Source organism: Ranitomeya variabilis, chromosome 2 (genome assembly GCF_051348905.1).
Source record: "Ranitomeya variabilis isolate aRanVar5 chromosome 2, aRanVar5.hap1, whole genome shotgun sequence".
Lineage (NCBI taxonomy): Eukaryota > Metazoa > Chordata > Amphibia > Anura > Dendrobatidae > Ranitomeya > Ranitomeya variabilis.
This window is the reverse complement of record NC_135233.1, coordinates 351,605,253-351,749,431: the sequence shown is the minus strand read 5'-3', so window position 1 is coordinate 351,749,431 and position 144,179 is coordinate 351,605,253. Positions and strand designations below refer to the sequence as shown.

The window sequence follows — 144,179 nt, the reverse complement described above, 5'->3', positions numbered from 1 at the left end:
CACCGGCTCTGCTACATCACGTGTGCCCTGGTCTATATATACTGTATCATCACTACATTGTGCTTACACATCGCCGGCTCTGCTACATCACGTGTGCCCTGGTCTATATATGGCATTACTACATTGTACTTACACATCATCACCGACTCTGCTACATCACGTGTGCCCTGGTCTATATATACTGTATCATCACTACATTGTGCTTACACATCGCCGGCACTGCTACATTACGTGTGCCCTGGTCTATATATACTGTATCATCACTACATTGTGCTTACACATCGCCGGCTCTGCTACATCACGTGTGCCCTGGTCTATATATGGCATTACTACATTGTACTTACACATCACCGGCTCTGCTACATCATGTGTGCCCTGGTCTATATATACCATATCATCACTACATTGTGCTTACACATCGCCGGCTCTGCTACATCACGTGTGCCCTGGTCTATATATACTGTATCATCACTACTTTGTACTTACACATCGCCGGCTCTGCTACATCACGTGTTCCCTGGTCTATATATACTGTATCATCACTACATAGTACTTACACATCGCCGACTCTGCTACATCACGTGTGCCCTGGTCTATATATACTGTATCATCACTACTTTGTACTTACACATCGCCGACTCTGCTACATCACGTGTGCCCTGGTCTATATATACTGTATCATCACTACTTTGTACTTACACATCGCCGGCTCTGCTACATCACGTGTGCCCTGGTCTATATACACTGTATCATCACTACTTTGTACTTACACATCGCCGGATCTGCTACATCACGCGTGCCCTGGTCTATATATACTGTATCATCACTACTTTGTACTTACACATCACCGACTCTGCTACATCACGTGTGCCCTGGTCTATATATACTGTGTCATCACTACTTTGTACTTACACATCGCCGTCTCTGCTACATCACGTGTGCCCTGGTCTATATATACTGTATCATCACTACTTTGTACTTACACATCGCCGGCTGTGCTACATAACGTGTGCCCTGGTCTATATATACTGTATCATCACTACTTTGTACTTACACATCGCCGTCTCTGCTACATCACGTGTGCCCTGGTCTATATATACTGTATCATCACTACATTGTACTTACACATCGCCGGCTGTGCTACATAACATGTGCCCTGGTCTATATATACTGTATCATCACTACATTGTACTTACACATCGCCGGCTCTGCTACATCACGTGTGCCCTGGTCTATATATACTGTATCATCACTACTTTGTACTTACACATCGCTGTCTCTGCTACATCACGTGTGCCCTGGTCTATATATACTGTATCATCACTACTTTGTACTTACACATCGCCGGCTCTGCTACATCACGTGTGCCCTGGTCTATATATACTGTATCATCACTACTTTGTACTTACACATCGCCGGCTCTGCTACATCACTTGTGCCCTGGTCTATATATACTGTATCATCACTACTTTGTACTTACACATTGTCGGCTCTGCTACATCACGTGTGCCCTGGTCTATATATACTGTATCATCACTACTTTGTACTTACACATCGCCGGCTCTGCTACATCACGTGTGCCCTGGTCTATATATACTGTATCATCACTACTTTGTACTTACACATCGCCGGCTGTGCTACATCACGTGTGCCCTGGTCTATATATACTGTATCATCACTACTTTGTACTTACACATCGCCAGCTCTGCTACATCACGTGTGCCCTGGTCTATATATACTGTATCATCACTACTTTGTACTTACACATCGCCGGCTCTGCTACATCACGTGTGCCCTGGTCTATATATACTGTATCATCACTACTTTGTACTTACACATTGCCGGCTCTGCTACATCACGTGTGCCCTGGTCTATATATACTGTATCATCACTACTTTGTACTTACACATCGCCGGCTCTGCTACATCACGTGTGCCCTGGTCTATATATACTGTATCATCACTACTTTGTACTTACACATCGCCGGCTCTGCTACATCACGTGTGCCCTGGTCTATATATACTGTATCATCACTACTTTGTACTTACACATCGCTGTCTCTGCTACATCACGTGTGCCCTGGTCTATATATACTGTATCATCACTACATAGTACTTACACATCGCCGACTCTGCTACATCACGTGTGCCCTGGTCTATATATACTGTATCATCACTACTTTGTACTTACACATCGCCGACTCTGCTACATCACGTGTGCCCTGGTCTATATATACTGTATCATCACTACTTTGTACTTACACATCGCCGGCTCTGCTACATCACGTGTGCCCTGGTCTATATACACTGTATCATCACTACTTTGTACTTACACATCGCCGGATCTGCTACATCACGCGTGCCCTGGTCTATATATACTGTATCATCACTACTTTGTACTTACACATCACCGACTCTGCTACATCACGTGTGCCCTGGTCTATATATACTGTGTCATCACTACTTTGTACTTACACATCGCCGTCTCTGCTACATCACGTGTGCCCTGGTCTATATATACTGTATCATCACTACTTTGTACTTACACATCGCCGGCTGTGCTACATAACGTGTGCCCTGGTCTATATATACTGTATCATCACTACTTTGTACTTACACATCGCCGTCTCTGCTACATCACGTGTGCCCTGGTCTATATATACTGTATCATCACTACATTGTACTTACACATCGCCGGCTGTGCTACATAACATGTGCCCTGGTCTATATATACTGTATCATCACTACATTGTACTTACACATCGCCGGCTCTGCTACATCACGTGTGCCCTGGTCTATATATACTGTATCATCACTACTTTGTACTTACACATCGCTGTCTCTGCTACATCACGTGTGCCCTGGTCTATATATACTGTATCATCACTACTTTGTACTTACACATCGCCGGCTCTGCTACATCACGTGTGCCCTGGTCTATATATACTGTATCATCACTACTTTGTACTTACACATCGCCGGCTCTGCTACATCACTTGTGCCCTGGTCTATATATACTGTATCATCACTACTTTGTACTTACACATTGTCGGCTCTGCTACATCACGTGTGCCCTGGTCTATATATACTGTATCATCACTACTTTGTACTTACACATCGCCGGCTCTGCTACATCACGTGTGCCCTGGTCTATATATACTGTATCATCACTACTTTGTACTTACACATCGCCGGCTGTGCTACATCACGTGTGCCCTGGTCTATATATACTGTATCATCACTACTTTGTACTTACACATCGCCAGCTCTGCTACATCACGTGTGCCCTGGTCTATATATACTGTATCATCACTACTTTGTACTTACACATCGCCGGCTCTGCTACATCACGTGTGCCCTGGTCTATATATACTGTATCATCACTACTTTGTACTTACACATTGCCGGCTCTGCTACATCACGTGTGCCCTGGTCTATATATACTGTATCATCACTACTTTGTACTTACACATCGCCGGCTCTGCTACATCACGTGTGCCCTGGTCTATATATACTGTATCATCACTACTTTGTACTTACACATCGCCGGCTCTGCTACATCACGTGTGCCCTGGTCTATATATACTGTATCATCACTACTTTGTACTTACACATCGCTGTCTCTGCTACATCACGTGTGCCCTGGTCTATATATACTATATCATCACTACTTTGTACTTACACATCGCCGGCTGTGCTACATCACCTGTGACCTGGTCTATATATACTGTATCATCACTACATTGTACTTACACATCGCCGGCTCTGCTACATCACGTGTGCCCTGGTCTATATATACTGTATCATCACTACTTTGTACTTACACATCGCCGGCTGTGCTACATCACCTGTGACCTGGTCTATATATACTGTATCATCACTACATTGTACTTACACATCGCCGGCTCTGCTACATCACGTGTGCCCTGGTCTATATATACTGTATCATCACTACTTTGTACTTACACATCGCCGGCTCTGCTACATCACGTGTGCCCATGTCTATATATACTGTATCATCACTACTTTGTACTTACACATCGCCGTCTCTGCTACATCACGTGTGCCCTGGTCTATATATACTGTATCATCACTACTTTGTACTTACACATCGCCGGCTGTGCTACATCACCTGTGACCTGGTCTATATATACTGTATCATCACTACATTGTACTTACACATCGCCGGCTCTGCTACATCACCTGGGCCCTAGAACATACATATATTTCACTACTACTCATATTGGAAACCTACAGCAAATTGGTAGCAGGTTTCGCTCCGTTTTTCAAGCAGACATCACCCTATACATTGCAAAGGGTGAAATCTGCATTGAAACTCTGCGGCTGACCCACCCTGGTCATGAGAACGCTCCTGATACAGATGTGATTTACGGTTCTTCCATGGCAGGAGGTTGTGATTCTGTGGACCCCCCTCCCCTCGTACTGTACTGTCATTTGCTCCAGATTAGGGGTGCAGAGTCCATTCCGCCACATGTCTGCCCGAGCACATATACTCTGCTACACTGCGATGTATTCCTATATGCTGCACCTCCATAGTTACATGGAGGAGAGACAGATAAGTGTTAAGGTGCTATAAAGTATGGCCGCTCCGCTGATCCCCAAAACAGGGGTGGATACATATTTGGTGTCGCTCCATTCAGACCAGGCACTGCGGAGCCCCGCACTCAGAATTGGTGGTTGGATGGGTCCTAGTCTTGGGACCAACCAGCAATCACCTATTTATATTTTGGTGTATAGAAAAGACAGGGGCAGTATCACTACTTGCTCATTTTTTGGGGAGTCCACTATAGACTTTGGCCCAAAATTGAATCTATGTTTCCAAGCTCTAAACAAATCTCTGCAAGAGAAATGAGGAACTGTGGGAAGGTTCGGCAAGATGGTGCTGGGACGCCCGTGGTGGCAGCACAGAGGCCGCTCTAGAGAGGAGTGAAGATACCGCTTCCTGTTTGCCCGTAAGCTGCAGAAAGACACCAGGCGGTCATTGTCCCTCATATACAGCTCTGGCAAAAATTAAGAGACCACTGCAAAATGTTCAGTTTGTCTGATTTTTATCTTTATAGGTATATTTTTGAGTAAAATGTAAATTCTTCTCTTATTCTATAAACTACTGACAACATGTCTCTGAAGTTCCAAGCAATACATTTTGTATTTATTTTCTGAAAATGAGAAATGGGCAAAATAACAAAAACATGCATTGCTTGCAGACCTCAAATAATGCATAATTATTTTGAAACAATACTAATGTTTTAACTCAGGAAGAGTTCAGAAATCAATATTTTGTGGAATAACTATGATTTTTAATCACAGCTTTCATGCGTCTTGGCATGCTTTCCACCAGTCATTCACACTGCTTCTGGGCGATCTTATGCCACTCCTGGTACAAAAATTTAAGCAGTTCTTCTTTGTTTGATGGCTTGTGACTATCCATCTTCCTCTTGATTACATTCCAGAGGTTTTCAATGGGGTTCAGGTCTGGAGATTGGGCTGCCCATGGCAGGGATTTAATGTGGTGGTCCTTCAAACACATCTTGATTGATCTAGCTGTGCGGCATGGTGCATTGTCCTGCTGGAAAAACCAGTCCTCAGAGTTGGGGAACGTCACCTGAGCAGAAGGAATCAACTGTTTTTCCAGGATAACCTTGTATGCGGCTTGATTCATACGTCCTTCGCAAAGAACAACCTGCCAAATTCCAGCCTTGCTGAATCATCCCCAGATCATCACCTGGTCGTCTAATGGTTAGACGGAGACCTGGAGAGCCGTACAAGCCACAGTGTCTTGCACCCACTGTGAAATTTGGTGGCGGATCGGTGATGATCTGGGGATGCTTCACCAAGGCTGGAATTGGGCAGGTTGTTCTTTGCAAAGGATGTATGAATCAAGCCGCATACAAGGTTATCCTGGAAAAACACTTGCTTCCTTCTGCTCAGGCAATGTTCCCCAACTCCGAGGACTGGTTTTTCCAGCAGGACAATGCGCCATGCCACACAGCTAGGTCAATCAAGGTGTGGATGAAGGACCACCACATCAAATCCCTGTCATGGTCAGCCCAATCTCCAGACCTGACCCCCATTGAAAACCTCTGGAATGTAATCAGGAGGATGATGGATAGTCACAAGCCATCAAACAAAGAGCTGCTTACATTTTTGTGCCAGAAGTGGTATAAGGTCACACAGAAGCAGTGTGAAAGACTGGTGGAAAGCATGCCAAGACGCATGAAAGCTGTGATTAAAAATCATGATTATTCCACAAAATATTGATTTCTGAACTCTTCCTGAGTTAAAGCATTAGTATTGTTGTTTCTAAATAATGATAAACTTGTTTTGGGTTTTTTTGCATTATTTGAGGTCTGCAAGCAATGCATTTTTTTGTTATTTTGACCATTTCTCATTTTCAGAAAATAAATACAACAATTTATTGCTTGGAACTTCGGAGACGTTGTCAGTCGTTTACAGAATAAAAGAACAATTTACGTTTTCCTCAAAAATATACCGATAAAGAGAAAAATCAGACAAACTGAAAATGTTGTAGTGGTGTCTTAATTTTTGCCAGAGCTTTATACGGAGGAGTCTGTGATCATTAGTCCGGCAGCTTTTTCTCATGAATGTTTTACACATTTTGCACATGAACGTTCGGCTTGGCCGAGGGCTCCTGTGTTCACTATGGGAAGAGTCTCATCTCCGAGATAAACAGAAAGGATCGGCCTTTGAATTTCAACAGGTCGGATTTATACATCATCTACCCCTATATACGCTTGATGGCCGACCGATCCTGCCGAAATTGACTTTTATCCAATGTGTATGGGGGCCTTTAGGACACTGGCAGACACCTTCCATGGTGGTCGATCTCACCTTAGAAAAAAAGGATCAGGCGTTTAAATTCAACAGGTCAGATCTATATCTCAACCTCACAACCCGACATCATCGACCCCTATACACTATATATGGCGATCGATCCTGATTAAATCAACTTTTATCCAATGTGAATGGGGCCATTAAGCTACTAGCACACCCCTTTGGTGGTGATCGATTAGCCCTTAGAAGAAAAGGATCAGGCATTTAAATTCATCCATTGTTAGAGTCATGAAGCCTCTCTATAGGAAACCTCCTAAAATTGATAGGTTTGGCCAACAAATTTGTATGGAGGCCTTAAACCTAAAGTCTCTGTCTCCATGTGCCTTGTTGTTGAAGGCAATGTATTGTTCGTTGTTATCAGCCATTTGAATGTACCGTACTGTTCCCTCCCCGTCTATAGTAATGAGTAACGAGCAGACAAGTGTACACAATAATAAAAGATTTTATTTGAGAACAGAATGACATGAAAAAGAAATTTTCCGTCCCAATCGAGCGCTTGTAAAGAGATATCACTGAGACCGATGCAAGACGTGTTATGGATCGGAGTGACAGCACACCGGTATTAGTAAAAATGAGCTTACTACAGATGGGCTGGAGGAACCGGTGGCACCCAGATGTCCCGGAACTACAACTCTCAGCATGTGGCCATGCAGTTAGAGAACAGCTGGGAGCCTGGAGTTACGCAAGGCTATGTTTGATGCTAGATGACATATCCCTAGTAAATGGAAATCTGCTGTTTGAAGAAGCAGTCCGGGTCGCGGCTCGCACGCAGACACGGATGTCCATGCTAATACATAGTATTACAACGTCCATATGTTACACGCTTCTTAGAACAGAAGCTATATTCAGGTTTCAGCTGCCAGTGTGAGGCAGCAAATCAAAGCAAATCATTATATTAATTCAGTATGGGCACCATCCCAGTCACCGGTATTCATTCCGACACATTCCAGCCTGGAACCTTATCCAGTGTAAACATAGGTGCAAATTGGATGAATCCCTTTAAGAAGAGGTGTCAGAATGTCGTCATGTAGGTTAAAGAGCCGCCAACGTCTCTGCTGATTTAGTCCATACCAGGCCCCTAGAAAAGTCTTTGAACTCTGTATGCACCTGGAATTTGGTAGTCCACAACCATGAACGTTCATAGTCACCTTTCACAGCAAGATGTCACGTTCTTGCTCCGAGTGCAAGTTCTTGAGATAAGGCACTTGGCTTAATGTATTGGTCCCGAGATACATTGCATCAAAATCTTAAACGCACACATACTTTTTCCACCAAGCTTTAGAAAGAGTCTTCATCTTGCTAGCTGTGGCGGCCATTTTTCTCTCCCTCTGGTTTCTCAGGTCGGAGTATCGGATGCCCGATAGTATGGCCGTGTCGAAGACATCTTTCAGGTTCTTCTGAGTAAGAGCAGAACATTCGACGTAGGCAACAGCCCCGATTTTTTCAGCGAGCGCCCTGGCAGAGGATGGGGGCACAGGTTTCTCCCGATACCGTGCCAACTGGATGAGGACCTTGACATCCTCTCGGAGGTCACACTGTGTGCCCACCAGGATGAGAGGAACGTTGGGGCAGTGAGTTTGTATCTCCGAGATCCATTTCTCTGATATGTTCTGAAAAGAAGATGGGCTCACGACGCTGAAACACAGGATGACCACGTCGGTTTTGGGGTAGCAGAAGTGACGCAGCTTGTCAAATTCATCCTGAAAAGAGAGAGAAATATGAGTTTATGGATGTGTCTCCAGAAGAAGACGACACGCAGACTTGATGAGAGGTGGAACAATGGGGCACGAACGATGTACGATGGACAACCCTAGAAGATATGAAGTCTGCTCCTCAGGTGGCACATGTCATGGTGAAGGCAACAGTGTCCATCCCTCCAACTGCAAGGTGCTGGTGGGCAAAAGAGGACATGGAATCTGATCTGCAGGTTGACACAGATCTAAAATATGGCGTCTCTACCTCCCTACAGGGATATACATAGAAGGAGTCACGCAATATGAAGTCTGACATACAATCCAGCTGAGCACTCACCTGCCCTGCGGTGTCACAAAGCTGAAGCTTGACGGGGGTGTTCTCTACTTGCACCAGAGCTGAAAAAAAATGACATCACCATTAACCATTTGCAAACAATCCAGACTTTTGTACAGAATCCTATATTCCTACAAACTACAATGTGACATGGACAGGACAAGACTCCAATACTGGGGAAACTTGATAAGCAGCTGACACAATACAAGGATATATTGTAAAATGTGACGTTATAAGATCTGACCCAAACCCTGTAAGTCCTGAACACTCAAGACTCGTTCGTTCCCAAATAGAAAAAAAAGGTGTCCTATAATGTCTTAATATAGGATCCCTTTCACGAATGCCCTGGAAACCCTGTGCAACCAGCCTTAACTTGACGTGCAAGGAATACAAGCAAATCCGAACGTGGGGAAACATATGAGAAAAAAGACCTTCTCGCCTCCCTTTACATGCAGATCACAGAGAAGAAAAATCACCCAAAAATGAATTTTAGGTGAAAAATGTAATTAATCCATATGCAACTTTTCAGAAAAATTTGTCTTAGGTGATCCTACCTGAGAAGTCATCAAAGGCGGTGGGAATGTATCGTGTTGGGTAACCATTGGTGGTGTAGCTGACCAGAAGGCTGGTCTTTCCTACTGCCCCATCTCCTAGTAGGACGCATTTTAGATTCCTTTCTTGATCTCCGGTGGATGGTAGAGGTTTAGGCTTGTGTGGTGGCACAGGGGGTGCAAAGTGTGACGTGTATTCCATGGACATCTCTTGAGGGGGCATTATCCTCTGGTCTCGGAGTGTCCACCTTGCCAGGTTTCTACAGGTATACTGTTTCAGGAAAGGAGAAAATGACTTTTTAAAATCGCTTTCCCCCTCCCTCTTTGTGTAAGACACCCCCTTCACTCTTGGGAAGTCTACAGGCCAGGGGCTGGGATGGGGAGAAGGAGGAGCTGCAGACAGTCTGGGATAATCAGTGTGGAGAGATGGGGAGGACTTTCTGGGATTGATGTGGTGGGGGAGGTGGAAGGACTGGGAGGAGGGAGTCAGAGCCTTCTATAGAGATCTGAGCTTTCACACAAGAGTTTTGCAGAGAACTGAGAAGAGAAATCCAAGTTCCTATAGACTCTGCTCCAACAGATCTGGGAAACTGAAGAGTTAAAGCTTCGCCTTCATAAAATCTCCACCCTGAAGAAGTTCAGATCCTGTACAATGGACTTTTTCTAAGAAGTCCTCAATTTTAACCCCTGAAGGGGTAGAACACAATGAGTGTGAGAAGATCCTGAGCTTTTACCCTGTAATATTACCTGCCTAATACAATAATCCTGCTTTGCAAGGGCTTATATTCTTATACCGGTGGAGCATTAAGACGTCGTCTAATATCTTCAAAGCGCGCCGGTATCCCGTCGGCTCTTGGGCTGCCAACGCATTTCGGATCAGTGTTATTGGGATAGAGATCAAACCATAAAGTGAATTATTAGAGGTGTCACAGAATACGCGGTACACCCTCCAGGGCTGTATAGGGAGAAGCCTACACTTGTCAGACTCATCTACTTAAGTTACTGCTAGAGAAGAGTAGCCCCGGGGTCTCGCTCTACAGATGATGTCATGGCGTGCCCTATTATCGGCGTCACCACATTTATACTAGCCAACATCAGAGGCGTAGTGAGCTGTGCTGCAAAAGCTTTACCTTGGCCCAGCAGCTGACTGGCATTGACATCACATGCCGCAGTTTATGGTGATGTCATGCGATATCGCTTCCGTATATATCCTGAAAGTTAATTATTTGCAGGCAGAGAGGCAGCTTAAAGGGGTTGACTCATCCTACTGAACGGGCATGGTAAAAGCAAGCAACTTTGCAATTTTTCCTTTTACTTAAAATCTTCTCCGTTTTTTAAAATTCTACAGTTCGCTGCTCGTTGCCAAAAGCTACAGAAAGGAGAGAGGCGTGCGGGAGACCTCGGACGCTGAAAAAGGTTGATCTAGGCCGATAAGTATAAAAAAGTTACAATTTATTGCAGCGCGTTTCGCAGTAGAACCTTCTCCTTCCTCAGGGGTCAGTAGATTCTGCTCCGAAACGCATTGCAGTAAATTGGGAGTTTCTAATACTTACCGCCTGGATTAACCATTGTCAGCGGCAGTGCCCGGGATCCACCACACTCCTCTCTCCTTAACTTATGTCCTCTTACCTTTTGCCCGAGATCCACCACACTCCTCTCACCTTGGAGAAGCAATCACCATTGGATTATAATACAGTACATCACTCTTCACGTAGTTGTACTGTACACAGCCTGATCAGGTGAGCGACCAACCCTCCGACTCACGTTCACCTGTTGCCTATGGTGTTATAGATGGAGCTCCTCTTGTTTTTTTATTTATCCAGGCCACATCAAGAGGCACGCGCTTACAAGCTGTTGGCTTTACAGCTCGCAAGCGCTACTCTGGATCCAACTTCAGTGTCCGATACAAAAGCTGCATCTGCCAAGTTGTCGGTCGAAACTGTACATCATTATTATCCCACCACCACCCTCAAGCACAGAGGTTTGGGACGCTATCTTTGCCCGGCCAAAGCCACCAGGAGGCCAAATTGTAGACATGTCGTATGTGATACACAGATGAATGCATCTTTACATTAAAACTAGTGATGAGCGAACGTGCTCGGATAAGATGTTATCATGCTCGGGTGCTAACAGGCGTGCTCTAAAAGTATGTTCGAGTCCCCGCAGCAGCATGTCTCGCGGCCTAACAGTCAATACCTGCCTACGTTGCAGCTGTCAAACAGCCACGAGACATGAAGCCGCGGGGACTCGAACATACTTTCCAAGCACGCCGAAGACACTCAGTTAGCTCCCCGATAACACCTTATCCCAGCACATTCCCTCATCACGCGTTTTGATGACCAACCTAGGAGATCCCAGCAATGACCAACATGTGGATGAGCCATCAGACCTCCTCCTCTTTATCCCCTCAGTGAAAATGAACACCCCAGGTGTTAATAGCGCCACTTTATCTGTCAGGCCCACTCCCCAAGGCCCTTGCCTCTGTCCCCACTAACTGCACAGAGCTGGCAGCTGTTAGTGCCTGAGGAGCAGGAGCCCACCCAGCGTGGCCTTCTCCAAACACTCAGTAAGCAGAGATAGCGGCTCCCTGTTACTGTTTATATTAGGGGATTGTAGGATTATTGCCACGATAATGTTTTATGGCGACGGTGTGAACCATTCGCCTGATGTCTTTTATTTTTCCCTCCTAGTATCGAAATAGTCCTGCATGTATTTATTCAATGGCGGAATAATAATCTTGTGCAATATGGCCGCCAGTGAACATGATCGCTGCAATTCTTCCATAGAGTCCAGTGTGACCAATAAAAATCACAAAACTGAGAGGTGCAGCAGCAGGGCTGGCTCCAGGTTTATGGGAATTTTTTTGGCCCCTCTTTCCTTTCAATTTTTACTTCTCACCTGCTGCCAAGAGCTATAACTTTTTTTGAATTTTTTGGTTAACAGAGGGCTATTTTTTATTTTTTTTGTGGTACAGGTTGTGGTTTCTGTCACACTATTTTCGGGATCCAATCGACTTTCTGATCTCTTATTATCTCTATTTTTTTTTTTTGAGGATGCTAAGTAACCTTAAACAAAACAGAAATTCTGTCTTTTTGCTTTTTTACTTTTTTTTACTTTTTAGTTTTGTCGATCACTGTAGTGGATAAATATTATAATATTTTATAAGATTGGATCATTATGCCGGCAAAGATACCAAATATGTTTTCTTTTTTTTAGATTTTTAGCTTAATTTCTTTCTGGAAAAAGTCGGGTGATATGAACTTTTATATTTTTTATTTAAAAAATATTTCCTCTTTTGTATATATATTTTTTTGCCCCTTATTACTGGCAGACTTGAACCTGCGATCACTATATCACTTGTACAATATGCCGCAATATTGTGCTTTTTATTTGTAAAATTAAAATTTGCACACTTTTGAGGCCCTAGGTCATCGGCACCCCATTTCCAACCTCTTAAATGCTGCTAGCATGATTGACAGCTGCATTTTAGGGGTTACACTTCTGCAATTGGAGCCAACAGATAGTTTACAATGGCGGCTGTATAACACAGCCGCCACCTGTGCAGAATAGCGCCTGCGCACTGCGCACCTGCCAGACATGTATGGCTGATGCTGTAAATCGAAAAATGGACAGAGTAAGCCCCTTTGGTGCTGTGGGACTCCGGACCTCGGTGACTGCTAGAAACATCTTTCTCCTTGTCACAACATATCTCACACTTGGCTCCCTAGCTGCTGTAGAACTACTGTTACCAGCATAACTCGGGAGCAGGAAAAGAGCAGGTCACATGGGGGCCAAAATCTAACACAGTATAAATAAGCTATGACATTCATAAGAAATGTATCTGCTGCCTCCTTGTGGCCACAAAGATGTATTACATCTCTTAATATCACTGGTGGGTTTTTTAGGCCTTTGGGCCCTTAAGACTATGTGCAGACAGATTTTTTTGAGGCAATGAGTTTTTCAAGCAGTAAAAAAAAAAATGCTCTTTTTTCAGAAGATCACAGCGTAATTTCAGATAATAATGAGCACACATTAATGTACCACAAACCTGATATTCATCCACATTTATCCTGTCACTAAAGCCTCCATCGTCTTTTTCAAGGAAGTTCACTTTAATAAATATTGAAATGACTTCACCTGCCCCCTGTACACACCACAACACTGCTGCCGCCATTTACATAGGACACAACATCACTATATTAACCCTTGTAATGATATTATAATGAGCCGACACTTAGCACCTGTGTGTCAATGGGCTGCTCATTTCCTTTACAGTGGGGGTCTTAGCCCATGCTGACCCCATTACAAAGCCATGGGAAAAGGGGGATGGGACAATTCCCAGGGTCTTTTATACAGGCAATTGGTCCGATATAAACGGTTGGTTTCTTGGACCCATGATCATGGTTCTTCATAGCACCTCCATATAGTCCTATATTTGCCGAGCCACCATCAGTTGTGCCTCAGACACCTATCAGGAGAAAACATGGAGGTAAGGCTTGAGATGGCCTAAAATAGAGTGGCGGTCTATAGAGTACCCAGTCCATGGGCCACAAGGTCCTCAATGTGGCCATAACGAGGGAGTAGGTGATACAAGACGTGATCATCAGTGGTGCTTCTAGTGGTGTCCGGATCATGGAAAAGTATCCATAAAAAACACAAGTGGGGGGAAAAAACCGCAGCGTGTGAACAAGTCCTTACGGTGCCAAGAAAGTGCTTGAATTTGAAGAAATCTCAGGCACAGGCTGGAAAATGTATCTGCAGCATCAACTGAAAAAAAGCTGAGGGATTGAGATTCGAGGCATGTCAAATTCCACTGCGCACAGATTCAAGAGCACTGAGAAGCGTGAAATGTGTGGCGTCCCCGCAGATATCACTGCAACAACTCCTCTGTGGAAGGCCTGAAAATCTGCTGGGTTTTTACTATGTGGGAACTTACCCTAAGGGGGCACTGACACGGGCCGATTATTGGGAAGTGATACTTAGTCAATGTGAGTGTCGACTTGTGAATCCTCACATCGCTCGCACTGCACTCTGTAAGGATTCTCCGGTGTCGGGGCGTTCGCATGTGATTTGCATACATTCGGTCACTTGCCAACTAGACGTGCAAGGCCTCTCTCAATGTAAGTGTATTCAGTGAGGCTGGACAAGTCTAGTCGGAATGTACAGTGTGCAGTGCGCGCACAAAGAATGACTGCAAACTTGTAGCGTAGCCAATTTCTGTAATATTCAGGCATCAGAGACAGCAATAATCCACCTGTGCTGCCACGTCTGACACCTCACTCTTCATTCTTTCCCGTGGCTGCATTTTTTCCACCAGTAGACATCTTGAATTTCCATGCAATTGGCTATTCATTAGTAGGTGAGAAATATTACTTTCAGAAATGTTGACAAAGTCAGCACCCTGGACATCCACAGAGTTTACATCCAGCCTATATTACAGAGGGAGACACTCCCACTAGAGAATATATATATATATATATATATATATATATATATATATATATATATATATATACACATATATAGGAGGTCCACATGAGAGACAGTACTTGTACATCTATCATATGTGCCTCTTTTGGGTTCCTTCTGTCCCCTGACATCATCAGAAGACCCTCATGCACATAAGACAGTTGGCAAGTCCACAGTTTAAATCCAGCCTATACTACAGATAGGGACACTCCCACTATAGAATATATATATTCATATATAGGATGTCCCTATGTAAGACAGTACTTGTACATCTACCATGTGTGCCTCTTTTGGGTTCCTTCTGTCCCCTGACATCATCAGGAGGGCCCTCATACACATAAGATGGTTGGTCGAACCCTCCGATATTTGAGAGTTCGGACGTCAATCTCTGATTGATGAAGAGCTACTGGAGATAAAGGGGTCCCTGTGTTTTCTTTGTACACCCTCTAAGGAAAGAGATTGGGTAGACTGTGGAAAAAAAAAATACTCAAAAGCCGTTTATGATGTGAACCAACCTCTGGGGTCACAGATTTTTTCCATCTCAAGAAATTATCGCTTCTGTCTATAGTCAGGGAAACCAAAAATTGCAAGCTATACACTCACTGGCCACTTTATTAGGTACACCTGTCCAACTTCTTGTTAACACTTAATTTCTAATCAGCCAATCACATGGCGGCAACTCAGTGCATTTAGGCATGTAGACATGGTCAAGACAATCTCCTGCAGTTCAAACCGAGCATCAGTATGGGGAAGAAAGGTGATTTGAGTGCCTTTGAACGTGGCATGGTTGTTGGTGCCAGAAGGGCTGGTCTGAGTATTTCAGAAACTGCTGATCTACTGGGATTTTCACGCACAACCATCTCTAGGGTTTACAGAGAATGGTCCGAAAAAGGAAAAAAATCCAGTGAGCGGCAGTTCTGTGGGCGGAAATGCCTTGTTGATGCCGGAGGTCAGAGGAGAATGGGCAGACTGGTTCGAGCTGATAGAAAGGCAACAGTGACTCAAATCGCCACCCGTTACAACCAAGGTAGGCCTAAGAGCATCTCTGAACGCACAGTGCGTCGAACTTTGAGGCAGATGGGCTACAGCAGCAGAAGACCACACCGGGTACCACTCCTTTCAGCTAAGAACAGGAAACTGAGGCTACAATTTGTACAAGCTCATCGAAATTGGACAGTAGAAGATTGGAAAAACGTTGCTTGGTCTGATGAGTCTCGATTTCTGCTGCGACATTCGGATGGTAGGGTCAGAATTTGGCGTAAACAACATGAAAGCATGGATCCATCCTGCCTTGTATGGAGCATCTTTGGGATGTGCAGCCAACAAATCTGCGGCAACTGTGTGATGCCATCATGTCAATATGGACCAAAATCTCTGAGGAATGCTTCCAGCACCTTGTTGAATCTATGCCACGAAGAATTGAGGCAGTTCTGAAGGCAAAAGGGGGTCCAACCCGTTACTAGCATGGTGTACCTAATAAAGTGGCCGGTGAGTGTATATTAGAAAGTAACTTTATGTCTGAACGGATAAGCTGTATATGAGTTTATTATGACATCACTCGTATAGCTATTCATTATACATCACGGTATGTTAGCTGACGGGAAGGGGTTACACATCTTGTTGCTCTATTGTCCCGATCTCCACAGCCGGACATGAGGTTGGAGCTGTCAGTGACACATGAAATCCCATTGCTGAAAAGGAAGAAACAGAATAATAAAAAAGACAGATAAAAAAAAAGCTTCTTGTTGTATAGAACTCACTGACAGATTCTTAGTTGACTCATTCTGCATAGAGCAATAGACAGTCCAACACATTGGCAAAAGCTGCAACATAATAAGGTGCACATACCCTATACGGGAAGTGTCCACCTTTGGGAATATTTTTTTAAAAAAATTACTTAAATGTTTGTGGCTAAAAGTAATTTTTTGCAATTGGGTTTTATTAAAAAAAAAAAGTGTGCACCCTTTGCCTTTTGTAGCCTCTGTGTGGCATAGTCTATTGACGGCTGCTTAATGAGTCAACTGAGAATCCGCTAGTGAGTTGGTCATAACGGGGAAGTTGTAGTTTTTTGGGGTTTTGTAATCTGTACTTCGCTGAGTTCCGCTGCACTCACGTCTGTTTTGACATCCACTTTTCCGGGCATTAAATAATGTTCTTCTTGAACAATAGAACTTGGGAAGTAGCCCAACTTCGTTGTGTACTCGCCGTATTCATCTCCTCGCACCTATTAACAGAGCGCAGCGTGTCATATATGGCCGGTAATGACACCGTGAGTCATCTCTGCATTCATACTTACACTTCCGAGCCAGAACAGCCGCCCCCGGCCCTTTAACTTGGAGAATATATACAAAGTTTGTCCGCGCCTGATGGGGATGAAGCGGCAATCAGGGGGGGTGTAGTCCGAGAGCGCCACCGCCATCGAGATGGGATCTGTCCAGAGGAAAAACATGTAAACCCATAATGTGTCCTAGTGTGATATAGGGTCACACTAGAAGGACGTCAGCGCGTATTCCTCTCTTGTATGTGGTATTATTCATTCACTATGTGGTAGTAATATGTGGTCCGGTCACGATGTGCTGGCATTTGTCCCCTGTATGTGGTATTATTCCGTCACTATGTGGTTGTAATGTATGGTCTGGTCACGGTGTGGTGGCATTTGTCCCTTGTATGTGGTATTATTTGGTCACTATGTAATGGTAATATGTGATTTGGTCATGGTGTGGCGTATTTGTCCCCTGTATTATTCAGTCGCTATGTGGTGGTAATATGTGATTTGGTCATGGTGTGGCGTATTTGTCCCCTGTATAATTCGGTCACTATGTGGTGGGAATATGTGATTTGGTCATGGTGTGGTGTCTTTGTCCCCTGTATTATTCGGTCACTATGTGGTGGGAATATGTGATTTGGTCATGGTGTGGCATATTCATCCCCTGTATTATTCGGTCACTATGTGGTGGTAATATGTGATTTGGTCATGGTGTGGCGTATTCGTCCCCTGTATTATTCGGTCACTATTTGGTGGTAATATGTGATTTGGTCATGGTGTGGCGTCTTTGTCCCCTGTATTATTCGGTCGCTATGAGGTGGTAATATGTGATTTGGCCATGGTGTGGTGTATTTGTCCCCTGTATTATTCGGTCACTATGTGGTGGTAATATGTGATTTGGTCATGGTGTGGCGTATTTGTCCCCTGTATTAATCAGTCACTATGTGGTAGTAATATGTGGTCTGGTCATGGTGTGGCGGTATTTGTACCTTGTATGTGGTATTAATTGGTCTTGGTATAGTGGATTATTTTGTGTATGGAGGACACTTGTTCTCTGATTTCAATAAGGGGAAGATTTTTTATTTACATTATAGATTAATTACTTGGATGTCTCCCTGTCCTGTGACTGTTACACAGTAGCAAATATGCACTTTCAGAGGTTCTCTGGCGAAAACAAGTATGGTAAGCCAAAACTAGCAGTGGGAGATAAATGCAGATGTGGTGACGTGTTTCTATTCTACATTTCCTGATTTTTCAGCTCCAGGTTTTGGCTACAAATAAATGATGTAAAATACTGAACGTGTGCACGTGGCCTGATGATAAGTGGTAACTTATTGATTGGTGGGGGTCTGACTTGTGGGACCCGCACTGATCGGCAGTATGTGGAACTTTTATCACCTTTAGAATGGAGCGCATGTGCGACTCGACCACTGATCCATTCATTCCCTCAGTGGCTGCACTTGGCTTTTTCTGGAAGCCCCCAATAGCAGGAATGCAGCTGCGGACAGATATCCCACCTGACGTTGCAGTTTAAAATGGGGATAAAAGTTCCCCATTCTTCAGATCACTGCGGTTTCCAATGGTTGGATTTTTCCAAGCGTGGCCGTTGAGTCTGGAAGGTTCGAGGGATGGAGGCGGAGCTGGGATGGAGCTTGGGCGGAGTCTCAAGGGGGCCCAAAAATGTTGCCCTGAAATTCCTGGTGGCAGCCCTGCTTTGGGTCCTCGGCACCTCTTCATTTCCCCTTCCCCAGTCGTGGGCATCCTCTTTGGGCTCTCCCAGATCCGATGTCACCGCGCACCATGTCTTCACGTGTGACATCACAACATGTGAAAGGCCTAGTTGAACTGTAATTCCTGGCCCAGAGCGATGAGGCCAAAGAGGAATGAATGGGAAAATAACGATGAGGGAAGGGAAAAAGAAGAGGCGCGAGAGACTGGACGATGGAATGGGGGGAGAGTGAGGTATTATCTAACCTTTTCCCTGGCCCATTACTGTGAAGCGAAACGATAGCTTCAGCCAGCAGCAAAAAAACTCCGTACTCTGGCGATTAAGATTTTTTTGTAATATTCAGAGACACCATTCTCTTCCTATAAAAGGGCTTATTGAATATTTTATTTCCCAGAAAGCATGGCTTGGCCTAGATGTCTCCTTAAGGCGAAACCTAACCAATTAACTCAACTCTCAGCCAGCCGACTAATCTGCTTTGAACATGGTGGAGGTCAAGATCCCAAAACAGCTGTATACAAGTGGAAATTTCGGTTTGGCTTTCCACCCTCAGCTTTTTAAAGGGATGGTATTGAGTTATAAGAATGCTACTTCCAATAGGAGATACCAGAGAACCAGTTCTCTTCCTCTGTGCAGGTTAGTCCGGTTGTATGATCAGATTTCAGCAGCTAAGTGGCCAAAGTTTGGAGTAAACTTCTCTATAGTAACATTTCTTAATTGAAAAATGAATTTCCTTTTAATGTTATTATCATCTATTGACCTTGATTTGGCCAAAATGAATGAACTGTTCCCTTTTAGTAGATTTTCATCCCCAGATATAATCGTCATCATTTTAGGGATACTTACGACTACATTCTTCATCCGCACAAAACTTCCGGTCTGCAAGTTTGGACATCTTCCGGTCTCCACCAACCAGCCCAAGGAAAGCGCAGAAGAGAATGATCCCCAGCAGTGGCCGGTCCATGTCTGCGCTGCGCTGCTGCCTCCAGACACTGAACACCCGCAGCTCAGCAGCAGGACTGTCAGCCAGAGCTCAGGAACCTGCTTCACGTCACCTCCCCACCTTTTTTTCTATTTCAACTGCTAAGAGTTGGTGAAGGCATTTCTTACCGCAAAATCCTGTTTTTCAGAAATAACGTTTTTAAAGGACCATTACCCATAAACTTTAATACATGGGATAGAAAAATTGCAATTGTCATGAATTGAATTGGGAATAATGTAATGACTAAATTCCCCTGAAGATGCGTCATAGGAGGGAAACAATTTGGAGAAAAAGTGTTTTGAGCTTATAATTTTGCTAATATTGCTAACTTATTAAATTGCTATGTCCTGTGTGCTGTTTTATATTCACCGATTTACATAGCTAGCCGTTCTTTCGGCACTGTAGTGATAATATTCTCAGCGAGCAGATGTCTAGAACAAACGCTACAGGACAACCTTTAAAAAACAATTACAAAGCTACAAACATTTCCTCCCAGTCTTTCGCTGCTGTGCATGGTCTTCAAGGGAACTGGACATAAAGTAGATGACTCAATACCCCTGAAGATGCTGCATAGCAGTGAAACATATTGGAACGAAGTGTTTGGAGCTTATAATACTGCTAACTAATACATTTGCAATGCCCTGTGTGTTGCTTCATATTCATGAATTTATGTTAGCCATTCTGTTGGCAATGAATTCATAATGTTCTCAACAATAAAAACACAGGACAGCCTATCAAAAACTATTATAAAGCTCCATACATTTCTTCCCAACATTTCGCTTCTATAATGCATCTTCAAGGGATTTGGGAATAATGTAGATGGCCCAATACCCCTGAAGACGCTGCATAGCAGCGAAACATATTGATAAGAAGTGCTTGGAGACAGTTTTTAATAGCCTGTCCTGTGTTTACAATATTTTACACAAGACAGTAAATTAATGCGCAAACCTATGCCAGCCCATGCGTAGATTCAAATTTTTGGCATGTGCCTCCAAATAAACCAGGCGCTTTTTACACCACCGCATTTTTGTTTTGTTATGCCATTAAAGTACACCAGTCTTAATAAATCTCTTCCAAAGTTTCAAAGAAAGTTGTAGAACTTGTTATTACACAGCCAGCTGAGTCTTGCTACCCAAATCACAGGCATGAATCAGAGCCCGGTTCCATAATTTCAGGCATGTTTTACCCTGAACAGCTGCAGATATAGATGTGTACAATGCAGGAGACGGTCTACGAGTCTTGCTGCCCAAACATCAGGTTCCCTTTAATAAAACTTTAGTATGTACCACTTGACAAACCCTTTATAAGAGGGTTGTATGGAATACAAAGAATTCCAGTGATTAGAGCGGAGCTGCAATACCAGATACAACCTATAGACAAGAGTGGCGCTGTTTCTACAGGAAAGTAGCCATGCTTTTTCAGATTCCATTCACTCACTTGTCTTTTTCCTAGTGAGCAGACCCCGCTCTTCTTGGTCTTTGTGCCCGATCACATTACTTTTCTCTCTCCAGTAGATTGAGTCCATCACTTTACATGATTCATACCGATTCCGACAAATCGTGACTCCACTTCAGCCTCGACAAGATGAAGACGAGAAGGGGAAGACGCAGAGGGGGGATCAAAAGAACGAGGAAAAGAAATAACCGACACCCCCCATTCACCATTCTTCATACATTTCAGTTTGGATTGTAAAAATAGGATCAAAGAAAAGTTGACTTATCTACTGTATATAGAGGTGTTATCAGTCATTGTACAGGAGGAGGTGAGCTGTGACATCACCTATTGTGAATGGTGGATCCTGTGTTATCTACTGTATATAGAGGTGTTATCAGTCATTGTACAGGAGGAGGAGGTGAGCTGTGACATCACCTATTGTGAATAGTGGATCCTGTGTTATCTATTGTATATAGAGGTGTTATCAGACATTGTACAGGAGGAGGAGGTGAGCTGTGATATCACCTATTGTGAATAGTGGATCCTGTGTTATCTATTGTATATAGAGGTATTATCAGTCATTGTACAGAAGGAGGAGGTGAGCTGTGACATCACCTATTGTGAATAGTGGATCCTGTGTTATCTATTGTATATAGAGGTGTTATCAGACATTGTACAGGAGGAGGAGGTGAGCTGTGACATCACCTATTGTGAATGGTGGATCCTGTGTTATCTACTGTATATAGAGGTGTTATCAGTCATTGTACAGCAGGAGGAGGTGAGCTGTGACATCACCTATTGTGAATGGTGGATCCTGTGTTATCTACTGTATATAGAGGAGTTATCAGTCATTGTACAGGAGGAGGTGAGCTGTGACATCACCTATTGTGAATGGTGGATTCTGTGTTATCTACTGTATATAGAGGTGTTACCAGTCATTGTACAGGAGGAGGAGGTGAGCGGTGACATCACCTATTGTGAATGGTGGATCCTGTGTTATCTACTGTATATAGAGGTGTTATCAGTCATTGTACAGGAGGAGGAGGTGAGCTGTGACATCACCTATTGTGAATGGTGGATCCTGTGTTATCTACTGTATATAGAGGTGTTATCAGTCATTGTACAGGAGGAGGAGGTGAGCGGTGACATCACCTATTGTGAATGGTGGAGCCAGTATTATCTACTGTACATTGAGCTCTTACCTTCATTCCAATCCTGCCTGTGATAATGAGACTGCTGAAAAGTATATATATTTTTATGATATAGAAAAAAAAAAAAAATTTCTAAATGCTTGTTACCTTATTCCTGACTCTTGGCATACCTATCGATCAGCAGCAGCGGACACACATACACACAGACACATGTATTTATTCTCCATTCACACAGACCAGACCACTGTACCCTCGCAACCCGATAACGAATGTTCACATATGAACTCGCATTCCTCATTCTTGCTGATTTTCTCATTAGCATAGTTGGTCCCGTCACTGACAGAACAGCAAGGTCTACATTTAGTGATGAAGCCATGAAACTATTAGTGGAGGAGCAGTGCATTAAAAAAAAACTATATATTACTGCAAATAAAAAACAAAAATGATATATGGAACATGTGTAAGCGGGAGAACGTGATTTGTGACATTTGCAAAATTCTAATACTATAGGGTTTTTGTTTATTCCATGTAAAGAAGTCATTGACCGCAGTAATTTTCACTTACAGAGTTGTTGCCAAAGACAAGACAGAAGTGTGTGTTTGCTTCAAGATAATGGAGGTAGCTGGCGTGAAAATGTGTAGATATAAATTATACTAAAATTATGGACAGTGCTTTTAAGTGAAAGTTTAGTATGAGTTAAGGGAGTTGTTCACTACTTGGACTACCCCTTCCCAAACTCTTTTTTCACCCTTGTGAAAAAACACACCTATACTCTCCTCCGATGGCGTCCTAGCAGTGTCGGCACTGGCTCTCCCAGGGATTGCGTGACATTACGTCACACAATCCTTGAGGCCAAATCAGCGCCAGCTTCTCTCTCCTGCAGGCGAATCACGTCCATCCAGAGGGATTAAGAGCAAGCCGGTACCGCCAGAGCGGAGGATTGGGGTTATTTTACAAGGAAACATCGGGACAGTTGTGGACGACCCCATTAGATTGTAAAGACCAAGCCTAGGTTCACATAAGTGACAACAAATTCTGTCATTTTGCTTTGAAAATAATGGCCAGAAACAAAAATCCCAAACAGGCCACGTACAGATGTCATCTATCTCCATCATCAGATGGAGCCATTTCTGGCAGGAGTGCCATTAACACCAGGGTAATCCTAGCGTTACCCACATACAGGTCTGCAAACAGCTCGGACCCCGGCGCAGCGCTCCTGCCCGAAGGAAGCTCAGCTTTGGGCTCTGCCGAGAGCAATATTTGTCACGTCACGTTTTCTGCAATTGCAAAAAGGAAGCCGGTAATTCCATACTGAGAATCTATCAATGAACCAGTATCCCAGATGATGCATCTGAGGGCCATAAATAGGATTCCTCCAGGTAATGGGGACCCTGCATGTGTAGGCACTGGCGATAAAACCAGCACTCCGACAGGATCCCTGCACCTGGCCTCTGAACACAAAGTGACCACTGTACATCCCCATCAATGAAACCCTTGTGCCAGCCTGGATCTTGTGTGTCACGTCTGACCTTATACTGGGTGGTAGGGATTTTTTTGGTTGAGACAGTGTAGTTTGACATTAGATTTTTTTTTTTTTTTAATTATACATGCAAACTTACCTTTAACTTAGTATAGTTTTCAATTTAGCATCAAAGAAAAACAAAACAAAAAAAAAAACAAAAAAAGACAGCTTTATGCTCACAAACCAAGGATGGATTTATACGTGCGAATATCTCTGGCCAAGTACAGGCTTTGGGACTAACTGTAGAGCCCGAGATATGCCACTGGGGCTGATGAGGGGGTTTCCACGAATATTATTGTGTGCTATGGAGCCAAGAACTAACAGGTCTGTAAATGCTACTTACCTGCCCAGCACCGATCTCTGCCGGCACAGATCAATCACAGACCGCTCCTGTGGCTTCCAGTGACATCACAAATTCTTTTTCTGCTCCGCTGTCATGTTGATAGACAGCAGAGAACCAGATGCCGTCGACAGAACAAGCCAGAAGAGCTGCTCTGCCATATGAAGACTCAAGAGCGGTCTGTGAGTGCTCTGAGCTGGCAGATAGTTAGCAACTACCTCCCTGTAAGATCATCATGGATAACCCCTTTAAGTTTGAATCAGGAAACTAGTGGAAATAAATTGTAGAAGGCAAGAAAATTCCAGCAAGTGTATGTCATATACGAGGCCCAGCTACAACGTACCCTGGAATTGGATCAACAAGCTTCCATGCACTGGGAACATTACGTAAACCCCCTCTACCCAAAACACAAGCCCCTCTTTTTAATCAAGGCATCAGTGGTCTGTCCAGAAATCAGTGTCCTCTGATTGAGACACACGGGCATCTGAATGCAGCCTTACGAGGAGTCCAGGTAACAGCACAAGATGAAGAACTGCCAGCTCAAATTTTGCTTTGTGGCTGTTCTCATAGCGGTCACTGACGCAGCGATGGATAGATTGGATTATATATTTCCTATCACAATTTATGCCTGGTTCACACAGTGACTATCTCAGATTAGCTCAATGTAATCTTTGTTGTGCAATAATTCAATTTTTCAAGGATTCACCATGTGCCAAACTCCACAACAATCCGATAAAAATGGAGACAGATACATATTATAAAAAAAGTTTTATTCACAAGCTCCAGGTACAATGTCTGGCATCAGACTCTGGGTGCAATGCTTCTGATGCATATAAAAACAAACCATACCATACTCACCAACACGAGCTAACGCTGGATGAGAGTTCAGCACTCAATAATGGCTCCAAATTAAATTAAAAAGTCCAATCAGTATTTGCTGCGACCCAATTACAAGACAAGTCAGTGGTTTTACCGGAAAAGGCGGACGCTTGCGATTCTCCTACACCCGAGGGTGCATGATTACTTCTTAGCAAAGGAAATCTTCATGGAGTTGCTCTGGGTGATCTTGAATCCTTGTAGAGACTCTCTGGCAGCAGCTGCCTGGACTTCATTGTCAAATTCCACAAAGGCAATGTCGTGACGCCCAGGGACGAGGCGGACTTCTTTGAAGCCCGGGAACCTTTAAAAAAAATTAAAAAATAAAATAAAAATTGTTGAGCATTAAGAAATGAACCAATGTGGCAGGAATCTCATACTAGACAGCGATAAGTACTATATGGCCAAAAATCAAGGTCATTTTTAGAAATGCAAAGAATAAAAAAGTGATAAACTGCCCTGAGACAAGGAGAGGGCGCTAGAGATACTCACTGGTTGAACAGCATGGACAGCATCAGCTCGTTGGTTTCTTCCGGCAGGTTGGTCAGGAACAGAATGTGGTTTGGTGGATTTTCAGATAACTGAGGAACAAGATGTAATGTAGATGTTAAGAGTCATCGATTATAGAGGTACAATACAGAAGACTGCTGCATAAAACAGATGAAACATAAAAGGGGCTGCCCACAGCTGCTGTAGAAAAGACATGCGATGGTGTACCAGCACTAATCCATGTGCGTGGAGTTGGCAGATGCCCCACACAATGAAGGGCGAGATCTTCCATGGCATGGGGCAATGTAGCACCCGACCAGTTGGGTGGTACCAAGTGCAGCAAAGGAGTAAAATGCCTAAAGGAACCTTCCTTCCAGGGATTCCTCTGTGTGGCACAGGTCAGACCCCCCCCCCCCTTTATGCTGTGGCATAATATTTTATGAGTGGCGGATTGGCTCATGCCCTAGTGATGGTGGCACAAATCTCTTCTGCACAATGATGAATTAAATTAAAAACACACAAGTCGTAGTCTGCTCACCGGTTGCATAGGTGCCATTTGTCCTGGCATCATCTGCCCATGTTGCATACCACCTGGCGGCATCTGTCCTGGACCCATTCCTGGTGGTGGCATCATGCCGGGATGGTGCATATATGGTGACTGTCCAGCCATATGCATCATACGCGGGCCCTGGTTCATTCCAGGGATGTTCTGCATTCCCTAAAGAGAAAAGAAGATTTATAAGACAGATCCAAAACAAAAGCAGCAAGAAAACATCAGTAAGAGAACTCACTGGCATCTGCCCTGGCAGGCCTTGCACCATGGGAGCGCCAGGAACAATCTTCTTGGCAGCAGCAGCTTCCAGCCCCTTGACTTTCCTCTTCTCCTGTCTTTTACGGTCTCTCTCCACAAAGGTCCCTTTAATTTTAGCTATGATGTCGGAGTCTGACTTTGCATATTGTATTCTCTGAATGGAAAAAAACAAACAAACAAAAAAAAAACAACGAACTCTGGATTACTTAGATATTTCTCAGATTACAGCCGGATGGCAGAACAAGTCAGTGATGCCCCTATGTTAAATGTAATACCAACCATCGGCTTATCGTAGAAGGGGAATCCTTGCATGGACCTCAGGGCGTTTGTCGCACTGCTCACTTCCTTAAAGATGACAAATGCCTGTCCTCTCATCTTCAGACTTCGAGACACCAAGATATCAAGGATCTGTCCGAACTGGGAGAAGATGGCATAAAGAGATTTCTTCAGCTCTAAGGGAAAGAGAAAATGTAGGGTCAGACTGAGCCGCCATAAATGTCCCGCAGCTTGTAATCCTGAAGCCACACTGTGCGCCGCTACCCCCCACCTACACCCAGAGGAGACGGGCAAGGACTGTCGTGGCCCAACTGGCAACCTGAAGCGTAAGGGACACTGCACAAAGACATATGCGTCTCCACTTGCTTAGAGCGCCACTAACTAATCGATTCATAGGACCCCGGTCCACCGGCCATTGGACAGGTGCCCTGTGTACATCTCTCACCTTACGGCATACGTGGCTCTTTTGACTAGCTGGCCTGGCACGATATCACACGTGACACGGCACTAGGCAAATCAAAAGAAGAGCGATGGATGCCGGCAGGCCTCCAGTCTAGGAGCCACAGATGGAATGGGATTTGGAAACCAATTTGCAAACATAGAATTTATTTTAGATGCTCATTGAGAGAGAGGGATATAGATAAAAAAAAAATATATCTATCTATTTATCTATTACATACTACGTTATATATATATATATATATAATTTTACACACTAGATGGTGGCCCGATTCTAGCGCATCGGGTATTCTAGGATACGCATGTATGTAGCAGCCACATAGTATATAGCACAGGCCATGTAGTATATAGCAGACAAATAGTACGTGGCCTGTGCTATATACTATGTGGCTGCTATATACATCTGTCTATATAATTGTCTAAGGGTCACTTCCATCAGTCTGTCTGTCACGGATATTCATTGGTTGCGGCCTCTGTGTCACGGAAATCCAAGTCGCTGATTGGTCCCGGCAAAACGCCCAATCAGCGACGGGCACAGTGCAGCAGCGAAATGGCAGCTGCTTACTGCCCTGCACTCAGTGTCCTGTCCACACTCCCCTCCAGTCAGCGCTCACACAGGGTTAATAGCAGCGGTAACGGACCGTGTTATGCCGCGGGTAACGCACTTCGTTAATGCTGTTATTAACCCTGTGTGACCAAATTTTTACTATTGATGCTGCCTATGCAGCATCAATAGTAAAAAGATCTAATGTTAAAAATAATATTTAAAAAAAAAAAAGAAAGTTATTCTCACCTTCCGATGTGGCCCGCTGTCCTCGGCAGTGCAAGCGGCAGGTTCCGGTGCCAAGGATGCTATGCGAGAAGGACCTGCCATGATGTCACGGTCATGTGACCGCGACGTCATCACAGGTCCTAAGCGCATAGCAACCCTGGGACCGGAAGCTGCCGCGTGCACCGCACACAGGCGCCAGGACTTCAAGGGGCCTTCGGAAGGTGAGTATATGTTTATTTTTTTATATTAAATCTTTTTCTACCACGCATATAGTGCCCACATTGCAATACACTGCGCGCGCTCTGTGCAATACACTGCGCGCGCTCTGTGCAATACACTGCGCGCGCTCTGTGCAATACACTGCGCGCGCTCTGTGCAATACACTGCGCGCGCTCTGTGCAATACACTGCGCGCGCTCTGTGCAATACACTGCGCGCGCTCTGTGCAATACACTGCGCGCGCTCTGTGCAATACACTGCGCGCGCTCTGTGCAATACACTGCGCGCGCTCTGTGCAATACACTGCGCGCGCTCTGTGCAATACACTGCGCGCGCTCTGTGCAATACACTGCGCGCGCTCTGTGCAATACACTGCGCGCGCTCTGTGCAATACACTGCGCGCGCTCTGTGCAATACACTGCGCGCGCTCTGTGCAATACACTGCGCGCGCTCTGTGCAATACACTGCGCGCGCTCTGTGCAATACACTGCGCGCGCTCTGTGCAATACACTGCGCGCGCTCTGTGCAATACACTGCGCGCGCTCTGTGCAATACACTGCGCGCGCTCTGTGCAATACACTGCGCGCGCTCTGTGCAATACACTGCGCGCGCTCTGTGCAATACACTGCGCGCGCTCTGTGCAATACACTGCGCGCGCTCTGTGCAATACACTGCGCGCGCTCTGTGCAATACACTGCGCGCGCTCTGTGCAATACACTGCGCGCGCTCTGTGCAATACACTGCGCGCGCTCTGTGCAATACACTGCGCGCGCTCTGTGCAATACACTGCGCGCGCTCTGTGCAATACACTGCGCGCGCTCTGTGCAATACACTGCGCGCGCTCTGTGCAATACACTGCGCGCGCTCTGTGCAATACACTGCGCGCGCTCTGTGCAATACACTGCGCGCGCTCTGTGCAATACACTGCGCGCGCTCTGTGCAATACACTGCGCGCGCTCTGTGCAATACACTGCGCGCGCTCTGTGCAATACACTGCGCGGCTGTTATATACTACGTGGCAGTGCAATATAGTACGTGGCCTGTGCTATATACTACCTACATATTCTAGAATACCCGATACATTAGAATCGGGCCACCATCTAGTACATATTGTAGAATAACTGATGCGTTAATACAGGCCACGCAGTATACAACAGTGGCCACGCAGTATATAACACAGGCCAAACAGTATATAACACAGGCCACGTACTATATAACACAGGCGACGCAGTATATAACACAGGCCACGTAATATATAGCACAGCCCACGCAGTACAAAACACAGCCCACATAGTATCTAACACTGACCAGGTAGTATATAGCAGCCACACGGTATATAACACAGCCCACGTAGTATTTAGCAGTGTGGGCACCATATCCCTGTTTAAAAAAATAATTAAAATAAAAAATAGTTATATACTCACCCGCCGGGATCCATCGAAGCTCTGGAGATGCGCGCGCGGCTGCCGCCATCTTCCGTTCCCAGGGTGCATTGCGAAATTACCCACATGACTTAGCGGTCTCACGAGACCGCTAAGTCTTCTGGGTAATTTCGCAATGCATCTCTGGGAACGGAAGATGGTGGCAGCCGCGTGCGGCTCGGCGGACTACGGAGGTGAGAATAGCAGGTTTTTTTTTTTTTTTTTATTATTTTTAACATTACATCTTTTTACTATTGATGCTGCATATGCAGCATCAATAGTAAAAAGATGGGGACACACAGGGTTAATAGCAGCGATAACGGAGTGCGTTACCTGCGGCATAACGCGGTCCGTTCCCGCTGGCATTAACCCTGTGTTAGCGGTGACCGGAGGGGAGTATGCGGGCGCCGGGCACTGACTGCTGGGGAGTAGGGAGGGACTAATCGGACTGTGCCCATCGCTGATTGGTCGCGGCAGCCATGACAGGCAGCTGGCGAGACCAATCAGCGACATGGGATTTCTGTTATGGAAGTTGAGGACAGAAAGACGGAAGTACCCCTTGGACAAAAATAAAATATATATATATATATATATATATATATATATATATATATATATATATATATATATATATATATATATATATATATATATATATATATATATATATATATATATATATATATATATAGTGCCTACAAGTAGTATTCAACCCCCTGCAGATTTAGCAGGTTTACACATTTGGAATTAACTTGGCATTGTGACATTTGGACTGTAGATCAGCCTGGAAGTGTGAAATGCACTGCAGCAAAAAAGAATGTTATTTCTTTGTTTATTTTTTTTTTTTAAATTGTGAAAAGTTTTTTCAGAGGGTCATTTATTATTCAACCCCCCAGAATTCTGTTTGGTTCCCCTAAAGTATTAAGAAGTAGTTCAGGCACAAAGAACAATGAGCTTCACATGTTTGGATTAATTATCTCTTTTTCCAGCCTTTTCTGACAATTTAAGACCCTCCCCAAACTTGTGAACAGCACTCAAACATGGTCAACATGGGAAAGACAAAAGGAGCATTCCAAGGCCATCAGAGACAAGATCGTGGAGGGTCACAAGGCTGGCAAGGGGTACAAAACCCTTTCCAAGGAGTTGGGCCTACCTGTCTCCACTGTTGGGAGCATCATCCGGAAGTGGAAGGCTTATGGAACTACTGTTAGCCTTCCACGGCCTGGACAGCCTTTGAAAGTTTCCTCCCGTGCCGAGGCCAGGCTTGTCCGAAGAGTCAAGGCTAACCCAAGGACAACAAGGAAGGCGGAAGATCTCATGGCAGTGGGGACATTGGTTTCAGTCAATACCATAAGTAACGTACTCCACCGCAATGGTCTCGGTTCCAGACGAGTCTGTAAGGTACCTTTACTTTCAAAGCGTCATGTCAAGGCTCGTCTACAGTTTGCTCATGATCACTTAGAGGACTCTGAGACTGACTGGTTCAAGGTTCTCTGGTCTGATGAGACCAAGATCGAGATCTTTGGTGCCAACCACACACGTGACGTTTGGAGACTGGATGGCACTGCATACGACCCCAAGAATACCATCCCTACAGTCAAGCATGGTGGTGGCAGCATCATGCTGTGGGGCTGTTTCTCAGCCAAGGGGCCTGGCCATCTGGTCCGCATCCATGGGAAGATGGATAGCACGGCCTACCTGGAGATTTTGGCCAAGAACCTCCGCTCCTCCATCAAGGATCTTAAGATGGGTCGTCATTTCATCTTCCAACAAGACAACGACCCAAAGCACACAGCCAAGAAAACCAAGGCCTGGTTTAAGAGGCAAAAAATCAAGGTGTTGCAGTGGCCTAGTCAGTCTCCTGACCTTAACCCAATTGAAAACTTGTGGAAGGAGCTCAAGATTAAAGTCCACATGAGACACCCAAAGAACCTAGATAACTTGGAGAAGATCTGCATGGAGGAGTGGGCCAAGATAACTCCAGAGACCTGTGCCGGCCTGATCAGGTCTTATAAAAGACGATTATTAGCTGTAATTGCAAACAAAGGTTATTCCACAAAATATTAAACCAAGGGGTTGAATAATAATTGACCCACACTTTTAGGTTTAAAATTTATAAAAATTTAACTGAGCAACAAAACTTTTTGGTTTGTAAGATTTATGCATCTGTTAATAAATCCTGCTCTTGTTTGAAGTCTCTAACTTATTTGCATCTTATTAAACCTGCTAAATCTGCAGGGGGTTGAAATACTACTTTTAGGCACTGAGAGATATATATATATATTATATATTATATATTATATATATATATATATATATATATATATATATATATATATATATATATATATATATATATATATATATATATATATATATATATATATATATATATATCTCATCCTGAGAATCCCAAAAAATCATCAACAATATGAAAGCCATTGGCGCTAGCCAATTAAAAAGTCAGTGGTTTTGATACTGGAAAATGACTAATACTGTTATACAGCGGAGGGTTAACAGCGGGACTGAGAACATTAAAGGGAATCTGTCACCTCATTTTTCACATATACGTTGTGGCCACCGGCATCAGGGGCTTATCTACAGCATTCTGTAATGCTGTAGATAAGCCCCCGGTGTATCCTGAAAAAGGAGCAACATTATACTCGCCCAGGGGTGGTCCCGCTGCGGTCCGATGGGCGTCCAGGTCCAGCGCCTCCTATCTTCATACGATGCGTCCTCTTCCTTGCTTCTGTCGTGGCTCTGGCGCAGGCGTACTTTGCTCTGTTGAGGGCAGCGTAGAGTACTGCAGTGTGCAGGGAAAGGTCAGAGAGGCCCAGCGCCTGCGCACTGCAGTACTTTGCTCTGCCCTCAACAGGGCAAATCGGTACGCCTGCGCCAGAAGCAAGGAAGAGGACGTCATCGTATGAAAATGGGAGGCGCCAGAACCGGACGCCCATCGGACCGCCCCTGGGCGATTATAATCTAACTCGGTTTTTTTCCATCTTTCAGGCTACATCGGGGGCTTAACTACAGCATTACAGAATGCTGTAGATAAGCCCATAATGGTGGTGGCCCCAGCATATATGCGAAAAATGAAGTGACAGATTCCCTTTAAGATTTTATTTCCCCCAATGCACATTGCTCGTACAAGTGCTCTGAAGATAATGCAGAGAGAAGAGAACATCAACCCTGAGGAATAAGGACGCTACAATTTGTCCATCTCGTCTAAGCAACAGCAGCTACTCGATTGGGTGTTAGAAATGAAAATAAACCAACAGAAACAACATGGATCCCACACACGGCGTGTGCAGGTGTAGATAGAAAATCACCTCTACCCATGTATATGTAAATGGACAGTAACGTATACTCCGAATAATCAATATAAAGCAAGCAAAGGAGTTCTATACGGAAATTTAAAATAAATATTTTATTACAACAATTTTAAAAGATATAACATAATCCAAAAATTACTATACAGTAGTGGATGAAAGGAGACCCTAGTGCAAAAACATCCGAGTCGCAGGCAAAAAGGAGGTAAAACACCATGGTATCGATATATAAATGAGCATCAGTATTGGCCCAAATTTTTTTTTATATATATATGGTATAAGTATTTATATGGTGCTAGTGTCCATGTGGACATATATCTACCATACACAAAGACCAATTAAGGTGCAAGCCTGAAGCAGAATTTCTTACCCATGATGAAGTAATGGTTGCCTGGGACTCTGAGAACCCCCTAACACGCGTTTCGCGTTGCTTTCTCAAAGAGGGAAGATTCCTCTTTTTGCCTGCGACTCGGATGTTTTTGCACTAGGGTCTCCTTTCATCCACTACTGTATTGTAATTTTTGGATTATGTTATATCTTTTAAAATTGTTGTAATAAAATATTTATTTTAAATTTCCGTATAGAACTCCTTTGCTTGCTTTATATTGGGTGTTAGAGCAGAAGGGAAAAATTGTGGACCCCGGACCACCATCCCATCCCAAAATGCCATCGTACATCGCAGGGAGAACGAGGGTGTATGGAGCAGACTCAGGAGCTGAACCCGCGATGTTCTGGGTCGATGCCTGCTGTGCCACATGTAGGGTAAATCATAAGTCCTCCAAAGTGGTCTTATTAAAAGTCACAGCTAGGCTAGCAAACAAGAATCCTTCCATAGACCGAACCCCACCCACAATACACAGTGGGTGAAATAAGTATTGGTTACGTCAATTTTCTAAGTAAATATTATTTCTAAAGGTGCTATTGTGATGAAATTCTCATCAGATGTCGACAACATCCAATCCACACAGGTAAAGAAAATCAAACAATAGATACCCATAAATTAGTGTAATAATGAGAAATGAGACATGGAAAGAGAATTATTGATCACGCTTACAAAGTTATATTTAATACTTCTTACTGAAACGCCTTTGTTGGTGATGAAGCTTCAAGTCACCACCTCAAATGGAGAAACTAGTCGCAGGCATTGCTCAGGTGTGATTTTGGCCCATTCTGCCACACAAACACTCTTCACATACACAATGTCCTGTGGTCTCCTATGATCTCTGAGATTTGGTTCCTTCCTTACATTTTCTATTGGATTCAGCTCAGTAATTGGCTGGGCCATTCTAGCAGCTTAATTCTCCGAAACTAATTGAGGGTTTCCTTGGCCGTGGGTTTGTGATTTTTGTCTTGCTGAACTGCCCACCATCATTGAATCGTCATCATCCTGGTAGATGGCAGATTTTTTTCAATGTCTTGGTACATTTGTTCATTCAGCCTACCTTCAATCACATGAAGGTTTTCAGTGCCGTATGCCGAAAAACAGCCCACACCAAGATGTTTCCACCTCCAAACTTCACTGTTGGTAATTGGTATGGTGTTTTGGGGGCTATATGCGGTGCCTTTTGGCCTCCAAACATGGTGTGTATTATTATGGCATCTGAAGAGTTCAATTTTGGCCTCATCTGACCAGACTATATTCTCCCAGTATTTCACAGGCTTGTCAAAAGCTCTCTCTTGAACATGCTTTTTGTACAGCAGCGGAGTCTTGTGTGGTGAGCGCGTGTACAGGCTAGGGAGGTTGAGTGCATTACTTATTGTTTTAATAAATAATCATACTTGCGGATTCCACATCTTTGGCTCATGGACATCTCTTCTGATAATTTGTTCCCTCTGTCTGAAATCTTGTAGGGAGCACCTGGTCGTAGATGCTTTATAGTGAAATGTTCTGTCCACTTCCGGATTATAGCTCCAACAACTGGAACCTTCAGTAATTTAGAAGTTCTTCTGTAACCAATACCACCAGTATGTTTTACAACAATAAGGTTACGAAGGTCTTGAGACCGCTCACTGGTTTTACATATAGTTAGAGGTTTCTAGTGTGGCACCTTGGTAAGGAGACATTTTTACATGCCATCAGTTGAACCAGCTGATATCCCTCACAAAGTGGTAGGATGCCTTCTACTGATTGATAGATTGCAGCTGGTGTCATGGCCTTTTGCTCCTCTCCGTGTGTTCAATACTTTTCCCATGTGTCATTTCTCATTATTACACAACTTAAAGGGAATCTGTCACCCCAAAAATCATATATGAGATAAGGCCACCGGTATCAGGGGCTTATCTACAGCATTCTGTAATGCTGTAGATAAGCCCCCGATGTTACCTGAAAGAGAAGAAAAACAGATTATATTATACTCACCCAGGGGTGGTCCCGCTGCGATGGGTGTCGCGGTCCGGTGCCTCCTATCTTCATACGATGACATCATCTCCTTTGCTTCTTGCTGTGGCTCTGGCGCAGACGTACTTTGTCCTGTTGAGGGCAGAGCAAAGTACTGCAGTGCGCAGGCACCTGGAAAGGTCAGAGAGGCCCAGCGCCTGCACACTGCAGTACTGTGCTCTGCCCTCAACAGGACAAAGTACGTCTGTGCCAGAGCCGCAACAGGAAGCAAAGAAGAGGACGTCATCTGACAAAGATAGGAGGCGCCGGACCGCCCCTGGGTGAGTATAATATAACCTATTTTTCTTACCTTTCAGGATACATAGGGGGCTTATCTACAGCATTACAGAATGCTGTAGATAAGCCCCTAATGGCAGTGGCCTTATCTCATATACAATTTTTGGGGTGACAGGTTCCCTTTAATCTCTGGTGATTTCTTTGCCTGCGTTGATTGGATGGGTTGTTACCGACATCTGGTGAGAATTTCATGTCAATAACACCTATACAAATATATTTGCTTACAAGTTTATTACTTATTTCACCGCTGTATATAAAGTTAGTTACGGGTGTCAGAAATGGCGACAAACTAGTCGTCCTGTTTTGCTGTCGGTTTGCGCAGCATTTTTGGACAGTTTGGCGGTATATGGCCGGCCGGCGCGGTATATGGCCGGCCGGCGCGGTATATGGCCGGCCGGCGCGGTATATGGCCGGCCGGCGCGGTATATGGCCGGCCGGCGCGGTATATGGCCGGCCGGCGCGGTATATGGCCGGCCGGCGCGGTATATGGCCGGCCGGCGCGGTATATGGCCGGCCGGCGCGGTATATGGCCGGCCGGCGCGGTATATGGCCGGCCGGCGCGGTATATGGCCGGCCGGCACACCATTCCGACGGTTTTACCATGGCTGATCCTCACTCACCGTCCTTCTTGATCTTCTCATTCAGGTTGTTGATGTAGATGGTGTTGTTGGGTCTCATCTCCTGGACGGCCATGTCTGAGGAAGCTGAAAGGAAACAGAGGAGGTGAAACACAAAAAGAAAGTCCCAGCGGTCACACTGCACACATCATACTGAGATTCATTCCAGCTGTGGAGCGTCCCCTACACCGGCCGCACCTGTATACAGACACCGGGGATCTCCGCACCGTAACCCGCCAACACTGCACACGATGCCGCCAGGCCGCACTACTACAGGACTCGGCAAATATCCCTCCGCTGGCCACACCCACAGTGTAACACTACGGCGCCTCTGATTGGTCAGCACATCACGCCTTTTACGTGCCCTCGTCGCCTACGTTCGACACGTGATACATCTCCACCAATAATACTCCACAAACAGCGAAGTGCCAATCATATGCCGCAGCCACGAGCAGACTGTGCTTAGACCGTGACTATCATTTCATTCATTTTTTACTGTTTCTGTGCAGCATGTTATCCGTCGTTCACTGCTTTATGGCGCATAGGTGTTTTCATGACGTACTCGCGAAGAGGCAATGCTTGTAAAGCGCAGCCAATCGGATTTCACGTTTCATTATGCAACCTGGAAAAGTGAAAGATGTAACCTGATTGGTTGCTGTTTATAACCTGCACTGTAGCCAATCAGATTTCATTTTTAATTTTCTAATAGAGCCTGCAAATGTGTAAGAAGCTGTAATGTGATTGGTTGCTATTTGCAAACTACTCCGTTGTAGTGTGTACTGTAGCCAATCATATTTCAGCTTTCATTTTCTAACCCACCCTGGAACAGTAAAAGCTTTAATGTGATTGGTTGCTATTAGCAACTGCTCAGTTTTAATGTGCAGACAACTGTAAACACCTTCTGGCCATTGGATTGGACACGGGTACATTGATCTTTGAACTAATAGTTTCTACAAAATATTTGGGAAAAGTGAAGTCGTTACCCATAACAACCTAATAGGCTGCAGCTATTATCTGTAAACAAAATTGGGGAAACTGGTTGCTATGGGTAACTTTTAGAGTTATATGTAAAAAAAAATTCACTGGTTTTCTCTACGTACTGACCTGTGAACCAGTAAGATCCGACACTTGGGGGACATTTTTGTACTTAAATGCATGTATTTGGGGCTAAAAGTCATTTTTGCAATTACCTTTCATTCAAAATGTTGCACCGTTTGTTTTTTCCAGGCTCCTTGTTTCCATGCTCATTGCTGGCTGCAGAATGAGTTATCTGAGAATCTATCAGTGAGCTCGTTCTGACAGGAGAGTTTCTATTGCTGCTTTCACATATTGCAGTCAGGATACAGTTTTCCACTGTAAATTCTATAAAACCACATTCTCTTTGCAGCACATTTTGAAAATCAATGCCAAAACTCATTTTGTAAAATAAAAACAACCAAGTGTCTTCTGCACATGTGGCTGCCCGGCCTGACCCCAGCTTTTACAGCAAGAGTAAAATACACTGCTCAAAAAAATAAAGGGAACACTAAAATTCCACATCCTAGATATCTCTGAATGAAATATTCCAGTTATAAATCTTTCTTACAAAAAAGAGAAAAAAAAGCCAGCTCACCGATAGATGCAAGAGGCACGGAACTTCGTCCTGACACGACGTAGTAGAATCCCAACAACAAAGAAAAATTGTTCCAGCTTCTTCATAAAATTTGATACTTTAATCCAACATATTAAAATAGAAAGGGACACACTCCTGGGACAATGCCATAGCACATGTGAAGAGAGCTACAGCTGTGACAAAGACCGCAAGGTGGAAACGCGTAGCTCTCTTCACATGTGCTATGGCATTGTCCCAGGAGTGTGTCCCTTTCTATTTTAATATGTTGGATTAAAGTATCAAATTTTATGAAGAAGCTGGAACAATTTTTCTTTGTTGTATAAATCTTTCTTCATTACATAGTGGAATGTGTTCAAAACAATAAAACCTAAAAATTATCAATGTAAATCACAACTAATATCCCATGGAGGTCTGGAGTTGGAATGATGCTCAAAATCAAAGTGGAAAATCAAATTACAGGCTGATCCAACTTCAGTGGAAATGCCTCAAGACAAGGCAATGATGCTCAGTAGTGTGTGTGGCCTCCACGTGCCTGTATGACCTCCCTACAATTCCTGGGCATGCTCCTGATGAGGCGGTGGATGGTCTCCTGACGGATCTCCTCCCAGGCCTGGACTAAAGCATCAGTCAACTCCTGGACAGTCTGTGGTGCAATGTGACGTTGGTAGATGGAGCGAGACATGATGTCCCAGATATGTTCAATTGGATTCAGGTCTGGGGAACGGGCGAGCCAGTTTATAGCTTCAATGCCTTCATCTTGCAGGAACTGCTGATATACTCCAGCCACATGAGGCCTGGCATTGTCCTGCATTAGGAGGAACCCAGGGCCAACCGCACCAGCATATGATCTCACAAGGGGTCTGAGGATCTCATCTTAGTGCCTAATGGCAGTCAGGCTACTTCTGGTGAGCACATGGAGGGCTGTGCGGCCCTCCAAAGAAATGCCACCCCACACCATTACTGACCCACTGCCAAACCAGTCATGCTGAAGGATGTTGCAGGCAGCAAATCGCTCTCCACGGCATCTCTAGACTCTATCACGTCTGTCACATGTGCTCAGTGTGAACCTGCTTTCATCTGTGAAGAGCACAGGGTGCCAGTGGTGAATTTGCCAATCCTGGTGTTCTGTGGCAAATGCTAAGCGTCCTGCACGGTGTTGGGCTGTGAGCACAACCCCCATCTGTGGACGTCGGGCACTCAGGCCATCCTCATGGAGTCGGTTTCTAACCGTTTGTGCAGACACATGCACACTTGTGGCCTGCTGGAGGTCATTTTGCAGGGCTCTGGCAGTGCTCCTCCTGTTCCTCCTTGCACAAAGGCTGAGGTAGCGGTCCTGCTGCTGGGTTGTTGCCCTACGGCCCCCTCCACATCTCCTGGTGTACTGGCCTGTGTCCTGGAAGCGCCTCCAGCCTCTGGACACTACGCTGACAGACACAGCAAACCTTCTTGCCACAGCTCGCATTGATGTGCCATCCTGGATGAGCTGCACTACCTGAGCCACTTGTGTGGGTTGTAGAGTCCGTCTCATGTTGCCACGATTGTGAAAGCACAACCAACATTCAAAAGTGACCAAACATCATCTAGAAAGCATTGGTACTGAGATGTGGTCTGTGGTCCCCACCTGCAGAACCACTCCTTTATTGAGGGTGTCTTGAGATAATTGCCAATAATTTCCATCTATTGTCTATTCCATTTGCACAGCAGCATGTGAAATTGATTGTCAATCAGTGTTGCTTCCTAAGTGGACAGTTTGATTTCACTGAAGTTTGATTTACTTGGAGTTATATTCTGTTGTTTAAGTGTTCCCTTTATTTTTTTGAGCAGTGTATATTCCATTTCTACATATGATGCTCCTGATTCTACCCTGATCTCAGCATTACTGTATACGGTGGTTTATAGCGCTATAGCAAATCATTCGGCTGGCAATCTATTGTTCATGGCCTGTAATAATTCTCTATTTAAGAGTTTATCACCTGAAACTGGACCCAGTTCTCTTCCATAATCTAATGATATTCCTGATATCTCTTTAGCGCTCATGTCAGAGGAGAATGTCGCAGCCTGCACAGACGTTATTCATGTGCCTCCACCACCATCATTGGCACCACCACCCCAGGCACCTTCATCACCACTGGCACCACCACACCAGGCACCTCCACCACCACTGGCGCCACCACCACCACCAGTCCTTTTCCCTTTTCCTCCACCTCAGGTGAAATGCAAGTTCTATAAGAAGGTGGCAGAGAACAGCGACCCATCAGTTGGAGGATGCAAAGAGTTAAAACGGCTGATCAAGAATCGGCAGGAACGGTAAGTGATTTCGGGTGCGATTTTCGGAGGTAGTGATCATGCAACCTTTCCTTTTTGCTCGTTCCAAGAGGTGACATGAGAGATTTAACCCACGGCTGCTCCTCACAGAGCAGATCCAGTCTGTGCATAGAAAGCCATTAGAAATAATGTCCACACTCGGCCAATCTGACCACACGTGTACTGATGTAGGCCTTAGTCACACCAGAGTATAGCAGCCACAATTCCCAGCCTGACCGTGAGGGTCCTGCCCCAGACTAACAGCCTTATAGATAGAAATTACATTATTAGGTCAGGTCAGGAGAGTGACCAACGTTCCGAGAATTGCCGCCATATCACGGGCCATAAAATATGGACACTATATGTTAATGTGAACCTAGCCGTAGGGTGAGAGATAGTAACACTTTTCTTTTACCACATAAGACTATCTCAAGAACGGCTGACATTTTTTAGCAGCAGTAAATGGCAAAATTGCTCTTAATTACAAGCTGCATAAGACAATAGCCATTTATGAAGATGGAAATGACCCTTTAAAAAAATAAAAATAAAGGTATACTGTTATATACCAGCCCAACAGAGGCAAAATGGAAAGTCTTCTTAGTTTTGTCAGGCTCAAGGTGATGTGAACAGCGCCTAACATATGAAGGACAGTAAACCATAAGTAAACCATACACGGTGCAGCGGGTTTACAGCTTTTGTTTGTGAATTGCATTAATCTTTTTTTTTTTGTATTTTTGCATTTCAGATTTAGTGGACATTTAAAATGGCTTCTATACAACCAGCATGTGCCATCCCTTATACAGGAGGGTCCGCAGTAAGTGCAAGAAAGCAGTGAAAATGGGCCATGTTTGGATAAGAAAAATGATTGTCTATGGGGCTGTCCACACTTCCGTGTATATTTCAGGACCGAGTAGTCTGCAGAAAAGCACAAAGACCGACCGGACTCTGATGACTCTGATCAAAAACACTGATGAAACTCTGACCCACGGGCTCATTCAGACGTCAGTGATTTTTTTTTCTTGTGCGAGAAAATTGGTCCAAGTTTCATCAGTGTTTCTGATCACAGTTTGGTCATTGGGTCATTTTTTTACCTTCAGAGTTTGGTCCGGACCCCATTGATCTTATATTGAAGACCTATCCCAAATCATTGGATTTTTTTGTGTCTTGGCTGTCAAAATCACAACAGCTTACAGGAAGTAAGGCGACCTAAAATCTTTACATTATGTTGTGATGTAGCAGTGCCGTGGCACAATCTTTGGTTAGGTAACATGTATCGGAGCCAAAGTCGCCAAGTACCGTAGCCTAAATCCACTGCAAATAAAGGGCTGTGCCAACACCAACATTATCTTGCCCCCTTCTTTATCTCTGCAACCTATGCAAGCTGATATTTCACTGGATACAAGGGGTCATTCACAAACAATGTGGATTTTATAAAAGAAAAATACCTTTACACGTTTGTCTTTGCTCCCATGAGACACTGGACCTTGTTTGGTCTCTGCAGCTGCAGTATTTGCACATGAATACAGTTTCCATCTACAATACTAGGAGTTATGTAGATTTATAGACAGTAAATGAACAATTTGCATTTGCTATTCCAAAACACCTCAACCAGATACGGCTTGGATAACATTTGCACGTCTGCAGATATATGCGTAGGATTTATATGTAAAAGACATATGCAAGTGTGTGCCATGCACGTCCGGGTATACGATTTAGACATATTGAAACGTACAGCAGCACGTAGTAGTAGTAGTACTGTTAGTTAGCAGTAGGTAGTAGTAGTAGTACTGTTAGCAGTACATAGTAGTAGTAGTAGTAGTCCTGTTAGTGTTCATAAAAAATATACTCTTTTATTTTTTTCTCATCTAAAGACAGGGTCTACGTTTTATACATAATGGAACGTACAGCAGTAGTAGTGTAGTAATATTAGTGCTGTTAGTTAGCAGTACATAATAGTACTAATGCTCTTAGCCTTACATAGTATTAGTAGTAGTGCTGATAGCAGTACATAGTAGTAGCAGTGCTGTTAGTTAGCAGTGCATAGTAATAGTAGTGCTGTTAGTTAGCAGTACATAGTAGTACTAATGCTCTAAAGGTACCTTCACACTAAACGATATCGCTAGCGATCCGTGACGTTGCAGCGTCCTGGCTAGCGATATCGTTGAGTTTGACAGGCAGCAGCGATCAGGATCCTGCTGTGCCATCGTTGGTCGGAGCTAGGAGGCCAGCACCTTTTTCGTCGCTGGATCTCCCGTAGACATCGCTGAATCGGTGTGTGTGACACCGATCCAGCGATGTCTTCACTGGTAACCAGGGTAAACATCGGGTTACTAAGCGCAGGGCCGCGCTTAGTAACCCGATGTTTACCCTGGTTACCAGCGTAAACGTAAAAAAACAAAAACAAACACTACATACTCACATTCCGGTGTCTGTCCCCCGGCGCTGTGCTTTCCTGCACTGTCAGTGCCGGCCGGCCGGAAAGCAGAGCACAGCGGTGACGTCACCGCTGTGCTTTCCGGCTGGCGCTTACACAGTGCAGAGAAGCACAGCGCCGGGGGACAGACACCGGAATGTAAGTATGTAGTGTTGGTTTTTTTTTACGTTTACGCTGGTAACCAGGGTAAACATCGGGTTACTAAGCGCGGCCCTGCGCTTAGTAACCTGATGTTTACCCTGGTTACCAGGGTACTTCGCATAGTTGGTCGCTGGAGAGCTGTCTGTGTGACAGCTCTCCAGCGACCACACAGCGACGCTGCAGCGATTGGGATCGTTGTCTAGATCGCTGCAGCGTCGCTAAATGTGACGGTACCTTTAGCCTTACATAGTAGTAGTAGTGCTGATAGCAGTACATAGTAGCAAACAAAACCTTAAGGACAATATTAATATAAATGTGGGTGACTAGCGGCTTAAATAACCCAGCCACCACATGCAAAAGCCATGGGACCACTCCCAACAGTATCTTAAACAAGAAAAAAATGGAGTACCAAGATCCACCAAAAAGTAAAATCATAATACCGTAGTTTATTTATTGAAAATCATACATATAAGGCACCGAAAAGAGTTACAAAAAACATATCAACAAGACACGAGTTTTTCTGAGATTGAGAACAAAGGTGCAGCAATCACGTGCAGTCAGACCAAGCAGCAGGGTAGGATAAAGTAAACCCTCATAAAGTGCCAGTGCTTCAAGTGTAGTTTACATACCCATATTAGTGGTAAGAATAGCCATAAGGATGCTAGTATAATCACAGTGAAATCCAATAGTATGACTATAAGCTACCACATCCCATGGCACCCACTCAGAGTATGAATATACAGTTAGTGTTCCTTACCCATAGCTGTGGAGTCCGCACCACGTGTACCCCTACACACGTTTCGCGTGGGCTTCGTCGTGTGGGATCACAGCCCCCTGACGAAGCCCACTCGAAATGCGTGTAGGGGTACACATGGTGCGGACTCCACAGCTATAGGTAAGGAACACTAACTGTATATTCATACTCTGAGTGGGTGCCATGGGATGTGGTAGCTTATATTCATACTATTGGATTTCACTGTGATTATACTAGCATCCTTATGGCTATTCTTACCACTAATATGGGTATGTAAACTACACTTGAAGCACTGGCACTTTATGAGGGTTTACTTTATCCTACCCTGCTGCTTGGTCTGACTGCACGTGATTGCTGCACCTTTGTTCTCAATCTCAGAAAAACTCGTGTCTTGATATGTTTTTTGTAACTCTTTTCGGTGCCCTATATGTTTGATTTTCAATAAATAAACTATTATGATTTTACTTTTTGGGTAGCAGTACATAGTAGTAGCAGTGCTGTTAGTTAGCAGCGCATAGTAATAGTAGTGCTGTTAGTTAGCAGTACATAGTAGTAGTGGTGCTGTTAGTTAGCAGTACATAGTAGTGGTGCTGTTAGTTAGCAGTACATAGTAGTACTAATGCTTTTAGCCTTACATAGTAGTAGTAGTGCTGATATCAGTACATAGTAGTAGCAGTGCTGTTAGTTAGCAGAAACATAGTAATAGTGGTGCTGTTAGTTAGCAGTATATAGTAGTAGTGGTGCTGTTAGTTAGCTTTACATAGTAGTAGTGCTGATAGCAGTACATACTAGTAGCAGTGCTGTTAGTTAGCATTACATAGTAGTGGAGTGCGGCGTGAGCACCCGGGCAAGTGCCGGGGCCCTGGCGAGACGGGGGGCCCACTCATGCTGTCATAGATCCATCTGGTCGCTTGCCCGCTGTTTTTCCTGCCGCTTACCCTTTCAATTTGCGGGCACGGCGGTCTTACAGGTGCGGGCAGTGGGAGCTGGCACAAGCATCTTCTCAGTCAGTGCAGGCAGGCACATAGGGCTTAAGAACGCAGCCAGCGTGACATTGTTTGTGGGCGGAGAGAGCACGTTCTCCTGCTCTGCTCTCCCGCCCCTGGCTGCAGTGCTGAACTTATCAGGCAGATTCCGGAGGAGCTCCTACCTGCGCCTGAGTGAGTGCAATGATATCTCTGTATTCTGACAGTCTGGGTGAGCTGGGGAGGCCATGGGCTGGACAGGACAGGTGCTGAGGGCCTGGGCGGCTGCTGAGGTATATAATATACTTCAGCAGCTCAGCTGCAGCCCAGGCCCCCAGCACCTGTCCTGTATATGTATATACTGTATCTTTACAGCCTGTATAGATACAGTATATATAATATACAGTACAGACCAAAAGTTTGGACACACCTTCTCATTTAAAGATTTTTCTGTATTTTCATGACTATGAAAATTGTACATTCACACTGAAGGCATCAAAACTATGAATTAACACATGTGGAATTATATACTTAAAAAAAAAGTGTGAAACACCTGAAAATATGTCTTATATTCTAGGTTCTTCAAAGTAGCCACCTTTTGATTTGATGACTGCAGGGGGAATACTGAGCAATAACCAGGAGGTGACACTCGACTACATTGTACAAGTGGCAACTTCAAGAGGATACACCGTCCATGGGGGCAAGAAAAAAGCAACTAAGTAATGAAAAATGAGTGACCATAATTACTTTAAGAAATGAAGGTCAGTCAGTCAGAAAATTGGGAAAACTTTGAAAGTGTCCCCAAGTGCAGTGGCAAAAACCATCAAGCACTACAAAGAAACTGGCTCACATGAGGACCACCCCAGGAAAGGAAGACCAAGAGTCACCTCTGCTTCTGAGGATAAGTTTATCCGAGTCACCAGCCTCAGAAATCGCAGGATAACAGCAGCACAGATTAGAGACCAGGTCAATGCCACACAGAGTTCTAGCAGCAGACACATCTCTACAACAACTGTTAAGAGGAGACTTTGTGCAGCAGGCCTTCATGGTAAAATAGCTGCTAGGAAACCACTGCTAAGGACAGGCAACAAGCAGAAGAGACTTGTTTGGGCTAAAGAACACAAGGAATGGACATTAGACCAGTGGAAATCTGTTCTTTGGTCTGATGAGTCCAAATTTGAGATCTTTGGTTCCAACCACCGTGTCTTTGTGCGATGCAGAAAAGGTGGACTCTACATGCCTGGTTCCCATCATGAAGCATGGAGGAGGAGGTGTGATGGTGTGGGGGTTCTTTACTGGTGACACTGTTGGAGATTTATTCAAAATTGAAGGCATACTGAACCAGCATGGCTACCACAGCATCTTGCAGCGGCATGCTATTCCATCTGGTTTGCGATTAGTTGGACCATCATTTATTTTTCAACAGGACAATGACCCCAAACACACCTCCAGGCTGTGTAAGGGCTATTTGACCAAGAAGGAGAGTGATGGGGTGCTATGCCAGATGACCTGGCCTCCACAGTCACCAGACCTGAACCCAATCGAGATGGTTTGGGGTGAGCTGGACCGCAGAGTGAAGGCAAAGGGGCCAACAAGTTCTAAGCATCTCTGGGAACTCCTTCAAGATTGTTGGAAGACCATTCCCAGTGACTTCCTCTTGAATCTCATCAAGAGAATGCCAAGAGTGTGCAAAGCAGTCATCAAAGTAAAAGGTGGCTACTTTGAAGAACCTAGAATATAAGACATATTTTCAGTTGTTTCACACTTTTTTGTTAAGTATATAATTCCACATGTGTTAATTCATAGTTTTGATGCCCTCAGTGTGAATGTACAATTTTCATAGTCATGAAAATACAGAAAAATCTTTAAATGAGAAGGTGTGTCTAAACTTTTGTTCTGTACTGTATATACAGGACAGGTGCTGGGGGCCTGGGCTGGGCGGCTGCTGAAGTATATACACTGCACAGTACCACTCCCCCTGTATATATACACTGCACAGTACCACTCGCCCTGTATATATACACTGCACAGTACCACTCCCCCTGTATATATACACTGCACAGTACCTCTCCTGTCCTGTATATATACACTGCACAGTACCTCTCCTGTCCTGTATATATACATTGCACAGTACCACGCCCTCTGTCCTGTATATATACACTGCACAGTACCACTCCCCCTGTCCTGTATATATACACACTGCAGAATTTACAATAGCTATCACTCATGTAAGAAGTGGAATCTGGCATTGTACTATACCTATATTTCTCTGCTGTATCTGGGCATCATGAATCGTGGTATGTGTTAAAGGGGGGAGGCCCACTGAGACTCTTTCGCACGTGGCCCTCAAAAACCTGGAGCCGGCCCTGGTAGTGGTGGTGCTGTTAGTTAGCAGTACATAGTAGTAGTGGTGCTGTTAGCAGTACATACTAATAGTAGTGCTGTTAGTTAGCAGTACATAGTAGTGGTGCTGTTAGTTAGCAGTACATAGTAGTGGTGGTGCTGTTAGTTAGCAGTACATAGTAGTAGTGGTGCTGTTAGTTAGCAGTACATAGTAGTAGTGGTGCTGTTAGCAGTACATAGTAGTGGTGGTGCTGTCAGTTAGCAGTACATAGTGGTAGTGGTGCTGTTAGCAGTACATAGTAATAGTAGTACTGTTAGTTAGCAGTACATAGTAGTAGTGGTGCTGTTAGCAGTACATAGTAATAGTAGTGCTGTTAGTTAGCAGTACATAGTAGTAGTGGTGCTGTTAGCAGTACATAGTAGTAGTGGTGATGTTAGCAGTACATACTAATAGTGCTGTTAGCAGTACATAGTAGTAGTGGTGCTGTTAGTTAGCAGTGCATAGTAATAGTATTGCTGTTAGTTTCACAAAAAAATTACTTTTTTATTATCTACAGACAGGGTATACATTCTAGACATATTGACATGTACACTGTTTGCAGTAGTTGTACTGCTGTAAGTTTCAATACGTATCATTAATAATGGACAAAAAAAGGTGTTTTTTTTGTACGTCCAAAAAAATAACAATACCATAAAAGCCTGACAAAATGTAGCCAAGGAAATATATATATTTTTACTATGTCTTATCCATTGCTGCCATATACAGTGTGTGTGGACATAGGTTTGTGCATTTTAGGCATATGCATTTAGCGAAATGCAAAGTATAAATGTGAACTGAGCCTAAACAGAAAACACCCCAAAATACACTTCATGTTTTTAAAAAACAAACCAAAAAAACCTTTGTTAGAACACTGTATATCACCCTGATCCACACAATGTCCTGGTGGCAGGTGCGGACTTGTTGCCTTGTGGATGGCAGGGGGAATACTGAGCAATAACCAGGAGGTGACACTCGACTACATTGTACAAGTGGCAACTTCAAGAGGATACACCGTCCATGGGGAGATGTTCTCAGGTGAGCGCTGTCTCTGGGTATAATAATGTACTTTATGCCTGTGAGTAATACCGGAGGGAACTGCATAAGTAACAATTACCCTGTAGCATGATGTTACTGGGATCCCTCGGCGTATCTCATGCAGGAAACGCCATGTTCCCCACTGCTGCCCTACATATATCTTTGGTGATGGATCCCTAATAAATGAATGTGTAAAGGATCTATTCGATCCTGCTCTCTGATAGGTCTCTAATAATCCTTCCTGCTTTATAGGGTAAGAAGTTGTGGGTGCCATGGTAGACACTAATTATTTTTTCTTTCTCAGCGGATAACATGTCCCGCCTCGCAGAGGAAATTTTTGGCTGTCACTGTGAACTACTGACAGGGGGAATGGAAGGAGAGAACAGGGAGAGAATCCTGGGTCACCTCACTGCCGGGCTTCCCGTCCTCATCCCGTATCCTTTTCTATAGGAACACATTACATGCAGTGGCCCTGCCTCTCCTTTTACTATTCCTCTATCCAAATTTACCCTCTTGCACTTAACAGTATGAAGATAAATCAAAATGAAAAATGGTTGTATTCTATAGGCTGCTTACTTCTTTATAGCCACTAGGTGGCAGCAGTCATGTATAAAGTAAAAATTAACCCTATCACGTTGCCTACCATAGACCGGCGTGATTTATAGCTCCGGATTAACATTTCATTTGCTTTGGATATTGAATTTTATCAGAAATATTTGTGTATCTAAGTATTTAACAGCTTGTACAGATATGACGAGGACTTCAACCACGAGCCGTGCCAGAGAGACGGACACCGGGCACACTGGGCAGTTATTTCAGGTAAGGAAATTATTAATGATAAAGTTCTGCAAACGCCATATGTGCGCCATAGTTTGCAATTTTTTCCACTTTATGCAGCTCTCACCAACATATTTGCTGCCTCCCACGACCTGAGACACGTAGGGCTCACACGTCTGTTTTTTCCACGTACGGGAAAAACGGACCGATTATTCTGATCAGGGTTTGATTGGTACGAGCGTCATCCAATTTTCTCGTACTTGGACAAATTTTTTTAAAAAAAGTTCTCCACCTTCTCTATTGTGTTAGTCTGTGAAAATCGTATCGCACTCGGATGTCATCTGAGTGCAGTCCGATTGTTTTTCACTGACCCAGAGACTTGTATTGGCAATTTTGATCCAACCCCTCGGTTCATAATCGGACATGTCTCTGCGATTTTCCGCTGACTTCTCATTCCGTGAACAATCAGACATGTGAACGCCCCCCTAGACTATTACGAATACGAGTTATATTTGGGGAAAACATGGATAGCACTCGTACACGAAAATCTGATGTGTGAAGGAGGCCTAACTATTACACTATTATGCAGCCCATGATCAGACGTTTAGTAGGAGACTCTTAGTCATTAAAACATATATATGTAATATTCTCAAGTCTGACGTCCATTGACAGCATCATTCTTTATTCTCAGGGGTCCTTCTTGGAATGCAGAATGGATCCTTTGATCCTGACCCTGACGTCCCTGGACTGTTCCTGCCACCACCCGGCGCCTCCACTCTCAACACGGGTGACATAGAGCAACACTACCTCATCGCCAAGCAAGGCAAGAGCCGCCGTTACCAGCTGTGGGGATACGGGTCACTGAGCCGCAGCAATAATCAACTACTTCATCTGGACCCCAAGAGAACTTGTGATGGCAATGTGTATGTGGTGCCCGCAGGGGGCGTACAAGCCGGGCTGTGTGGCAAAACTCTGCTTCTCAAACACTGAGACGTATTATTTGTTAAAAAGGGCCGTCATTTTTAGGCGTCCGATTTTGGCATCCAAGTGCTATCCATGATTTTCATGAATAGCATTCGTACCTGTGATAGTTTATGGGGCCAATCACATGGGTGGGATCAAAATCGGCAATGGAAGTCAGTTAGTCCGAGAAAAACGAAGCACACTGGGATCAGTAATTAGTCCGTTTTTCTCATATGTGAGAATAATGAAGGTCTGAATGAGGCCGGTATAATATTAGGCTTCATATTCTAATTTCAAAAGATTTCCCAGAAATAAAAGATCAAGACTCCCAAGTATTTCCTATTTGTATCACTATAGGTAAAATGTATGGGAAAAAAATCCTATTATTTGACCTCATAGGATTTTCCTCCTCGGCTGTACACAGGACAAGGTCTATAGGAGCATTCAGCCACTGCATGTAAAGCCCCTGTCACACCTCCGTGTTTCCGATATGAGCGGTGTCCGTTTTAACACATACCAGACACACGTACACACGCACACTCATTATAATCTATGGGGCTGCGCACATGTCCATGTTTCTACACAGACCGTGTGACCCACAAATAGACATGTCCGTTTCTTTCTGGCAGCATGGATCAGAATGTGTGTCGCACACATGCACATGGATGACATCCAAGAGACGGGATAAAGTGAAGAATAGAAATTACAGATTTTTAGATGTTAAAGATGTGCAAATATAGATAGTTAGGTATCCATGAGATACATAATTAGTGCCTTGAGTGTATAAATAAGAAAAATGACGTGCGGTCAATCTCCCCCCCCCCCCCATTTTTATTAACCAGCCAAGGTAAAGCAGATAGCTGAGAGCTGATATTATGAAACTGGGTGGCACATCGCGTGAGATACTCCAATTCTGGCGCTTAGGGTTGATGTCAACTGTGATTTGTCCAAAAATGCAGCTGGCATCAAGCCCTGGTGTTTGTAATGGAGAGGGGTCTATCAAACTTCCTCATTACTAAGCCAGTAATTAAAGGGAACCTGTCACCCCCAAAATCGATGGTGAGGTAAGCTCACCGTCATCAGGGGCTTATTTAAAGCATTCTTTAATGCTGTAGATAAGCCCCCGATGTTACCTAAAAGAGGAGAAAAGGAGGTTAGATTATACTCACCCAGGGGCGGTCCCGCTGCGGTTCTGGTCCGATGGGCATCGTAGTCTGGTCCGGCACCTCCCATCTTCATTCCATGACGTCCTCATCTTGTCTTCAGGCTGCGGCTCCGGCGCAGGCGTACTTTGTCTGCCCTGTTGAGGGCAGAGCAAAGTACTGCAGTGCGCAGGCGCCGGGCCTCTCTGACCTGTCCCGGCGCCTGCGCACTGCAGTACTTTGCTATGCCCTCAACAGGGCAGACAAAGTACGCCTGCGCCGGAGCCGCAGCCTGAAGACCAAAAGAGGACATCATGGAATGAAGATGGGAGGTGCCGGACCGGACCGCGATGCCCATCGGACCAGAACCGCAGCGGGACCGCCCCTGGGTGAGTATAATCTAACTTCTTTTTCTCCTCTTTTAGGTAACATCGGGGGCTTATCTACAGCATTACAGAATGCTGTGGATAAGCCCCTGATGACGGTGAGCTTACCTCACCATCGATTTTTGGGGTGATAGGTTCCCTTTAAAAAACACACAAAAAAATACTTTATTTACATAAACATTCCTTGACACTTTCCCTGGTTCACCACGTTATTAAAAAATAAATCAATCAATAAAATCCTACTGAATCCAATGTAGTCCAGCGAATTGAAGCCTGAAAATAAAATACACACAAAACACAGAGAAATAAAACAAAAACACTTTTCCCCTGTTGTCACTTTATTAAAAGAGAAGTTCCCACACTGGTCTGACGTAGTCCACCGAATCCAGCAAAGTCCATATAATCCTCCATACAAAGCCTATAGACCCTCGTTCTGACACTCCATAGTCTGTGCCAACAGCCACCGCCAGGTTACGCTGCGCTAGACCCGGCGCCTCTGAACAGCGCTGACATTAACATTACCGCACATCCAAATCGCCGGGTCTTGCGCAGCATGACCTGGCGGTAGCTGTTTGGAAAGACTATGGAGCCTCATAACAAGTGTTTGTAGCCTTTGTATGGGAGGATTCGGTGGACTACGTCAGATTTGGTGGACTATGTCGGACCTGGATGGAAACTTTTCTTTTAATAAAGTGGCGACCAAGGGAAAGTGTCTTTGTTTTATTTCTCTGTGTTTTAAGTATATGTTCTTTTCGGGTTTCCATTTCTAAGACTACGTTGGATTTGGTAAGGTTTTTTTTTTTTTTTTTTTTAATAAAGTGGTGAACCAGGGAAAGTGTCGGGGAGTGTATATTTAAATAAAGTAATTTTTTTGTGTGTTTTTTTAATTACTGGGTTTAGTAATGGGGCTGTCTGATAGACACCTCTACGTTAGTAGCACCAGAGCATGATGTCACCTATGTTTTTGGACAATTCACAGCTGACATCAACCCCAACTACCATTACCCCAATTGCAACCGCCCCAGGGCCATCGGGAAGAGCGAAGGCGAAGTGCCAGAATTGGACTTTCCCAGCATGATAATATCAGCTCACAGCTGTCTGTTTTACCTTTGCTGGTTAACCAAAATGATATCACCTATGTTTTTGGACAATTCACAGCTGACATCAACCCCAACTACCATCACCCCAATTGCCACCGCACCAGGGCCATTGGGAAGAGCGAAGGCGAAGCTCCAGAATTGGATCTTCCCGGCGTGATAATATCAGCTCACAGCTGTCTGCTTTACCTTTGCTGGTTAGCCAAAATAAGGAAACCCCACATCATTTTTTTTTCTTATTTATTAGGTTAATACATGTACAGTAAACTACACCCGCACGGCACAAATTATATATCTCACGGATATCTATCTTGTATCTCTCTGTCTCGTTTCTCTACGTCTCGTGTCTCCTCTTTCTTGTCGATCTCTCAGTCAAGTCGATCTTTCTCGTTTCTTTCTGTCTCTCTGATCTCTCTCTCGATCTGTGATGTCTGTCTTGTAAAATCTGTAATTTCTATTCTGCATTCTATTCCGGTACGTGGCACACGGACGGCACATGTACACATGGATGTCACACTTAGGCTACGTTCACATTAGCGTTCTGCGCCGCAGCGTCAGGCACTGCAGCGTCGCCGCATGCGTCATGCGCCCCTATATTTAACATGGGGGCGCATGGACATGCGTTGCACTTGCGTTTTGTGACGCATGCGTCACTGTGGTGCATGCGTCAGGGTGCAGAGGACGCAGCAAGTTGCAGTTTTTTCTGTGCCATGCAAAAATGGACGCATGCGTCACAAAACGCTGCGTTGTGCATGCGTTTACATTTGCGTTGTGCGTTGCGTCGCCGACGCTGCGGCGCACAACACAAATGTGAACGTAGCCTTACACACAGTTGGCCAACAGAAAACCACATGGATTGTTAAAACGGATCATTTAATTTTTACATTTTGTTTAAGGGGATGTGTAAAGGGGCCTAAGAAGGTTTTAATTCACTGACAACAAATGGAAAAAAAACCTCAGCTTTTGGTGGCGTCCCTACATCTTGTCAGTGTTATGTGACGCACACATGATCCACATCCCCTTACAAGTGAGAACAGAGGAAGTCTCAACCTGTGAGTAACAGACATTTGGCAGATTAGCAAGAAACAAGACCGTAGATAAAGTGACTGCAGCATCAGACACACGAAAAGGCAAAATATATTTAAAAGGTCGCGGTTATATCAGAAACCTTGATCGATAATGGGATAATCTGCAAATCACTTTATTTAGAAATGAAGCTTTCGCCCTCTCCCCAAAAATCACTCAAAAGTGTCAACCAAAAGGTGTCTCTTTGCCATCTAACTGTCTGATGCCAAGTGTAATCCGTCTCTAGCAGCAAAGACACTGAGGAAGATTACATTAAGTGTTTTGCTTGTTTTTTTTCTTTTTTCTTTTTTTGGGGGGGGGGGGGGGGGGAGTTCTAGCTCCTATGGTGCTGACAGAATCCTGGTGAAAAGAAACCACCAGTTCAAAAGCAGTGGATGTCACTGCACAATACAAATGGCTGTAATGACAGGAGAGAAGGGAAACCTTTCCCCTAGAGCAGCCGCACGCCATACAGTTCTGCAGGAATTTTCATTGTTGTCACATGTAAGGATGCTGACGGCGATAACTGACTGACAGTAAATGATTTAGAGCTTCCTCGTATCTGCTGAAATGATCCTTTCCGACATAGAGATGACCAGAGAAAGGCATCGTCAGGGCGTGACCGTTGGGTCTGAAAGGTGTACAATAAGCTGCCATGTTACCATTTGACACCCCATGATTGTCTTGCAGGGAGCCCATGGGGTAAAAGAGGGGGTTCCTTCTCTGTCTAACAAATAAGATGTCACAATTGCTGTTAAAGGGGTGGTCCATCTTAAAAAAACAAAACACTGATGGCTTAGTGTATATAGAAATAACAAAGTCAGCTGTACTCGCCCCCTGCCGCTGTAACACCGAGTCCACGCTTCTGCCTCAGGCCTTTGTTGATACGGCTGCAGTGGTGACATCACATTACCTCTGCAGCCAATCATTAGGCTTAGCAGTTTACATCAGTATCTAGTGATTGGCTGCAGTGGTCACTGAAATCAGATGCCTTGTAAAGAGTAAATGTTCCCTGCAGTCTTGACTTTTTGTGAAAATTGCCTCGTTTGTTTCCCCCAGGGCGTTGATAATTATTGGGAAATTTCTGAAAGAGTTACTTTCCGCTTGTAATTATGAGTGTCCTTCATGTTCTGCATACCGGCTGCCCGAAGCCGAGTTCATTGCCGTCTTGTCACCTACATTCACTGCAGCTGAGACGCCACCGCAGAACCGCCGACTCATAGCAGTTCTTCAATTCTTCCCTACACGACAATGGGGTATATGTGTCAAGTTAAATATGCCTCGATATGTGCTGCGCAATAAGAAGTGCATGAAGGTACATCTAATGATTGTCAATGGGGACGGTCTGAAACCAACGACCGCTGCGAAGATCAGAACCTGTTATATTTATACATCCTAAAATCTTGTTTGCCTTTGCGGCTGCTGCTTGACATTGAGTGCTGCTGCTCAGCTTACTTGTAACCAGAATCCCCAAGTCCTTCTCCTGTTCTGTAGTCCCGACTACACTAACACTTAATGTATATGTAGCAATAGGATTATTCTGTGCGCGGTGCTTTACTTTACATTTATCAACATTAACCCCTTTCCGACTTGCGGTGTGTAGTACGCACGTCGGACTCCTCCAAGCATGGGCCCACAGTCAATGAAGCTGGGCACATACACCCACATTCATTGCACACCCGCAGGGGGCCGATCGTCACTGTGTATGGGCGGGGTGTTAGAGCGCAGTTAAAGTACGTCAGCGTCGACAATATGACGAGACCGTGACTGAAAGAAAAGCGCACCCCTGTGACTGAATGAGCAGTGAATGTTGCACATGATTACGGCATAATTTTAACTGAGAAAGAGATGTGTTAGTGATGCACATTGCACCAACAAGGAATCGGGGACAGTTTACATGCTAAAAATGGCATGACAGGTTCCCATTAAATCTCCTAAGCCGAGTGTTTCCCTATTCAGACATCTTATCCAGATCATCCGGTAATATTGTACGGTCAGGTCAGTGTTTATCCGGCACCGTTTTGTGTCACTTTACTCTAAATCCCATCCACAAGACCATTAATAAAGAGATTATAAAGAATTGGTCCTAATACTGATCTTTGTGGCCCCTACTGCTCCTGATACAGCTCTTTGAGGCCCCTAATGCCACCTGGTACAGATCCTTGTGGCCCCTACTGCTCCCAAGAAAAGATAATTGTGGCCCCTACTGCTCAAAGCACAGATCCCTGTGTTCCCTACTGCTCCTGGTACAGATCCTTGTAGCCACCACAGACTTTTTCTGCCCCTACTGCTCCCAGTACAGATCTGTGTTCCCTACTGCTCCCAGTATAGATTCTTGTGGTACCTACTGTACCGGTACAGTTCCTTGTGGTCTCCACTGCTCCCAGTACAGTTCTTTGTAGTCCCCACTGCACCCAGTACAGATTCTTGTGGCCTCCACAACACCCAGTACAGATCTTTGTGGCCCCCACTGCTCCGGATACAGATCCTTGTGGTACCCACTGCTCCCACTACAGATCTTTGTAGCACCTACTGCCACATGGTACAGATCCTTGTGGTCCCCACTGTTCCCGGCACAGATCCTTGTGTTCCCTACTGCTCCTCGTACAGATCCTTGTGGTCCCACTACACCCGGTACAGATCCTTGTAGCCACCACGAGATCTTTGTGGCCCCTACTGCTCCCGGCACAGATCCTTGTGGCTGCTACTGCTCCCAGCACAGATCCTTGTGGCCCTTACTGCTCCCAGTACAAATTCTTGTGGCCCCTACTGCTCCCAGTACAGATCCTTGTGGACCCTACTGCTCCTTGTACAGATCCATGTGGTCCCGGCTGCTCCTTGTATAGATCCTTGTGGTCCCCACTCCTCCTTGTACAAATCCTTGTGGTCCCCACTGCTCCTTGTACTGATCTTTGTGGTCCCCATGCTCCTTGTACAGATCCTTGTGGTCCCCATGCTCCTTGTACAGATCCTTGTGGACCCCACTGCTCCTTGTACAGATCTTTGTGGACCCCACTGCTCCTTGTACTGATCTTTGTGGACCCCATGCTCCTTGTACAGATCCCTGTGGTCCCCATGCTCCTTGTACAGATCCTTGTGGTCCCACTACACCCGGTACAGATCCTTGTAGCCACCACGAGATCTATGTGGCCCCTACTGCTCCCGGGCACAGATCCTTCTGGCTGCTACTGCTCCCAGCACAGATCCTTGTGGCCCTTACTGCTCCCGGTACAAATTCTTGTGGCCCCTACTGCTCCCAGTACAGATCCTTGTGGACCCTACTGCTCCTTGTACAGATCCATGGTCCCCGCTGCTCCTTGTATAGATCCTTGTGGTCCCCACTCCTCCTTGTACAGATCCTTGTGGTCCCCACTGCTCCTTGTACGGATCTTTGTGGTCCCCATGCTCCTTGTACAGATCCTTGTGGACTCCACTGCTCCTTGTACAGATCCTTGTGGTCCCCATGCTCCTTGTACAGATCCTTGTGGTCCCCATGCTCCTTGTACAGATCCTTGTGGACCCCACTGCTTCTAGTACAGATCCCTGTGGTCCCCACTGCTCCTTGTGGTCCCCATGCTCCTTGTACAGATCCTTGTGGTCCCTATGCTCCTTGTACAGATTCTCGTGGTCCCCACTGCTTGTACAGATCCTTGTGGTCCCCATGCTCCTTGTACAGATCTTTGTGGTCCCCATGCTCCCTGTACAGATCCTTGTGGACCCATGCTCCTTGTACAGATCCTTGTGGACCCCGATGCTCCTTGTACAGATCCTTGTGGTCTCCACTGCTCCTCATACAGATCCATGTGTTGCCCATTTCTGACTTTATCCCATTTAGAGAATATATAATTTACATGACTTTGTTCCCGGTCTCAGGGCTCGTTCATACGAGTGTATAATACTAATGTGTACGGTCAGAGTAAAAATCAGACAGCACTCGGCCCAATGTAAATCAATGAGGCTGTTCAGATATGAGGGGGTTTTTTTCACACAGACCAAGTATCCATATGAAGAATAGAAAGTCACAGCTTGCACCATGGTCTTCTCTATATATCGGATGAAAGTCGCCTATTCAAGTCTATGGTTGCGGGAAAAACTTTTAAAAAAAAAAATCAGATCCCATGTGGAACATCCGCATCTGATTTTTACGGATACATTGGCATCTGAATACAAATCCCTAGTGCAGGGGGTACAGTGGCACCCGCAGCATAAGGGGGCCCAAAGATCCCTTTTGCCCATGTAGATTATTACTATTAAAGACCTGTGATAGTTGGGGACCCCGATGGAGAAAATTTTGCATTGGGACCCCCAGCTTTACGTTACCCCACCATCTGTCTTATCTGAGAGTAAATTTATATCGTATTGTGTTCTATAAAATCGTGACATTTCGGATCTACTGGAAATGAAGAGCACTTTGCAGTTAGTTTCCGATCACTGGCCAGGCACGGTGGGATGTGGCGACAGGAGGCTATTTTGGATTGTACTTTTCACGTCCCGTTCTGCTTCCTCATTGCTCCGCTCGCTCTAATAGAACATTCATCCCCGAGGACGTCACTAGTAAACCAGATCCACTTCCTTTTTAAAGGTCTTATTTATTATAAAAAAGAACCATATTTCAAATATTGTACAGGAATGATGTAAAAATAAGTCATTTGGGCTAAAGAGGAATTAAAAAAAAAAAATATATATATTCTACTAGTCGACCCAGGAACCCATTTCTTACATTTCGCTCAGTATCAATGTTATTGCTAGGTATGACATCACAGATATTAGTAGTCCCTGTACTCCTCAACGAGCTGGTGGGGGGCCGCAGTTCACATAGAAATCTGGCCTAAATTATGAAGAAAGTTGGAATTTTTTTAACATAATATGGGCGAGTGTTTCACTGTTTTGGGGATGCCCATTCGCGTGTTTGATTGACCACTTACCACCTATCTGCTGTTATTCCGCAGCAGATTTTGGGGGGGGTATGTATTTCCAATCAGTGAGAATTAGGGAAATCATTCCCCCCCAAAAAAAATGAATCCAAGAATTCATGGTTGACAAGGGTTACCAAAAAAAAAAAAAAAAAACAACTTTCTTCCAAAAACAGTGACACACCTGTCTGCAGGTTGTGTTTGGTACTGCAGATCAGCAACCTTTCAAAGCTGTGGTCCACACATCTTGTGTTTGGTGCGGAATTTACGCACCCAAAATTCACACGGTAAAAACAAAGTGCATGAGTTTTTAGCTTCCACACGTAGATTCTACCATTTCCATTGCCAAAAAAATAAAAATCCAAATGTAACACGCAATTAAGCTGTGAAAAATCAGCACCAAATACACAACCTGTGAACTCAACCTGAGACAAGACTTTTTTCTACATCTCCCCGATACCTACTATTGGAGGTGACATCTCACGTTATTGCGGTCTTCTGGAGAACCCCTCATCATGTTGGAAAGCATGGCCTAACAGGGTTTTTTTAGGCTTTTTTTAAAAGCAAAAAGTGTATAAATTTACAAAATAAGCTTTACTTTCCCTTTAAATCCAGCAGTGACGACGTCCCGTCAATCAGTCACATAACTGGCGGATAGGCTGTGATCATTGCGGCATATTAAAGCGGTAACTAATCCTTGTTACTTCCTTTTATAACATTTCCTACACTTTTCCCCACATTTGAAAAATCCCCCCCCCCCAAAACCCCTGTAAGTAGCGGCTTTACTACCCCCTTGAATAAAGTAGTAACAGGAAACTGTCACCACCAGATTCAATTGTCAATTGTAGGTTTGTCACCTTCGGCAATTTTTAGCTGCAGTAACTAATTTCCAAGGCAAAAAACACATCCCCCTTTATTATACAGGCCCGGTCTATGCAACTTTTTCTTAGGTCCTAAAAGGACGACACTATCAACATCAATAGGAACAGTCTGTCCAGTTTCCAAGCAGCTAAAAAAAAAAAAAAATGGATGCGTAAACCTAAAGAGGGATTTGTCTAGGATTTTTTTTTTTTTTCAGGAAAAATTGGCCACAAAGAAAAAGTTGAGAAAACGTAAAAAAAAAAGTGAGAAATCGGTCAGAATCCACATGTCTCATATGAGGATTAGTTGCAGATTTTGCTACGGATTTACCGATTCCAAGGGTGAAATTGAAAAGGCGAAAAAACGGCAGAACAAATGGATGTAATATCTGCAGGTTCGTCACAGAGGGGATTTGTTGCAGATTTGGTTACAGTTAGTGATGAGTGCAAGGGCTCGTTACTCGACTATTGCGGGTGTTGGATTGACATGTTCGAGTCCCCTCGGATGAATGTTTCGCGCCAAGTAGCTACAAAACATGGGGATATCCTGAGAAACACGGGTAATCCTCGCATGTTTTGTGGCTGTCCATGAGCTGAGAAACATGCAGCCGCAGGGACTCGAACATGACACTCAAGCACCTGCAATAGTCGAGTAACGAGCACTTACGCTCATCGCTAGTTAGTCCCAAATCGGTTCCTGTTCCGAAGGATCTCAGTTGTGTCCTGCAGTGAGGAGGTGCGAAAAAAATCCCACATGGCCGCAGTAGGCAATTACTGGTGTCATACTGGCTGGACCCGTCCCAGTAACCACATCCCTAAAGCGCAGTGGATTTGACAGGTAATAGTTGTTTTTTGTTTGTTTTTTTAATCTACCCTGCTTTGTGGACATTTAAAAAAAACAAAAAAAAAAACAAACCCATACAACGCCTTTGACCTTAAAAGGGTTGTCAACGATTAGAAAAGCAACTCTACTTTCCTTCCTGTAGAAACGGCGCCATCCCAGTCATTGGGCCAATTCTGGTATTACACCTCAATCCCTTTAGGGTAAATCTAAGGCACCAAAGTGATGGGTGTAGGTACAACCAGGTGAATCTAAGGCACCAAAGTGATGAGTGTAGGTACAACCAGGTGACCGGGTGCATACAACTATTGCTTGGACTCAATTTTGCCAACCTATACAATTAACAATGATGCTCACGTCTCGTTAAAGTGAACAGTTTTCTTTAAAAAAAAAACACATTAAAATATAGAATAAAATCAGTTTGTAAAGTAGTAATAAAATATATATATACAAATTATAAAAAGGAAGGAGCTGAGCGCGCGTCGCCTCCCAGCTCTGATCTGTACAGTTTCCAGTGTTATGTTTCTATCGGGCTACAAAAAGCATAAATAAAATACAATTAATGTACACGGTAAAATACAAAGGACTGAAGTAGAGTCAGCTGTGTAGAGACGAGGTCGTGAATCCAAAGTTTCCTTTTTTTTCCCCTCCCAAATTGTAAAAGTCCAGCCTTTTTTTTTTTTTTTTTTTTTTACTTTGTGCCAGTCTCAAGTCTTAGTCCTGCACCAGGTCATAGAAAATGTTTATGAGGTTGTCGAGCCCCCACAGGTAACCATCTTCTCGGTTACCCTCAACCCAAGGCGCCCGGTGATTTAGTGTCTGCTTGTTCGGCAACCGGACGGTTTTTCCAAAGTCAATCATCCAAACCTTGGCCAGTTCCGAGGAGTCGTGGACGAAGAGCAGGGAGCTGCCGACCACCTGAGGAAAGACATGTATGAGCAAGAGTTAGGTCACAAGGCCCTGTACAGTCATCATCATGAGTGCGATAGAAGACTTAACAACAGCTAAAAAGGTACACATACGTAAGGACTCTCGATTATCTGCACATGTAAACATGGCGGCAATCACCAGAAAAAACACACAAAAAGGACAAAAATCGTTATTGTCAGCACATCGCCTCCGACGACGTGATGCTCTGTCTACAATCGCCCTTTTCCCATCAGCATCTCGCGGGCCTGTAAACGAGCACGACTTGTGTATAGTCGAATCGGCGCTCGTTAATGGACCAAGATCGTCAGGTCTAAATGCATCTTAAAAGGGTTTTCCGTTTTTTTTCGAAAACCAATATCCCCTGCCTGCAGTTTGTATAAAAAAAAGTGGTGCTTTACTCACCATACCTAGGTCCAATGCTGCTTCAGGTGTCTGTTATTGTCTGAAGAGCTGACATCACATAGACAGCAATGCAGCCAATCGGTGAGCTCACTCTCTGTGCCCGAGGAAATGGCAAGAGCCGCTGCAGCACTGTAGACAATAACAGAGACCAGGAGCAGAAGACGGACTCAGTGTTGGACCAGGGCAGGGCGAGTGAGGTGTTTTTTTTTTTGTTTTTTTTAAATCAGCCTGCATTAAGTCTTGTCCCATTAAATATCCAAAATGAGATAGGACCACTCACTTTTGGACAACAGCTACTTAACCTCCACCCTTTTTTTGGACCAGGACAACTGCAAATATGCTGGAATAGTTTCTGAAAATTTTAAGACAGTTTGCATCTCTATAGAGAGGCCACCCTAGGGCAAGTGTGTAGTCAGAAGTGCTGTGGCAGTCACCTCTTGCAGGAAGTCATTAAAGGGATACTCTCCAGCTTCTCTCACTTCCGCATTGGGAGGTGTGCGGGGACAATGATATCCCGTCTACAGATATTTGCAGGATATCCCTTTAATTAGAACCTGTGACAGCAAATTTGCAATCATATTGGAGAGCGGCATGTCATGAAAGCGCTGATTGACTGCCATGTCTTATGTGTGCCTGCTCATGCGAGTCATTTAATGACCCCGCCCACTGGACTCCTAAAGCTAAAATGAGCAGGGATTTCAATGAGAAACTACAAGTTCTACTGAATCTTTTCCCCACAAAACTATACATCATCCTGCTCAGCTCCTCCTGCTTTATAACATTACACTAGTCGATTGAACAGCATTTTCACACTCAATGGTTCCCTTTAACGATCTGATTTCAATGAATAGTACCATATCCATCTCTCTCCCGACCATAGGAGTAGAGTACCCGAAAGTACAAGGCAATGGCCGCAGTCCAGCCCTGTGTCCTGCTGTAAAGGGGTTTGTCCAGAATTATTGAAACATGGCTGCTTTCTTTCACAAACGGCACCACCCCTGACCACTGGTTGGATCTGGTATTGCAACTCAGCCTCTACTGAAGTGAACGGAGCTGAGCTGCGATGCAGTTCACACAATGCTTGGTTTCTGAAAGAAAACAGCCATATTTTTATATCCCCTGGGCAACACTTAACCCTTTCATGTGGGTAGAAGATAAAGGGGTTAGTACCTCATGTTGCTTGAAAAACTCTGACTTTTCCAGTTCGATGCGGAGCTCTTTCAACCTCGTCAAGTAGTTTCTCTGAAAAAACAAAAATGGGAAAATACTGAGAAATAATCTCTGCTGACCTTTACTGACAGTTTATCAGCACGTAGTATAGGAAGTGGCATATTCTTAAAGGGGTTGTCCACCTTTGGGGACTTTTTTTTAAAACTTTAAGGCTACGTTCACACGATCCTTTTTTTGCTGCGGATCCGCAGCGGATTTTGCACTGCGGATCCGCAGCCGTTTTCCATGCAGGGTACAGTACAATGTAACCCTATGGAAAACTCCAACTGCTGTGCCCACTATCCTTTTTTCCGCTGGAAAATCCGCGCGGATTTTCTGCGGGAAAAAAAGAAGTACCATGTCAATTCTTGCTGCGGATTCCGCTCCTGTTTTCAACATGCACCAATAGGAAAGTGCTGTTGAAAACCCGCAGAGGAATCCGCAGAAGAAACAGTCGGAAAATCAGCAGTGCAGTTTTGCACTGTGAATTTTCCAAAACAGGACCTGAAAAAAAAAGGACCAAAAAAAGGATCGTGTGAACGTAGCCTAATACATGTATTTGGGGGCTAAAAACTAGTTTTTCAATTGGGTTTGTTTCCCCGCGCTTTCAACCTTGATGTGGTCTGCGCGCATAAATCAGATGAGAGGAGCTCAGGAAAAGGGCCGTAAATAAATGGAAAACTGCCTATCAGACCTCAGAATGAGCTCACTGACAGGAGATAAATCGGTATTACCAACTGCAAGATCTTATCTCAACATGTAGTAGGTGTCATGAAAAATATTAGTAAATACCTCCAATTAGAAATGTAGTATAGTTCTTCTGATTAGCCATGTCACTTACCCCATGTGCAGGGCATTGCTGCAGTTTAGGTATCCATGGTTACGACCACTCAAAGTGACAGTTAGTTGCTAGTAGTTGTAACCATGGATACCTAAGCTACTGCAATGTCCTGCACATGGGATAAACGACATAGCGAATCAGGAGAACTATACCACATTTCTAATTGGAGGAATTTGCTAATATTATTACATCTACAGCACATTGGGATAGGATCTTGGAGATGGGAATACCCCTTGAACTCATTCTGGAGCCAGCAATAGACAGTGCAACACACGGAGGCTATAGAAGGCAAACGGTGCAAACCCTTCAATGTAACCCAAATGCAAAAATGAATATAGCCACAAATGCAAGCACATAAAAAATAAATAAATAAAAAAAACGCCCAAAGGTGGACAACCCCTTTAAGGTGCACGGCGATACCACGTTTCACTTGATTTCCTGCTACTCACCAGAATGTTCTTATTGCCCTCCACAAAATCCTCTAGCGCTCTCATCACCTGCTCCCGGTGTTTGGTCTTCTTGAAGTTTGTGTCACAGGTCCCATCTGCTCTCTGGAATAAGATATTAACGGGGGACATCAGGTCACCGATACTAAAGCTGGACGTACACTTCAGATATCGATCCGCCGAAAAAGGGTTTAGTAAAACGACTATTCCTCCTGACCACACTGATTTTTTAAGTTTCCGCAAAATCAGTGCAGTGGAATAACTTTCATTTTCTGTGTACAGACCCAAGTGTCATTAAAATCTATCAGACCTATTACATTTTTTTTTTTTTTTAACAATCCTTTCTTGTGCCAGCCCTCAGTTGTTCCTCCTGGGTGTTACCTATTGTGGGTGTGTCTTTCCATACTGTGATATTATCCAATCAGTGCTGAGAAACAGATTGTGTAGAACACACCCTCTTGGTAACAACCAATCATTTTATTCCTGTTTGTTTGTTTTTTATTAAGGGGGAATAACAGAGTGACTACTCAAAGCAGAACAGTAACAAAAAATTATCCAAAACTCTTATTTAATAGAAAATTTGCTAAAACAGGACAGCAGACAGGCCCTCTTTAACCCCTTCCAAAAGTAGGATGTAATAGTACATCGGGTTCGGGTGCATTAAGCGGGACATTTAAATGGACTGGTTAGCAAAGTGTACGTGGCCCCGGTTTCTCCAATATTGATCACTTTTCTATATTCTGCGGTATATAGTATCATATACAACAAGTGATCAAACTTGATCACATATTAAACAAAATTAAAGTAAAAAAAAAAAAAAAAAAAAAATTTTTTAAATGTAACATATGTAAATCTATTTTGAGAATATATATATATATATATATATATATATATATATATATATATATATATATATATATATATATATATATATATATATTTTATTATTTTTTTTTTTTTTTATTTTATTTTATTAGATTATATTATATACGAGAGACATATCTGGTATTCCTAAAAGTCCAATCTGTCAAAATATAAATTTAATTAACCCATACAGTAAATGATGTAAACAAATAAGCCGCGATGGATTTTCTCAAAAACTGAAGCCAAAAACATAATTTTTTCCCTGTATTTTTGTTGTTTACATGCACTTAAATATAAAAACTATACGAGTTTGGTATCGCTGTAATCGTCCTGATCTGGAGAATTGTGTTAAGAGATCATTGTTACTGCACAATGAACGTGGTAAAAGCAAAACCCCCAAAACCAATGGCGATATTGCATTTTTTTCCCCCCGTTTTTCAGCACATTATATGGTAAAATGAAAACTGCAATTCGAAAATCGAGCTCTTGTGTGGCTAGGTCGTCTGGAATTTTATTTTAATTTTTTTAAAGTTATGATTCTTGGAAAAAGGGGAAGAAAAAAAATAAATAAAAAGACAAACATTGATTGGCCGCGGTGAGAAGGGGTTAACAATATAATATCCTCTGTGTGCAGACTGCAGTTTACACGACTCTGGTACCTACTCATGTCACGTAATAAAAAATACTAATCAGTTAGATAATGCTAAAGCCCCAAGATTCTGCACAAAAACTGCAAATTCCAATTAATCCGGAGAGGTCTCGTTCTTGAAGGTGACCCCATATAATACAGGGCCATTGTGTAGTCTTTAATGGAATCCTTCAAGGTTCATTTCGTCACCCAGGAATCAGTGATAATTATTCTACAGGTCCCCATAATATCAGCAGGTTTGACCAATGTTAGTCTATAGTGTATGGGGGCCCCCCAACAGATGATGTTGGGGCAGATAAGGATCCCACATCTCTCATTTTGGACCGCTGATCCTTTTGTTATTTCAGAGATAAGCCGCCGTCAGAGGAGTCAGTAGAGCGAGAGCTCCTGTGCGTTGGAGGAAATGGCTGTCGGACGATCGATCAGCCTAATCATAATTAGTCTGATCGTTACCTAAAATGTTTGGGGCCCCTTAGTTTCCATGTGTGAATCTCAAGAATGTTCAATCTAGAAAACCCATTCTCAAAGTCACCCGTCCAGATAAGATTTTGCTCACCTTGATTCCCTCTATTCTAAAGCCCAAGGTTGCGGTAGAACTAAGGGTCTCCCGCCATTGCATATATCTGGGCTTCAGGACGGCCCCTTGTCTGTGCTCCTCCTCTGTAGGTGCGTCGGGCTCTACAGCGATCATCTTCTCATACATGTCCTTTCTGAGCTTGGGCTTCTCCCGAGCCTTCACCAGTTCTTCTTCTAGATATGTCCTGAAGAAGGAAAACATTTTATTGTTATTATTAGATAGTTCTATGGTATAATGACATCTGATCAAAGCAACTAGAGAAGACCACAAACGTCAGAAGCATCTGAAAGATGCCCCAACACTAAGGGCGCTAAATATTGACACCCTTTCATCCAAGATCTACTGCTCATGGAGAGAAGAAGACAGATATGTCCAATCGGCCATATATATCGAGAGTTTATGACCTTGGTCTTAAAAGCAAATATATGGAAGTATCTACCCTGTACAGAATTAAAGGGGATGTAACAAATGGAAGTTGCCACCAATCTACATGATGGGCGATCACTTGCTGAACATTGGAGATCCCACCATTGGGACCCTCATCAAACCTGAAAGTGAAGCTCGAGGTGCCCCAAATGCACCACAATGGTCTATAGGAGTGCTGCACATAGACAAAGATTGGAGCAGCGGTGTCCATATTCGCTCATTTCCCTGCTGAATTTATTACCCATCCTTTGGATAGGCGATGTCTCGCATTAATCACACTATCCCTTTAAGGACAACTCCGCTTTTTCTACAGTCAATCCAATCCATATTTTGCAACACTCACCGAACACCCATTTTACAGTCCATGATGGAAGGAGACTCGAACTCGGAGAGAAGATCCTCCATTTGGTTGTACGTCTCTCCATCCTTTTCGACCACCCCGTAATATCCGGGGACGAATGGTCGTAAGGAATCTCGATTTAACCACTCTAAACATTGCTGCTCGCACTGGCAGAACTTCTTCAGGATTTTTCCGTATTCTCCAGCTTTGAAGTTACCTACAGGAAAAAAATATAGAGAATTATTATAGTATTCTTCACCCTTGGCAGATGTGTCTCAGCGCTTCCTAGAAATGGTTTTATTACAGGCAGTGGGGCTGTGTGCAGATCTTTACTGACGACACACCAGGTGTGTTTGTATAGCTACGGCTAATCTACGACTCAGATCAACTTCTTTATGATTTACAGGGAAAAAAATCTGGTTAAAATAAACAATTCTCAGAATCAGGCAGGTCATTCAACCATCCTGATCCTTCTTCATCAACTTGGGACAGCCCAATACACGAGAAGGTCAACTGGTGACGTCGAATTGAGTGGATTCAGAAACCAATCCAATGAGTTAGGAGTTGTCCACTACGCTGGGCCTAGCTGCTGGGACACATGCATAATCGGCAGGTAGAGTCTTAATCTACATGATACCTTCGTCCTGGTAGATACGTATAGGCACAAAGTAATTGGAGATGCTCATGTCCCGATGCGGAAGAAAATGACACTGGACAACCAATATCGAGCCATTTTATAGATCCCAATTCCAAAAGACTATGCTTACAAAAAAAAAAAGCAGATTTCTTCAAGAAATGGAAGCACCCAAGAAGCGTACCTGCATGTCCTGCTAGCTGGACCCATGGATAGTACTTCTTGAAGGACACCACAAACGGTGACCAGTGGACCATGTTCTTCAGCTTCCTCCAGGATGTACTCTGCAAAAAGAGGACGACAATGAAGAGTAAACTCAAGACATTCTTGGAAGAACTGTCATGTGCAACCACTAGTTTATCTTGGAAACTAGAAACACACACAAGAGTATTTTTGTGAAGCCACCACCCAACAATCTGGCTACAGATCCAGAACATTCAACCCGACACCTGTGGGAGATTCTGCCTCCGCCATGAACGAGAGACAGTTTACAGAGAAAACATGTAAGAGCTCTGGGATTCTCTGGACTCCATGGTGACCTTAGTCAAGCTGCTTCCACACGGCACATAAACACGACTCATCCTTGGTTTTGGATGTGGTTGTAGTTGACAACCTCGAAGTCATCTAATTAGTTTGTGACCTGCGGCTTTGCAATGTTTGGCAGGAGAGGAAATGGTTGCAAGTTGCTATTATACATATCTGCAAATATTAAGCTGCTGGATGGACTCCAAGGCGAACAGAAACAATAGTGTGTTTGGCTGGTCCTCAAGCTCTCGCTGGAGGTATGAACACGCTGGGCCAGGCATATGCGGCTTGTTGACACTTAAAGCCAAGCAAGTGATCAATATTCCCCGCACAGAACAAAATGCCTGCAACCACAAACAGCTACACATCCCCTCAACCGCGAACAAACAAATGGGGGCACATTGATTTGTCAAGGATAAAGACACAAGAACAGTCCTAGGTGGTCCACCTAGGAGGATGTGTTACTAAAAAAGGTCTGGAAAGACAAGTGCATTACTCAGGAGGCTACAGAAAAGGAGGATGCATTACTCAAGATGGTCCAGAAAAGAGCAGGCACATTACTCAAGATGGTCCAGAAAAGAGGGTGCATTACTCAAGAAGGTCAAAATTAGGGTGCATTACTCAAGAAGAAAAAGGTCTGGAAAGGAGGATGCATTGCTCAAACATGTTCATATAGGAAAGTGCATAGGAAAAAGCATTACTGAAAAAAAGCTCGGATAAGGAGGTGCATTACTGAAAAAAGTCTGGATAAGAGGGCGCATTACTGAAAAAGGTCCGGATAAAAAGGTGCATTGCTGAAAGAGGTCCAGATTAGAGGGCGCATTACTCAAAGAGGTCTGGATAAGTGGGCGCATTACTCAGGAAGACACGACGATGCATTACTGAAAAAGCACCGGATAGGAGGGTGCGTCACTCACAGGGATGAATCTTGTAACTCCCAGTCATAAGGCAGTTAACATACAATCTGTATAGCAGGTTTCCACAGCTTGGCTTATTCTGCTTACAAGCAGTGACACAGATTGCCAATGTTCCTGGAAATTTGCTTTTATTTTAGGCATAGACGCAAGTGGTCAGCCACAACAACTACAACCTATGAGAACAGCCGTACACAAGAAGCACGCCAATAGACCCAACAATACGCACGGCACCCGATGGTCCTTCCCGGGCCCCTTACAGGACCTCCATAAAAGATCCAAAACCCGAAAGTCCGAGGTTATCTCCAACAATGCCGGTCACACCACTGCTCATCACTCTCCCTTTTCCATGGCTCAATAGTTGCCAGATCATTAGGCTCGGTCATTCCTGAACATTAGTCAGTAGAGGGTTTTCGGCCATTCTTGGCCCCATCTATTGGCCGTAGTGTCTACAGAGAGCAGCTGGCATGATCACCCTATTGATTTTGCACCACGCAATGCTTCATGTCCCCAGCGGTGGCGCTCCAGAGGAAATTCAACACTTGCTGCCGGATCCCTACAAATTACAGATAATTGAAGACGTCCCCAGCAATCAGCTTGTCAATATGGTACTACAACTCGACAACCCTTCACCAGATTAGTATTGTGGCTGCGAGATTGGCACATGGAACATGGAGATTGCAACAGGAACCCGGATACTGGCATTATTGCCTTCACCCTCCTCGAAAAGCAAACTGGTGACCCAACATGTTACCTCATCACTGAAGGCGTCCATCACCGGGACCCTACATGTGTCCAGAATGCGGGGAGTCAGGAAGAGTCAGCACAGTGTCAGGCAGAGGCGGCGAGCATATACATGAGGGTAAACTATACTGAAAGCATGAATTCTCCGAGCGTTACACAGCAATGGGGGCAAAGTCCTAACTCCAGTAATGGGCCCTGCTGGATGTGCACGGGGCAGATCCCCGGCCACAGATCAAACCTGACATACAAGGAACTGCAGAGAATAAATATGAAAATATGCAAAAATAATACAAAAAAATACCACAAATACGTGTTCGTAAAAGTAATCATCAATCAGGGGTGGTAACAACCAGACAGGACTATAGTACAGATTCCTAGAGATCGGGCACGTGACTACACGACGGCTCCCTGCAATACACAGCTCAAGTGACTGTACGAAGTCCAAGCCCGGTTGCTCCTGACGTAAATCAAGCCTGTCCTGGTGTCTGCTGGGTAGTTAAAGGCAGGGGCATAGCTTAGGAGCGGGACCCCACTGACAAACCTGTAACAGGGTCCCCTCTTTACCATGCGTCATTTCGAAAACTGCCATCTTCTTGTATACCCCCTCAAAGACCGAGTGCAACTCCTACCTTAAGAGTGATTTTTTATTATTATAATTGTTCATTTGCAAAACTTATACATTGTTCGACTATCCCTTCTCTCAGTATTAGAACTAACAGAAGGGAGGGGGTTTGTTTTTGTACACATCTGTGGAGAGAGGAGAAAGCATGAACAGTGTCAGGAAGGGCAGAGAAGTCTGGCAACAGAAGAGAAGGAAAGAAGTGCAGGATAGAAGCTGTGGAGAGAGGAGCAAGCATGAACAGTGTCAGGGAGGGAAGAGAAAACACAACAGAAAAGAAGGAAAACAGTGCAGGATAGAAGCTGTGGAGAGAGGAGAAAGCATGAACAGTGTCAGGGAGGGCATAGAAAACTGGCAACAGAAAAGTAGGAAAGCAGTGCAGGATAGAAGCTGTGTCAATATATGAGCTATCAGATTGTGAGCTTGTAAGAAGTGTCCTCACTCCTCTTGGTATCTGTTGATCTATGTGATTATGACTATTCTGTAATGTATTTTATTGTCTGTACAAGTCCCCTCTAAAATGTCAAGTGCTGCGGAAAATGTTGGAGCTATAGAAATAAAATTATTAATGAAGACATCAGCATCCTGCATACACCCAGACTTCACATCCAGCCTATATTACTGGGATAGACACTCCAACAAGAGAAAAGTCTAAAATGGATTCAAGGAATGAAGATTGCACAACAAAAGTTAAGTAAAAAAGGAAACTAACACATGAATGAAACTAACACATGGCGAGAAAAATGGCAGCCTATGTGCATAGAACGATCTATTACTGACGCTTTTGTGCGAATCGTAAGCATGGTCAGTCTGTCTAACCAGGCTATAAACAATTGCCACAGGAAAAAAAATGAATGAATGCTATTGGACCACAGATTGGTTACAACTGGTGGAAACCCATACATGAACATAATGAAGTAATCTTCACCTGACCGCTGCAGCCAATCACAGACCGCAGCGGTTCTGCTGCTGGCGATCTGGTGAGGTCACCTCTTCCTCTATAAATGTAGACCACGGAAAGACCCAAGATGGATCCAGGTAGGTGCCAGCAAGTGAGTTTGACTAATTTGTTACTGCTCGAAGCCACCGGTGAATTTTCTATTTTGCCCAGACAACCTCTTTAAGGCTCATCACTGTTGCGTGGTTTTTTTTTTTAGAAGACCGTTGGAAGATTGGATGGAAAAGAATGACATCTGTGAAAATTGCGGTGAAGATGATGACTGTGTGACCGATCAGCATAGCAAATATTAGTAGGAAAATTACTCCAGCAGATGGACACTTGACACTGATGCTATCAAGGAACATGATTGTTTTTTCCATTGAAGCCAGCGGCCATCTGCAATAGATTACTGCTGGGGAGATTAGGAACGACCCAAAATTAAAGCCGCACCATAAAAGCATTGTAAAAAGTACCACCTCAGTTTTGAAGAAGATTGGTAGATAGATCCGTCCTTTCATCTTTAGGAAAATCACATCACGAATAACCATCTACAGCTGACTAACTAAAAGTCAATCCCCCCCCCCGACCAGTGTTCCAGTAACTTCTACCCTGTAACCAGAATAACGCAAGTCAAAATTATTTTCTACAAGAAAAAAATAAAATAAAAAACAGATCGGTACAAATATTTTTACCCCGTAATGCAGCAATCACAATAAGTTAATCCTAAGGATCCACACCAACCATTGCCTACAATTTGGGGTAAAATTTAAAAAAATGATGGTCGGCAAACATTAAATTTGGGCTAATGGATTTATTTTTTTAAATTTTTTTTTTTTTTTTACAAAAAAACAAAAACTGAAGATAACCAGGTCACCACTAAGCTCTCACCAAAAAAAAGGTACATTAAAAATAATTATTTCAACCATCCGTATGGCAATGTGAGAGGTTCTTGCTTTGGGAGAAAAAAAAAACAAAACAAAGAAACACATGTCCCACCACAGGCAGGCGTATAAATGCAAGAATGCAGCATCACTCCAAGAATCTTGGAACTAAAGTTTGTATACAATTTTGCGGACAATCGCATGTGGAATGGCTCCAGCCAAGTCCATTTCTGACTTCCTGAGTGTATCCGGAGTACAGAGGCCAATGTCATGACAAATGGTAGCTCACAGAAGGTTGTGGAGTCTAATTATTGTGCTTTTCCTGTCAGGATGACTAAATTTGTATTTGAAAAAAAAAAGAAAAAAATTATATTATATATATATATATATATATATATTTTATCAGTCTTGTGCAAAATAGACAGCTGTGTAAAAAGTGCTGCAAACTAAGAATGCTTTAAAAAAAGTAAATGTGTTAATATTATTCTTCTCGATTAGCAAAATGTAAAACGAATTAACAATAGTTAAATCTAAATCAAATCAATATTTGGTGTGACCACCCTTTGCCTTCATCATCTCTTCTACGTACACTTGTATACAGTTTTTGAAAGAACTTGGTGGTCGATGGGGCTCTGGGACAACATCTGCAAGGAGTTTGTATGTTCTCACCATGTTTGCATGGGTTTTCTTCGGGTTCTATGATTTCCTCCCACATTCCAAAGACATACTGATAGTGAATGTAGATTGTGAGCCCCAATGGGGACAGCGATGATAATGTAGGTAAAGCACTGTGGAATTTGATAGCACTATATCATAGAAAGGTAGGCTATGTGCACACGTTGCGGATTCTCTGCGGATCCGCAGTGTTTTTTGTGGTGCAGAAACGCTGTAGATCAGCAATTGATTTACAGTACAATGTAAATCAATGAGAAAAAAAAAAAGCTGTGCACACTTTGCGGAAAATCCGCTGCGGTTTAAAAGAAGTAGTATGTCACTTCTTTTTTGCAAATCTGCAGCGTTTTTGTACCCATTCCATTATAAAAATCCGCAGGGGTAAAAAACGCAGCAAATCCGCAAAAAAACGCAGCAAAAATGCACAAAAAATGCTGCGGATCCGCACAAAATCCGCAGGTGCGTTTTTTTGTCAGGAGAGGCAGAATCCGCACCAGAAATTCCTAAGGCTAATCCGCAACGTGTGCACATAGCCTTGGAAAGGACCTCAAGGGTCATCGTGTCCAACCCCCTGCTCAATGCAGTATTCAATGCAAAATAAATAAGGTTGTTCTAAAAATCTTGGATAACCAACCACAGATCTTCTGTGGATGTTGCTTTTACAAATCCTTCTGTCTCTTCATGTAATCACAGACTGGATGATATGAGATGAAAGGCTCTGTGTGGCCGTATCATCACTTCCAGGTCTAATTTTTACACTGAAGATAGTTCATTGGCTGTATGTTTCGGTCATTGTCCTATTGCAGATTAACTTTGGAGCTAAATAGACACCCGTTGGATGGTATTAGATGATTGATAAGTATCTGCCAGTATTTCTCAATTATTGAAGACATAAAAAAAATGGACAATGTTGAGGAACGTGGTCGACCAAGTCATTATCTTTAACTTGCAGTAGAACAAGGAGTCCTGGAAGTCGCAATACGGCCCCCGCAGAGCCCTGATCTCACATCATCCAATCTGTCTGGGATTATACGAAGAGACAGAAGGATTTGCACAAGCGACATGCAAAGAAGATCTGTGGTTATTCCTCCAAGATGTTTGGAACAACCTCCTGCCGAGTTCCTTAAAAAACTGTGTGCAAGTACCTAGAAGAAGTGATGCTGTATTGACTGCAAAATGCGGTCAAACCAAATATTGATTTGATTTAGATTCTCTTTGTGTTTCATTAAGAGATACTAACAAAGAGAATTATTAACACTTCAGTTTCTTGAAGCATTTTCATTGTGCAGCCTGGTGGTTTTCCAAAGTTTGGCTGCACAGTACAAAATATATATATATATATATATATATATATATATATATATATATATATATATATATATACACATACACACACACACAGTACAGCCCAAAAGTTTGGACACACCTTCTCATTTAAAGATTTTTCTGTATTTTCATGGCAATGAAAATTGTACATTCACACTGAAGGCATCAAAACTATGAATTAACACGTGGAATTATATACTTAACAAAAAAGCATGAAACAACTGAAAATATGTCTTATATACTAGGTTCTTCAAAGTAGCCACCTTTTGCTTTGATGACCGCTTTGCACACTCTTGGCATTCTGTTGATGAGCTTCAAGAGAAAGTCACCGGGAATGGCTTTCACTTCACAGGCGTGCCCTGTCAGGTTTAATAAGTGGGATTTCTTACCTTATAAATGGATTTGGGATCATCAGTTGTGTTGTGCAGAAGTCTGGTGGATACACAGCTGATAGTCCTACTGAATAGACTGTTAGAATTTCTATTATGGCAAGAAAAAAGCAGCTAAGTAAAGAAAAACGAGTGGCCATCATTGCTTTAAGAAATGAAGGTCAGTCAGTCCGAAAAATTGGAAAAACTTTGAAAGTGTCCCCAAGTGCAGTTGCAAAAACCATCAAGTGTTACAAAGAAACTGGCTCACATGAGGACCACCCCAGGAAAGAAAAACCAAGAGTCACCTCTGCTTCGGAGGATAAGTTTATCCAAGTCACCAGCCTCAGAAATCGCAGGTTAACAGCAGCTCAGATTAGAGACCAGGTCAATGCCACACAGAGCTCTAGCAGCAGACACATCTCTACAACAACTGTTAAGAGGAGACTTTGTGCAGCAGGCCTTCATGGTAAAATAGCTGCTAGGAAACCACTGCTAAGGACAGGCAACAAGCAGAAGAGACTTGTTTGGGCTAAAGAACACAAGAAATGGACATTAGACCAGTGGAAATCTGTGCTTTGGTCTGATGAGTCCAAATTTGAGATCTTTGCTTCCAACCACCATGTCTTTGTGCGACGCAGAAAAGGTGAACGGATGGACTCTACATGCCTGGTTCCCACCGTGAAGCATGGAGGAGGAGGTATCATGGTGTGGGGGTGCTTTGCTGGTGACACTGTTGGGGATTTATTCAAAATTGAAGGCATACTGAACCAGCATGGCTACCACAGCATCTTGCAGCGGCATGCTATTCCATCCGGTTTGCGTTTAGTTGGACCATCATTTATTTTTCCAACAGGACAATGACCCCAAACACACCTCCAGGCTGTGTAAGGGCTATTTGACCAAGAAGAAGAGTGATGGGGTGCTACACCAGATGACCTGGCCTCCACAGTCACCAGACCTGAACCCAATCGAGATGGTTTGGGGTGAGCTGGACCGCAGAGTGAAGGCAAAAAGGCCAACAAGTGCTAATCATTTCTGGGAACTCCTTCAAGATTGTTGGAAGACCATTCCCAGTGACTACCTCTTGAAGCTCATCAAGAGAATGCCAAGAGTGTGCAAAGCAGTCATCAAAGCAAAACGTGGCTACTTTGAAGAACCTAGAATATAAGACATTTTCAGTTGTTTCACACTTTTTTGTTAAGTATATAATTCCACATGTGTTAATTCATAGTTTTGATGCCTTCAGTGTGAATGTACAATTTTCTTAGTCATGAAAATACAGAGAAATCTTTAAATGAGGTGTGTCCAAACTTTGTCTGTACTGTATATGTATATATATATATATATATATATATATATATATATATATATATATATATATATATATATATATATATATATACACACACACACACACACACACACACACACACACACACACACACAGAGTGGGGCAAAAAAGTATTTAGTCAGTCAGCAATAGTGCAAGTTCCACCACTTAAAAAGATGAGAGGCGTCTGTAATTTACATCATAGGTAGACCTCAACTATCGGAGACAAACTGAGAAAAAAAAAATCCAGAAAATCACATTGTCTGTTTTTTTATCATTTTATTTGCATATTATGGTGGAAAATAAGTATTTGGTCAGAAACAAAATTTCATCTCAATACTTTGTAATATATCCTTTGTTGGCAATGACAGAGGTCAAACGTTTTCTGTAAGTCTTCACAAGGTTGCCACGCACTGTTGTTGGTATGTTGGCCCATTCCTCCATGCAGATCTCCTCTAGAGCAGTGATGTTTTTGGCTTTTTTTGGCTAGGCCACTCCAGGACCTTGAAATGCTTCTTACGAAGCCACTCCTTCGTTGCCCTGGCGGTGTGCTTTGGATCATTGTCATGTTGAAAGACCCAGCCACGTTTCATCTTCAATGCCATTGCTGATGGAAGGAGGTTTGCACTCAAAATCTCACGATACATGGCCCCATTCATTCTTTCATGTACCCGGATCAGTCGTCCTGGCCCCTTTGCAGAGAAACAGCCCCAAAGCATGATGTTTCCACCACCATGCTTTACAGTAGGTATGGTGTTTGATGGATGCAACTCAGTATTCTTTTTCCTCCAAACACGACAAGTTGTGTTTCTACCAAACAGTTCCAGTTTGGTTTCATCAGACCATAGGACATTCTCCCAAAACTCCTCTGGATCATCCAAATGCTCTCTAGCAAACTTCAGACGGGCCCGGACATGTACTGGCTTAAGCAGTGGGACACGTCTGGCACTGCAGGATCTGAGTCCATGGTGGCGTAGTGTGTTACTTATGGTAGGCCTTGTTATATTGGTCCCAGCTCTCTGCAGTTTATTCACTAGGTCCCCCCGCGTGGTTCTGGGATTTTTGCTCACCGTTCTTGTGATCACGCAAAATCCCACCCCGTGGGGTCAGAATGGAGCCCCAGATCGAGGGAGATTATCAGTGGTCTTGAATGTCTTCCATTTTCTAATTATTGCTCCCACTGTTGATTTCTTCACTCCAAGCTGGTTGGCTATTGCAGATTCAGTCTTCCCAGCCTGGTGCAGGGCTACAATTTTGTTTCTGGTGTCCTTTGACAGCTCTTTGGTCTTCACCATAGTGGAGTTTGAAGTCAGACTGTTTGAGGGTGTGCACAGGTGTCTCTTTTTATACTGATAACAAGTTTAAACAGGTGCCATTACTACAGGTAATGAGTGGAGGAAAGAGGAGACTCTTAAAGAAGAAGTTACAGGTCTGTGAGAGCCAGAAATCTTGATTGTTTGTTTCTGACCAAATACTTATTTTCCACCATAATATGCAAATAAAATGATAAAAAAACAGAAAATGTGATTTTCTGGATTTTTTTTTCTCAGTTTGTCTCCCATAGTTGAGGTCTACCTATGATGTAAATTACAGACGCCTCTCATCTTTTTAAGTGGTGGAACTTGCACTATTGCTGACTGACTAAATACTTTTTTGCCCCACTGTGTATATATATGTATATATATATATATATATATATATATATATATATATATATATATATATATATATACATACATACACACACATACACTCTGTACGTAACCCCTTTCTCATGTACAGCACCGTGGAATTTATGGTGATTATATATATATATATATATATATAAAAAAAAAACAAATCAGCACTGCCAATGTGAACACGTGCAAGCTGCAAACTGCAACACATAGATAAAAAAAATCACAGCAGCACATGTACATGAATCGGCCATGTGAAAACACAGACAAATATACATTTCTCAAAAATATTTTTTTATAAAAATTTTTTTTATCTATGTGTTGCAGTTTGCAGCTTGCACATGTTCACATTGGGAGTGCTGATTTGTTTTTTTTCCTCTATTTGTATGGATGTGGCAGCATCCACAGACTTATCTTGCACTCCTCCCATTGACCTTGCAGGTGGCGGTAATCAACTCTACCTGCCCATAAATTGTAGGCTTAGCCCAAAGTGACATGTTTTGTCCAGAGTTGTAGGCTGGTGGCCCAAGAGTGGCATGTACGGTAGAGTAGGACCCATCAGGGGGAGATCACCTTGCCGTGGTTGATGGGCACACATGAATTGGCCAATTTATGCGCTAAGAATCTCTATTTAACTGTAAGTTTCATGAAAAAAAATTTTGAAAATTTTTTTATAAAAAAATATTTTTGAGAAATGTATATTTGTCTGTGTTTTCACATGGCCGATTCATGTACATCTGCTGCTGTGATTTATATGTGTGTGTGTGTGTGTGTGTGTGTGTGTGTGTGTGTGTGTGTGTGTGTGTGTGTGTGTGTGTGTGTGTGTGTATATTTATTATTTTTCGTTTTGGTGCAGCTGTTTACATGAATTCCAGTCTGCAGCTGCAGTAATAAAGCATCATTTACAAAACTCGTAAAATGTGAAATTGTAAAATGTAAATCCGAGACCATCTGTCAACAAACTGTGTGGAGCTGTAAAATGGATTAGATTTTTATGACATAACTTAAGGTAAAATTGAAATGCACGATGCAAAATAGAGAAGTGTCAAACAAGCACCACATATGTACAGTGAGCCCCCATACTGGGGCGAGTTTGGTTGTGGTGACCCTACGTTTTCCGGACACGAGAAATGAGAAGTAGTAAAGTGTAAATCTGCAACCATCTGTCAAGAAAAAGTAGAGAGAAGCTGTAAAATGGGACAGATGTTAATGACCTGAGGTAAAATTAACAAATACTTGGCGCCAAAGTACAGTGAAATATGGGAAAGTGAGGAACAAGTTATATAAAGCGCTGCGGGGGCTCAAACAAGCGCCACATGTGTGCAGTGACCCACTGACAGGACGAGACTGGTTGTGGTGGCCCTACAGTGTCCTGACACAAGAAATGAGAAGTATAAGTCTACGACCATCTGTCAAAAAGTAGCGATGAAACTGTAAAATGGAACAGATTTTAATAACCTGAGGTAAAAATTAAATACTTGGAGCCAAAGTACAGCAATATTCAAGTGAAAGTAACGAACAAGTGATATAAAGTGGGGGCTCAAACAAGCGATAGATATGTGCAATGACACTCATAAAGGGGCGAGATTGGTTGTAGTGACCCTACGGTGTCCTGACAAAAAATAAAAAATGAGAAGTTGTAAAATGTAAGTCCGCGACCATCTGTCGAAAAAAAAAAAAAAGCAGCGGGAAGCTATAAAATGGGCCAGATGTTAATGACCTGAGGAAAAATTAACAAATACTTGACGCCAAAATACAGTGGAATTTAGGGGAACGTGACAAATGAGTGATATAAAGAGCTGTGGGGACTCAAATAAGAGCCACATGTGTACAGTGACCCCCCATGACAGGGTGGACCTGGTTGTGGTGATCCTGACACCATTCAAAAACTATGCGGAAATTTGAGATGTGAGGAGTCAGAAAACCAGAAATTCTTTTCTCCACAGTCAGAAAAAACAAACCCTAAATTTCCCACAAGCATATACCTGCATAGAAGAAATGAGTCTGTCGCACTTTTTTTTTTTGTTTTTATAATAGAGGGAAAAACCAGAGTTGATCTTCCACGAAAATCTCAAGAATTCCACAACCTCTTTCCTCATAGGATGTAATCTGTACTTTCCTACTAAGAAAGAAGAGGCTTCTGTTACCAGAAGCTCCACCACATCACATCAGATTTCTAAGGGGAAGTGACCCACAAGTTCTGTTGATCATACGAGGCGCAGTCGGCACGATACAATGCAGTTATTTTGGTCCCTATGTTAACTGTGGGATTTTCATCGCACACCCAAATTATTTCATAAATCATGTATTTGTGACCGGCGCTGCTGGCAAATAGTGGCATTTTCGATAGGAGACATTTTGAGGGAAGGCTTCGGCGTACACGACTAATAAGAAGGGAGCGTGGATGGCATTTTGAGGGTCGAACGTGGGTATAATAAGTCAGAAATTAAAATGGACACACAAAAATAAACCTGCCGTATATATGGTTGTGACTACAAAAGCGCCCATCTTATTCATACATATTAAAAACAATACGAATCCACCAATTTTGGCAGGATTGACCAACTGTACAATATGTACGGGGACCTCCTGACTCTTACGGAAAATGATGCCAGGGGGAAAAATAAAGGATCTAGCTTCGCTCAGCACAAGAGCTCTTGACCGTACGATCTTGTGTATGTCAATGTCAGCCAACTAATGTTTATGAGCAGTTTGACTTGCATAGACTTCAATGGCGTAGGGCCTCATGCAAGCCCACCCATCTCTCTCTTGAAGCCTTTGAAAAATACTGTGGATGGTAATTGACGAATACGAGAAAAAGGTTTTGCCAATTCTCTGTTCTCAAGGAAGATAAGCTGCCGCCAGAGGCACTTGACAGCAACCTACTCCCCTCTCCCCACTGAAAATACATACATGCTTTGCCAAGCCGAGCGAGCGTGCATGTGTATACTGGAGGGCTGGCACTTCTGAACAACATGGAATAATAGATGCCAATAGAACCTCCAATGCCATGCATGATTGTCCTGGTACACATTGTACCCTCTCAGACAGACTTCAGAGAGGAGAGAGCACTTTGTATTGACCTGAAATGACCCTAAAACCTCAACCCCACCCAAGAGGCAACTATTAAAAACAACCAAATTTTGTCAAGAACTGGACTTCTTACGCCCAGCCGTGACTCAACGGCTTCAACTCTATCCACATACAGGGTTTTCTTTGTACCGCTCAGGTCACCGGTCGGCTGTCAAACAGTCACACAAGCATGAACATTGTTAGAGAAGAAAGGTACACAAAAGTACGGTATAAAACAAAAAAAAAATCCATGAGCAAATAAGGCTACAGAAATAGCCGGCCCGCTGCGACGCTCCGTGTTTGTTCTCGACAAGTTGTGTTTACCAAGAACTTGATACAAAGAGGAGCAGCTTTTATGTGCGAGTCCAATTTACAGACAGCGGTCAAAGGAGACCATATACCCGTGAAGCTGCTATATAACGGGCTCCAGGACAATTATACACAATGGCTTTCAGTTGGTCTTATTATGTCGCTCTGCGAATAGATTGGCCAGGAATTAGTCCCATCTCTCTTTATGGGCATTGCCAATTTTAATTTCTCTTAAATTGAAACTTGGAAATAAGGTCTGGCGCCCATTAATACCATACAATTTCATAGCATCTGCTTTGAACACTCCATTTTTGTTATAAATAATATTACAGCATATATAACACTTGTTTCCGCAACTCCTGCAAATCATCCATAATCCACAGGGAAGCCTACCAGAAAGTCTTCAATTCTTTTGCACTGCCTCCGCAGGTGAAATAAAGCATTACATATTGTCCACTAAAATCAACGAGTTGGAGTCCTCCATAGAATTAATTTCCTTACTTAAGTCTCACTCTATTAAAAAGAAATTAAACTGTTTTCCCCTAAATACCCTGAGTGTGGTCAAACACTTTGCCAAAATGTTGTGTTTTTATGCCAGTTTCTTTTTTTTTTTTTTTGTGGGAAAACGCCCTAAATTTTCTAAACTTTAGAGGCAAAATCCAGAAGGTCCAGGAGCTCCCAAATCAAGATCAGATTCTTTTTAATAGGTTCGTAGATATTTGTCTTAGTTATAGTATCCTACTAACCCATTTTTTCCCATTTTGACCCATCAAAGTCAGATGAATGGTGAAGAGAAAAAAAAAAAAACTGAAGAAGCATAAACGATAATTTTTTTTACAACCTGTGCCATCAGGACCATACATTGAGTCCATAATAAGACTATAATCTTGTAGATTGTGAGCACTCGCGGGCAGGGTCCTCTCTCCTCCTGTACCAGTTGTGACTTGTATTGTTCAAGATTATTGTACCTGTTTTTATTATGTATACCCCTCCTCACATGTAAAGCGCCATGGAATAAATGGCGCTATAATAATAAATAATAATAATAGTAATAATCATCAACGGGATACTGAACCCTTGGGACAAGTCGCCCTTCTACAGTTACCTTCAAATTTTTAACTATAACATCATAAAAAAATTAATACATTTTGAGAGCTTTGCCAAAGAATAAGACAAAAAATAATTTCCTCCATCTTCTTGACGTTTAGTGGAAAAGACAAGGAACATTCCTCGCTTCATAATGTATGGAGAAGAGAACACAAATCCATTAGAGATACTTTGCCTCGACTTGTAGAGCTGAGGCGACGGACTCCAAAATCTGGCAAAATTGCGTATCTCTTAATTTCATTAATTATGGAGTGTCACATTGATTTAAGCGCTCACTGACTCATTAACCAGCAAGTCTGAACTTCCACACACTATTTATAGCGGCTGGTTAATGGGTTTAATTGAAGCTAAGACTAAACAAACAGGATCTCGGCAGCCTCATTTTCTCTTTAATAAAGGGTGTATTGTTCGGGCATGGGGGTTTTGTGCCTTTGTCTTGTTTTACTAGAATGTATCACTGTGCAGACAATTTACAAAATGCCCCATTGAGAAGCCAATTTAGAACGTTTACTTTATTGCCACTACACTGTGTAAAGGGGTATTTACAGGCTACGCCATAAGGGTCTGATAGATGAGGGTCCAATCTCTGAGGTCCACGTGACCAGCTCTGGGGTCCAGCTCTCCATCCTCTGCATTGAGAACCGCACATACACAGCCTTCACCCAAGATGAAGGCCCATGCCAAATAGGTGTGGATCCTAGAAGCAGGACCTGCTTCTACCATTTCAAGATGCCTACACACATTAGATTGAGAGGTTTGGCCAATATTAGTCACCCAGTGGGTGTTGGAGTATCAGACAGTCCCACGATAGAAGTCGAGGAAAGGAAGAGACGGGAATTTTGGAATTTGAGATGCCACCAGAAGCGTCTAACAGAGGCTTACTCCGGTCTCATCATTGAAAGCATATGCACACTCGTCAGAGCCTGAAAATGTATAAAGGGGTTCAGGAGGAATAACACTTCAGCCAACAGCTACCAGAAGTGTATGGCTAAGAAAACGGCCATGCATGGTCCTACTTTTTGGGGCAGACTGAGGGGAAAAAAAGCAAGGTTTAAGAAGTGCTCAACATCAATATATGAAAATCTCCCAAAATAACCAACTCCTGCTTTTTCACAGGAAAGGGAAGAATCAGACAACTTATGAAGCAGGAAGATAGAAGAGGAAGGAGTTGGAGAAGATGGGATATGACCATATGCAATGAAGAGGCAGCTCACCATTCTTTGGCCAATTAGTCCATGAGCCGGGCCAGATATCGGTACCACCCGGAGTGACTAATTTTCTTTGGTATTTTTAGGTAGATGCATGTCTGTAGTTTATTTTTTGATATGATAGCCCTTACATATACGTAGCTTATTAACCCCTTCAGCCCTAGGCCTATTTGTACCCAAGTGCCTAAGCCAATCTGACCTGTGCCACTTCATGGGCTAATAACTTTGGAACGCTTTCACCTATCCAAGCCATTCTGAGATTGTTTTCTCGTGACATATTGTACTTCACGTCAGTGCTAAATGGGAGTCAATATATTTTACCTTTCTATATAAAAAAATGCTAAATATTCGGAAATTTTGGAAAAATCGGCAATTTTTTAACTTTGAAATTCTCTGCTTTTTACAAAAATACTGATACCCCCCATAATAGTTATTAATTTACACTCCCCACATGTTTACTTCATATTGGCATCATTTTGAAAATGAAACCTTATTGTTTTACGACGTAATAGGGCTTATAGTTTTATGCGCAATTTTTCACATTTACAGCAAAACCCACTTTTCAAAGGACCAAGTCACTTCTGAAGTCACTTTAAGGGGCTTACATAACAGAAACCACCCATAAATTACCCCATTTTGCAAACTACACCCCTCAAGCTGTTCAAAACTCATTTTTAAAAACTGTTAACCCTTTAGGTGTTCCACAGGAATTTTAGCATGAGCCAAGAACCAAATATGACGATATCGGTACCACCCGGAGTGACTAGATGTAGTATTTGTAACAAAATTTAATCCAAGTTATGTAAATACACACTGAACATGTCATGTGCATATATATATATATATATATATATATATATATATATATATATATATATATATATATATATATATATATATATATATATATATATATATATATGTTACTCCATAATATCTTCAACATCGGACTCTGAATCTGACTGTTGTTCTACTGGCTCGTCTTCAGTACCCTTGTTCTGGCATGTCTGTAATCTGCACATGTCTGTGCACTTCAGGCCATTGCTGAGGCAAGTACACTGAGGAAGTTCACATGACCGCACACACTTGCAGGACAGTAGCTGTATAATAGCTTCTGGTGCTGGTGCCCCTTGCATCCACTTGACAACAAGCTTTCCGTCGTTATCTATCATCCAACCGCAGTCTGTTGGGTTTGCAACCCATGGCTGGCTCTGCAGACTTCTCCTCCAGATCGCAGCCTGGTAGTTTGCACGCAGTGCATGCATGAAAAGGCAGTCCTGGCAAGGAGGGAGTTGACTTGACTCTACCACTCCACGTCTGGCACAGAACAGCTGATAACGGAGCCTGTTTACCTCAGTTGTTTGGGTAGTTGGCAGGTACATGTGGCAGGTGATTTCCTGTAACTTCTCAAAAAGTTCGGTAGACACTTCCCATGAACGACCAACTTCCTGAAAGGCATCCTGGTATGTCTTGTTCATCTTCAACTGCTTGAGTGTCGTCATCTTCCCACGGCCAGCGAATGCACTGACGGTGTCACAGCCTGTAAATGCATGCATACCAATCAATGAATCACATACGCTGCCTCCCAATGTTCGGCTCAGAGTGGTGATATCCAGGAATCTTGTCCGGTTCTGTGTACCGCATTTCTGGAACAGGTGGGATGGGATTTTGTGGCACATGCCCAGACACAGGACCATGACATCAGTATCCTCCGAAGTGATGATGACCGACTTGTAACCAGATTCTGCTGCATGAAGAGCATGGAGAAGGAGGCGTGTGTCTGCTTCTTCTTGATTTGACTTAAGGTCAGCAGCCTCTTCCCACTGTTCTTTGGTGATCTTAAAGCAGAGCTGCTCACATGTGACATACAGCTCCTTCTCCTCAAGCTTCTCCCTGTGGTGTTTCGCCTTCCATTCTTCTACCAGAAACTTTATGAGACTTGCCTTGTTGGAGGAACTACTTAGAAGCTTTTTCCACTGCTGGATGTTGTGCCCATGTTGAATGTTCTTGAAATGGATCCCTGTGCCTTCATATCTGTTGACTCTTTCTGTATCTTTGATGGATGTCTCCTTGTAGACGTCAAAGACAATATCAATGCGCTTGCTCTTAGCACCCTCATGGATAGCGCGACTCATTGCTGTGCCTGCTAGCTGGCCAAATGTTGCATTGTTTCCCTTCAGTTTCTGAACCAGGCTCATCCCATCAATGATGGTTGCAGAGGGCTCGGGGATCACTTCTGCAGGACGAGCATTCCTCTCCAACTCCCTTGCGAGGGCAGCCTTGTTGGTCTTGCGGATAGACCCATCACCATTGGCAAGTGCCCATGGCAATGGACCCAGGGGATGAGTCAAGACATCACTCATTTGTAGCTTTCTGTTCTCAGCTACAAGTATCATCTGGCCAAATAGGTTTCTGTCAGCCTTCAAAATTACCTCCTTGCCAAGACCTTGTCTGCGTGTCTTCATTTGGATGTTAGAGAACGTTTTAAGTTTGTTCTTCGTCATCTTGTCATGAAACAATGTAGTTGGCTTATCGGTACCCAAACGCTCATCCTTGAATGTTTGATATGCATCCTCTCCTATACTGTATGCCCCTTGAAGGTCTTTGGCTACATCTGGTGGTGCTACAGTCGCTGTTGACAAACTGATAAGTTCACCATTATGCTCTTTGTTGAAGGGGTTCACCCAACCTGTCTCCAGCAGTTGAACGAAAGATTGGACATCGGCTTCATCTCTTCTAATCCTAGACACCTGTAGGTCTGAATGGCTGAAGTCAGTATATTGTTGGCCTACCAGGGCCCTCAGCTGCCTCAAGTACATACTGCGGTACTCTGATGTCAGGTAGAACCTGGAAACAGCTCCAACTTTGAGGCTGAAGCCTTTTGTGCCCCCTGGTGTCTGGGTGTCTTTGTTGATTGTCTCTTCAATGGTCTGGTCCACAGGAATTCGTCCAAAAGGATTCTTGCTACCGATCTGGACCGAAAAGCCACCTTGCATGAAGTATTCATGGACCTCTGGGTGTTCTATGGGCAGCCGAGACATTGTGGCATAGTAATAGGTTAGGTATCGGGCATAGTTGACCTTGTCATAGGCAAAACACCATGGTATCATCTGTCGGATTGCTCCTAGGTGAAGCATCCAGTTGCCTTCTCTTGAAGCTCGAACCAGGGCCAGCATGGTCTCGACCATGTCCAAGTATGACATCCAGAATGCTGAGAGTTGTTCATTTCTGAGGGTCTCAAGATAAACTTGAAAGAGCTTCAGGGTAAGTGTGCAAGATTCATTATCCAAGAGCTTTTCGAAGGATCCCTGCGACACACTGATGCGAAAGTTTGTGATGTTCTTCAGTGTTTCATCCAGATGGTGAAGGTCCCTTGCATGGTTAGATAGTCAGTAAACACCTGCAAACACAAAGAAAAACATTAAAATTTTATTTACCGTATTTCCTGGCGTATAAGACGACTTTTTAGCCATGAAAAACATGGCTCCAAGAGGGCGGTTGTCTTATACGCCGAATACAGCCGCCGGGGGGAAAGGCCGCCGCGCAGGGAAGGAGGAGGCAGGGGCCCACCTTCATGAGGCGCTCGTTCTTAGAGCTGGGAGCGCTGGTGCTAGGTGACTGTTCCCCCTCTCTCCACAAGTTCCTTACCAGCAGCAGCACACAGTACAGGACTACAGGACCTGTGGTGATGTCACGGCCATGTGATCAGTCACAAGCCTGGGAGGTGTCAGCCTCTACAGAGGGAGATAGGAGCTCTGCAGAGAAGACCGGAGAGTCCTGTTCAGCACAGAACGTGTATGTGTCAGTGTGTGTGCGTGTGTTGGGGCACCTCAGGGTGTCTTCAAATGTGACATAGCCCCCTAGATTTCTTCCAGTAAAATTTGCACTCCAAAAGTCATTTGGCGCTCCTTCCCTTCCGAGGCCTGCCGTTCCCCAATACTGCAGTGTACGACAACATATCGGGTGTTGTTGTGTTCGGGAGAGATTGGTGAACAAATAGTGGGGTGCATTTTTTGCTGGTACACCTCTTAAAAATAAAAAAATGAGCCTAAAATGACACCTTCATGTAAAAAATGCACTTTTTCCATTTTCTCAACCAAGTGTTTCCAACTACTGTGAAACACTGGTTGGGTCAAAGTGGTCACTATACCCCCTAAAAGATTCCTTGGGGGTGTAGTTTCCAAAATAGGGTCACTTTTTGGGGTTTCCACTGTGGGGGTACCTCAGGCAGCCTTCAAATGTGACATGGCCCCCTAGATTTCTTCCAGTGAATCCGCCACCCAAAAACCACATAGCGCTCCTTCCGTGTTGAGCTGTGCTGTGTGCCCATACTTTAGTTTACGAGTACATGTGGGGTGTTTCTATAAACTGCAGAATTAGGGTAACCAAGTTTGGGTTTGCCGTTAACCCTTGCTAGGTTGCAGGTAAAATTGGATTACAATGTAATATCTGGAAAAAAAATGAAATTTTGAAATTTCGCCTTCATTCTGCTAAAATTCCTGTGGAACACCTAAAGGGTTAACAGTTTTTAAAAATGAGTTTTGAACAGCTTGAGGGGTGTAGTTTGCAAAATGGGGTAATTTATGGGTGGTTTCTGTTATGTAAGCCCCTTAAAGTGACTTCAGAAGTGACTTGGTCCTTTGAAAAGTGGGTTTTGCTGTAAATGTGAAAAATTGCGCATAAAACTATAAGCCCTATTACGTCGTAAAACAATAAGGTTTCATTTTCAAAATGATGCCAATATGAAGTAAACATGTGGGGAGTGTAAATTAATAACTATTATGGGGGGTATCAGTATTTTTGTAAAAAGCAGAGAATTTCAAAGTTAAAAAATTGCCGATTTTTCCAAAATTTCCGAATATTTAGCATTTTTTTATATAGAAAGGTAAAATATATTGACTCCCATTTAGCACTGACGTGAAGTACAATATGTCACGAGAAAACAATCTCAGAATGGCTTGGATAGGTGAAAGCGTTCCAAAGTTATTAGCCCATGAAGTGGCACAGGTCAGATTGGCTTAGGCACTTGGGTACAAATAGGCCTAGGGCTGAAGGGGTTAATAAGCTACGTATATGTAAGGGCTATCATATCAAAAAATAAACTACAGACATGCATCTACCTAAAAATACCAAAGAGAATTAGTCACTCCGCTTGGTACCGATATCGTCAAATTTGGTTCTTGGCTCATGGACTAAATTTACACTCTAGGCAAAACACTTGATTTGTTCCACCCAATCAATCCTACTTGAAGGCCCCAAATGCAACAAGTATGACGTTACTATAATAGGGACACTTCACATTTGGCTGCTTGCAGATAATTTGTGGTTTGCCAGAAAACCATATGCTTTAGTAATATCTTGAACCACAGATACAAATCCGTTAAAGTCTATATAAGAGAAGAAGACTTGTCAGAACTAAATTGGGTGCCTTTCTTTGTATCGATCAGCGTGGTTAAGGAAAAAGGACAACCACAACCTCCGCTTTCACCAAACTCTCTTGATGGGCAACTTGCTGCCCTGTACTGTAACTTGAGCCAAACCGGTCTCACCAAAGAGAAGACATTCAGTGGAAGATCTTAACTTTATATTTATATGACAAACAGAAAAGTATGCTTTAAAAAAAAAAAAGAAAAAGTTATTCGCTCTTAGAATTTGGCCAGTTTTTAAGGGTTAGACCAAATCAGTATGCATGCGTTAAAGTCTCGTCACATTTGGTGCACAAGAACCAGAATAAGCTAGGGATGATCTAATTTACCAGCAATGTTGCCTTCATTCATGGGCAAATTCAGACACGCAGCAAATATCTGGCATCGGTGAAAGAAAGGAGACGCTGGATGTGTGCAGCATGCTCCTGCCATGAAGACCAGATCCATGTTATATAATACAATGTCACGTCTTATCTTACAGCATGCATCGTTTAGCAAATGTTGACAAACAGACGGCTGTGTTTGCTGACTGATAGAAAGAAAAAGAGAAATCTGACGCCAAAGTCGAAATGATTGTTTGGATACAAATTCAATATTTGCAGGTTATGTAGATAAGAAAAGATGGTGACCGGTGGAAGAGGTAGAATAGACATTCAAATGGTGAGGACTAGGAGTAGTCTTTGCTCCTCAAAAGTGAAGCTTGCTATTCCAAAAACAACAGACCAATCATGATTTGCCATGGTCAGTTGTTTTGCTCTTCCAAAAAACAACTGACCAATCTCATGATTTGCAATCAAGCAGTGTCCATCAAGACCAAGAGAGAAGACATCTACTCTGATGGTCTACATGGGAATATATGCAGTGACCCTGCTCAGATGATATAAGACGGCAGTGAGATTATGAAGATGTTCATATATCTGTAATATAATATGTAGCCTACGGAATAAAACAATTAACATCCACCCCCACCGTTGTGAACCTTTACTTGGGTGTAGTCCGATTCCTACGTGCCGAATATAGAAGATTACTGCTCGATTCACGGGAGGTGCACAGACTTGTTGGAAAGTTCTGTTTTGCTAGGTCCCCACCCATCTCCTGTTTCAGCTTCTTAAAATCCTATCATGGCCATCTGGATTAGTGGTCGTCAACATTTTACAAGGAATCAGGGTAACAATGAGTTCTTCGGTTTCATACATAGTGGCTATTTGAGGCTAATGGTAGCCATGCACCTCGTTTGTCTGACACATTTCCCCAGCCGAACTTGAAGGTGTTCTTAAGAGTAGGTACCGTATATAATGTGAAAGCAAAACTAAATCCAACATGGCCAATGCTTATTTTTTTCCTGGCAAGTGCCAATGGAAATCAATTAAGACATTAGATGGTTGGCCAGATCCACTCGAATCACTGACTTTGACCAACTTCATTGAAGGCCACGTAAACACAAACATTGGCTTTCTCGTAGCAGTCAATTCCTCAAATTGCAAATACGACTGGGTCTGTGTGCAAGTCTGAGTGCTTGTCCACTTCCTGAGGAGCAGGAGCTGACACTTCATAGATTATCTTGGATGAGAATAGTGCAAGTCCACTCGGACAGAAAATCTTTTATATACAAGCACATTGGTGGACATTGGTCAAGGTGTTGTTCGTGTGTAGTCAAATGGCACACTGTCCAAAAAAAAAAACCAAAAAAAAAACCCCCCAAGTCGTGAGAATGTGGCCACATTTGGATAGATTTTTTGGCCAAATGGGGGCACAATGTTGTAGGGTCCAACAAACGACAAATGAGCATAGGGTGCCAGCTGCCATACAGGAACAGATACCGGACCAGGGCAGATCGAATCTTGCTACTCAACTCTAAGGGGAACCTTTACATTAGAGGTTAGCAGAGCACAACTTCAAGTTTAAGCATGCCTGCTATTCCAAAACATCTAGTTACACAATGGTTGGAGTCATCGATTTTGTAATTTTTTTTGCATTTTACGTCAACCATAAATGTTCTCCACCAACATGTAAATTCAGGGCACAAAAACAATTTGTGCCTGATCCAATAACCTACAGACGAGGGTGATCCGGCTCCTCCTCTCTGCTGAACATAGCTTACATATTGTGACAGATTGTTTCCACTGCGGCCTGCTTGTGGTTAGAGGTTAGCGAGATGATCAGAGACGTCGATGTAACATCATGTACACGGGATCATTGCGCAGAACATCATGGTACAGCTGCTGAGACAGACAACATCCCTCATGTAAGACCCTCAAGCCTAAAAGGAAAAAAAAAAACACCCATGCAAAATGCAAATTGCCCCCTAATGTACACATGGATTGTATGACGAGATGACATTTCCCACCAAACACAATTAGCAGACATCTCTACGAGGTCTCCAGGGTTCTGTGGTTACAATACACGTCGAGGAAACCTGCACTTTTGCATATAACGCTTCGATGAGCCTAGTGCATGTGATGTGTACATGAATGGCCAGATCTGATAAAGTCTAGACTATTATAAAAGGGTCTTTCCAAGATCTACTGTTTGGAAGGAGGATGGTGATCTCCACCAAATGTGGACATCTTACACGTGAACTATGCTTGGTCTTATGGAGTCTCTTCGTGAAGATGAAGCAATCTGAAGAATGTGTCGGCCGATGCTTTAATGCTTTCTAGTAAAACCTTCGGTGAAAATGGTCTACGACCCATTATACAAAGTGATGGCTAGGTAAACAACTTTACCATCGCGTGGGGTCTGATCTCTAAGATTTCCCTGATCCTGTGAATAAAGAGTCGTGGTCACAGGTATTGGTTGTTAAAGGGGTATAAATAAAATGCTGATAATTATGGAATGTAGTTAGCAAGCTTACCCGTTTCATCACTTGGACCTCAAATGATCACAAACTAAGCATTTTTCCAATACAAGGTGACGAGAAGAGGCAGCAGATCAGCGACGGCCCCACGTCGGCTCCTATGCCCTTTCACAATCTGTTCTCGAAATCAGTAACAGACGGAGCTCGCTGGATTTTAATAATGAGGGCAATGAGTGCATAATGAAAAATACACACCCAGAGCTTAATGTCACTCAGTTGTGGCTTCCCACGGAGGTGGCATTAATGTGATAAAAACACGTAGGGTTTAAAAGGGGCTGGTAGGTAGCGAAATAAATCTCAACATATGGAAAATCCAGAGTCTTATACGCGATGACGATTTATTAATATTACTGGTACGGAGCAGATACACTCTTCTCTAGAAGAAGGCCAACACCACAAGAGAGGTTATGTTTTTTTTTGGTGAAAAAAAGCATGTTTTAACTTTTTTTTTCATTTCTTTAATTGTTATGTTTTTCACCTGCCTTTGTTTCCGGTGTTGTTTTAGTTGTCTTTTTTTCCTTTATGACAAGTCATGTGCTTCATTGATCAGGCGACTACAACATTTCGACATGAGCTGTAAAGGAAGAAAAGACTAAAAACACAACAAAAAACTGCAAGTCATGTTTGTTTTTTTTAGCTATTTAAGAAAATAACAGGTCTATGGTAGAAAATCTCCACCGATTAACAGAAAGACAAAAACAAAACAAAAACATCACACTGAGATCATGATAGTATTTTGAAAGTTTTTGATGAAAGAAAAAAGGAATAGTAATAGTAATAGATTCCCTCAAGAAAAACGGTAGTTTGACAGCTTTTAAACTTTTGGAAATGTTTTGCCATTGACTCCTGTTAGTGTGTGACTGAGGATTGACGGGGTCACGTCATTTGGGTATGTATACATTCTTAAGAAGAGAATTTTCGATATGCGGACATGTATTAATCACGACAATTTGGAACAGCGAGAAGTACCCTACTGGTGGGCACAACGGCAAGTATCATGTAACGCACAACTATAAGGACAGTCACACAGCGTGCGGCAAATAATCTTCTACACAGATCCGAATAGCACCAGGGTGACCGGAGACTGCAAAATGAACAGAGGCACACAGCCCCCAACCCCAAAAAACGCCAAATAAAAGCATACCCTCTAGCAACCGGACTGGCATCATTACAAAGAAGCATCTGCCGTCGCCAACCTGTTGCTCTCCAGCTGTTGCAAACGTACAACTCTTCTTTAGTGCATGCTGGGTGTTGTAGTCTTCCAGCTGGAGACTGGCAGGTAGCAGAGCCCAGGTTTAAAGGTAAGACTCACTCTAAAGAGACGTTTCGGAGGAAGTTTTCTTCAGGATGGTGCACAGAACCTACATTACCGGGACATATCCCCACCGGTCTCTGCTACAGCGTGCTCTCTGAAAACACAATCATCCCTGGCAGAGGGGAGGGGTTGGTGCTGACGTTGGAAAGTTGCTCAGTAACTGCAACCCCCAGGAGAATTTTTCCATGACAGAGGAAAAAAAAAAATGGTGTGTTGGTATAACTGGTTAACCCCTGACCTCCTGCAGACCTTCCAGTTCAGGTAAATGACCTGCGCAGTACCTGGAGAGAGGTTACAAGAGGAAAAGATGTAGACATAGATCAGGGGTTGGAAAATGCAGAAACTGAATGTAGAGCCTCACCCCCCCTCCCCAGGTCCTTCCATCTGGAGGGGAGCACTGTCAATTCACTTTCTAAAAGGCCTTGGTGCATCTGTTTCCTTCCCGTCATTTGCATAAAAGGAAGCAGATATAAAAGGAAAGAGGATTCACGCTGAAAAAAAGAAAAGAAAAAAAGAAACCTGCGCATTGCGACATGCAATATTTGCAAAATCCATTTAGCAGGATGTTTTATTTGTAACAATTGAGTAACTTTGAAAATCACGGGACACAATGTGAGTCTTCCTTAAGGAAGGGGGCCTCAAACTGTCCCTGGAACTGGGACCCTAACTATCCCTGTCCCGGGGATACTCCTGATGGTAGAGAGGCCCGAGTTTTCGACCTTACTATGCTCCTGTTAAACCTTGATCTGTCTCCTCCCCCATCCCATGAGGCATGGGACAGAAATGTAATGTAAAGAAGACACTAAGGCCTCTTTTACACTTCCGTCTTTCAGCTCCTGTCACAATCCGTCGAATTTTGAGAATGCAGGATCCTGCAAAAAAAATTTCCCATAGACTTGTATTAGCGACAGATTGTGACGGATGGCCATCCGTTTCATCCGTCGTGCACTGGATCCTGCGTAAAAAAAAACGGTCCGTCGGACAGAGAAAACGTTCAGAGGAACGTTTTTTTATGCACGTCGGAAAATCGGACAGCGACGCATCCTGAGCTGCCCGTCACTGGCTACAATGGAAGCCTATGGGCGCAGGATGCGTCGCTGACGGTGAAAAGCAGGAATCCAGCGACGGGTCCCGTCTTTTCAAGCTGAGCATGCATGGAAGAATTTACCGTCAGGGAAATTCTCTCTTGCTCTCTTTCTACTATTGATGCTGCCTATGCAGCATCAATAGTAACAAGATATAATGTTAAAAATAATTAAAAAAAAAATAATAATCGCATTATTCTCACCTACCAGCGTTCCTGCGCAGCGTCGCCGATGCTCCTGGCAGCTAGCGTTACTTCCTAGTAATACATTGCGAAATCTCGCGAGAAGTCGCGGACTCACGAGAACGCGACTTCTAACAATGTATTACTAGGATCGCTAGCTGCCGGGAGCATCGCTGCGCGGGAACGCCGGTAGGTGAGAATACTGCAATTTTTTTTTTAACCTGGTTTGTGTTGTGTATGTGTTTTCGCAGCAGAAAACCGCTGCGATGACGCATACACAACAGATGCACATAGATTCGACGGGTCCGTCAGAAAGACAGGCCCAGTGCACACGTTTTCCACAATCTGCACAGGATCCGTCATTTCAACGTCTTGACGGATCCTGTGCAGATTTGGAAGGCGGAAGTGTGAAAGAAGCCTAAGACAAAACATGGATAACAGAAAACCTCTATCATACAAAAGCACTAACCAACAATAGGGAGGAGGATAGGGACAGGGAGGAATAAACTAAATGGGAACAGGGACCGGGAGATAAACACACAAACCACAGAACGCTGCTACAACAACTCTACTTCAACCACTTAGCTTTAGCACACAGCACAAGAAGACAAATCTTTCACCGGCAGGGACAAGAAGGTCTGACCAGTTTATATAGGAAGAGGTAATGATATGATCAGATCAGAAGCAGCTGAAATGGAGCTGTATGTTTCTGACCAGCACAGAAAGGGTTAACCTTTTCAGCACCCGAGGAAACTAAATCCATTTAATATGGGACACAAATCACACCATCTCTAAAGAAGACCTGCAATTCATTACCCGATGTGACCCAGGTCTTCCAGGGAAGGTGACACCCTTGTGACATCACATGTCAGCAAGTCAAAAGCGGAGAAGTCACAGAGGTAAAAAAAAAAAAAAAAAGGGGTAAGGCACGCACGACAGAAAAAGTACAAGGTGCGGAGCCAAGATTTCTATAAAAATGACAGACACCGCAAGACCCAATTATAGTCAGCGGGGTCTGTCTGCAGTTGTTGGCACCCATCGTGGGACGGATCAATTTTTTCGTCAGTTTTGTTGTTCTGTTCTTATAACGGAGCAGAAAATTGAAGCTTTGAGCGCCAGCGTCCATGACAGCTCCTCCGCAGGGGTTTCCAAATGAGGAGGTCAATTTACTATTGTTTAAGGTCAGTCAGGGTTCCTGTATAATTGATGGTGAGAATAGGGCTGCAGGCTGCATTATTCCTGTCATCAAAAAAAAAAAAAAAAAGCCTGAAAGAGGCATCTCCAGAGCCCATCAACCAAAGTGTGAACAAGGCAAAAGGGCCCCATACACATCAGAGAATTGGCCAAGCCACCAGATGTCATCTTCAGCCCATCAATTTATGCTGCGGATATCATCCTTTGCAATTCAAAGAAAAATCTGCAGCACTTCCACAGTGAAATCTGCACAATTTGTTGCGGATTTCACCATGGCGGAAAGGTCCAGTGAGGACGTAGCCTTAAACCGATGTCACTGTATATAAAGAAACCCTCACAATCAACGGATCACGTTTACTTTAGACCGGGGGTGGGGGGTATGAGCTCCAGCAGTGGTTAATATTACCACGCCCTCATTCCTGGGCTTTCAGGGCAGGTTGGGTGTCCTAGTTTCACAGCAGTCAGTGTCATAAGTTGCTGATCTCTGCCTTGGACTATAGGGGTGTACTTATACACAAAGAAGGCCCCTTTAAATCCTGCAGGGGACCAGATAATGCAGAAAAATCTCTGTATAAAAAAAAACCTCGTCACCTGGAAAACCAGCAGTTCCTGCAGCCGCCACGGTCTCCGTACACAAGATTAGCTCCTCTCCGGGAGACAGATAATGCTTTGCATAATGCAGCTTAACATCTGCACCGCTGCTCTCCGGAGGCATCTAGGGACAAAGCTGGGTTATATAGGAGAAAGCAAGAATGGGATCTACGGGGAGGATGCGGCACATCTCCACTATGGTACTGTAGCACAAGTTCCAGCACATCTCTGCTACAGTACTGCAGCACAAGATCCAGCACCTCTCTGCTATGGTACTGTAGCACCGGCTATGGCACACCTCCGCTATGGTACTGTAGCACAAGATCCAGCACCTCTCCGCTATGGTACTGTAGCACCGGCTATGGCACACCTCCGCTATGGTACTGTAGCACAAGATCCGGCACATCTCAGCTATGATACTGTAGCACAAGATCGAGCACCTCTCCGCTATGGTACTGTAGCACCGGCTATGGCACACCTCCGCTATGGTACTGTAGCACAAGATCCGGCACATCTCAGCTATGATACTGTAGCACAAGATCGAGCACCTCTCCGCTATGGTACTGTAGCACCGGCTATGGCACACCTCCGCTATGGTACTGTAGCACGAAATTGGAGAATTTTTCAGGCCAAATTTGAGTTCCTGTATACAGATTCCAGTGTTGAATCTGGTCTCAAACCGGCAGGTGCAATGTCACGAGTCCCAGCTAATAATATACTGGGAGTTAGTTTGACAACAGCTAGAACCCAGAAGTGGCAGCCAATACTCCATATACCCTGACCATGCAGTAATAAGCAGGGAAATATAACATCTCACAACTGTACAGGTTGTATATAGATCCAAGACCTAAAAAAAACAAAACACCACTATTAAGTTTCAAAGTCTAGTTAATAGGCATCTAATGACCAGCTTGTTGACGGTTTCCAATAGACTCCCAGCCTCCCCCCCCCCCCCCACAAAAAAAAAACAAAAACAAAACAAAAAAAAACATACTCCATGAATCTGAATATGGAGGTTTCTTCAGAATCTGTTTCACTTCTTCCAATCTCCATTCAACTAAATGAATAGGTGCTAAAGTTTTGGAAAAATCAGCCACGTGTACGCACATACCTTCATTTTATGTATTAACTATTTATAGCTTATGGACCGTCACCTGGAGGAGAAGAGCCCCCGACTAGCTAAATCAGGGGGGCGATGCATCCAGGCAGAGGATAAATGGAGGAGAGGTGGCTGCACAGGGTTGCAGGAAGTGGACATTTCCCCTGGCGAGTAAAGGGTTAATACTGATGGTTTCCCTCTGCTAGACCTGGTGAACCAGCTGCTGGAGTATGGCCTCCCCTGAAGGTGGAGAGATCACACCCTGCTGTTTGCTCAGTGAGGCAGGAATTTCTGACACAGAACTTTGGAATTCCTGACAACTCCATTCAGCAGGGAAAAGACTGAAATATCCAGAATCCGCACCTCACCTCCCCTGATATCAGGTCTATAGAGAGTGTGCAGAGCATCACCCCGGCCTGTACACCCCAGGAGGGGAGGGACCGAAAACACAGAGGTTAGAAGGAAAAACACCTAAGATTGATGTCAATGTGGCGCTGTAGTAAAGGGACTGTATGATATAAGAGCAGCAGGTCTGTTGGGTGCTACAGCTCATCCATAATCCGGGGAGAGAAGCCGAGCTGCAGTACCGAACACAGCCACATGGACAAGAGGAGCCACATGGACAAGAGGAGCCACATGGACAAGAGGAGCCACATGGACAAAAAAAAAAAAAAACAGGACTCAACTTTTTTCTAATCCCAGACAACTCTTAGGGTACCGTCACACAGTGCCATTTTCATTACTACGACGGCACGATTCGTGACGTTCTAGCGATATCGTTACGATATCGTTGTGTCTGACACGCTACTGCGATCCGGATCCCCGCTGAGAATCGTACGTCGTAGCAGATCGTTTGAAACTTTCTTTCTTTCGTCTAGTGTCCCGCTGTGGCGGCATGATTGCATCGTGTGACACAGGTTGTATACGATGTGCGCACAGTAACCAACGGCTTCTACATCGCAAATACGTCATGAAATTATCGCTCCAGCGCCGTGTATTGCAACGTGTGACCGCAGTCTACGACGCTGGAGCGATAATCATACGACGCTGCAACGTCACGAATCGTGCCGTCGTAGCGATGAAAATGGCACTGTGTGACGGTACCCTTAAAGGTAATGTGTCATCAGATCACTTAAGCAGCCTCATTAAAGGGAACCTATCACCCCGTTTTTTTCGGTATGAGATAAAAATACTGTTAAATATGGCCTGAGCTGTGCATTACAATAGTGTAGTTTGTGGACCCCGATTCCCCACCTATGCTGCCGAAATACGTTACCAAAGTAGTCATTTTCGCCTGTCAATCAGGCTGGTCAGGTCGGATGGGCGTGGCTTCTTCCCCCAGATATTGCGTAGTTTTCCGTTGGTGGCGTAGTGGTGTGCGCATGTCCAACGTCCCCAATCCTGCACGGGGGGGTGAAAATAGCAGCGATGTCCGTTATTCCATTGGTGGTCGGTGGGCGCGGCCATCTTCCTTTGGCCGCGCGTGCGCAGAAGCGGCGCTCTGCTGGCCGCGGCTTCAGGAAAATGGCCGCCGCGATCTCCATCTGCGCACGCGCGGCATCCCGCGGCCATTTTCCTGAAGCCGCGGCCAGCAGAGCGCCGCTTCTGCGCACGCGCGGCCAAAGGAAGATGGCCGCGCCCACCGACCACCAATGGAATAACGGACATCGCTGCTATTTTCACCCCCCCGTGCAGGATTGGGGACCTTGGACATGCGCACACCACTACGCCACCAACGGAAAACTACGCAATATCTGGGGGAAGAAGCCACGCCCATCCGACCAGACCAGCCTGATTGACAGGCGAAAATGACTACTTTGGTAACGTATTTCGGCAGCATAGGTGGGGAATCGGGGTCCACAAACTACACTATTGTAATGCACAGCTCAGGCCCTATTTAACAGTATTTTTATCTCATACCGAAAAAAACGGGGTGATAGGTTCCCTTTAACATCACAGACAGGATTACAATATGACTGATAACACCTCTATATACAGTAGATAACACAGGATCCACCATTCACAATAGGTGATGTCACAGCTCACCTCCTCTTCCTGTACAATGACTGATAACACCTCTATATACAGTAGATAACACAGGATCCACCATTCACAATAGGTGATGTCACAGCTCACCTCCTCCTGTACAATGACTGATAACACCTCTATATACAGTAGATAACACAGGATCCACCATTCACAATAGGTGATGTCACAGCTCACCTCCTCCTGTACAATGACTGATAACACCTCTATATACAGTAGATAACACAGGATCCACCATTCACAATAGGTGATGTCACAGCTCACCTCCTCCTTCTGTACAATGACTGATAACACCTCAATATACAGTAGGTAACACAGGATCCACCTTTCACAATAGGTGATATCACAGCTCACCTCCTCCACCCTGTACAATGACTTTTGTCTAGTTAGAGCATGCCCAGCTTATTCTTCTATACAAACAAATAGGGTATGGGTCAGTCTATTGCTGCTAACATCCACGTGAAGAGCAGGAGGTAGAAGTCTAATAACAGATCTAATATCCAGTATGAAACCTGCCAATTTTTTTTTTTTTAATTTAGTGACATGAAAGAAATAAAAACATAAAAAAAAGTAATGGAAATATTTTAGATAAGACATTACCTTTAGATTTCAGCATTTTGCCTAATAAAAAAAAATAATGGAAAAATACTGACTACGTCAAATTTCTCTCTGTAACTGTACGGCTTCAAGGGCAACTGGGAGATGTAGACAAAATAATGGCACCACCAGGTCCGTGCTATCAGTGAAATAAATGATTATCCATGTTGGAGACTCACACAGAGGGAAAGAGACACAAGTAATACTCCCATCAGCCGGCGGCACAGGACCAAATGTACGAGCCATAAGGGTCCAGCCAGGCCCCGGTCACAATGCTGCTGCTATTATGGAACTGTAAAGATTGGGGTTTTTTTTAACTATTTTCTATGCACAATTTCTTATTTTACCATTAAGAGCATTTTGGATTAGTTTGTGACCGAAAAAATCCATAATTTTGTGGGAGTTCAGGCTGAAATACAGCGCCACACTTGTCGTCAGGTTGTGTGTGGTACTGCAGCAGTAATCACCTGATCATTGCAGGTCTTACAGTAACGACGGCCGCTATGGTTCTGCACGTACAACCCTTAACGGTGTGTGCCAAAGACATAGCATCCATTTTATGACATAGTTGGCACAGATTTAAGGGGGCGTGCTACAAAAAAAAATAAAAAATAAAAAATCAAAGGAGCCAATTCCCAGCACTCACAATATGGGGGGGGGGACAACTAGGAAATAACAGCACAGTAAAAAAAAAAAAAAAGAACAAACAAGCGGAACAAAAAAAATGAGAGCAGAAGCTGACAGGAAACAGGAGAAAGTGACAATGAAGCGTTCACGTGTAGGTAGAAACGAGTGAGTAATGCAGCGAGTGCGGAGTGTACTGCTCAAAGTTCCCCCAAAATTTGGAAACTGTGGGCTAAAGGGTTTTTATCTGAAATGTGGAGACATAAAAGCAGGAACAAAAATCTCTTTATTGCCCCTAACAACCAATCACGGCACAGCTTTCAGACCACCAGAGCTGTTTAAGAAATGAAAGCTGAGCTCTGATTTGTTGCTAAGGGTAACGAAGACTTTTACAGAGAGGCCTAAACGAGGCCTAGTATCCAAAACTACAACTACTCCCACAGAAAAATTAATCCAGAATCAACCCCTGATTCATAATACGATTTGTTATAGGATGATTAAGCCACTTACAGGGGAACTTTGGTGAAAAATACTTTTTGATATGTCACAGATATTATTACTTGGTGAAGATTTATGTCTTTTTACATCAATTAAGGAATTTGCTCCTCAGACCGTGTGGGGGCATCACAACATAGAACCAGACCCCAATCAGAGCACAACAAAACATTCACACTCCTTATCTATGAACTGTTCCAATATTTATGGACACAACTGTTTATCACTCACATAATGGTAATTCTGCTTCACGTCACCTGTCTTGTCTATGGCGTTATTTCTCTGCTGTGTTGTGTATAAATATGTGATTCTTCAGAATTTCTGTTAGTCTATGCCTGATGAAGAGACCGGAGTAGTCTAGAAAGCTGCAATTTGTTACCATCTTTTCAGTTAGCCATTAAAAGGTATCAACCACTGAGGACTCTCAATTCTAAACATTTTGGTAAAGTCTAAAATTTGGAGCTAAAGCCTCATCATAGGGGAAATTATGTTCCTCCAGAGCCTTTAGGCTATGTGCACACGTTGCGGATTCGTGTGCAGATTTTTCTGCGCAGAATCTTAAAAATCCGCAGGTAAAACCCACTGCGTTTTACCTGCGGATTGCCCGCGTTTTTTCTGCGGATTTCATCTGCCTTTTAACACCTGCAGATTCCTATTGAGGAACAGGTGTAAAACGCTGCGGAATCGGCACAAAGAATTGACATGCTGCGGAAAATACAACGCAGCATTTCCGGCAGTATTTTCCGCAGCATGGGCACAGCGGATTTGGTTTTCCATAAGTTAACATGGTATAAACCGGATGGAAAACTGCTGAGAATCCGCAGGCAATTCCGCAACGTGTGCACATACCCTTAGGCTCTGTGCACACGATGCGGATTTTGCTGCAGATCCACAGCTGCGGGTCTGCAGCAGTTTCCCATGAGTTTACAGTACAATGTAAACCTATGGGAAACCGAAAATGCTGTGCCCATGCTGCGGAAAAAAACGAGCGGAAACGCAGCGGTTTACATTCTGCAGCATGTCAATTCTTTGTGCGGAATCCGCAGCGGTTTTACATCTGCTCCATAATAGAAAACCAGAGGTGTAAAACCGCAGTGGAATCCGCACAAAAAACGTGGTAAATCCACAGCAAATCCGCGATAAATCCGCAGGAAAAACGCAGTGTTTTTGCCCTCCGGATTTATCAAATCCGCACATACGTAGAGCGGATTTGATAAATCCGGAGGGCAAAAACACTGCGTTTTTCCTGCGGATTTATCGCGGATTTGCTGCGGATTTAGGGTATGTGCACATGATGCAGATTTAGTGCAGAATTGGTGCAGAACTGCAGCAGATTTTTCTGCTGCAGAAACGCTGCAGAACTGCACTGTGATTTACAGTGCAATGTAAATCAATGGGAAAAAAAAAAAAGCTGTGCACATGGTGCAGAAAAATCTGCGCAGAAACGCTGCAGATTTCAAAGAAGTGCACGTCGCTTCTTTTGTGCAGTTCTGCAGCGTTTCTGCTGCAGATTTTTCTGCACCATGTGCACAGCTTTTTTTTTCCCATTGATTTACATTGTACTGCACAGAAACTGCACAGAAACTGCATAGAATCTGCGCAGAAACTGCATAGAATCTGCGCAGAAACTGCATAGAATCTGCGCAGAAACTGCATAGAATCTGCGCAGAAACTGCATAGAATCTGCGCAGAAACTGCATAGAATCTGCGCAGAAACTGCATAGAATCTGCGCAGAAACTGCATAGAAACTGCATAGAATCTGCGCAGAAACTGCATTCTGCACCACATTTCCTACGTGTGCACATAGCCTTACCACGGTTTTTGTGCGGATTCCACTGTGGTTTTACACCTCCGGTTTTCTATTATGGAGCAGATGTAAAACCGCTGCGGATTCCGCACAAAGAATTGACATGCGGTGGAATGTAAACCGCTGTGTTTAAGCGCGTTTTTTTCGCAGCATGGGCACAGCGTTTTCGGTTTCCCATAGGTTTACATTGTACTGTAAACTCATGGGAAACTGCTGCAGACCCGCAGCTGCGGATCCGCAGCAAAATCTGCATTGTGTGCACAGAGCCTAAGGGTTCCGCGTCACGGCCTCATATGTATAGCGCTATTCTGTGGCATGCTTTGCTCTGTACATGGCGGCCCCATTAAGACTCCATATAGTGGTCACATCATTGCCTCACATGTATACTATAAAGACAAAAGTATGTGCCTCCTGCACGACCCCTACAGGAGCTTTTATGACCTTACATTCTACATCCATAGACAATAATATGGAGTTGGTTCCCAATTTCAGGCTATAACAGCCCCTAAGCTTCTGGGAAGATTCTCTACAAGATTTTTGAGGTGTTTGTAGGAATTTTTGTCCCTTCATCCAGAAGAGCAGTTGTGAGGTCAGACTCTGATGTTGGGGAGAGGCCGGGATCATAATCTCCATTCTAGTTCATCCCAAAGGTGTTGGATGGGCAGAGGTCAGGCTCTGTGCAGGGGTCATGTTCTTCCCTCCAATCTCCCTCAACCGTGTCTTTATCGGAATTGTCACTGGACACAGTCATGGGGAACAGAAAAGGGTCTTCGCCAAACTGTTACCACAAAGCTGGAAGCGACAATTGTCCACAATGTCTTGTGCTGAAGCATTAAGATTTCCCTTCACTGGAACTAAGGGGCCGATGTTGATCCCAGAAAACTGAGCTCATAGCAATATCCGTCCTCCACCAAACATTATAGGGGAAACTGTACAGTCAGGCGGATAACGTTCTCCCAGACTCCTCCATCAGACGCTAGATAGAGAAGTGTCATTCGTCACTGTACAGAACATGTCTCCTCCAGAGTCCAGTGGTGGCGGCTTTACATCACTCCATCTAACGCTCGGCCTTGTGCTTGGTGATGTAAGGCTGCATGCAGCTGCTCGGCCATGAAGCTCCCGGCGGGGGCGCAGTGCTTATGCGATTGTTAATACCAGAGGAGATCTGGACTCTGCAGTTATGGGGTCAGCGCCGAATCCCCGTCCGCCCGGCGGACGTCGGGAGATGTGGCGTACGGGAGACCGGACCACCCTGACATCGCTCAGGGGCCCGAGTCCTTCTAATAGTGGCCAGACCTCAGATCAGATGTGGCGACCCGCTGAATTTAAGCATATTACTAAACGAAGGAAAAGAAACTAGCTATGGGGTCAGTAGAGCGGTGGTAACTTTTCTGCCCTCTGCTCCTCAGCACACGGCCCTCCGCTCTTCGTGGCTGCTGTTCCTTCCATTTCTCAATAATATCACTCACAGGTGATGGGGGGGAAGATTTATGAGGGAAGAAATGTGATGGATGGACTTGTTACCCTGGTGGCTCCTATTACAGGGCAGCGCTGGTATCAGTGAACTCTGCACCACCGGCCGTTCTGTCACATTAGTAATGGAAGATGGCATGGCGGGGGGCCAGATGTTATACACCAGAGGGGGTAATGTGACTGAATGAAAACTTTAATACAATGACCAAAGACATGTGTCCTCTATGATGTGCATGGACATATAGGGTCCCGTATACACTAGATACACTATATGGATCGTTCGGGCAGCATTAATCTACTGTTAGATTGCTTTTAAGCTGCAATGGGTGCAAATATCCTACAGAACAATGGCGCCTTTCTACAACCTAATCACACACTCCTAAATTGTAGAAAATCCCCAAGGTGGAGAATTCCTTGAAGTGAGCAGTAATGCTGACTGTATCCTTACATAAGTACTCGGTGGGTGGAATGGCTCCTGTGTAAGTATGACATATCCGAGGATTAGGGTGCCACTGAAAGGGATTAACTGATTCACACATCCTCACCCTATGTTTTAAGAACAGGTTTTTCCAAGTAGTTCTGAAAATAGGTGAGGGATGGGTGCGCATCCGGGGGTTATATTTAGACGCATGTAAATAACGTGAGCAGACAATATAACCCAGCCTCGGATATCTATTCTTATCAAACAAAACACGTTGTAGTGAGTCCAATGCCACCTGAACACTGGACGAGGGCATCCAGGGAAGGAGGAGGTGGCCCATACATGGGTCTGAGGACATCTGGAGACCTTCTGGACCTCCACAGCTGTAATTACCATTCCAAATGGAGCTGGCCACCAACATTAGATGGTCGTCAGCTCAGACCCCTGTCACTAATGCATGTGCTGCTGACTTAAAAGGGTATCCCATAAGCAACATTTATCACCTACCCGCAGGTGACAAATGTACGATCAAAGGTGGTCCAACTGCAGGATGCCCACCAATCCCAAGAATAAAGCAAGAGACAGCATGCATGAACATTGCAGGGTTATGCTTTCGCATTACCACTGAACTCACAAAGGGGACCCTCGTTGGGATTTCTGGGGTCCCAGAAGATTGATCACCACTGATCAAACATCCCGAGGACAGGCAATAAATATAGGTGACGGGATAATCCATACACATTAAATAGAATGTAAATTGTTGAACCGAAGATTGTTGAACCATCGTTTCACCAAAGCGGCCATATTGGTCATACATATTCTTACAAGCTTCTTTCCAGCCGATTAAGTCATCAGCCGACTTACACGATCGTTCACCGTTAAATTTCACCCGACAATCGTTCGCTATGGTCCGTTTTCATCAACTTTAGCCTAATGGGCCCTCATGGGTTCTGCTCACACCACTGCAGAGGCCTCCATTAGAGGGATAGATAAGGAGAGCGGCCCGAAACACTGGGAGCTTTCTCGAGGTCTATGACATCATCAAAAGGGGCGATTTTCAAAGATGGATATCAAAAATGGATTGTACAACTGGAAGCAAAGGAAAAACTGGATTTGAAAGACAGGAAAAATGATCTTCAGAGTCTTTTTATAAAAGTTTCACAGTTTGGTCATGTATTGTATCAGCTGCTGAATGGATCATATACACCCCACAATCGTGATCCAACCGAAGGGATATTAGACCATCTTGAGGAGCAAGTGATGATCATTCCTCTATTTTGTGGATGCCAAACACTGAACGATTAGCAATTGTAAAACGTCCGCAGGACAACTAACCACTGTCTAATGGCCCCCAGACACCTGGCTCGGCCGGCAGCGGCTTTCTTCTCGGACTTCTCCATGCTCATGAACGCCCGGCTTGGCCAAGTGCTCCTACATTCCCTATGATAGCGCCACTGCCGGACATTCCTCATAATAGAAGGATCGATGGTCTGAAATCAAACACCCCAGATCTTTATCTTATGTAGGGGGAGAGTCGGGGCCCCCAAACATATTAGACTGTCGGCCGATTCCGTTGATATCGGTGGGTTTGCCTAACATTTGTCTAATGTGTACGGGGCCTTTACACTTATTGCTCAGAAGCCCAAATGGAAAATGGATTTATCAAGAAAAAAAGAAAGGAAATTTTTCATCTATTTCTCATTCGATTTTTACAGGCGGAATAGTTCCTGATGTAATTATTGCAATAGATCCTATTCGCTTGCGTTGGTCTGTGTGCTGTCCATGGTGTGGTCATGTTTGACACAATGACAGCCTGGGGACCAAAACTACCCCCGTCTGAATGAGCCCTCATTCACACATCAGTATCTCTGGCCGGTGTTGTACGCCAAGACCAGGTGTGAATTTTCAGTTACAGTCCTCTGCGGGTAAGGCTAGTCGGAGCAGCCATGGTGCGGCCAAAAACTATAGTGGCTGGTAGGGAGTTCATTTATTTTGAAGGGGGATAGAGGTCTCACCTGCAAAACCATTACATTCATATGCACGGTTTTTCGGATGAAAGAGCTCATCCCCTTCCCGAGAAAATCAAGTTACTGTTTACAAGCAACTTTAAAGTTGCAGAGGCTACCGGCCGAGGTGACGTTGGGGCTGCTCCGTCCGGCTTTAGCCTGTAGGTTCCACTCCAGATTTTGGCTTACTGAAAACAATGAAACTGTAAAATCAACAAAACAGTCATTGTGAGTGCCAAGCTATGGCTATTAGTGCACCCCTGGCATTCAGAGAATCTGCGGATTACTGGAACAAAGTTGGCGATACGAGGGGCCGATAGTGTCACTGTCAAAGTGGTGGTGATCGGAACCATGCAGAAGAGCGCTGCACCTCCGGACTGGCAGTACGGGACCCTCTACGACAACTTCTTCTGACAACTCACCATGACATGTCAGAAGATAAAAGTTTACACACAAACAAAAACAAAGGGGGGGAATGTGATGAGGCTGATCAGATCACTAAGGCGCGAGCGAGTTTCGGCTGTCATACAAGAGTCAGGCTACTGAGACCCCCAGGATTCCTTATGGCAAGGGAAGGTGAATGATCGTCATAAGTCGCCCACATCCACTCATTGATGCCTGACCGTCACCGGTGAGACTCATCTCGTCGCTTTGGTCAAGCAGCATGAAGATGACATTGCGACACGCGACGATCTGCGCTATGGTCAACCACATGCGACCACTCACCTGCTTCACCACTACAACTACCCAGCATGCCCCAATAACCGCGGACCGTCAGGGCATGCTGGGAGTTGAAGTTTCGAAACAGCTGAGGAGCCACACGTTGCAATACTCAACACGTCTCAAGAGCACTTCTTCCCCCCCCCCCCCCCAAATAAAAATCCTGGACTCTAAACTTACTGATGCTCCCTGCTCCTCAGCACCACAGACCATTAACCCACTGGGCTCCAAGTCGCTGCCGATGAAGTCATCTTCAGACTCCTCAAAGGATGAAGCAGACGAGAGGCCGGAGGAACTGGACAACTTGCGTAGAAAAAGGGAAGGCACCGGAGACCCGCCGCAGCCGCTATCCGAGCAGGGCGACTCGGCCTCGCCCGAGAGGGGGACGTCAAGGCTGAACCCCGTTTCAAGGAACTGGGGGGACAAAGACGGGGGCACGCAGCGCTTGGGGCTGACATCTCTGGTCACAATAAGCCGGGGGATGGCATAGCTGTGGGTATCGGAGTTCAGGAGAAAAGGGGGTCCCCTTCGGTGTAACAGCGAGTCACCACTTTGCACGGTTTTGGGGGGACAGTCCGTATCCGGGGGAGTAATGGTTAACTTAAGGCCACCGATTCCAGAGTCAGTAGTCCACAGTTCCTCCATGGGACAATGATGAGGGTGATTGTTCGATCCCATTTTCTCATCTGGGGGGACAACAGAGATGGTGACGTGCGATAAAACGCCTCCGCTCTCGGCCATCGCGGCTTCACACGGGGGTCTTCTAGACGTTTGTTCCCCCACCATGGTGCTCATGGGGTGATGGAGTCCGTTCTCTCTACAGTTGCCACCAGCAGGGTCCAAAACTTCGCTGCCCCCTTTATCCGTCCGCCCGGCACCTTCTAGGGTGCGTTCTGTGCCCCCCAATATCCTGAGACTGTCAGCAGGGGACCCCAAGAGCTTCTTCTTCCCATCTTCCAGCCATACTCTTTCTTTCGCGGTGGTCACACCGGGCTTGGCGGCATCGCACTTGGACATATCCTTTCTGAGCCGCCCACCCTGCCCATCCAGTCTCATGTCAGGAGCTGCGGCAGCTGGGGTCCCCGGGGCTGTACCCTGGCCAGCAGATGGGCGCTCTCCTCCTGGGAGGGCCAACACCTCTGACCCACGGGCTGCTGAAATACTCTGTGCTGCACTGGGTGTCAGCCCTTTATCAGCTGCACTCCTCACCGTCCTAGGTGCAGCACTGCAGCCAGCATCAGACCTTTCTTGTATGAGACTTGCTGATGGTTTCCCTTCCAATTCAGGCTGCTGTATACTTAGTTTGTGCTTTCTGCTATTGGGAGGCTGCCTCCTGCCCTTTTCCGGACAAGCGAGGTCCTCAGCCGGGCTTTTGTCTTCTCTTCTCCGCCTCCTTCGCACTCGGAGGCGCTTCTTCCACTCTCCGCCAGCGGAGAAGCCTACAGCAGCCTTGGCTGCACGATCTGAATAGTTTTGTCCCATCACAGCCACCGTTAGACGGAGATTCCCTCCTCCTGTTATATACGTCACTAGAAAATCCTCCAATCAGAACACAGTGGGCGCTGTCTGGCTCTAGGCAACGCGTTCAGCGCAGAGATATCACCGCGCACCGAGAAGTTTATTTTCTATAAGTTGAATAGTATTCCTCCGCACTATAGTTGGGTGCCTTTAAAAAAAGTAGTCCGTAATTTATGTCAGCTGGAATCTCACTTCTGTTTTCCAGGGATCTCTTCCTCTTCACAGGAGGGAGCCTTATCTGTGGAGAAACAAACATTACACAGAGATTATACCACGGCCAGCAAGTACAGTGATGTGACAATTGGTGGAAGTTAGTTACACACAAAATGATGTGTTTTCCTATTCTGTATGGCTCTCAACCTTCTGCCGACATGTATTATGTAACAGCATTCACTGCGCCATGCGGGGATAGATAGATATTAGATAGATGATAGGTAATAGATAGATAGATAGATAATAGATGACAGATAATAGATAGATAATAGATGATAGATAATAGATACAGTAGATAATAGATAGAAGGATAGATAGATGATAGATAATAGATATATAGAAGGAATGAGATAGATAGATAGATAGATAGATAGATAGATAGATAGATAATAGACAGATAGATGATAGATAATAGATAGAAGGAATGAGATAGATAGATAGATAGATAGATAGATAGATAGATAATAGACAGATAGATACATAGATAATAGATAGATAGATAGACAGATAGATTTTTCAGGAGACTCCCACAAACTGAGTAGCCAATGGGCTGGAGCTTGGCGAAACTACACCCCCAAGTGGCCATATTGGGGTCTTTCCTCTGTATTTTGGGCTCATTCCTGATCAGTTTGCCATGTAACTCTTGGTAAGTGGTCACAGCCGCCATCCACCGGCCTCTGAGTCTTGTGTAGAGAGCCCATTATTTAGAGGCCGTGCCCTCCAGACACCCATGGTTGTCTCGGCAGCTGTACGGCCCAGGGTGCAGTTGCATCTCTCTACGCCCAATGTCCGGTAAGGGGAGACCGTGCACCTTGAAAACCCCTTTAAGTGACTTCAACAATTGCGGGAATATAATTTATTTTCCACCTTTACTAGTTGTAGTCTTTTTCGCTCTGAATCTTGTATCGCCTCATCTTGATATTTCTGGTGGGGTCATTTCTTAAGGTGACATCAGGTGAAAAATGGGGGGACACAAATGCCACGAGATGAACCAGGACAGTAATAGCAGGATCCTTGGGCTGGTAAGGGTTAGATCAAAAGTCAGTATTTCCGATCTATGTTTTGGGACAATGGATATAAGATTATCATCAGATCCCAGAAAAAGAATCACATCTATAGGGGGTCTTATACTATGGATAGCTCAGCTCTCAGATCTTACCCCTGAACCCCAATAGACGTGGATGCTCGGCAAACGTTCTGAACCGGTAGAGAGGAATAGATTGCTACCGGACACCTCTAGCAGAACTAGATAATCGGGCATGTTGAAATTCAACATGCCTAATCCTTCTTTCCCCAGACATTCTCTGTTATCACGCTTATAGTTTTTATACTATATAACCCTGACATCTCAGCCAGACCTGTTTAAGATCCCACCATTACACTTGTTTGCTAGGAGACCTACCCCGTCCGCCTCCCCCTCCTGGCATCATCTTCACCCCCAATTTCTCAATTCAATCGCAGATTTCGATCTGACAAACAGGCCTATAAATTCAGTGATGATAAGCCATCACAGGAATCGTCAGTGCTGCTCATGTTAAGGAGTGAACCGTTGTTCGAGTGTCGACCAGGATACACAGATCAGCAAATAAGAAAAGCAAAGAGAGAAAATTGGACATAATTCTGTAATGAGTCATGAAGGTAATAAAAAACAGGATGTGCCCGGAGGGACGTAGACAAAAAAGGCAACGATTAAGTCATCTTTTGAAGTATCTGGCCGTTTCGAGTAGATCAGACCAGTCTAGTCATCAGAAGAAATTAAAGACCAGTCAATTCTCGTAATGTTGATAGTAAAGTAGCTTGTAAATGGGCCTTAAAAGAGTATTCTCAAGTTTGGAAATCATCCGCTATCCATCGAGGTCTGAGTCACACCGATCCTGAGAAGCAGAGGCCCGTGTGACCGATACGGCTGGTCTTCAGCGCTGTCATAGGAATGAACGGAGCATGAGCGACCACCACTCCATTCACTCAGGATCGATGCGGGTCCCAGCGAGCTGACCGCCAAAGATCGGGAAAATATCCACTATCCGAATTCCCCTTCGATTAAAATCTTCCTACAGGTTCCACAGCTCCTACAGTTAGGTCCATATATATTTGGACAGAGACAACATTTTTCTAATTTTGGTTACAGACATTACCACAATGAATTTTAAACAAAACAATTCAGATGCAGTTGAAGTTCAGACTTTCAGCTTTCATTTGAGGGTATCCACATTAAAATTGGATGAAGGGTTTAGGAGTTTCAACTCCTTAACATGTGCCACCCTGTTTTTAAAGGGACCAAAAGTAATTGGACAATTGACTCCAAGGCTATTTCATGGGCAGGTGTGGGCAATCCCTTCGTTATGTCAATCTCAATTAAGCAGATAAAAGGCCTGGAGTTGATTTGAGGTGTGGTGCTTGCATTTGGAAGGTTTTGCTGTGAAGTAAACATGCGGTCAAAGGAGCTCTCCATGCAGGTGAAACAAGCCATCCTTAAGCTGCGAAAACAGAGAAAAACCATCCGAGAAATTGCTACAATATTAGGAGTGGCAAAATCTACAGTTTGGTGCATCCTGAGAAAGAAAGAAAGCACTGGTGATCTCATCAATGCAAAAAGACCTGGGTGCCCACGGAAGACAACAGTGGTGGATGATCGCAGAATAATCTCCATGGTGAGGAGAAACCTCTTCACAACAGCCAACCAAGTGACCAACACTCTCCAGGAGGTCGGCGTATCAATATCCAAATCTACCATAAAGAGAAGACTGCATGAAAGTAAATACAGAGGGTTCACTGCACGGTGCAAGCCACTCATAAGCATCAAGAATATAAAGGCTAGACTGGACCTTGCTAAAAAACATCTAAAAAAGCCAGCACAGTTCTGGAAGAACATTCTTTGGACAGATGAAACCAAGATCAACCTCTACCAGAATGATGGAAAGAGAAAAGTATGGCGAAGGCGTGGTACAGCTCATGATCCAAAGCATACCACATCATCTGTAAAACACGGCGGAGGCAGTGTGATGGCTTGGGCATGCATGGCTGCCAGTGGTACTGGTCACTAGTGTTTATTGATGATGTGACACAGGACAGAAGCAGCCGAATGAATTCTGAGGTATTCAGAGCCATACCGTGTGCTCAGATCCAGCCAAATGCAGCCAAACTGACTGGTCGTCGTTTCATACTACAGATGGACAATGACCCAAAACATGAAGCCAAAGCAACCCAGGAGTCTATTAAAGCAAAGAAGTGGAATATTCTTGAATGGCCAAGTCAGTCACCTGATCTCAACCCAATTGAGCATGCATTTCACTTGTTAAAGACTAAACTTCAGACAGAAAGGCCCACAAACAAACAGCAACTGAAAACCACCGCAGTGAAGGCCTGACAGAGCATCAAAAAGGAGGAAACACAGCGTCTGGTGATGTCCATGAGTTCAAGACTTCAGGCAGTCCTTGCCAACAAAGGGTTTTCAACCAAGTACTAGAAATGAACATTTTATTTAAAATTATTGAATCTGTCCAATTACTTTTGGTCCCTTTAAAAACAGGGTGGCACATGTTAAGGAGTTGAAACTCCTAAACCCTTCATCCAATTTTAATGTGGATACCCTCAAATGAAAGCTGAAAGTCTGAACTTCAACTGCATCTGAATTCTTTTGTTTAAAATTCATTGTGGTAATGTTTATAACCAAAATTGGAAAAATGTTGTCTCTGTCCAAATATATATGGACCTAACTGTATATGGACTGTGCATCTCCATGGCAACAGACAACAAACAATCCCTCTGTAGTCAGACTCTGCTTTCTCTGTCTAGCTCACATACTGTCTGTTTGCCCAAAGTGGGCGACAAACAGAAGAAAATATAGGACAGGATTAGACTAAATAGGGGCGAGTTGTAGTCAGCTACCACTGGGACAAACTCTGCAGAGGAGCTGCGTACGCAAAACGATAAAACACATTGAAAAGTCGCTTCCTTTTTCCATTTTAGCGTTAAATTGAGTCACTAAAGTGTTCACAGCTTATGGTGGAGGGGTTGTCTTCGGTGAGGAGGTGAAAAAAACAAATATCAATAGACGTGCAAAAAGAAGGTCGATCTCTCAGAATGTGGATTTTTTTTTTTTTTTTAAAGTAGTAAAATGTAAAAAAAAACTATGTTAATTGACATTTCTGTAATTGTACTCACACCTTAAAAAAACTGTTCCAGTCCTAGCGGTAACACTGCAGGGAATTGCTGAGCTCAGCAGCCATTCTGGTGTAGACGGCATAAGCTGCTGATATCAGTGATTGCCTGCAGCGCTGTTAGACTTGATGTCACCACCGTAGCCTGCACTCAATCACTAAAGCTGTAGCAAGAGGCAGCGCTGCATCCGAAGAGGGAAGAGTAAAGGCTCAGTTTTTGCACCCCCTTGAGCCTATTAAGTAATACTCTATGAGACAGGACAGCCCCCCTGAAGAACTTGTCCTCCCTTGGGGGACATTTGTTTGAATGTAAGAGCTTTTAATTGGGGCTAACAATTATTTTTGCAATTGGCTGTCATTAACAGTTTTGTACCGTTTGTCTTCAGTCCATCACTGAGCTCATTCTGATCTAGTGTGACGGGGAGCGTCTATCTCTCTTAGGCTATTTTCACACTAGCGTTAACTGCAATACGTCGCAAATGCGTCGTTTTGCCGAAAATACGCATCCAGCAAAAGTTCTTGCTGGATACGTTTTTTCGTCATAGACTAACATTAGCGACGCATTTGCGACGCATTGCCAAACGTTGCGTCCGTTTTGCGACGCTTGGGCGTGTGGTAGCGGACCGTCGGGAGAAAAAAACGTTACATGTAACGTTTTTTGCTCCCGACGGTCCGCTTTTTCCGACCGCGCATGCGCGGCCGGAACTCCGCCCCCAGCTCCCCGCACTTCCCCGCACCTCACAATGGGGCAGCGGATGCGTGGGAAAAATGCATCCGCTGCCCCCGTTGTGCGGCGGAGACCACGCTAGCGTTGGGAACGTCGGCCCGACGCACAGCGACGGGTTGTTCCCGACGCTAGTGTGAAAGTAGCCTTATCTGTGCTTTTCTGAGCTCCTCTCAGCAGATTTATGACCGCAGACCACATCAAAGTTGAAGGCCATAAAAGCAAAACGGTGCCAAATTTTGAAATAGACCCAATTGCAGAAATGATTTTTAGCCCCAAATAGAAGCAGAACTTTAACCCCTGATTTGCTATTATATTTTTTTACATTGAGTACAGGTATCCTTCCTACAAGGAGTACAGTATGTCCTCTGCTTCCTGAAAGAAAAGTTGTGAGATAACGCACTGTTTGCTACCAGCGATAAGGTAAACCTCAGGGGGGGAAACGTCTTAAAATATGACACTGATGGGAACACCGCTTCCTTTTCTGCTCGGAGAGAGTACGCCCAGCGGATAACAGCAGCGCTCACAATAACACACGTACACGGCTCCGCCATACACGGCTCCATGTACAGACCTGTCCTTGTGACACAATCCCAGCTGGGGACTCATTGTGGCCGCACTGAGGTGACTGGTGTGTGACGCCGGCATGACTGCCATGCTTGTCAGCAGCTGTGACTCACCAGTAGGCCTGACTGCAGCATTGTATCACTGCTGGCCTGGGGCCCACACTGAAATGCCAACCGTGACTCCGCTGATACCTAAACGCTAAACGAGAGGATGTCCGAACCCCGCAGAGAGTCGGGGGACAGGATGCCATCACCCCACGAGTAACGTTATTAAGGATCCTGTCTTTGCACCATCTTATAAGATCTCCACACACATTATCAATCTGGTGTAGATATAGAAAAATGATGGCGTTACCCCCAGGCCGATGGTCGGCTGAACGAGCAGTCGAGAGAACTCCTGTGCCCGTTCATTAGCCTAAGGCGGCAATAGTATCCACTGGCGGCTCGCGTCTGTCATATCCACCTGAAAATCATCATTGTTAGCACCACATCTCATGCTGACTTTTCACGTCATGTGAGCGCTGCAGCCATTCACTCTTTACGTCACGTGAGCGCTGCAGCCATTCACTCTTTATGTGACATGAGCGCTGCAGCCATTCACTCTTTACGTCACATGAGCGCTGCAGCCATTCACTCTTTATGTGACATGAGCGCTGCAGCCATTCACTCTTTATGTCACATGAGCGCTGCAGCCTTTCACTCTTTACGTCACGTGAGCGCTGCAGCCATTCACTCTTTATGTGACATGAGCGCTGCAGCCATTCACTCTTTACGTCACATGAGCGCTGCAGCCTTTCACTCTTTACGTCACGTGAGCGCTGCTGCCTATCAGCAGATGTTGACTTTTTACGTAATGTGAGTGCTGCAGCCATTGACTCTACACTTCATGTGAGCACTGCAGCCCATCACCAGCCGTGACTCTTTACGTCACATGAGCGCTGCTGCCCATCAGCAGCCCTTAACTTAATACTTTGTGCGAGCGCTGCAGCCCATCACCAGCTGTTGACTCTTTACGTTATGTGAGCGCTGCAGCCATTAACTCTTTACATCACGTGAGTGCTGCAGCCCATCAGCAGCCGTTGACTCTTTGGGTATGTGCCCACATTGCGGATTTCTGTGCGGATTTTTCCACGCAGATTCAGAAAAATCCGCAGGTCAGGTAAAACGCATTTTACATGTGGATTTAGTGTGGATACTGTGATTTTTGTGCGGATTTCACATGCATTTTCACACCTGCGGATTCCAATTATGGAACAGGTGTAAAACGCTGCGGAATCCGCACAAAGAATTGACATGCTGCGGAAAATAAGCCTCAGCGGTTCCGCACGGTATTTTCCGTAGCATGTGCACTGCGGATTTGGTGTTCCATAGGTTTACATGGTGCTGTACACCGCATGGAAAACTGCTGCGGATCCGCAGCGTCAAATCCGCAATGTGTGCACATACCCTAATGGGCCTTAATCAACTTGATTACTTCGTTAGTCGGAGCTGGTTATGGGCAGGAATCTGCTATGTTAATGCTCCTTTACTCACAAATTGGGATTTAATCCCGTCACTCTGCCCTAATCCAGGAAATTCTATTAGGGAGTTGTCCTATAAGCAGTTCCCGCAGTGATATATAAGAAAAGGGAACGTTTGTGAGATCTCCTCACCCTTCTCACCCTTACCAGTCATTCTACCATGTGTCCTTTCATTGCATAGTTTGGGGAAATTCGAGAATAACATTTTACGGCAACATGTGCAATAAATGGAAAGATGTGGAGATGTGAACACACGCACACTCATCGAGACCAGCGAGAACTCTCTATTCCACACACGACTTCCTGATCTCACGCCGTGACCTCACACGGTGACACAAACACTCACATTTACATGAATTAAGCAGGACCCTTACGTGTGTCTCCGACAGGCAGGAAGTGTGATCCGCAGATACACACAATGATACGCCGTGTACCCTGCCATAAGCACACACATTGCATCACAGTGTACAATGGGGAGAGGACGGAGTCACCCTGACCAGCAGCACAAAATTATATTGAGATTATTAATGGGAAGGATCTATTTAAAGGGGTTGTATAGGATTTTAAAAAAAACAAACTCATCTTTCAGAAACAGCGCCCCTCTTGCCTATAGGCTGTGTCTGGTATTACAGTTTAGACTTGAATGGCCTCTGAGCTGCAGTCGGTCTTGGAACTCATCCCAACCCAAAATCTTCAACAGGACCCCCCATTATTAATAGTATTGGTCTTTTCATATGAGCTGCAGAGACCTTTTCGATTCCTCTAAGCCCCAGGGCCTGAAGTCCTTACACCCAGACTCGGACTGGCCCATCAGAGAACAGGTGAATCCCCGGGTGGGCCCCACACGAGCTGTACATGGCACAGTACTATTTAATTCTTTTTTTGGACGCCTAGACTGAAATGACATAAAACAGCAGCAGAAATCTACGTTATCCTGGATCTCTAGCCAGTCATATCTGCATGTGGGCGAAGAGCAAGCTCCAGAATCATTGGTAATGGTGGGTCTCCGGTACCGCAGTCCTAAACTGCCCACACCTACGATAATTATGCCTCCGGCTGCAATACGTGACGCCACCAGTGGACTGAAGTGAATTTGTCCTTGGAATAACTTATTGTACTTTTTTTTCTTATGTTGGATAACCCATACATCTAACAAATACTGACAGCGCCCCAATTTACCCAGGAGTCTCACGCAAAAATGGAGATCTTGTGGTCTCCAGTGAATCCACAAGGGCTGTTGCAGAAGAAGACGTCTTGGAGACATCTTGGCATCTGGTTGTTGCTCATTCAGGAGGAAAAGCTGCATTTTATATTGAATCATTTAGCCTATCACTGGTTATTGGGGCATTTGTTGGCACTGGTTATGGGGGCATTCTTTGTTGGCACTGTTTATGGGGGCATTCTTTGTTGGCACTGGTTATGGGGGCATTCTTTGTTGGCACTGTTTATGGGGGCATTCTTTGTTGGCACTGTTTATGGGGGCATTCTTTGTTGGCACTGTTTATGGGGGCATTCTTTGGCTCGTACAGATTATAGCAGCACTTCTCTCACAGACAGAAGGGGCCCTGTGTAAGAATTGTCTATGGGCCCTCTGCAATCCAAGAGCTGCACAATGCCACTGACCTTTGGGGCCATTGTGCAGTTGTACAGGTTGCATCTATGATGTCTGCTCCTGCTCTCGATAACACTCTATAGCGCACTCTATGGCTTCTACTGCGTACGAGTGAGCGCACTGTCACTCTGGCTGTAAATATGGAGGATGTGATTTTACTGTTTATTGGGGTACTTCCATTCTGGTACGGATTGTGGAGGCACTCTTTGACTGGTTGTTTTTATGGAAGCACTCTTTTGCTAGAACTATTTATTGCGGCAGTCTCTGCCAAGTATGGCTTAGGTGGACTTTCTCTTTCAGACACTATTTATAAGGATACTCTCTTTCTGGTGCTGTTTATAGAGGCACTCTCTGGTGCTGTATATGGGGGCACTCTCTTTCTGGTACTGTTTATGGAGACACTCTCTTCCTGGTGCTGTTTATGGGGGCATTCTCTAGCTGTTACTGTTTATGGGGGCACTCTCTTTCTGGTGCTGTATATGGGGGCACTCTCTTTCTGGTGCTGTATATGGGGGCACTCTCTTTCTGGTGCTGTATATGGGGGCACTCTCTTTCTGGTGCTGTATATGGGGGCACTCTTTCTGGTGCTGTTTATGGGGGCACTCTCTTTCTGGTGCTGTATATGGGGGCACTCTCTTTCTGGTACTGTTTAGGGAGACAATCTTTTTCTGGTGCTGTATATGGGGGCACTCTCTTTCTGGTGCTGTATATGGGGGCACTCTCTTTCTGGTACTGTTTAGGGAGACACTCTTTTTCTGGTGCTGTATATGGGGGCACTCTCTTCCTGGTGCTATTTATGGGGGCACTCTCTTTCTGGTGCTGTATATGGGGGCACTCTTTCTGGTGCTGTATATGGGGGCACTCTCTTCCTGATGCTGTATATGGGGGCACTCTCTTCCTGGTGCTGTTTATGGGGGCACTCTCTTTCTGGTGCTGTTTATGGGGGCACTCTCTTTCTGGTGCTGTTTATGGGGGCACTCTCTTTCTGGTGCTGTATATGGGGGCACTCTCTTCCTGATGCTGTATATGGGGGCACTCTCTTCCTGGTGCTGTTTATGGGGGCACTCTCTTCCTTGTGCTGTTTATGGGGGCACTCTCTTTCTGGTGCTGTTTAGGGAGACAATCTTTTTCTGGTGCTGTATATGGGGGCACTCTCTTTCTGGTGCTGTATATGGGGGCACTCTCTTTCTGGTACTGTTTAGGGAGACACTCTTTTTCTGGTGCTGTATATGGGGGTACTCTCTTCCTGGTGCTGTTTATGGGGGCACTCTCTTTCTGGTGCTGTATATGGGGGCACTCTTTTTCTGGTGCTGTATATGGGGGCACTCTCTTCCTGATGCTGTATATGGGGGCACTCTCTTCCTGGTGCTGTTTATGGGGGCACTCTCTTCCTTGTGCTGTTTATGGGGGCACTCTCTTTCTGGTGCTGTTTATGGGGGCACTCTTTCTGGTGCTGTTTATAGGGGCACTCTCTTTCTGGTGCTGTATATGGGGGCACTCTCTTTCTGGTGCTGTATATGGGGGCACTCTCTTTCTGGTACTGTTTAGGGAGACACTCTTTTTCTGGTGCTGTATATGGGGGTACTCTCTGGTGCTGTATATGGGGGCACTCTCTTTCTGGTACTGTTTATGGAGACACTCTTTTTCTGATGCTGTATTTGAGGGCACTCTCTTCCTGGTGCTGTTTATGGGGGCACTCTCTTTCTGGTGCTGTATATGGGGGCACTCTTTTTCTGGTGCTGTATATGGGGGCACTCTCTTCCTGATGCTGTATATGGGGGCACTCTCTTCCTAGTGCTGTTTATGGGGGCACTCTCTTTCTGGTGCTGTATATGGGGGCACTCTTTTTCTGGTGCTGTATATGGGGGCACTCTCTTCCTGATGCTGTATATGGGGGCACTCTCTTCCTGGTGCTGTTTATGGGGACACTCTCTTTCTGGTGCTGTTTATGGGGGCACTCTCTTTCTGGTGCTGTTTATGGGGGCACTCTCTTTCTGGTGCTGTATATGGGGGCACTCTCTTTCTGGTGCTGTATATGGGGGCACTCTCTTACTGGTGCTGTATATGGGGGCACTCTCTTCCTGGTGCTGTTTATGGGGGCACTCTCTTTCTGGTGCTGTATATGGGGGCACTCTCTTCCTGATGCTGTATATGGGGGCACTCTCTTCCTGGTGCTGTTTATGGGAGTGCAGCGCCCCAGAGTCCTGGTCGTTGCAGTACTGTTGCTCCGCCGCTAAGGGGGGCTATGGTACGTCTGATGGCACTGAAGGAGTTCATCTGACCAGGTATCACAGACACCAATACATTTCACAGTCTGGCCTCCAGGGGGAGCTAAGGGTTCTATTTATTAGGCCACTCCTCACAATCTGGTAAAACTGGGGGTTAGGCAGGAAGTTAGAAGAGAAAGCTGACTGGGTTGGAACCAGGCAACACCTTGTGGCAGAGGGTGTTGTAGGGGAAGATTCGGAGGGGTCCCTGTCAGGGGTGGGATCCTGACAGAGGCCTGGCAAACAGAGAGAACGTTACGGGACCGCGCCTGCACGATATAGCGGCGGTACCCCAAGAAAGGATAAGAAGCGAGGTATATTGTGCTGAGTGAGAAACGAGATCAACGCAACAAGGAGAATACCAGTAGGAGTCGTGCTGTAAGACGAGGCAACATCCTATTGAGGCGCATAACCGGTGGCCGGAACGCCGAGGAAGTATAGAGCTCCAGGCCAAACTTCAAACCTACGGCAGGACAGTCAGTTATAGGCGGGCTGTCTCACCCAATTGACCTAGGAAGACACAGGGGGGGTAACAACAGGAGTGGGGCGACGCTAGAGTCCCGGAAGAGCTCCGAGCCTCCCCGTCATACGGGTGCGTCCTAACCATAAGATCTGGGGGACGTGGAAGAACATCAGAATCGAGTTGTGAGGGAACACGAGAAACAGACACAACAGTTGTGAGGACTATCCCGTGGTGCTCAGCAGGGAAGGACTACAACACACAAGCGCTAGAGGGTAGGCACAGATTTCCACCTGCAAAGGGAACTCTGGATGTGCCATCGGACCGACCAGGCTTGCGCAGCTCAGTTAACCGTATTCCGGATTGAGGATCCTGAAGCCTTCAGTAAAGAGGTAAAGAGACTGCAACCTGGTGTCCTCGTTATTTACTGCAACCTGCACCGCACCACTACAACATCACTACCATCTCGCACACCCTTTCATTGGGCGCCCCTCAGCAGGGTCACGGACCAGGTCTAGCCACCGTGACAACCCCAGAGCAGAGACTCAGTGGCCCGGTACCGGGTACCCCTCGGCCCTGCGGCAGTGGGGGTGCTGCAATTTTGGCGTCACGAACAGGATCTACTTAAGCCTGAAGAATCAGGTCATGTGTGCCTTGGAACTGTGATTTATTATACTTGGACTGTGATTTATTGCAAAGACTGTGTATTGCTACTTGCCGCCAAAACCCGCCGCCATTGCAGCACCACAGGGAGTGCAGAGGAAGAAGGAGGGCGTGCCATGGGAGGAGACTACCAAAGCGGCGCCAGAAGTAGCGACCGCCCCCTCCGACTTCTGCTGCGAGATGACGACTTGCCCAGCAGCAGAGGAGGACCGCCCCCTGATTTGCAACGGGGGAACGAGGTGAAGAAGGAGCCCAAACTCGGAGAAATTGCGGAGCCAGGTGCATGCATTGCCGCCGAATGCCGGACAGCGATGATGAACAGCAAGTGCCCGAGCAACAGCGAAGCGATTCCGGCTTGCCCTCACCCATCAGAGGCGGACTCGCGTCCACCGCCGGTGAAGGATCTGAACTCCCTGGAGCCGCCGACGGAGGAGCCGAGCCTACCTATCCCGACCACGGAACCATGGAGAGCGGAGCCACATCGGGAGGCCGCCGAGGATGAGCCGCGGTCCAGGTTGCCGCCGATTCCAGTGTCCTCGTCAACGGAACAGATCGACATCGGTGGAATCACATCAGGCGCAGGTATGGACGACGCCCCTACTCCCCCGGCCGATTCTGCTCCCCCGACCGATGCAGCTCTCCTGACCGATCCCGCTCCCGTGACCGCTCCTCACCCCAGCAATAACTGTTTCCTCTCGGTGGAGCGAGTGATCCTCACCCCCGACGCGATGGGGAAGCTGGTACCTCCACTACCGACCAAGATGGGAGAACCCATAGACGTGGGCCCAGACGGGGTGGTCCTCCGGTGGGACACCCCCTGGACCGGGCCAGATGGAGCCCGGGAGGACGGCCTCACCCTTGCTGTGCTCACTTGGGAACAGTATAAACAATGTTTAATCCTGCATTGGAGACACCGAGACGAGACGGAACAACCTGACACGCCACAAGCGCAACGCAGAAAGTCTGCGCACGGCAGGAAAGACGTGGTAAAGCGGGGAACTGTGCTGGCCTTCCACCCGAAGAGGGGTTGGGGCTCCATACAGGAACCGGGACTACCGACTGACGTCTTCGTTACTAGTTACAACGTGAAAACTCCCTGCTGTAACCAATATGGTGACCCATTGCAAAGGGGGGATCAGGTGACCTACACCCGCCACCGGAGTGCGCAAGGGTGGTGCGCTCGGAATGTCCAACGCTGTGAGCCTGAAGGGGCGTCACCTGTTGCCCCGACCATGACTGATCCGGGCTTGACAGATCTTGTTACTCTCACCACCGTCCGCCTTGTGGCGGCTACCGAACTTGCAAACAGGGTTAGCCTTCAGATCCAGACACCGAGTGATCTGACGGCACCTGAGAGATCAACCACCGGTACTGACACCGCATCGGCCGCGGATCGGAGACCACCCCCTGCACCACAAGAAGACTAAGTAAGCAAAAATGCTTTATAGAATGTAACTAGTTCATTGTTTTTCTACTGTTTTGCTGCTAAAACCCGTCAAGGGTTAACTCTTAAAGGGATCCCTTTGTTGACCCGGGATCCCTATTGCCTTTTGTTTGTTTTCTACTTGTTGCCTCAGTTATCAAGAGACTGCCGAATCATGGACGGTGAATGATTCAAAAACTGATGTTGTAAATAGTTTGCACCTTCTTAAAGGTGCTCTCTACTGGTTTTACATAAAGAAAGGACTCTTTGCGAAGACACTGGTTGTGGAACCAGCACCGGAGTCCTTACTGCAAACAGACTTGCAGCTTGAGAAGTTGCACTACCTCATAGAGACTTGGTCCCCTCTTAAAGGTGATGTTCACATATTGCACTTATGAACAGTGTTGCCTTAAGATGGTTAAATGGCAATAATGTCTTGAAAGAAGAAGTTAAATGTAACTAACTAGTTGATTGTAAGAAATGTTGGTAATGTGCTCTGAAATAAAGTCCTGTAAAGGTGAAAGCTAGAAGAAAGATGCAGCAGACCCGTAGGGGTAGACATAGTGTCCTGCATACAAGTCAGTAAGAAAGTAATAAAGGAAGGTTAATGTTGTATTTAATAGAAAATGTTTAATAATGTGCTAGAAAACGAGGACAGGAAGTGAACCCGTAGGGGTTAGTGGTGAGTCCTCTTAGGAGCCATACAGAGATGGCTCAGTAATCCGAACTGAAAGATGGATGATATTTTCTATACTGTGTATAGTAGTAGAAAGACAGTAGGCCCGGGCGGAAAGGGGCGGTCCTGTAACAGAAAGGAGAGGCAGTAGGTCTGGAGCAGTTAGGACAGACGGTCCTGCAGATTTAAAGAAGGAGAATGCATAAAAGTTGTTTAGCCTTATAATGTGTTATAAGAAGGTCTTTAGTGGATCCAGCGAGTACGTCCTTAAAGGCAATGTTAAATTATTGTTCAAAGATTTTGCACTTAGTAGAATACCCGGTTGGGTAAGAAAAGTATTTATAGTATGTTAATTAAAGTATTTAACCATGTTTGTAACGTTCAAGTGTCCTCACCTCCCATAAAGGGAAGCTCTGTTAAAAAGTTTACTTGTACTTGCATTTTCAAAATTGTATGTCTTTTTGCTGACATGTATTGTTGTTTTCTTCCCAGTCCAGGAGTACTGGATTTAACCGGGGGGGAGTGCAGCGCCCCAGAGTCCTGGTCGTTGCAGTACTGTTGCTCCGCCGCTAAGGGGGGCTATGGTACGTCTGATGGCACTGAAGGAGTTCATCTGACCAGGTATCACAGATACCAATACATTTCACAGTCTGGCCTCCAGGGGGAGCTAAGGGTTCTATTTATTAGGCCACTCCTCACAATCTGGTAAAACTGGGGGTTAGGCAGGAAGTTAGAAGAGAAAGCTGACTGGGTTGGAACCAGGCAACACCTTGTGGCAGAGGGTGTTGTAGGGGAAGATTCGGAGGGGTCCCTGTCAGGGCCCTGCGGCAGTGGGGGCGCTGCAAACATATATATATATATATATATATATATATATATATATATATATATATATATATACACACACACAGTCATGGCCAAAAGTATTCACACCCCTGCAATTCTGTCAAATAATACTCAGTTTCTTCCTGAAAATGATTGCAAACACAAATTCTTTGGTATTATTATCTTCATTTAATTTGTCTTAAATGAAAAACCACAAAAGAGAATGAAGGGGGCGCTGCAGGGGCACTCTCTTTCTGGTGCTGTTTATGGGGGCACTCTCTTTCTGGTGCTGTTTATGGGGGCACTCTCTTTCTGGTGCTGTATATGGGGGCACTCTCTTTCTGGTGCTGTATATGGGGGCACTCTCTTCCTGGTGCTGTATATGGGGGCACTCTCTTCCTGGTGCTGTTTATGGGGGCACTCTCTTTCTGGTACTGTTTATGGAGACACTCTCTTTCTGGTGCTGTTTATGGGGGCACTCTCTTTCTGGTGCTGTATATGGGGGCACTCTCTTTCTGGTGCTGTATATGGGGGCACTCTCTTTCTGGTACTGTTTAGGGAGACACTCTTTTTCTGGTGCTGTATATGGGGGCACTCTCTTTCTGGTGCTGTATATGGGGGCACTCTCTTTCTGGTACTGTTTAGGGAGACACTTTTTCTGGTGCTGTATATGGGGACACTCTCTTCCTGGTGCTGTTTATGGGGGCACTCTTTTTCTGGTGCTGTATATGGGGGCACTCTTTTTCTGGTGCTGTTTATGGGGGCACTCTCTTTCTGGTGCTGTTTATGGGGGCACTCTCTTTCTGGTGCTGTTTATGGGGGCACTCTCTTTCTGGTGCTGTTTATGGGGGCACTCTCTTTCTGGTGCCGTTTATGGGGGCACTCTCTTTCTGGTGCTGTATATGGGGGCACTCTCTTTCTGGTGCTGTATATGGGGGCACTCTTTTTCTGGTGCTGTATATGGGGGCACTCTCTTCCTGGTGCTGTATATGGGGGCACTCTCTTTCTGGTGCTGTTTATGGGGGCACTCTCTTTCTGGTGCTGTTTATGGGGGCACTCTCTTTCTGGTGATGTTTATGGGGGCACTCTCTTTCTGGTGCTGTATATGGAGATGGAACGCCCGCCAGGGCCGTGGGGCACTCGGTACCGGGGCCAGTACTTAAGGGGACGTGTCACGGCGGCGACCCGGTCCGTGGCCGTGGGCGCCCATGTAAAAGGGATATTGATTAAAGTTTATGTTCGTGACGCCACCTGCGGTATTTGGTCAGTGGGGACCGACGCTGCTTTAAGGGGTCCGCTGGGGTGATGTTATGGCAGCTAGATGGTATACCTTCCCACAGGTGAAATAGGTCCCCAGGGCTCCCGATGTATAGGTAAAGATGGTGGATGGTGCGAGGAAGAACGAGGACACAGGTTTGCAATGTCTTTACCTGGTTTACTGTAGCTTCAGGCAACCACAGTCCAGGGCACCGGACAACAGGTACAGGCAGTGTCCGGAGGCGATTCCAAGTCCTCTCACCAGGTGGAGATCAAAGCCTTCCTAAAAGTGCGGTGGTGATGTGGTTCCTTACTGCCTATGGCTTCTTTCACACTTCAGTTGTTTGGCGTCAGTTTGAATCCGCCGTTTTCATCAAATAGCGGGTCCGCCATTTTTTTTTTGGCGGATCCGCTATTTTCCCATAGACATACATTAGCGACGGATTGTGACGGATGGTCGTCCGTTCCATCCGCCATGTGACGAATCCGTCGAAATTTGGCAGACGTCATCTAGACATAGATGGACATCATAACGTTTTTTGTCTGCGCCGAAATGGCGGTTTGCGACGGATCCGTCGCGTCCGCCATTCCATAGAAGGGCCGCCTATGGGCGACGGATCCGTCATGACCGTCATTTCGGCGGATCCGTCGCCCCAATCCGCTTTTTCAATTGCGCATGGTCCAAAAAGTAGATACTTTTCCCAGACAACCCCCAAGTAACGGATCCGTCAAAAAAACGGATCCGTTAGAACCGTTTTCTCAACAATTGTGACGGATCCGTCGATCCGTCACTATGTCGGAGCAGACTGACGCCAAACAACTGAAGTGTGAAAGAAGCCTTAAGCTTCAAATAAGGTCCTCACAGTTCCTCTCTGTCCCCCATAAAGGATAGGACACAACCCGTATGACAGGTAAACTGGGCCGTTTTACAGGGACTCTATCATAACCCGGGTCCTATAATTATCACTGTGTCTCCTGGGTATCAATGCAGACAGGTGATGTACAATCCAGCTGTCCTGCCAGTTTCTGCTATGCCACTATAGAGTTCAGCACGGCCTCGGTCTTCCAGCTACCGGAATCTGCACTAGCCAGGGAGGAAGCCACTTCTCAGCTCTGTCCCACAGGCTCTATTCTCCTGCGCTTCTCCCTCCTGCAATCTCTCGCTTGAGCTGCAAACCTCCGGCTGCACGGCTCCAAACACGTTCCTATCCAAACACGGCTCCAAACACATTCCTATCCACAGACTGCTCCAGTCTGCTGTCAGGCACTCTCTGCTCCCTTGGTCTCTCTAACTTCCCCTCCAGCCAGAATATATAAGGGTCGCTCCCCTTAATCCAGGTTCAGAGCTCCCCCTTCTGGCCTGGAGTGTGAACGTGTTGTATGTGAGATGTACCTGGTGAACGTTATCCTTCATCGCCTCCAAGCGTGACATCACTCTCCTCATGGGGAAAACAATGCCACTGTGACGGCCTGCACCCTGGGGCATCACAGAGACACTCTCTGGTGCTGTTTATGGAGACACTCTCTGGTGCTGTTTATGGAGACACTCTCTGGTGCTGTTTATGGGGGAACTCTCTTTTCGGTGCTGTTTATGGGGGCACTCTCTTTCTGGTGCTGTATATGAGGTCCTCTTTTTTTGGTGCTGTTATGCGGGCACTCTCTAGCTATTACTGTATATGGGGGCACTCTCTTACTGGTGCTGTTTATGGAGACTCTCTTTCTGGTGCTGTTTATGGGGGCACTCTTCAGAGAAGGAATATTTCAGGTTGAATCTACCATTGACCGTCTATAAAATAAAGGTTGTAATAGAAGCTGCTACCGGTATCCGGTGAATGATTCTGGCCATTCTCAGAACTAGGGATGGGCATCTACAAGGAGAAATGTTTTCCTGGACTTCTTCCTTTAAGGAATCACATAGAAGATCACTAGCTTCTTCCCAGAAATGGCTGATAACTGTGATTCACCTGCGAAGTAAATGAATACGAGATTTGTTTTTCTATAAAGTGAATCAGTCACCAGAACGGGTATTTCAGCTGTAAATGCTGCGGGAAGCCTCCGCTAACTGTTCATTTACCCTGCAGCAATGAAACATGACACAGCGCGCCCGACAATCAATGGGCCTTCTGTGCAATGTATGGCTGCAGAGCAGAGGCCGGCCCCATCATCTCTGTGCTTTGTGTTGCTTCTTTTAGTGCGTTTTTAGGACACAACTTTAGGGGCCTGAGGTCCGGGCTCTGTGCGACTGGTCATGTTCTTCCACCAAACTCATTTGTATTTTAATTAAATGCATGTATATGAGGCTAAAAATCAGGTTTTCTTTTGGGTTTCCTTAAAAATTTTGCCGAGCTTGTATTCTGTAGCCTCTGTGTCAGTTGCTACCTGTAGAATGAGTCAACAGAGATGTAATCAGAGAGCTCATTCAGACGGGAGAGGGTCTAACAGGAGAGGGTCTAACTTTTTCTGATTTCCTCTCATCTGATTTAAGGAGCACAAACCAGAACAAAGTTAAATGTACAGAGAAACAAAGGGCATTTAAAAGCCAAACAGAGACACATTTTAAATGCATCTGTCAAACCCAGAGTCCTCAGATGCCAGAGAGAGACGTGTGATCCGTCACTGTACAGAACTTTACACCACTCCATCCGATGCACGGCATGGTGCTTGGTGATGTAAGGCTGCATGCAGCTGCTCAGCCATGACGCTGCCAATGGGGGCGCAGTGTTTGTGCTGATGTTAATACCAGAGGAGGTCTGGACTGTGCAGTTATGGAGTCAGCAGTGCGTTGGTGATTTTCATGTTGGGCAAGGTGGATGGATGTTATACACCGGGGGGGTGAGGGGCAGGATATTATAGACTGGAAGCGAGGGGCAGGAGGTTATACACTGTGGTAAAGGGGACAGAGGTTGTAAATCAGGGGCAATGTGGACGAATCTTATACATGGGGGGCAATGGGGCTGTATGTTATACACAGGGGGCAATGGGGCCAGATATTATACACAGGGGCAATGGAGCGAGATGTTATACACAGGGGGCAATGGAGCCAGATGTTATACACAGGGGGCAATGGAGCCAGATGTTATACACCGGGGGAAATGGGGCTAGATGTTATACATGGGGGGCAATGGGGCCAGATGTTATACACCAGGGGCAATGGGCTGAATGTTATACACTGGGGGCAATGGGCCGGATGGTATACACTGGAGGTGAGGGGACAGAGGTTATAGATCAGGGGTGAGGGGCTGGATTTTATACACTGGGGCAATATGGGATTGAATGAGAAACTGGAATTCAATTAGTACATGTGTCTATTACGTTTGTCCGTATTCTGTATCTCCAGACTACTTTATGTCATTTATTTCTAGCTCAGGAAATATGTTCGCCCTAACAGACACGCCAGTAACAGACACCCCTTTAATTGTCATGTAATCTGGGCTCTATGAGTGGTGTATATCAGGGCACGATGGCACCGGCCTTCATGCTCACCACCGATCCTGACATATGATATTAGGGTGTGCTTGGGCAAGCCTGAAACACCTTCCGGGAGGCAATTAAATGATCTGGCATGATGTATCCGCTGTACAATTATGTACTAAAAGTAGAAGAACCAATTTCCTTGCGCCCTATTAGTCAGCAAGACACTTTGTGATCATTTCATTATTAAAGGCGTTTTCCAGGTAAAATAAAAATAGACATAAATAAGCTGCTGGTAGCTGCTCAATCCGGGGTCCTGGATTCGGTTTCCTTGAGTCGGCACATGACCAAAATGATGTGTGATATGGGATTGCTGACTGTTTCTTTCAATAGCTAAGCCAGCCCCCTTCTCAGCTGAAGAAACAGGAAGTAATGTCCTTTGTAAAACTATGGACGGACTGGAAAAAAAGGTGGCAGGACCCAGGGTGGGGTGACTATTGGCCTAAGGGTGCTTTCATACTGTGTTCTGGCATCCGCTTGTTGGTCCTGTCGGGGCTTATGTACGATCCCCCTGGCCCAAAACGGAATGTGCGCTCTGTCGTGCATCATTTTCGGAAGTGTACACCTATTGGACACAGACACTCAGACTTAGTAGACTTATTTTATGGACCAAGCTACAGAGTGAGAGACCTAATTGTATCCAGTCTCCAGCCTGTCTGGCAGCTGCAGCTTGTAATGAGCAGTGAGAGATCTCAGCAGCGAGGAGGGACACTGAGGAGCTATCAATCAGGTTAGGAGGTCAGAGATTGACTTAAACCTTCAGTAAGGATATAGCAGCCATCCTGACAATTTTCAATGCAAATTCACCAGTCTCATCAGATCTTAGAGGTCCATATAGACGTCTATGCGGCTTTTAGGGTATGTGTCCACGGTCAGTAAACGCTGCTTGTTTGACGCTGCGCAGAGCTGCAGCGTCAAACACGCAGCGTCCAGATGTTCCAGCATAGTGGAGGGGATTTTATGAAATCCCGTGTCCACTATGCGTGGAAACACGCATCCGACTTCCCTGCGACTCCGGACATGCTGCGCGTCTTTTCAGATCGCAGCATGTCCGTGCTACCTGCGTCGCCGCAAGTAATATCACAGGGCGCTATGCGAGGGTGAGATGATCCCGAAGGTGTACAGTTAACACATCCGGCATCATCGCGTCCCAGAAAGGGGGCGGGGCTTAGCGCCGAGCGGCTTCGCCGCTCCGGCGATACCGCCAGCCATCCTGAGCGTGGACACGTACCCTAATAGTGATAAATCCGCTTTAATGTACTTTGTACTTTGTACTTTGGTTTCTATTAGTTTTTTAAAAATCTATTCAGCCATTTTTCTATTCAGCCAAGGAACGTCACTCAGCTTTTTCAGGCTCCTGGAAAGCGTCCCAGCATAGTAATGCAGTGGAAGTATACGGTGACACCTCACAGTAGGAATAGGCTGATTTCAGGAGTCAGGAAAAGCTGGGTGACCACAATCTGATCTGATAGGGGCACTCAGACCCAGAGAACTGCAGTAGGCCCCTGACCCAGATGTGAGACCCACCACTGCTCTGGGATAAGGGTCAGTCACAAGCCTGCGCTGTTTTTGGCTCAGATGACTCAGGAGTCAGCATGCAGCGCTTGTTCTAACGTTTGTCATTAATCCTGTTGAGCAATCATCAGCATTAAATGTTCCTCTAAATGCAGTAAATAGGTAAAAGTAGAGGAAGTGCAATCGTCCTGGGGGGGTCGAGTGGTGATAACAAGGAGGAGGGGGGTTTAAGGTACCTATGACATCGCTAGCGATCCGTGACGTTGCAGCGTCCTGGATAGCGATATCGTTGTGTTTGACAGGCAGCAGCGAACAGGATCCTGCTGTGCCATCGTTGGTCGGAGAAGAAAGGCCAGAACTTTATTTCGTCGCTGGATCTCCCGTAGACATCGCTGGATCGGTGTGTGTGACACCGATCCAGCGATGTCTTCACTGGTAACCAGGGTAAACATCGGGTTACTAAGCGCAGGGCCGCGCTTAGTAACCCGATGTTTACCCTGGTTACCAGCGTAAACGTAAAAAAAAAAAAACAGTACATACTCACATTCCGGTGTCCGTCAGGTCCCTTGCTGTCCGCTTCCCGCACTGACTGTGAGTGCCGGCCGTAAAGTAAAAGCAGAGCACAGCGGTGACGTCACCGCTGTGCTGTGCCTTATGGCGGGAAGCGGACGGCAAGGGACCTGACGGACACCGGAATGTGAGTATGTACTGTTTTTTTTTTTTTTACGTTTACGCTGGTAACCAGGGTAAACATCGGGTTACTAAGCGCGGCCCTGCGCTTAGTAACCCGATGTTTACCCTGGTTACCAGGGGACTTCGGCATCGTTGGTCGCTGGAGAGCTGTCTGTGTGACCGCTCCCTTATAATAAGCTTATCGGAACAAGGGACAATAAACCCCCTGTAATAAGGAATCTCCCATGTAAGGGACAAATACTGTATATCCCTTGCAATTAGGAGTCTCCTATGGAAACAGCGCAGAATTATGTTTCTTCTGTTTGCACGTGCCGCTCGCCGCCCACTCAAAGGAAATCATAAGAAAGGAAGGAGGGGGTTAAAAAAAAGTGTATGTGGGCTCTAGGTCCTGTATTGCCATCTTCATGTTATGTGGGCACAGCACCTCCAACTGTACCTGAAACCACAGGCGGGGATTCACAGTGACACCGACATGACACATAGCATCACCTGCCACAATGCACGGTCCAGAGGCGTCAGGTCACAGGTGAGGGGGCTGGCTGATATGAGCACCAAGACCCTTCCAAGGAATTGCTGGAAAAAAAAAATAATAATAAAAAATTATATATATATACATATATATACTATATATTTTTTGTAAATAAATATACTTTATGTATATATATATATATATATATATATATATATATATATACACTCACCGGCCACTTTATTAGGTACACCATGCTAGTAACGGGTTGGACCCCCTTTTGCCTTCAGAACTGCCTCAATTCTTCGTGGCATAGATTCAACAAGGTGCTGGAAGCATTCCTCAGAGATTTTGGTCCATATTGACATGATGGCATCACACAGTTGCCGCAGATTTGTCGGCTGCACATCCCAAAGATGCTCCATACAAGGCAGGATGGATCCATGCTTTCATGTTTACGCCAAATTCTGACCCTACCATCCGAATGTCGCAGCAGAAATCGAGACTCATCAGACCAAGCAACGTTTTTCCAATCTTCTACTGTCCAATTTCGATGAGCTTGTACAAATTGTAGCCTCCGTTTCCTGTTCTTAGCTGAAAGGAGTGGTACCCGGTGTGGTCTTCTGTTGCTGTAGCCCATCTGCCTCAAAGTTCGACGCACTGTGCGTTCAGAGATGCTCTTAGGCCTACCTTGGTTGTAACGGGTGGCGATTTGAGTCACTGTTGCCTTTCTATCAGCTCGAACCAGTCTGCCCATTCTCCTCTGACCTCTGGCATCAACAAGGCATTTCCGCCCACAGAACTGCCGCTCACTGGATTTTTTTTCTTTTTCGGACCATTCTCTGTAAACCCTAGAGATGGTTGTGTGTGAAAATCCCAGTAGATCAGCAGTTTCTGAAATACTCAGACCAGCCCTTCTGGCACCAACAACCATGCCACGTTCAAAGGCACTCAAATCACCTTTCTTCCCCATACTGATGCTCGGTTTGAACTGCAGGAGATTGTCTTGACCATGTCTACATGCCTAAATGCACTGAGTTGCCGCCATGTGATTGGCTGATTAGAAATTAAGTGTTAACAAGAAGTTGGACAGGTGTACCTAATAAAGTGGCCGGTGAGTGTATATATATATATATATATATATATATATATATATATATATATATATATATATAGCCAGTACCTCATTCATGCAAAAAAAATGTGTACTTACTTATTGTCCCAAGTAAACAGCACAGGTGGCACATAGGCCAATAAATACACCAGGTTTTTTTTTTGCATGGAATTGGCCAGGCGCTGCCGACTTTCTTTGCTTCTTTATGTACCATAGGTGTGTGGGGTGCAACATTTGGGCCGCCGAATATTCCTGCACTTATGCTTGTGTTGCTCATTTTAGGAGAAAATAGAAGAGAAAAAGATGCTAAAAAAGTGGGAACTCCCAGGAAAATATATACAATTTGAACTTTATTAATGTAAACAACATCAAATCTTGTGCAATAAGACAGACTCATAAAAACAGCTATGGAACCTGTCTTTGGTTTTTTAAATCTTTTTATCAGTCTGTCTTGTTGCACAAGATTTGTTGTTGTTTACATTAATAAAGTTCAAATTGTATATATTTTCTCTTCTATTTTCTCCATTGCTATGCAGCATGCTTTAGGAGAACCCCTTCAGTTCAATTATGAATTAGCGGTGCCCTCTGTTTCTTAGTTTTGCTTGTGCTGCTCATTTTCTTACTTTTTTCTCTATTCCTATTTCTCTATATAAAAATATAGTGAATAACAATAATTTAATTTCTATAGCGCCAACATATTCCGCAGCACATTCCGCAACATCTACAGATAATAAACACATTACACAGTAACACATAGTTCTACAGTTACAGGAGGAGTGGGGGTCCTGCTCACAATATTACAGTCTGTAAGGAGGTAGGGGGGCACAATAGGTAGAACGTGCTGTTATGTACGGTCCGGCCATCATTATTATAATGAGGGTTTTCATATAAAGCTGCATGATATAGTCATCAGCCAGTGTCCATCTAGTTAGAGTTACCAAATGAAATTGGGTGCATGGAGGAAGTGGAGTAGGAAGGAGCAGATTCTGAGTAAAATTTAGGAAAGGGGAACAGGGAAGAGTAGGAAGATTAATGAATTGAGAAATGTGGGAGCTATGCATTAGTCAGATAGTCCAAGGTAGTGCATTCCAGACAACTGCCGCAGCTCGAGAAAAGTCTTGGAGATGGAGGTGGGAGGATGTTAGTCTTAGGTCAGTTGCAGAACAGAGGAACATGTAGGGCAATAAACAGAGATGAGGGAGGAGATGTAGGGTGGTACTGAAACATGGAAAGCTTTGTGGGTAAGAGAGATGAGTTTGTATTATATTCTGGAGCGAATGGGTAACCAGTGTAATGACTGGCACAAGGTGGAGGCATCGGTGTAGCAGCTGGACAGAAGAACGAGCCTGGCTGCTGAATTCATGACAGATTAGAGAGGAGAGGGTTTGGTTATAGCAGTGTTTCTCAACTCCAGTCCTCAAGACCCCACAACAGGTCATGTTTTCAGGATATCCTTAGTATTGTACAGGTGATAATTTCATCACCTGCTCAAGCATTAATTCCATCGCCTATGCAATACTAAGGAAATCCTGAAAACATGACCTGTTGTGGGGTCTTGAGGACTGGAGTTGAGAAACACAGGGTTAGAAGGAGACAGATCAGAAGAGAGTTGCAGTAGTCCAGACGAGAATGAATAAGGGCAACAGTGAGAAATTTTGCAACTTCAAAAGGTGAGAAAAAGTCGGATTCTGAAGAGGTTTTCAAGATGCAGGTGACGCGAGTGATCGCATATAGGGAATAAAGGAAAGTTCTGTGTCATACGTGACCCCAATTGCATAATTGACATCAGTAAAGAATTTCTATTAGAATCATTCGTTTATCAAATGCCGATGTGTGATTTGTGCAGTCATCAGTTATAATGACGCCTAATGACGTGCTACTTTCATATTATTTTAGACAAAGCCATATAGAAAAATATATCTTGTATCATCAGTTATCTGCGAATATGAAGCTGATGGTAGCAAAGACTTCAGGCGCCCCCTAGTGGCACTGCGGCCAATGTATAGCACAAGGAGAGTCGGCTCACGTTTCTCCATATGTCCTGACAATAACTATCCTTTATAAGTAACTAGTACGAGAGAACATAAGAAATTTTGTAATATGTCTTATGAGAGAAATCAATCTTTTTTTGTCTCCCGCACTGATCATTTACTTTTAAAAAGTAATCCATCCGACAGACCATTCTAATAGTCTGACGAGAAGTTTCAATCTCTCTTATCTGTCTTTTTCTGAGCTCCTCTAAGCTGATTTATGACCACAGACCACATCAAAGTTGAATGTGCAGGAAAACAAAGAGCCTCAATGGCAAAACAGGGAAACCCAATTACAAAATTGATTTTTAGCCCCAAATACATGCATTTAGGGGAAAAAATATAGTATACACCTCTGCTACAAAACAAAATAGAATACCTTCTTAACCCCTTACTGACCTCGGACGGGATAGTACGTCCGAGGTCAGCTCCCCTGCTTTGATGCAGGGCTCCGCGGTGAGCCCGCATCAAAGCCGGGACATGTCAGCTGTTTTGAACAGCTGACATGTGCCCGCAATAGGCATGGGCAGAATCGCGATCTGTCCGCGCCTATTAACTAGTTAAATGCCGCGGTCAAAAGCAGACAGCGGCATTTAACTACCGCATCCGGAAATGACATCATCGCCGACCCCCGTCACATGATCGGAGGTTGGCGATGCTTCTCCATTGTAACCATAGAGGTCCTTGAGACCTCTATGGTTACTGATCCCCGGCAGCTGTGAGCGCCACCCTGTGGTCGGCGCTCACAGCACACCTGATTTTCTGCTACATAGCAGCGAACAGCAGATCGCTGCTATGTAGCAGAGGCGATCGCGCTGTGCCTGCTTCTAGCCTCCCATGGAGGCTATTGAAGCATGGCAAAAGTAAAAAAAAAAAAAAAGTAAAAAAAAATGTGAAAAAAATAAAAAAAAGCATAAAAGTTTAAATCACCCCCCTTTCGCCCCAATCAAAATAAATCAATAAAAAAAAAATCAAACCTACACATATTTGGTATCGCCGCGTTCAGAATCGCCCGATCTATCAACAAAAAAAAGCATTAACCTGATCGCTAAACGGCGTAATGAGAAAAAAATTCGAAATGCCAGAATTAAGTTTTTTTGGTCACCGCGACATTGCATTAAAATGCAATAACGGGCGATCAAAAGAACACATCTGCACCAAATTGGAATCATTAAAAACGCCAGCTTGGCACGCAAAAAATAAGCCATCAACCGACCCCAGATCATGAAAAATGGAGACGCTACGAGTATCGGAAAATGGCGCAATTTTTTTTTTTTTTAGCAAAGTTTGGAATTTTTTTTCACCACTTAGATAAAAAATAACCTAGTCATGTTTGGTGTCTATGAACTCGTACTGACCTGAGAATCATAATGGCAGGTCAGTTTTAGCATTTAGTGAACCTAGCAAAAAAGCCAAACAAAAAACAAGTGTGGGACTGCACTTTTTTTGCAATTTCACTGCACTTGGAATTTTTTTCCCGTTTTCTAGTACACGACATGGTAAAACCAATGATGTCGTTCAAAAGTACAACTCGTCCCGCAAAAAATAAGCCCTCACATGGACAAATTGACAGAAAAATAAAAAAGTTATGGCTCTGGGAAGGAGGGGAGCGAAAAACGAACACGGAAAAACGGAAAATCTCAAGGTCATGAAGGGGTTAAAGTACTGATCCCAACTGTTCCAGTGGGAATTATACTGAGACAGAAGAGGCTTAATCTTGATTTTGTATTATGGGTTCCCTCCTTAAAGGGGATTTAAAAAGTTTAAACAGAGTTCCTCCACTAATTTCCCCTGCTCCACTGATTCTGGAACAGTTTTTCTTTTTCTCGTGTGTCCCTTTGTTCTGAAGTTATGCCCCCTGTAATAATGGTGTAAATTTTTGGCTGCAACCCACTGGGTGTGTACTATAGAACTTCTCTGTGGGCGTGGCCATGATTTGATTGGCCAGTCTCAGAGAAGAAAAAGGACACGCCCCAGAGAAGTTCTGCAGTTCACACCAATTTAGTTGATGGGAAATTTTGCTTCTTTATTAACAGGGGGGTCATAACTTTGGAACGGAGGGGCGCAGAAAAAAAAGAAAAACTGTTCCAGAATCAGTGGAGCAGTAGCAATTAAAGGAGGCCATCAGTTTAAATATTTAAAAAAATACTCTTTAAATATAAGAGGTGGTCATATATATGTGTATGGAGGAACTATGATTTATATCAATCACTAAACATAACTGTGTTGCTCCGTATATGAATTACCTGAATATTTACAGCTCAGCTATTCATTCCTTCTGCAGAAATACCTAAGTGGATTATGCAGAATTAAAGCAAGAATCAACTCCATTGTAATAAAGTTTATCCCAAATTTAGGACGGGTCCATAAAAAAAAGAAAAAAACTTTGCTTGGCATTCATAGTTAGTCATATTATATTAAAAAAAAGCACTTTATTAAAGCGCTTCTTGGAACTGAAATACAAATCCTCACACACGTAATCTCATTAATCCCTATGTACAAATAACTCAAGAATGCCCCCCTCCCGTATTCAGCACCAATTAACTCTTAAGAAGACCTCGAATTAATAAATTATGAACGGAAGTAAATTTGTAGTTCAAGGGCGCCATTAACCCCCGAATCACAACCAATCCGCAGGACATGGAGATTACCAGTAATTAGTCGCAGGATTAGAAACCACGACGCGCGTTCCATTAGCCAATAAAGCCGTTATATGGCGCAGTGAGAGGATACATACGTGGCCGCAGCTGATGGAGCCGTCAGTCGTAAAGTCATTGCCCTGGCATTGGTGGTAAGTGTCAGCGATCAGACTACAAAGTCTGATATACCCTCCCCAACCCTAATACTGACGACAAAGTCTGATATACCCTCCCCACCCCTAATACTGTACGGAGCAGAGGCAATAGGAAAGCAGCCAAGATAGAGGCCATGCCCACAGCTAATAATACATTTAATTAAATACCGGCCCTTGGGCAATGTAATATGAAAATACCAAAGTAATGACAGAAAATGAGAAATTTTAGAACTTTGGCCAACGTTATATTTATGACTGTGGAGTGACTCCGGCTTATGTTGTATTTCTAAAGAACCAGACAAAACACAAACTCCATTTTGCAACATCCTACCCATGAAAAAGAAAAGAAAAAAAACTTGTCCAAAAGCAGATTTGTTGGTACCTGGTCTAGCAGCCACACTGGTAGCCCGTAGCTGCCGGACCAGAGCCCTGAGAACATCCTGCTACCTACGACATCCCTAGGGCATCTTCAGAACAGTAGACCCCATATCGTCGCTGCGGTATGACATGGCCGGACCTACTAGAAGAGGCGCCGGGGATGACAGCGATTTCTAGAATATGCCGTCATATTAAAATCAGTGGAGGTCCAATCTCTGGGACCCCTATCATTCTTGATAATGTTGTGAGATGACACCGATGTAGTGATGGAGTGAAAAATTAGTAAGTAACACAACTCTACACCAGTGCCATGCCTCATCGTTCCCAATGATCGATGGGGGTCCGAGAGGTCGGTGCCCTTCGATCATAGAAACTACAGCCAGTGCGATTTTACTCATACGCTGCAGTTCCCTGCACAGCGGATAGAAGTGCAGGGAAAAAACGCCTTCTACATTCTTGAGATCGGAGGTCAGACCACCACTGATCGTATCCTATAGATAGGCCTTCACTATGTCAGATGGAAATTCCTCCCTTTAAACCTAACTTAAAGGGAACCTGTCACCTCCACAAACGATATTTACCTACAGATATAGGTTTAATTTGCAGTTAAATAGCATTTAAATTCTATGCAGCCGTCTTAAGGCTTAGTGGAGCAGTGGCTGCAGGGAAGAAATGAAGTTTTATTCTCCCTGCAGCCGCTCACTTCCAGTCATTTGGTGATGCAAGGAGGTATTACAGTCACCACTAACTACAGAGTGAAAAACCAAAGAAAACCGCTAATGAGAAGAATGGATGTGGGACCAAAAGAAGTGATATAAAACACCTTTATTAAACAATGGGTAGCAATAATTGGCACTGTGTGCAACAGAGTGCCAGCATAAGTACAATGCTTAAATATAAAAACATATTCAAAAGGGTGGGGGACCACAGAAATGATAAGATGATAATATAGGTAATTAAAGTGCATAACACCTGACGAAGGACATAGCTCCGAAACGCGAGGCGTGGTGTGCACCGCACTTAAACCGGGGACCACTACCAGGTAATACCCTTCTGCTATCCATATTCCTTCACACTTTATAACACTTTGCAGATTATTATTCTGGGTGAATTGGTATGCTGCATAAACTATTCACCATATTAACGAATACTGTAATCTGTAATAATACATTGAATACACAGGATTTGGCCAACCGCGACCAATTAGCGAAGCGTGGTTCAAATCCCGTGCCAATTCATGGCCGGACTGCGCCTGTCGCTGATTGTTCGTGGCCGGCCACGTAGTATATAGCACAGCCACGTAGTATATAACAGCCCACGTAGTAAATAGCACAGCCACTTAGTACATAGCACAGCCACGTAGTATATTGCACAGCCACGTACTATATAGCACAGGCACGTAGTATATAGCACAGCCACGTAGTATATAGCACAGGCCACGGAGTGTATAACAGCCCACATAGCATATAACACAGCCACGTAGTTTATAACAGCCCACGTAGCATATAACACAGCTCACGTAGTATATAACAGCCCAAACACGCAGTATATAACACAGCCCACATAGTGTATAACACAGCCCACGTAGTGTATAACACAGGCCACGTAGTGTATAACAGCCCATGTAGTGTATAACACAGCCCATGTAGTATATAGCACAGCCCACGTAGTATATAGCACAGCCCACGTAGTATATAACAGCCCATGTAGTGTATAACACAGCCACGTAGTATATAGCACAGCCCACGTAGTATATAGCACAGCCACGTAGTATATTGCACAGCCACGTAGTATATTGCACAGCCCACATAGTATATTGCAATGTGGGCATCATATCCCTGTTAAAAAAAAGAATTAAAATAAAATAGTTATATACTCACCTTCCGTTGGCCCCCGGATCCAGGCGAAGCGTTTACCGATGCTCCCGCGCGCTCCGGTCCCAAGAGTGCATTGCGGTCTCGCGAGATGATGACGTAGCGGTCTCGCGAGACCGCTACGTCATCATCTCGCGAGATCGCAATGCATGCAGCGGTCACCGGAACGTCGCGAGGAGTGGGAAAGGCCTGTTCTGGATCCGAGGGGCCGACGGACGGTGAGTATATAACTATTTTTTTTTTTTTATTATTATTTTTAACATTAGATCTTTTTACTATTGATGCTGCATAGGCAGCATCAATAGTAAAAAGTTGGTTACACAGGGTTAATAGCAGCGTTAACGGAGTGCATTACACAGCGGCATAACGCGGTCCGTTAACGCTGCCATTAACCCTGTGTGAGCGGTGACTGGAGGGGAGTATGGAGCGGGCGCCGGGCACTGACTGCGGGGAGTAAGGAGCGGCCTGTCGCTGATTCGTCGTGGCTGTTTTGCCGCGACCAATCAGCGACTTGGGATTTCCGTGACAGACAGAAAGACAGACAGAAAGACAGACAGAAAGACGGAAGTGACCCTTAGACAATTATATAGTAAATACCCGATGCGTTAGAATCGGGCCACCATCTAGTATTCATATAAACATTGGTGCTTACATTTATGTTTTAACCCATTGGACACACTGCCATTGTTTTTCTCCTGTCTTTATTTTAAGAGTCAAAACTTTATTAGTCATCTATCGCTGTATGACAGCTTGTTTTCTACAGGATGACTTATAGTTTTCAAAGACACCATTTATTTTACCATATGATAAACTTAAAAACAAGGAAAATTTTTATTCTCTCCCTTACACACTGTCCGTCATGTTGTTCTCTCCCTCACAGACTGTCCTCCATGTTATTCTCTCCCTCACACACTGTCCTCCATGTTATTCTCTCCCTCACACACTGCCCTCCATGTTATTCTCTCCCTCACACACTGTCCTCCATGTTATTCTCTCTCTCACAGACTGTCCTCCATGTTATTCTCTCCCTCACATACTGTCCTCCCTGTTATTCTCTCCTTCACAGACTGTCCTCCATGTTATTCTCTCCCTCACAGACTGTCATCCATGTTATTCTCTCCCTCACAGACTGTCCTCCATGTTATTCTCTCCCTCACAGACTGTCCTCCATGTTATTCTCTCCCCATAGACTGTCCTCCATGTTATTCTCTCCCTCACAGACTGTCTTTCATGTTATTCTCTCCCTCACAGACTGTCCTCTATGTTATTCTCTCCCTCACACACTGTCCTCCATGTTATTCTCTCCCTCACAGACTGTCCTCCATGTTATTCTCTCCCTCACAGACTATCCTCCATGTTATTCTCTCCCTCACAGACTGTCCTCCATGTTATTCTCTCCCTCACAGACTGTCCTCCATGTTATTCTCTCCCTCACAGACTGTCCTTCATGTTATTCTCGTTCTAGTATATGTATGTAGTTTATTTATGAACGCTGATTGGTCGAGGCCGACTGGGCGCGACCAATCAGCGATGCGGGATTTCGGTTACAGACAAACAGACCCTTAGACAATTATAAATATATATATATATATATATATATATATATATATATATATATATATATATATATATATATTTATATTTCAAACAGAGCTAGATAGCAGAAAAGCCGGTAATTCAATTGTCGGCTTTTGCTAAATCAATATCGAACCCGGCAGGATATGAGACATGGTTTACATACAGTAAACCATTGCATATCCGTTGGATTTATATATGTCCCTCACTAATAATGTTAGTAGTGTTTGTGTGTAAAATTTGGGAGCTGTAGGTGTTAAATTAAAGGGTTAATTCACAGAAAAAAATGGCATGGGCTCGCGCGCATTTTTCTCTGCCAGAGAGAGAAAGCCAGTGACTGAGGGCAGATATTAATAGCCTAGAGAGGGACCATGGTTATTGCCCCCCTGGCTAAAAACATCTGCCCCCAGCCACCCCAGAAAAGGCGCAGCTGTAAGATGCTCCTAGTCCGGCACTTAGCCTCTCTCTTCCCACTGCCCTGTGGCATGAACTCATATGAACTGTAGCGTGGGAAAATATTCAGAAACTTTCCCACGCTACAGTTCATATGAGTTCATGCCGCCAGGGGGCGAAACTTCGGTACTGCACCACTAGTCACCGAAGCTCCGTTCCCTGCATTTCATTCATTCCTCAGTCTTTTACAGCCCGGCCGGTAGCAATAGCAGCGCTCCCGGTTGTAAATGTATTTAACCCCTTGAGATGGATTACTGTGTGGGACGTGACTGTACAGCGGACAGGTATGGGATATTGTTGCTTTTTTATTTTGCATTTTTTTTTACAGAAGAACGAGGGCTTCGCTTTGGATTGAGCATACAATAAAGATGGTAAAACCTGTGTGTTTCTTTCTTTTATTAAAAGACTTTATTCTTAATGTGTGTGTGTGTATTTTTAACCCTTTCCTATTGAATCAATAATAGATAGGCGTCTTATTGACACCTCTCCATTATTAACCAGGCTTAATGTGACCTTACAATAGCAAGCTGACATTAACCCCTTATTACCCCATATGCCAATGCCACAGGGAAGTGGGAAGAGAGAGGCTAAGTGCCAGAATAGGCGCATCTTACAGATGCGTCTTTTCTGGGGTGGCTGGAGGCAGATGTTTTTAGCCGGGGGGGGGGGGGGCAATAACCATGGTCACTCTCTAGGCCAGTGTTCCCCAACTCCAGTCCTCAAGAGCCACCAACAGGTCATGTTTTCAGGATTTCCTTAGTATTGCGCAGGTGATTGAATGCTTGCCTGTCCAGGTGACGCAATTATCACCTGTGCAATACTAAGGAAATCCTGAAAACATGACCTGTTGGTGGCGCTTGAGGACCGGAGTTGGGGAACACTGCTCTAGGCTATTAATATCTGCCCTCAGTCACTGGCTTTCCCTCTCTGGTGGAGAAAATTGTGGAGAAGCCCACGCCAGTTTTTTTTCATGAATGAACCCAAACTTTTACACACAAACACTTCTAACATTATTAGTAAGGGAATATAAAAAATGTAACGGATATGCAATGGTTGACTGTATGTAACCCATGTCTCATATCCTGTCGGGTTCGGTAGTGATTTAGCAAAAGCCGACATTTGAATTACCAGCTTTTCTGCTATCTAGCGCTGTATTAAATATAAATATATATATAGTACAGACCAAAAGTTTGGACACATCTTCTCATTTAAAGATTTTTCTGTATTTTCCTGACTATGAAAATTGTACATTCACACTGAAGGCATCAAAACTATGAATTAACACACATGGAATTATATACTTAACAAAAAGTGTGAAACAACTGAAATTATGTCTTAAATTCTAGGTTCTTCAAAGTAGCCACCTTTTGCTTTGATGACTGCTTTGCACACTCTTGGCATTCTCTTGATGAGCTTCAAGAGGTAGTCACTGGAAATGGTTTTCACTTCACAGGTGTGCCCTGTCAGGTTTAATAAGTGGGATTTCTTCCCTTATAAATGGGGTTGGGACCATCAGTTGTGTTGTGCTGAAGTCTGGTGTATACACAGCCGATAGTCCTACTGAATAGACTGTTATAATTTGTATTATGGCAAGAAAAAAGCAGCTAAGTAAAGAAAAAGAGTGGCCATCATTACTTTAAGAAATGAAGGTCAGTCAGTCCGGAAAATTGGGAAAACTTTGGAAGTGTCCGCAAGTGCAGTGGCAAAAACCATCAAGCGCTACAAAGAAACTGGCTCACATGAGGACCGCCCCAGGAAAGGAAGACCAAGAGTCACCTCTGCTTCTGAGGATAAGTTTATCTGAGTCACCAGCCTCAGAAATCGCAGGTTGATAGCAGCTCAGATTAGAGACCAGGTCAATGCCACACAGAGTTCTAGCAGCAGACACATCTTTACAACAACTGTTAAGAGGAGACTTTGTGCAGCAGGCCTTCATGGTAAAATAGCTGCTAGGAAACCACTGCTAAGGACAGGCAACAAGCAGAAGAGACTTGTTTGGGCTAAAGAACACAAGGAATGGACATTAGACCAGTGGAAATCTGTGCTTTGGTCTGATGAGTCCAAATTTGAGATCTTTGGTTCCAACCACCGTGTCTATGTGCGACGCAGAAAAGGTGAACGGATGGACTCTACATGCCTGGTTCCCACCGTGAAGCATGGAGGAGGAGGTATCATGGTGTGGGGGTGCTTTGCTGGTGACACTGTTGGGGATTTATTCAAAATTGAAGGCATACTGAACCAGCATGGCTACCACAGCATCTTGCAGCGGCATGCTATTCCATCCAGTTTGCGTTTAGTTGGACCATCATTTATTTTTCAACAGGACAATGACCCCAAACACACCTCCAGGCTGTGTAAGGGCTATTTGACCAAGAAGGTGAGTGATGGGGTGCTACGCCAGATGACCTGGCCTCCACAGTCACCAGACCGGAACCCAATCGAGATGGTTTGGGGTGAGCTGGACCGCAGAGTGAAGGCAAAAGGGCCAACAAGTGCTAAGCATCTCTGGGAACTCCTTCAAGATTGTTGGAAGACCATTCCCTGTGACTACCTCTTGAAGCTCATCAAGAGAATGCCAAGAGTGTGCAAAGCAGTCATCAAAGCAAAAGGTGGCTACTTTGAAGAACCTAGAACATAAGACATAATTTCAGTTGTTTCACACTTTTTTGATAAGTATATAATTCCACATGAGTTAATTCATAGTTTTGATGTGGATCGCCCCCACGTAAGGGCAATGGGGTACTCGGGTCCTTCAGTACTCGACGGGGATGTCACGGTGGCCCGACCCGGCCCGTGGCCCTATGAGGGGCGTCCAATAAACGGCAGAGTGTTTATATGGAAAATGTTCGTGACGCCACCTGTGGTATTTGGTCAGGGTGACCGAAGCTGCTTAGGGGTCCGCTGGGGTGATGGAATGGCAGCTAGATGGTATACCTTCCCACAGGTGAAGTGTATCCCCAGGGCTTCCCAGAGGTGTAGATGGTCATGGTGTAAGGCGCAGTGAATAACGAGGACACAAATGG

General features: G+C 44.6%; 5 protein-coding genes across 6 annotated transcripts; 1 reads left to right on the top strand and 4 right to left on the bottom strand.

Annotated features, from left to right (window-relative positions):
• Nucleotides 1-7,296: 7,296 nt before the first annotated feature.
• Nucleotides 7,297-9,811, bottom strand: LOC143805864 (rho-related GTP-binding protein RhoU-like). The gene is made up of 3 exons (XM_077285595.1): nucleotides 9,455-9,811; nucleotides 8,904-8,962; nucleotides 7,297-8,572 (listed from the first exon to the last, which is right to left on the bottom strand). Exons 1-3 carry the CDS (start codon nucleotides 9,672-9,674, stop codon nucleotides 8,120-8,122), a joined length of 732 nt encoding a protein of 243 aa, XP_077141710.1. The 5' UTR covers nucleotides 9,675-9,811; the 3' UTR covers nucleotides 7,297-8,119.
• A 6,636-nt stretch (nucleotides 9,812-16,447) lies between these two features.
• On the bottom strand, nucleotides 16,448-19,937 carry MIA (MIA SH3 domain containing). Its single transcript, XM_077292477.1, has 4 exons — nucleotides 19,759-19,937; nucleotides 17,217-17,350; nucleotides 17,034-17,144; nucleotides 16,448-16,611 (listed from the first exon to the last, which is right to left on the bottom strand). Exons 1-4 carry the CDS (start codon nucleotides 19,874-19,876, stop codon nucleotides 16,588-16,590), a joined length of 387 nt encoding a protein of 128 aa, XP_077148592.1. The 5' UTR covers nucleotides 19,877-19,937; the 3' UTR covers nucleotides 16,448-16,587.
• Nucleotides 19,938-25,092: 5,155 nt separating this feature from the next.
• Nucleotides 25,093-36,634, bottom strand: SNRPA (small nuclear ribonucleoprotein polypeptide A). Its single transcript, XM_077285594.1, has 7 exons — nucleotides 36,482-36,634; nucleotides 36,287-36,370; nucleotides 26,797-26,969; nucleotides 26,498-26,671; nucleotides 26,245-26,424; nucleotides 25,710-25,798; nucleotides 25,093-25,521 (listed from the first exon to the last, which is right to left on the bottom strand). The coding sequence occupies exons 2-7, from the start codon at nucleotides 36,357-36,359 to the stop codon at nucleotides 25,362-25,364; spliced, it is 849 nt and encodes a 282-aa protein (XP_077141709.1). The 5' UTR covers nucleotides 36,360-36,370; nucleotides 36,482-36,634; the 3' UTR covers nucleotides 25,093-25,361.
• ACTMAP (actin maturation protease) lies at nucleotides 36,626-49,722 on the top strand. Of its 2 annotated transcripts, none has more exons than XM_077285592.1 (7): nucleotides 36,626-36,752; nucleotides 39,926-40,202; nucleotides 40,945-41,013; nucleotides 47,787-47,911; nucleotides 48,216-48,345; nucleotides 48,660-48,730; nucleotides 49,380-49,722. In XM_077285592.1, exons 2-7 carry the CDS (start codon nucleotides 39,931-39,933, stop codon nucleotides 49,676-49,678), a joined length of 966 nt encoding a protein of 321 aa, XP_077141707.1. In that variant the 5' UTR covers nucleotides 36,626-36,752; nucleotides 39,926-39,930; the 3' UTR covers nucleotides 49,679-49,722. The 2 variants fall into 2 exon arrangements, with proteins under 2 accessions (XP_077141707.1, XP_077141708.1); XM_077285593.1 differs by lacking the exon at nucleotides 36,626-36,752 and adding an exon at nucleotides 37,150-37,206.
• Nucleotides 49,723-57,910: 8,188 nt separating this feature from the next.
• LOC143805861 (inositol-trisphosphate 3-kinase A-like) lies at nucleotides 57,911-136,917 on the bottom strand. Its single transcript, XM_077285591.1, has 8 exons — nucleotides 136,820-136,917; nucleotides 107,087-108,662; nucleotides 67,458-67,557; nucleotides 66,643-66,856; nucleotides 65,853-66,057; nucleotides 63,787-63,888; nucleotides 62,458-62,529; nucleotides 57,911-60,873 (listed from the first exon to the last, which is right to left on the bottom strand). The coding sequence occupies exons 2-8, from the start codon at nucleotides 108,386-108,388 to the stop codon at nucleotides 60,670-60,672; spliced, it is 2,199 nt and encodes a 732-aa protein (XP_077141706.1). The 5' UTR covers nucleotides 108,389-108,662; nucleotides 136,820-136,917; the 3' UTR covers nucleotides 57,911-60,669.
• Between the last annotated feature and the right edge of the window lie 7,262 nt (nucleotides 136,918-144,179).

Coding starts and splice junctions, on each gene's coding strand:
- LOC143805861 (XM_077285591.1), bottom strand. CDS start 108,388: ATGGGACAAAACTATTCAGATCGTGCAGCCAAGGCTGCTGTAGGCTTC. Junction 66,857..67,457: donor CCAGCTAGCAGGACATGCAG/GTACGCTTCTTG, acceptor TTTTTCCTGTAG/GTAACTTCAAAGCTGGAGAA. Junction 66,058..66,642: donor GACTGTAAAATGGGTGTTCG/GTGAGTGTTGCA, acceptor TTCCTTCTTCAG/GACATATCTAGAAGAAGAAC.
- SNRPA (XM_077285594.1), bottom strand. CDS start 36,359: ATGGCCGTCCAGGAGATGAGACCCAACAACACCATCTACATCAACAAC. Junction 26,672..26,796: donor CCTTCTACGATAAGCCGATG/GTTGGTATTACA, acceptor TTTTCCATTCAG/AGAATACAATATGCAAAGTC. Junction 26,425..26,497: donor GCCTGCCAGGGCAGATGCCA/GTGAGTTCTCTT, acceptor TTTTCTCTTTAG/GGAATGCAGAACATCCCTGG.
- ACTMAP (XM_077285592.1), top strand. CDS start 39,931: ATGTCAGAGGAGAATGTCGCAGCCTGCACAGACGTTATTCATGTGCCT. Junction 47,912..48,215: donor CCATGGGGAGATGTTCTCAG/GTGAGCGCTGTC, acceptor TTTCTTTCTCAG/CGGATAACATGTCCCGCCTC. Junction 48,731..49,379: donor ACACTGGGCAGTTATTTCAG/GTAAGGAAATTA, acceptor CTTTATTCTCAG/GGGTCCTTCTTGGAATGCAG.
- LOC143805864 (XM_077285595.1), bottom strand. CDS start 9,674: ATGCCCCCTCAAGAGATGTCCATGGAATACACGTCACACTTTGCACCC. Junction 8,963..9,454: donor CGCCTTTGATGACTTCTCAG/GTAGGATCACCT, acceptor ATTTTTTTTCAG/CTCTGGTGCAAGTAGAGAAC. Junction 8,573..8,903: donor TTTGTGACACCGCAGGGCAG/GTGAGTGCTCAG, acceptor CTCTCTTTTCAG/GATGAATTTGACAAGCTGCG.
- MIA (XM_077292477.1), bottom strand. CDS start 19,876: ATGGACCGGCCACTGCTGGGGATCATTCTCTTCTGCGCTTTCCTTGGG. Junction 17,145..17,216: donor GGCTGTTCTGGCTCGGAAGT/GTAAGTATGAAT, acceptor CTCTGTTAATAG/GTGCGAGGAGATGAATACGG. Junction 16,612..17,033: donor AAGTGGATGTCAAAACAGAC/GTGAGTGCAGCG, acceptor CTTCCTTTTCAG/CAATGGGATTTCATGTGTCA.